The following is a 138,619-nucleotide window of genomic DNA, read 5'->3' as shown; positions in this document are numbered from 1 at the left end:
GCACTCGCTGAGAATGCACAGGGGCGAAGGGCCTTGAAGGCGTGAGACTGGGGTCAGGATCCGAGCTTGTGAGGCGATGGGAATGCAGATCTGAATCGCCTTACAGGATCTACTTGAGGCGTGGGTTTTGGGGTCGAGGTAGGGGTGGGGAATGAGATTAGAGTGTAGGTTGCCATTGAATTAACAAAAGAATCTGTCCATCTCGCTTTTGCTGAAGTCGCTGCTCTGGAAAATAATTCAATCCTGACGTGAATTCCATCTAGCAATAACAAATAGTGGATAGCAATGAGAATTACACTGGTTAATGCTCAGGTTTGTAATTGAGATTGTGGTAATATTGGATACTTGAAAATGGGCACAATTTGAAAGAACCTCAGAATTCTTGCATATACCCAGTAAATATAAAAAATGTATGCTAAGTAGGTATAAAAGTATAAAAATACTTTTAAATTTAAACATTTTTCAGCTATTTTATTCCAGTACTGGGATTGACAGAACAGCTATGAACTCATTTGTCTGTTTTTCTTTCCAAGTAATAAGACCACTTTACTATTAGATAGACCCAAAGTAACCTGGGTTCTGCTTCTTAACTAGCTGTGTGACCTCAAGAAAGTTATGTCTTTAATGTCTCAATTTTATCATCTATATCACCTACCTCCTCAGTATTATAAAGAATAAATGAGAAAAATTTTGTAAAATTCCTGGTCCACAATAATCTATATTGAGCACCTACATACTATATGTCTGGCAGAATTATGGATGTTTTGCATATATCATTTCCAAATCTCTTATGTAAGTTATAGCTGTGAAATGCCCAAGGAAAGACCTGCTCAAAGTCACACAGCTTTGAATTTAGCACATGGCCCAGAGAAGAATCAATGGTTTCTTCTCTCCTTGCACAGTTTAAATTTGGACCTCCCCCTCCATATCTCTTTCTAATAACTCCTTTACTTTTAAACTGTACTTAAATGCATTTGACTAAATGATAACCTTAATATTTATTATTGAATGGTCTTATTTTTTTTTCTTTATTGCTTTTCAGAGAGAGAGGAAGGGAGAGGGGGAGATAGATAGAAACATCCATGAGAGAGAATACCGACTGGCCGCCTCCTGCATGCCCTGACTGGGGACTGGGCCCACAACCTGGGTATGTGTCCTGACCAGGAATCATACCAGCGACCTTTTGATGCATGGGTCAATGCCACACCAGCTGGGCTAAAGTGTGTGTGTGTGTGTGTATTTTTTTATCCTCACCTGAGGACATTTTTCCATTTTTTGTTCAGGTAGAGTGGGAGGGGGGGAGAGAGAGAGAGAGAAACATCGACGTGAAAGGGACACATCGAGTGGCTGCCACCTGCACAACCCAACCAGGGCTGGGGACAAACTGCAACCGAGGTACATGCCCTTAGCAGGAACTGAACCCGGGTCTCTGAACCGCGGGCCGGTGCTCTAACTGCTGAACCAAACTGGCTAGAGCTGGTCTTATATTTTTTTATTTCAAAGAGTTCCTGGCCAAAGTCACCTCCAGGTGAGATCCTGGAGGACAGGAACCATGTTGTGAAGGTTTCCTGTGTCATTTCCCTCAGAGCTCTACATGAGAAGAAGGGGGTAATTTATCATTAATGAAGTAAAAGGAGGTAAGACTTTGAGGAAGACCTATGGCATAGGTGTCTCAGCCCAGATCATCCATGGATCATTCCCTCCCTCCTGGTTCATTTCCCGTTTCTACCCGCTAGCACCCGAGGCCAGTCTCTTGGGTCATACTCCTAGAGCATAGGCCCCTTTTCCTTCCATTGGTCTCCAGCACACAGCTCACCTCCCAACCAGGATCCAGAGGATTGAAGCCAACACTGCAAAGTTCCATAAACATGGTGATCAAAGCTGCCTAAAATTGGAGGGGCTGCCTTGTGAGGCAATGAGATCTCCCTCACTGGAGATAATTTCAACAGAGGTGTAATATGACTCAAGGTCTGTTGAGGCGATTCTTAAATTGGTTATAACAGTAGTCCCCAATAGGTAGTACTGCTCTTCCCAATGGGAAATGTGTAGGGACTTTTTTTTTAATTCTCTCAATGATTAGGGAGTGCAATTGACATTTAATGAATCTAATTCTTTGGACCAATTCACACAGTAAAGATTGCCTAAAATGGCCCTGGCCATTTTGGCTCAGCGGTTGAGCATTGACCTGCGGACCAGAGAGTCCCGGTTTCGGTTCCCGCTAGGGGCACATACCACCAAAATAAAGAGAGAGAGAGAGAGAGAGAGAGAGAGAGAGAGAGAGAGAGAGAGAGAGAGAAAGAAGGAAAGATGGAAAGATGGCCTAAAATGCTAAGAGTGCCCGTATTGAGAAACACTGGGAGAAAGGGTTAGTTTAAAGAGTAGTTTTAAATTTTTAGTAATGGAACAAATCTTATACAGAACCCTAAAACACAATTCCACTTTCAGTATATTCGTACTCATGAGAATGATAATGTGTACAAGATCATTTCAGCAAAAAGTTGGAAGTAATTTAAATATAAATTATGGTTCATCCACACAGCAGTTTACTGTGCGACCCTAAAATTGAATTAGGCATCTACTTGTAGGTACCTATTAGAAATATCTAACAGAATTTGTTCATCAAAAGACATGTACTAGAATGTTCACAGAACATGTTAGTTATAATTAAGTATCAGAACCCATCTAGACTCCCATCAGCAGTACAATGGATACATAAATTGTCATGTATTCTTTTACTGGAGTAGCTCACAGATGTGAGAATGAATCCGCTGCATCTATACATAACGTGGATGAATTTCACAGAGAGTATTGAGTAAAAGAAGCCAAACACAAAAGAGAACATACTCTGAATCTATTTATATAATAAAAATACAAAAGCAGGCAAAACTAAACTTCAGTGTTAGAAGTCAGGATAGTGGTTACTTTTGGGATAGCATGATGCTGGCGTTGGGGGACTGGATTCTCTCCGTTGTCTTCATCTGGGTGCTGGTCACATGGGTGCATTCACTTTGTGAGAATTCATTGTTTCCCTTATGTGCATTTTAATGGTATCTGTAGTGCACTTTAAAAAGAGATTACAGAAGGAGTAAGTGGGCTGGGTGGAGGTCAGCTAAGGGGAGGAAATGGGGACATCTGTAATAGTGTCAACAATAAAAATAAAGTAAAAAAAAAAAAAAGAGAGAAACCTTTTCATGTACTGGAATGAAGTGGTCTCTGAGATTACGAGGTGGAAAGAAGTAAGGAACAGGAGTATGTGCCCATTAAAAACCCTTGTGTTTGGGGAGCTGGGAGAGAATCTAGTGCAGGGACAGCTGCAGTATAATCATTTGCACCTTTTGAATTTCCTACCATGTGAATGTATTTCTAATACAAGAGAATAAATGAAATTTGGATTTTGCTTTAACGAACATGGAGCTCCTGCCATAAGCCAGGCACTAGCTGGACAATACTTTCTGCAGTTCTTGTAAGAGCAGGTGGTCACTGCTGTCCCGTCACCTGAGCCTGAGAGGGTCAGTGTTTTTCTGCAGATACCCGAGCCTGAGTGATGGCAGCTATGAGGATTAGAATGGATGTCCTGTTCCTGTGATGGAGGCTGAAATTTTTAGAAGAGTCTGAATCTCAGGCCACTGAACTCAGTGATTTTCACACATGTTCTTTGGTGCCTGAGGATTCTGGAGAGGGGCTGTGGTGGGAGCCACTCTGGCTTTAAGCACTGTGATTCTATTCCGTATTCTGGGCCTATGCAGCTATTGTTTGAAAAATACTTTCATTAGTGAAAGAAGTTGGAAGCCATTCTCAGTTCTTTTTATGGGACTGTCCCACATGTTGTGGGCCATGCATGTCCACTGTCCGTTTAAACATTTGCAGCCATTGTGACAACCAGAAACACTCCTTAAAGTATGCAGCTGGAGTGGATGAGGGGAATGTGGTGCTCTAACCAATGCAAGAGACTCCTCACGAGTTTACTTGATGGTCCTCCAGTGCCTGTTGAACACCCCCAGCTATGAGTAGCTCCCCATCACCTAAGCAGCCCATGCTACATTCAGCAGCTCTGATCGCTATACATAGCTTTTCTTTTCCCTTTTATTTTAGATAGAGTGGGAGGAAGGGAGGGAGGGAGGGAGGGGGGGAGAGAGAGAGAGAGAGAGAGAGAGAGAGAGAGAGAGAGAGAGAGAGAAAGAACCATTGAGCTCAGAGACACATTGATCAGATGCCTCCTGCCCAATCCCGACTAGGGACAGGGATTGAACCTGCAACCCAGGTACATGCCCTTAACCGAAATTGAACCCAACACCTCTCAGTTTGTGGGCTGACACTAACCGTTGAGCCAAGCTGGCCGGGGCCAGCTTTTTCTTCTCTGTAATGTCCACCAGTTAAGTTCCAGATAATCAGCCTAAACATGGAAACTAAATCGAATTCCTTTCCCCTATGTACACTACACCACTCATGAGATATTCTTGTCAAAACGTTTAACCTGAGCCCAGTCAAGCCTTTACATTCACTTCTCTTCCCAGTTACAGGAAATATAAGAGATAAAGGAACAAGTTAAGCAACAACTCAAAGAAATGGGACACATCCAGAAGGTGGGACTGTATATGAGACAATTGGCCTGGTCACTCAAAAACTGTGAGGGACAGCCCAGCCCGTGTGGCTCAGTGGATTGAGTGTCGTCTCGTGGACTGAGAGGTCCCGGTTTGATACCCGGTCAGGGCACATGCCCGGATTTTGGGTTTGATCCCAAGTGGGGGTGTGCAGGAGGCACCAATCGATGTTTCTCTCTCACATCAATGTTTCTCTTTCTCCCTCTCCCTCCCTTCCACTCTCTCTAAAAAAAATCAGTGGAAAAATATCCTCCAGTGAGGATTAAAAAAAATAAGGGACAAAGGATTGGTGAGGGCAATGACACAACAGGTCTAAATTGGATCCTGATGTGACCAACAAAACAGCTATAAAATACTTTTCTGAGACAACTGAGGAAACTATGGACTAGATACTAGGTAATACTGGGAATTATTGTTAATTTTCTTGAATCCAATCATGGTATTGTGGTTTTGAAAAGAATGTACTGTTAGGATATGCATGCTGAAATATTCACTGTATGTGGGAAGTGAAATGTTATATTTACAAATTAACTTTAAATGGTTCAGCAAAACCAACCAATTAACCAACTGTATACACACATAAACAAATGGTAGCACTTAGTGAATGTAGGTGTTGGGCATAGGGACTTGTTAACCTATTATTTCAAAATTTTTAAAATTTTGAAATTTATCATAATAAAGTTTGGGAAACATTTCTCCTAAAAGACAGTCCACTGAGCCCTGACGGGTGTGGCTCAGTTGGTTGAGCATCCTCCCATGCACCAAAAGGTCCAGGGTTTGACTCCCCTCATCCTGGGGGCGTGCAGGAGGCAGCTGATTGATGTTTCTCTTTAGCATCTATGTTTCTCTCTCCCTCTCCTTCCTCTCCAAAATCAAAAAGAAGAAAAAAAAAGACAGCCCATCGAATAGTATGGAAAATGATTTCACAGGGTGATCTGATCATAAATTCCTAACTGGGCATGTCATGGTGCGTAGTTATGCCCCAGGCATGTGTAACTTCTTTGCAAAAGGCTATCTTTGCCTTGAGCAAGGCCTGTCTATTGTTTCTGCAAATCTGGGTTAACATACCTTGGGAAAAAAAAAAAAAAAACATACCTTGGAAACACCCTCCTCTAAAGAGTGAACACCCTCAAGAGAGCACACAATCTCATTAATTTCCTGTAATCCATTCTCCACTTTGCTTTCTCCTGCCTTCATATAATATTTCTTTATTCCCACCTTAATTTCAAATGCATGAAAGAAACTGCAAAACTGTTATTCTTGCCCTGGTTGGTGTGGCTCGGTTGGAATGTCCTCCTGAACACCAAAAGGTGGCAGGTTTGATTCCCAGTCAAGGCACATACCCAGGTTGCAGATTTGATCCCCCTTTGGGGCGTCTACAGAAGGCAACTGATCAATGTTTCTCTCTCTCTTCCTCCCTCTCTCCCCTGCTTTCTCAAACAAAAACCAAACAAACTGTTAAAATGTGGAGCATTTGAAATCTTGCTCCCTGGCATATGTTGTTTGGCTCAAATACACTCATAAAAATTCTTTACAGATTTGGATGTTTCTTACATGGACATAAGTCTACACACTTTTGTGTATATAGCTCTGTACAGTCATTCTTATGTAAACTAAGGAGGGTCAAAAGCCTAATTTAGCCTTGGCTGGTTTGGATCAGTGGTTAGAGCATCGGCCTGCTGACCAAAGAGTCACAGGTTTGATTCCAAGTCAAGGGCACATAACTCAGTTTCAGGTTCGATCCCTGGCTACAGTTGGGGTCATGTGGGGGGCAACCAGTCCATGTGTCTCTCTCACATGGATGGGTCTCTCTCTCTCTCTCCCTCCCTTCCTCCTTCCCACTCTATCTTATAAAAAAAAAAGGAAAAGTATCCTCAGGTGAGGATTGGAGGAAAAAAGACCAATTTATAGGCAAGAAATGTTTAGGATAACAGGATTTGTTTGGGAAATGTGAGAAGACCTCTGAGACAGTAAGCTGTGGTGCTCCAGGGGAGCAAAAGGACTGGGGTGAGGCTAGAGAGGTGGCATGGGTGGAATGGGGAAGGGCTTTGAATGCCAGGTTAAAGAGGCTGATGTCCTCTGTGGGATTTAGGCTACTGAATGGCAGGGTCGACTTTGGCGTTTTAGTTGGGAGTGGTGAGGATGATGATGAACTGGAGAGGGAGGAGCCTTAATTTCAAGGGCCTTTAGGAGCAAGGCAGACTGGTTGGGGTCTGTGTTCATTAGGGGAGTCCCCTCTGAAGGGAACAGCTGCCGCGGGGGAACAGCTGATATTCCCTCCAAAGGGGTGAACTGTATGTGGGCCTAGTACATTTCTCAAATGCAGCCAGAATTCTTTTTTTAAATGTGAAATTTTCTAGTTTACAGTGTTGGTCCATTTAAAAACAAAAGCAAAGCAAACCATTGTGGGAGGCAGACAAAGCAGATCTGAGGCCCTGATCAGGTTCAGGGGCTACCATCCCTGGGTTAGAGGCTGGAGGCGAGTTAGGAGGTGTGATAATCCAGAAGGCAGTGCTGGTGGCTGACCTCCGGTCATGGTGAAGAGGGTGGCTGGCAGAGGCCTGATTGCAGAGATACCTAGAGGTGGACTCCATTCAGGAGACTTCATGACTAAGCAGAAAAGGGGAGGGTGGAGTCCAGGGTGACACTGGAGATAGAATCATAGAGGACAGAGTGTACAGGAAAGGAGAGTCTCTGTCTGGGAATATGGCCTTTGAGGGGTCTTTGGGCCCTTCTGCAACAGGCTGGAAACCTGGAGAGAGGATGAGATGGAGCCCTTCAAGTAGGTAGCTGTGCTGGAGGAGGAGCTCTCTGGAGAGAGTCAGAGGCAGGAAAGGGCTGAAGACAGAATGGAGGAGAGGGGAGGGGATAGAGAAGGACAGCTAGGACTTTATGGGGCAAAAGAGGCCATATCCTGGGTGCTGACTCAATGGGTTCCTGATCCTTTACAGCTCTGTGTCACACCCCAAACAGACAAATAGGTGGGGCTTAATACAGAATTCTGACACACCCCCTAGGGCCTGTCCTCCAGGCTGACTGGCCCATTTATCAAGGACTGGTGGGTCCAAATCCACAGAATGGAATCTAGGCCAACCCACATGCTTTCCACTTGACCTCCATCAGGGTCATAAGAGACCTGGACCAAGGCTGGAATGCAGGTTATCCACACCCTGGAATTAGTCTCACCCGAGCCTGCCAAATCCTTAGAATAGTGGTGAGCTCCTCTTCCCGTTTTAGGGTAAGGAAAAATGGACCTTTGTTGAACAGTTACTATGTGTTGTGTTGTGTCAGGTACTGTCTAGTTTGATTACATATCAGACCTGCACAGTAGGTGTTCTCATTATTTTACACTGATCACAAAATGTGTGCCAATAATTACCCATGCATTAATAAATTAATCCATTCAGTGTACATTTACCCAGTATCTTTTATTTTTTTAATTGACTTTAGAGAGAGAAAGGGAGAGGGAGAGAGATAGAAACATTGATGAGAGAGAACATCCATTGGCCGCCTCCTGCACGCCGACCACTGGGGATCTGGCCCACAATCTGGGCATGTGTCCTGACTGGGAACTGAACCGGTGACCTCTTGGTGCATGGGTCCATGCTCAACCACTGAGCCACACCAGCCGGGTATATCCAGTATCTTTTATGGGCCATGGAACTGTATTAGGCACTGGGGATGCAAATGTCTAAAACACCAGGAATTGAATCAGAACACTGGGGAAGTGGGTTGTGTGTTATTTTTCAAATTACACAGGAATGATCTCCACCTCTATCCCATTTCTGGCCCAACTCCATCCAGATTTCGCATACTCCTTAGGGGGCTGTATCAGAATTTTGGCAGGGGAAGAGGGGCTTTGAAACATACTCTGAAAAACCTCTCCATGTGTTTCTGATTTGGCAGGCTAGGATAACCAGAGACTTCTCCTATTAAAACTCTTTGAAATGTGTGATAAAATTTAAAATTTTTATTTTAAATGCACAGCTGAGCTCCCACGAAAAAAGGGAAATCTCAGGAGTCCAGAAAGAAATAGGGGATAAAACATTGTAGATGACAGCCAGTGAGTTGATAATGTGTCTTCCCTTAGGTGTCAATGAGAGTCAGTAACCAGGAGTGACAGGAGATGAGGTTCTGCACTAGGGTTGCCAGAAAAAAAAAAATACAGGATAATACACGATGCCCGTGTGTGTGTGTGTGTGTGTGTGTGTGTGTGTGTAAAATACACAGACAGCCCTGGCTGGTGTGGCTCAGTTGGTTGAGTGTCATCCAGTGCACTGAAGGATTGCCAGTTTGATTCCTGGTCAGGGTACATGCCCAGGTTTTGGTTTTGGTCCCCTGTTGGGGTTCATATGGGAAGCAACTGATTGATGACTCTCTCTCTCTCTTTTTTAAATGTTTTTTTATTGATTTTTATTTTTATTTTTTTAGAGAGGAAGGGAGAGATAGAAACATGGATGTGAAAGAGAAACATTGATCCGCTGCCTCCTGCACGCCCCCTACTGGGGATCAAGCCCACACCCCAGGCATGTGCCCTGACCAGGAATTGAACTGGGACCTCTCAGTCCATGGGATGAGGCTCAATCCACTGAGCTACACCAGCCTGGCTCAAATCATTTTTTTTTTTAATTAAAAAAGAAAAGAAAAGCCACATTCTCAGTGACAGGATAGACTAGAGATGTGTCTACTCAGGGAAGTGATAAGCTTGCCTGCCTAAGCCTGAGAATTCAAAGCCCCCGACCTGGCTTCACATGTCTGTGGGATTCCAGATCACTTCATAGAAATGGTTCAGTAACTAGAAAGACAAGAAATAAACAGAAATAGCCCTGGCCAGTTCGGCTCAGCGGTTAGAAAGTCAGCCTGCGGTCCAGAGAGACCTGGGTTCGGTTCCCACTAAGGGCACGTACCTCGGTTGCAGTTTGTCCCTAGCCCTGGTTGGTCGTGCGAGTGGCAGCCACTCGATGTGTCCACTTTATCTGGACAAAAAAATGGAAAAATGTCCTCAGGTGAGGATAAAAAAAAAGAAATAAACAGAAATAAAGGTATGCCCCAGAGGAAGAAAATAAAAGTGAGGATGGGGGCTGGGGAGCACTAAAGGTACGCCCAAGGATGCAAGGGATTCTCAAAATAAAATAAAAAACAAAAACATCCCTGGCTGGTTTGCCTCAGTCAGCAGTTGGCCTGAGAAGCAAAGGGTCAATGGTTCAATTTCTGATCAAGGGCACGTACCTGGGTTGCAGGTTCAATCCCCAGCCCCGGTGGAGGCCAAGCAGGAGGCAACCAATTGATGTGCCTCTCTCATATTGATGTTTCTATCTCTCTCTCTCTCCCCCTTCCTCTCTCTCTAAAAATATCAATAAAAACATATTTTAAACAACAACAACAACAACAAATAGCAAAAAACAAATGATGTGTTTACAGTTAAGAAATGCACCCTGGCTGGTGTGGGTCAGCGGTTAGAGTGTCGGCCTGTGGTCCAGAGAGACCTAGGTTCGGTTCCCGTTAATGGCGTGTACCTCGGTTGCAGTTTGTCCCCGGCCCTGGTTGGTCGTACAGGTGGCAGCCACTCGATGTGTCCCTTTCATGTCGATGTTTCTCTCTCTTCTCTCTCTCCCTCCCACTCTATCTGAACAAAAAATGGAAAAATGTTCTCGGGTGAGGATAAAGCTGATTAATGTTTCTCTCTCTCATCAATGTTTCTGCTTCTCTCTCCCTTTCTCTCTCTCTAAAAAAAATCACTAAAAACTGGATTGCATTATATTTTTTTAAAAAAGAAAGAAAACTAGAGGACCATCTTTCTCTGAATTATGGGTATCATAAAAAAAATCAACAGTATATACAAAGTGAATACATTATAGCAAAATTGGGTTTGTTCCAAAAATGCAAGATTAAAAAAACTTTTTTTCTTTTTTAATTTAAATTAATTTATTTTTGTTACAGATGTTTCTCCTTTTCCCCCCACTGATTCCCCTTTCCCCCTAAACTTTTTTTTCTTTATTGATATTTTTTTTAGAGAGAGAGAGAAACATCGATGAGAGAGAACATCCATTGTCTGCCTCCTGCACACCCCCCCCTTCCCCACTGGGAATTTGGCCCACAACCTGGGCATGTGCCCTGACTTGGAATTGAACTGGTGACCTCTTGGTGCATGGGTCAACCACTGAGCCACACCGGCCAGGCCAAAAATGCAAGATTTTTAACATTAAAAAGAAATCAATGGGATTCATCACATTATCAGTTTTACTTTATTTTTAAATTTGTTTTTAATCCTCACCTGAGGATATTTTTCTATTTATCTTTAGGTAGAGTGGGAGGGAGGGAACAAGAGGAAGAGAGGGAGAAACATCTACCTGAGAGGGACACATTGATTGGTTGTCTCCCACATGACCTTGACCAGGGCCAGGGACAAACCGTAACTGAGGTACGTGCCCTTAACCAGAATCTAACCCACCACTCATTGGTCCGCGGGCCAACGCTCTAACTGCTGAGCCAAACTGGCCAGGGTACATTATCAGTTTTAAAAAGAAAAACCATGCCCTGGCCAGTTTTGCTGAGTAGTTAGAATATTGGCTAAAGGACCAAAGAGTCCTAGGTTTGATTCTGGTCAAGGGCATGTACCTGGTTTGCGTTTTATCCCCGGCCCTGGTTGGGATCATATGGGTGGCAACCAATCGATGTGTCTCTCTCACATTGATGTTTCTCTCTACCCCCACCCCCGCCTCTCTTTCTCTCTTTCCCTCCTACTCTAGCTGAAGATAAATGGAAAATATCCTCGGGTAAGGATTAAAAAAAAAAAAAAAGAAAGAAAGGAAAACCATATGAACATCTCAATAGATGAAAAGGATATGTTCCATACTTTTCAAAATCTACTGATGCCATGAACTCTTGGAAAATAATGAATAGAAGGGAACTTTTTTTTTTTTCTTCCTGAGGGCATTTTTTCATTTTTTGTTCAGATAGAGTGGGAAGGAGGGAGAGAGAGAGAGAGAAACATCGATGTGAAAGGTACACATCGAGTCTGCTGCCACCCGCATGACCCAACCAGGGCCAGGGACAAACTGCAACGGAGATACGGGCCCTTAGCGGGAACCGAACCCGGGTCTCTCTGGACCGCAGGCCGATGCTCTAACTGCTGAGCCAAACCGGCCAGGGCTGTAATTATTATTGAGGGTCTCCTTATTTAAGGAAGACTCACCAATATTTGAGAAAATTACTTTAATTTTTTATTGGCCTATTTGAGTTTTTTAAAGTAGAATTTTAAAGCTTTTCATGAGTGGTTTGGGGCCAATCTCAGAATGAAAGAGCATATTTTGTATACACACGATCGCCCTGCTGTGTTAACTCCTTAGCTTACAATAAGGAATGTACTCTAAAAGAAGGAAATTATATAATTTTAAAAGCCATATTAATTTGTATAAAACAACTGACTCTGCTATAAACTCTGGCAAAAAGGCCTAGGAATTTGATTTTGCACTTCAGTGGTATTTTTGCAGTGGAAATTATCATTAAAGTGATATATGATTCCAATAAATCCAATATAGTTTTATTTTATTACAAAGTACTATATTAATTTGCCAAAATTTTGTCATTTGGCAAAGGAATTACCTTCTTTAGATATACATTTCCAAGTCTCTATGATTTAGAATGCTGTATTATAGTCTGATTATGTTAACTAAAAACTATTACCTACATTTTGCAGCACTCTAAACTTAAACAGAGGAACAATTGTTCACATCTTTTAGCATTTTACATTTGCCTAACTTATAAAATTGCCATGTGTCAAAAATCACACTTCTATAATTGCTAAAGCATGTTATGTCAGTTTATTGGAATGTAACTACATTTTGAAGTAATTGTGACCACAAAGCATTCTTTCTAAAAGGAAATTTGTGCATTATTTGACTTATAAATCAACTTCAGCATAAATCCCATGTACTTAATGCTTTTAATAATATGGTGCCACAAGGGGAAAACAATTGACTTATGTTAACCACTAAATGCAGCACAGTGGTTTTTATCCCTGGGAAACCCTTATTTCCAATTATTAAAGGCCAGGTGCCATCTGAAAAACAATACAGTCAGTTCCTACTTCAGGGCATGCAATTACAAACACTACATAGTTTTTCTGATACTATCAGTTGTTGCATACAAAGTATTTTGCCAAAAGGCAATTCACTTTTGTCTTTATTTTATTAAAATTTCTTTTCTTTATTGATTTTAGAGTGAGGAAGGGAAAGGGAGAGATAGAAACATCAATGAGCGAGAACATCGATTAGCTGCCTCCTGCATGCCCACCACTGGGTATTTGGCCCATAACCTGGACATGTGCCCTGACTGGGAATTGAACCAGCAACCTCTTAATGCATGGGTCAGCACTCAACCAGTGAGCCACACCAGCCAGGCTACTTTTGCCTTTATTTTATAATGCTTAAAGTTAGTGACCGACTTGTCAAGTTTTCTATACAAAAGAAATTTAATATATGCATGTAAACCATAGATACAGTATACAAAACTATTTTTTCTAATTAAAATATTGCCTACAAAACCCACGTGATTATCTCAATAGATGCAGAAAAGCATTTGACAAAATTCAACACCCCTTCATGGTGAAAACACTCAACAAAGTAGGAATAGAAGATAATTTCCTCCATATGATGAAGGGAATCTACAAAAAACCTCATAGCAAACATCATACTGAAAGCTATCTAAGACCAGGAATAAAACAAGGATGTTTGTCTGCTTTCACTACTTCTATTCAACATTGTATTGTAAGTTCAGTCAGGAAAGAAAAGCAAATAAGATATACAAACTGGAACAGAAAGAGTAAAATTCTATTTGCAGATTATCTTGTATATAGAAAATCCCAAGAAATCCACAAAAAATTACTAGAGCTAATAAGAGTTCAGCCAGGATACACGATTAATATACAAAAATCAATTATATTTATATTCACTTAACAACAGACAATCCGAAAGGAAATTAAGAAAACTATTTCATTAGAAGAACACAATACTTAGGAATAAATTTAACAAAAGAAGTACAAGATTTATACTGAAAACTATATAATGTCATTGAAAAAATTAAAGAAAACCTAAATAAATGGAAAGACATAATCATGGACTGGAAGACTTAATATTGTTAAGATGTCAATACTCCAGTGCTCCTCAATTGACTTACAGTCCCTACTAAAAGCCTTAGCTGGCTTCCCACCCAGAAATGGACAAGATGTTCCTAAAATTCATGAAAATTCAATCTTGAAAAAGAATCACAAAGTTAAAGGGCTCACACTTTCCTATTCCATAGGTTACCTCAAAGCTACAGTAATCAAGACTGTTGATACAGAGAGATAAACATATTAATAGAATAGAATGAAAAGTTGAGAAATAAACCCATACATACATTTATGGTTAATTGGTTTTGGACATGTGTACAGAAATCATTGAATGAGCTAAAAATGGTTTCTTTAATAAATGGTACTGGGACAACTGGATGTCTAGATAAAAAATAATAATAATAAAAATAAAAAAGCTGGATTCCTACCTAACATGATATACAAAAATTAACTCAAAATGAATAATAGCCCTGGCCAGTTTGGCTCAGCAGTTGTAACTGTAGGGGCACGTACCAAAAAAAAAAAAAAAAAAATTAAAAAAAGCCCTCAGGTGAGGCCTAAATGTAAGAGCTGAAACTACACAACTCTGAAGAAAAAAATGAATAATAGCCAAAAAACAATAACAACAACAACAAAAACACCCAGGGGGGAAAAAATGTCTTTGGAGAAAGTATAGGTGTAAATCATTTTGATCTTGGATGAGGCAACGACTTCTTAGATGACACCTAAAGTGTAAGCATCAAAGGAAAAAAATGGACAAATTGAACTTCATCAGAATTAAAAACTTGTGCTTCAAAGGATCCCATCAAGAAAGTAAAACAAAAATAAAAATAAAAAAAAAAGAAAGTAAAAACCCCACAGAATGAAAGACAGTAATTACAAATCATGTATCTGACAAGGATTTAATATACAGAATATATAAATAACTTATAACTCAAAAGATAAATAATCCAATTTAAAATGGGCAAAACCCAGCTGGTATGGCTCACTGGTTGAGCGTCGACCCATGCACCAAGAGGTCGCCAGTTTGATTCTCAGTCAGGGCACATGACCAGGTTGTGGGCCAAATCCCCAGTGGGGGGCATGCAGGAGGCGGCCAATCGATATCTCTCTCATCAATGTCTCTAGCTTTCTCCCTCTCTTTCTCTCTCTCTAAAATCAATAAAGGAAAATTATTTGAAAAAAAGAAAAAAAGGGTAAAAGTTCTGAATATATTTTTCTCCAGAGAAGATATACAGATGGTCAATAAAAAGGTGTTCAACATCATAAGCCATGAAAGAAATGCAAATGAAAACCATAATATAGGACTTCATAATTACTAGGATGTCCATAATAAAAATGATAGACAATAACAAGTGTTGGTGAAGATACTGAGAAGTTAAATCTCTCATACATTGATGGTGGGAATTTAAAATGGCTTACCCTGCCCTGGCCGGTTTGGCTCAGCGGTTAGAGCGTCGGCCTGCGGTCCGGAGAGACCCGGGTTCGGTTCCCGCTAAGGGCACGTACTTCGGTTGCAGTTTGTCCCCGGCCCTGGTTGGTCGTGCGGGTGGCAGCCACTCGATGTGTCCCTTCACGTCGATGTTTCTCTCTCTCTCTCCCTTCCTCTCTCTCCCTCCCACTCTATCTGTACAAAAGATGGAAAAATATCCTCGGGTGAGGATTTAAAAAAAAAAATAAAAAAAAAAAATAAAATGGCTTACCCACTTTGGAAAACAGTGTGGCAGTTTCTCAAAAAGTTAAACATAGAGTTATCATATGACCTAGTAATTCCACTCTAAGGTATCTGTCCAAGAGAATTGAAAGCATGTTCAAACAAAAATTGGTAACAAATGTTCATAGCAGCATTATTTATAATATCCAAAAGGTGGGCCCTGGCCGGTTTGACTTAGCGGTTAGAGCGTTGGCCCATGGACCAGGGAGATCGGGGTTCGGTTCCCGCTGAGGGCATGTACCTTGGTTGCAGTTTGTCCCCGGCCCCGGTTGGGGTCGTGTAGGTGGCAGCCAGTCAATATGTCTCTCTCATGTTGATGTTTCTCTCTCTCTCTTCTTCCCTCTTTCCCTCCTGCTCTATCTAAAGATAAATGCAAAATTCCCTTGGGTGAGAATAAAAAAAAAATCCAAAAGGTGGAAACAATCCAAATGCCTGTTAATTCATAAATGAATAAAGGAAATATGATATATATATTTTCATCTATCTATCTATCTATCTATCTATCTATACATATAGATATCTGTTTATCTACCTACAATGGAATATTATTCAACCATAAAAAGGAGTGAAATATTGATACACTACATAACATCAGTGGATGAACCTTGAAAATATTATGCTCAGTGAAAGAAGCCAGACACAAAAGGCCACATATGGTATGATTCCATTTATATGCTTCCTAGAGTCAGAAACTAGATTACAGTCAGCCCTCATTTATCGTGGTCAATCAGTTCCAGACTCTTCCGCGATAAATGAATTTCTGCAAAGTACATTCTTTATACACAGTCGTCCCTCGCCACTTCGCATTTTGACGTTTGTGGCTTCACTCTATCACGGTTTTTTCAAATATAGTACGGTGGATATAGTATTGGAAAAAACCGTGATAGAGTGAAGCCGTGAACGTTGAAGTGCGAAGTGGCGAGGGACAACTGTAGGGGTTTTCAGGGGCTGTGGAGAAGGGGGAATGCGGAGTGTATACTACTGTGTTTGGGGTTTCTGTTAGGGATGATGAAAATGTTCTGTCATTAGATAGTGGTGATGGTTGCATAACCTTGTAAATATAATAAAAACCACTGGATTGTCTCTAAAAAATGAATTTTATGGTAAGTGAATTATATTTGAATAAAAATACATGTAGCCCTGGCCAGTTTGGCTCAGCAGTTAGAGCGTCGGCCTGCGGTCCGGAGAGACCCGGGTTCGGTTCCCGCTAAGGGCATGTACTTAGATTGCAGTTTGTCCCCGGCCCTGGTTGGTCGTGCGGGTGGCAGCCACTCGATGTGTCCCGTCACGTCGATGTTTCTCTCTCTCTCTCCCTTACTCTCTCTCCCTCCCACTCTATCTGTACAAAAAATGGAAAATATCCTCGGGTGAGGATAAAAAAAAAAAAAACATGTAAAAAAATTGTTTAACTTAAGATTTGTCAGTCAATTTGTAAACACAGCTCAAATACATTTAAGTACTTGATTTTTTTTTGAAACAGAAGATTGGTTTTACAACTACAATAACATTTTTATTTATTTATTTTTTTCCTCATTCGAGGACATTTTTCCATTTTTTGTACAGACAGAGTGGGAGGAAGAGAGAGGAAGAGAGAGAGAGAGAGAGAAACATCGACGTGAAGGGACACATCGAGTGGCTGCCACCCGCACGACCAACCAGGGCCGGGGACAAACTGCAACCGAAGTACGTGCCCTTAGCGGGAACCGAACCCGGGTCTCTCCGGACCACAGGCAGACGCTCTAACCGCTGAGCCAAACCTGCCAGGGCTACAATAACATTTTTATACTTGGCTGGTGTAGTTCAGTGGATTGAGCATTGTCCCATAGACTGAGAAGTCCCGGTTTGATTCCCAGTAAGGGCACATGCCCAGGTTTTGGGCTTGATCCCCAGTAGGGGGCATGCAGGAGGCAGCCAATTGATGTGTCTCTGTCACATTGATGTTTCTGTCTCTCTCTCTCTCTCCTCCTCCCTCCCACTCTATCTGAAGATAAATGGAAAAATATCTTTGGGTGAGGATTAAAAAAACCACAACAAACAAAAACATTTCAAAAATTGATTAAAAATGTTTTTATTGATTTTAGAAAGAAAGGAAGAGAGAGGGAGGAAGAGAGAGAGAAACATTGATGTGAGAGCAAAACATCAATGGACTGCCTCCTGCATGCCTCCTAACAGGGATTGAGCCTGCAACCCAGGCATGTGCCTTGACCCGGAATCAAACCACAACCTTTTGGTGCATGGGTCAGTTTCCAATCAACTGAACCACACTGGTCAGGGCCAAATAACATTTCAACTAAACAAAATGTATGTAAATATTTATATTTAAAAGATATTTACAGTCGGGCCAGTGTGGCCCAGTTGTTGAGCATCGACCCATGCACCAGGAGGTCACCAGTTCGATTACCGGTCAGGGCACATGCCTGGGTTGTGGGCCAAGTCCCCAGTGGGGGCATGCATGAGGCGGCCAATTGATGTTCTCTTTCTTCGATATTTCTCTCTTTCTCTCTACCTCTCCCTTCCTCTTTCTCTAAAAAAAAAAAAAAAAAAAAAAAAAATTACATTTGCTTATATAATATGTATAAGGTAAATTTGTTCTTAAAATGTGTTATTTAATTTATTTTTTATCCTCACCCCAGGACATTTTTCTATTTTTGTTCAGATAGAGTGGGAGGGAGGAGGAGGAGGTGGAGGAGGAGGAGAAGGAGGAGGAGAGAGAAAGGAGGAGAGAGAGAGAGAGAGAGAGAGAGAGAGAAACATCGACATGAAAGGGACACATGGAGTGGCTGCCTCCCGCACAACCCCAACCGGGGGCTGGGGACAAATTGCAACTGAGGCATGTACCCTTAGCAGGAACCGAACCCGGTCTCTCTGGACCGCAGGCCGATGCTCTAACCGCTGAGCAAAACCGGCCAGGACACATTGGAGAGATTTTAGATGCTTTTATATAACTGTGTTTATTTCTTTAAAGCAGAAGATTAATTTGGTGGACTCAAATTCAAACTCTTTTTGGCAGCAGCTCAAATCTCGGTTCAGTCCTTTTTAGCTGCCTTGACTCTGCCCTTGGACACATAGTGTAGGAGTCAGCCAGAGACTTGGGCAGACTTGGGCTAGAATCTGGGACTCCCCTGGCTCTCTTCTCTCCACAATTCCCCACTACTTTCCATTGGCTGTGCTTGTCCCAAATACTGTCTTCTGGTTCCTCAAGCCAGAAATATTCATTTTAGTTTGGACAGAGCACTTACTGTATGACACTCTCTTTGTCTTGACCTTAGGCTAAAAGCTGTAAAAGTGGGACACGCATACTGTCAGTCCCTTCTTCCAGTTTTCAAACCCCTTCAGAATCTGCCTGCTTTGTTCACCTGCCAGAGCCTTCATGCCATATAAAAATATTGTCTGGAATTTATAGTTGTTATCTCTAGGAGGGTCAGGTTTGTTAGGTGCTTACTTGGCCATACTAGAAGTAAAACCAAAATTTTTAACTTTGATGAAAAACATTAACCCATACATTCAAAAAACTTCATGAAGCCAAAACTGGATAAATACAAAGAAAATCACATGTAGGCAAATCAGAGTCAAGCTGCTGAAAACCAAAGGTAAAGAGAAAATCAATAAAAGGAGACAGAGGAAAAAGACACAACATACAAGGGAACAAGGAGAATAATGGCTAACACCTAATCAGAAATACTGGAAGCCAGAAGACAATGAAAAGACGTGTAAAGGCTGAAGATACAACCTGTCAGCCTAGAATTCTATAGCCAGTGAAAATGACCTTCAAAATGAAGACTTTTAATATTAAATTTTTTTCTTTTTATTGACTTTAGAGAGGAAGGGAGAGGGGGAGAGATATAGAAACATCAATGAGAAAGAACATTGATTGGCTGCCTCCCGCACACCCCCCACTGGGGACTGGGCCCACAGCTTAGGCATGTGTCCTGACTGGGAATTGAACCAGCGACTTCTTGGTGCATGGGTCGACACTCAACCACTGAGACACACCGGCTGGGCCAAAATGAAGACTTTTAAACAAACAAAAAATTGGTTGTTTAAAGTGAAAAATACTAACAACACATTGTGAGGTTTATAGCATATCTAGAAGTAAAATATATTACAATAATAGCACAAAGGCTGGGAAGAGGTAAATAAAATTACATTTTTATGATAGTCTTATGTATGAAGTGGAAAACATTAGTTCAGGGTAAACTGAGTTAAGGGTTAGTTTTGTAATATCTAGAGCAATCAATAAAACACACAAAAATTATACTAAAAAGCCAAAGATGGAGATAAAATAAAATTCTAAGAAACAAAGAATTCAGATTAATTCAAAAGAAGAGAGAAGAAGAAAACATAGGAACAAAGAGAACAAACAATTGGAAAATAAAAGCAATAATTGCAACGTTAATAATTATATTACTGTAAATGGACAAAATATTATGAAAGGAACAGTTTTAAAGAATAAATAACAAGCCCTGGCCAGTGTGGCTCCATGGTTAGAGTGTTGGTCCGCACACTGAAGTGTCATGGGTTTCATTCCCAGGCACGTACCTGAGTTCCAGGTTCAATCCCTAGTCCCAGTTGGGTACGTGTGGGAGGCAGCCTAGAGCTTCAAAATACAAGAAACAGGGAAAGAATTGTTTTTTTCAACAAATGGTGTCAGATTTATGATACTAATTATTTCATAGTGTATACATATATCAAATCATTATGTTGTACACCTAAAACAAATACAATGTTATATGTTAATTAAATCTCAATTGAAACAAACAAACAAACAAACAAACAAACAAACAAACAAACAAACAGAAAAAGCCAAACAGTGCTCCAATAGTTAGCTATACAAATGCCCAAAAATGAACCTGGTCACTAAACTCACATCCTAATAAAAAATTAAGTCAAAATGGATCATAGGTCTAAACATAAGAGGTCAAACTATAACTGTTCTAGAAGAAACCATAGGAAAAATATTTCTTAGAACACAAAAAGTACAACTGCAAAAGAAAAAACGGGTAATTGGACTTCATCAAAATTAAGAGCTTCTGATCTTCCAAAGAAAGAACTCCAAAAGTGAAAAAAGTAAAAAACTGGAAAAAAATAATTGTAAAACATATTTGATGAAGGACTTGAACCCAGAATATGTAAAGAACTCTTACAACTCAATAATATGAAGAACAAAACCAATAAGAAATGGCAAATGTTTTGAACAGATACTTTACCAAACAAAATATCTGGGTGGCAAATAAGCAAATGAGAAGGTATCAGATTGGTCACTAGAGAAATGCATATTAAGTTCACAATGAGATGCCAATGGCTAAAATTAAGAAGACTGATGACACCTATTGCTGCTAAGGATACAGAGAAGCCAGAATCCTCAGACGTTGCTGGTGGGAATGGACAATGGTACAACCACGTTGGCAGGTTCTTATAATTGTAAGCAAACACTTACCGTGTGACCCAGAAATTCCACTCCTGGGTGTTTGTTAAACAGAAATGAAAACATATGTCCTTAAAATGATGTGTATATGAATGTGTAATAGCCAAAACCCAGGAATACTAAAATGTTCATTAACAAAAAAAATGTATAAACAAATTATATGACTAGTGTAGTCATATAATGGAATACAATGAGCAATAAAAATTATAAAATGCAAATATACTCCACAACATGTACACACTTGGAAAGAATTAGGTTGAAGAAGCCAGACATAAAAAGGCACATTGTATGATTCCATTTTGAAGTTTAAGAACTAGAAAATGTGTTCTAGCTTGATAGAAATAATAACAATGGTTGCCTGTGAGTGGTGGTGGTGGGAATTTATGGGAAGAACACCGAGGGAACTTTCTGGGTATATAGAAATCTGTATTTTAATTGGTGGTGGTTATATGGGTGTATGCATTTATTACAGTTCTTCATACTGTGCACTTAAGACTTAGGCATGTCAATGTGTGTAAATTTTATCTAAAAATTAACTTTCTGGTTCACTGTCCTTATTTTATGTTTTTAGGTTCATTAGGTCTTTCCTTTTTTCAGTACTAACTAATGGAATTCTAGGGAGTAGGCTTGAAAATGCTAAGAGGCTTAGAAAGAGAAGTATTAAATACATGCTCTGTCCTACAGCTGCAGACATCACTGAGTACCAGAGAGCTATTTCTGAGCAAGTAGTAAATTGAGAGGATTCACAAAAGTATCAGTTCCACACTCCTGTCTGATGGGAGGGTGTGCCAATGAATAATCCTCTTCTAGAAGCCGTGTTTGTTCAGATGAGTCCTCTAAGACACCCAGACTTCAGAGTTTTTTACTATATTCTTTGAACTGTAACCAATAATCCCTAAAAGTCTGCATTCTGGTTATTTTATTTAATAATTTGTTGTCCTTGTAATGATGTTTAATCTGATGTATATGCACTCTGAAAGATAAAAATAAGGTTCATGTTGTTAAGCCAGGAAAAGGATCATTGGCACTTTTTTCCTTTTCCTACCTGCAAAAATGGAATAAAACTCAGAATCTATTGGATTTCTTGTTCAGGGGGTTGTAGAGACCGAGTCCCTTCTCATTTGCTTATTTGCCACCCAGATATTTTGTTTGGTAAAGTGTCTGTTCAAAACATTTGCCATTTCTTATTGGTCTTGTTCTTCATATTATTGAGTTGTTAAGAGTTCTTTATATATTCTGGGTTCAAGTCCTTCATCAATTTAAATTTACAGAGCTAAAAACATAAATTTATAGGGATAAGAAGTGGAAGCAAGCATCGAGAGTAAATGTTGAATGATTTAATTGGTGAATGAATAATTTAGCTGCTTATTCGGAGAGTAAGACGGCAGTTGGACGTCATAGACCTTGTAAGTTCAATTATAAATTATTTTATTCATTAATTTATCCAGCAAATACTTCAACCCTACTCCTGGTACCAAGTACTATTATCAATCAGGGAGCAGTTAGGATAGCAGAAACCACAATTTATAATTTACCAGGACCTAGGAGCTCTAAGTTGTATCTCCATGTAGCTGGTATTCAGAACCCTGAGGACACTGAGGACAGGGTGCCCTTGGGTGGTGCCCAGATTACTGAGGAAGCAGGGGGAGGGGTGCTGTAGCTGTGCTCGGACTTCGGAAGAGAGAGCTATGGGCTATGTGTGCTGCAAGCAGTAGTGGGCAGAGGCAAAATGTTTGTTGCTGCTTGAGAAATACAGACAATTCCTGGAAAAGTGGAGGGAAGTCCTTTTTCCCCTTTGTCCCTTTTCTGAGGTCCCTTTAGTGCTTCCTGTTTTCAGAAGAAAGATAGCTGGCAAGATAAACAGACCTTCATAGATGGGATGGCAAAATGTATTTGGTTATGTCTTTGACCTTGAACTCAGCGCTGAGCACCTTGCCAATGTAGATGGGATTCTGGTATCCCCTGACATAAGGAGACATCTCAGATAATCTAATCACCACTCATGGTTGCTTGAGATGCAGTGCCTATTGAACCCAGTGCCATGTGGAAACACGAGGCTAAGGGAAACTACAAGAGTGGTGAGTTGGGCTGGCTATTTCTGACTGCAGCACAGAGTTACAGAAAGAAAAGGATTGGCTTGGGGCATTCAATTCCCAGCTCAGGCCATGGCCAAAGAACCAGAGAAGTTTTATGGTAGTTGTATCAGCTATCTCTTGCTGTGCAACAATTTATGCTAGTTTAGTGGCTTAAAATAACAACAAACACTTGTCTCAGTTTCTGAGGGTCTGGAATTCAGGAGTGGCTTCTCTGGGTAGTGCTGCCCAGGGTCTCTCATTGGCTGGGCTGCTGTCAGCTGAAGGATTCACTTCAGGGGTACTCCTTCACATGGCTGTCAAGTTGGTGCTTGTATGATGTCTATGTTTCCTTTTGGTTCTAGCAGTTTTTGCTTCATGTATTTCAAAACAATGTTTTTAGATGCATACACATTTCAGATATCCTTCTTGGTTAGTTGGCTCTTTTATCATTATGTAATTCCCTCTTTATTCCTAATAATTTCCCCTGCTCTGAAGCATAGTTAGTACTCTCAGGTATATAACCAAGTGAAATGAAAACATACATTCATACAAAAACTTGTACACCATTACCATTGTTCATAGTAGCCCAAAGGTGGAAACAATCACACATCTATGAATGATAGTGGCATATCTTTACAGTGGAATACTATTTTACATACAAAGGAATGAAATACTGATAACATGCCATAACATAGTGAACCTTAAAAAGATGTTCAGTAAAAGACATCAACCACAGACAACTATATATTGTATGAACAAAACTTATCTGAATCTATAGAGAGGTCACCCGTTTGATTCCCAGTCAGGGTACATGCCTGAGTTGTGGGCTCAGTCCCCAGTGTGGGGCATGCAGGAGGCAGCCAATCGATGTGATGTTTCTCTCTCTCTTCCTCTCTAAAATCAATAAAAACATATTTTATTTTTAATCCTCACCCGAGGATATTTTCCCATTTATCTTCAGCTAGAGTGGGAGAGAGAGAAACATCGATGTAAGAGAGACAAATTGACTAGTTGCCTCCTGCATGACCCCGAAAAGGGCTGGGGACTGAACCACAATCGAGATACATGCCTTTGACTGGAATCGAACCCGTGACTCTTTGGTCTGCGGGCTGACACTCCAACTGCTGAGCCAAACCGACCAGGGCAATAAAAACATATTTTAAAAAATTGTGATGTTTGCACAACTCTGAATAAATTAGAAAATGTTGAATTTTACATTTTAAATTGGCGACTTGTATGTGAATTGCATGTCATTTATAAGTGTTACAAAATCAATTATGACATCATAATCAGTTGTAACAATGAGGACTATAGAAGCTCTGCACATTTTCTTCCCATGTTATGTGTCTATCAACTAATTTTTCCTTCCCTCTAGTATTTTATGTAAAAGCACGGACGATGATGAGCCTTAGTATTTAAGTCTTTCAGTTACAGAATATTCAAGTGGGATTTTGACTGGAATGAAAGTGATGGATATGACTCTAGAACTTTGTCCTCCCTCCCTTTTAGGAAGAGAATGACGTGTCTGTGTACCAAGGATGCTTGCAGTGTTAGGTGGAAGCATGAAGTTCTTAAGAGTTGTATGGGAATTGAATAGGGTAAAAGGTGTATATATATGGGTGATGAGTAGCCAAAGGACTGTGCTGGTTACTTACTGTATCTCAGCCTTAAACCCACTCCATTTTCTGTTCTGTGATGCTGCTGCTAGACTGCTGAAAACTACACTTCCCAGACTTCTTTGCCAGCTGGCTTCCTGTTGTCAGCCTGCTAATAGGGGTTAGCTGAGGAAGACTGGAAAGTGAGAGGAATGGACTTCCTCCTGCTGTCCATCACTCGTCATCTAGTAGCAGACATTTAACTCCAGCACTGACCATTTTTGCACCTACCTTCTTAGAAGTTCCAGCACCAACCGCTTAGAATCCAACCCTTTGCCACAGTACACATCACACATCCAAGCACTGATCTCATGGGTACCCCTCACTGCAGGTTTCTGGCCAGCTTCCAAGATGACCCCCAGTGATCCCTTCTGGTCCTGGTATTAGTGGCCCTGTGTGGTCCCCTCCCACATTGAATCAGGGTCGGCCAGCGTGACCCATGGAATATAGTGACGGTGATGCCGTGTAACTTCTGAGACTAGGTCATAAAAGGCAGTGGATTTTCCACTTTGCTCTCTTGGGATGTTCACCCTAAAGAATGCTGTGAGGACACTCAAGGAACCCTGTGGACAGGAGTCCGAGGTCTCAACAGTCACCACCAACTTGCAGCCATGTGGGTGAGCCACATACAAGGGTCCCTAGAAATACATCTTCCAGCTCCAGCCACTCCCTCAAAAGACTGAAGCCCCGGGCAATATCTAACCACCACCTCAGGAGAAATCCCAAACCAGAACCACCTACCACGCTGCTCCCAAATCCTTGACAGAGAAATTGTGAGCCATGAGTGATCAGTTATTTTAAGCCACTGGGTTAAACAGTAATTGGGTGATTTGTTTTACAATATAAGATAACTAAAGTCACCTACTCTTTCTTTACATGCCACCAAGGGGTGGCAGCTGCTTCTTGTAGTTCATCATCTCGAGGTTATCTCAGTATCCACCATTTCAACAACTGTGTGAACAATTCCCTAGATTAAATGCCCCATATTTGAAATAACTAGTGTGGTTTGTTTTCCTGACTGAGCCCTTTGAGTCAGGAAGAACAGGAAATGAAATCAATACATTTCCTAGTATCTGTCCCCCTTGCCCTCCCAAACCCAGCTTTGGGAGTCTTCACTTCTCGGCTGGGCCACCAACCCTGCTCCTGCCCTCTGCATCCCCTGCCCATCCCCACTGCCCCTCCATCCTTGTCCTCCCACCAGGCTTCTAGTCACAAAGTCCCTTCTCATCCTATTTCCTCAGGGTCCCCAGACACACATTGCGACGCAGGATCTGGGGGTGGGTGTATGGAATTGAGTTTATTGATCTGAGTCTGGGTTTGGTTCCTTAGACATCATGATTCCTGGATGGAGGTGGCTGTCTCTCACCTCCCTGAATCGCAGTCCCGTAGGCCTGTTCAGATTGTTTTCCAGGTTCAAAGTGCACTGAGAAGGCTTCACAGTTTTAATACTTCCTAGATGCTCAACTGAGGCAAAGTGACAAAATGGCCCCCCACCCCCACCCGCCCAAAAAATAAAACCCCAAGACCCCAGCAGCTGCTGTTGCAGCCGTATGAAAAAATAATACAAACTCTTCTTAAAAAATAGATTACACAGAAAGAACCCAGAGGACAGAAGGGTATGGGGAGAGGCAGGGGCTGCTCCAGCTACTGGTAGGGAGCCTTGGGGAGAGGTCCGGGAGGGGGCATTGAGATGAACTTCAGGGGGCTGGGATGCTGGTGGACACCTGCCTCGTCCGCTCTGCCCAACCTCCCTATGTGGCTCCTCCCAGCAGCTCTGGCCCAGGGACCCTCCTTCACCCTGAGCCCTAGTACCTGCTTCTCACTAAAGTGGCTTCAATAAAGAAACAAAAAGACCCAAAGCAAGGAGGGCTGCTGCCCAGCCAGCAGGGATGTCCCCTTCTGGAGCAGACCTCTCTCTGCTTTGAGGGTTTGGATAGTTATCAATACCTGCTACTACTAGACACCCCTAGAGGGGTGACAGGCCCCAGACTCCCTTATGGCTCCTGGGAACACAGCCTTTCCCTTGACACACACCCTCCTATGTACCCAGTCGTTGCCGGGCATGGTCTGAAGCTGTCCTCCCGCCAGGCCTCAGAGGAGCTGCAGACAGGTGGAGTGTGCACAGGACGGCCGGGACAGCGGGTGTGGGATGGGGCACAACTCACATGGACCCTCCAGCTCATGCAAGGAGAAGCAAGAGGGGGCAGCCCCACCGAGACAGAGGTAAGGCGGGGTGAGGTGGTGGTGTGTGTGCAGCTAGGCCAGCTCTGGGGCTGGGAGCAGAGACAGGGCAGGGGCCACAGCCCACAGGGTAGGAGGAGGCAAGTCAGGACCTGGTGCTGGGGAGGGGTATGGGTGCCCGCTGCCCACTCAGGGCTCCATACCCGGCTACCTCCTGCAGAGGAATCTGGTGCAGGGTAGATTCTCCAGAGTGGGGACAGGGGCTGCTGGGTAGGCCGGGCTCAGTCAGGGACCTCGGGGTGGGCAGGCAGTCCACTTTCACCACGCCGGTAGGTCTCCCAGAAGCCCCTGTCCAGCTGCTCCAGCTGTGAGCCCAGTGGCAGGTGGCCGGCCAAGTGCATGCGGAGGGTCTCCAACCATTGCTCCAGCTTCACGAAGGAAGGCCTGGGATGACAGGTGCGGGGAAAGGGATGGTGGGTTCTGGCTCTGGTGGGGACCAGCCCAGCCCCAAGGTGGCCCCGGTTGAGCCCCACTCCACCCCACTCACCTCTTCTCAGGGTCCAGATCACAGCAGCGCACAGTAATGGGGAAGAAGCTTGGGGGGCAGTTTGGGGGGCAGTAGCGGTCCAGGAAGCCTCGCACATTGAGGCCAAAGTCCATGGTGCGGGGCAGGTAGTCAGGGTCAGCGTTCACTCGCCCGATGATCTGTCCAGCACAGGGCCAGCAGTTACCCTGGGGCCCTTGGGGCTGGGTGCCACCCAGGTGGGTTTGAGGGCAGTTCACATTGGGCCTGGGTGCAAATTGCTGTGGGCAGCCCAGTTCCCAGGAGCCTCCCTAGCCCGAGGCCTCTGCAGACTTCCAGCCTGCAGCCTGCAGCCTGGGGAGTGGAGAGGAGCCACAGGGCCCGATGCCAGCTACTGCCTACCCCTGGACCTACCTCGCAGAGGACTATTCCAAAGGAAAACACGTCCACCTTCTCATCATAGCTTCGGCCTAGACAAAGAGACGGACTGTTAGTGGGTGAGGCAGGGACAGGGATCCAACTGGCAAGGGGGGCAGGGCCAGGAACTGGCAAGCCTCATGGATGCCTTGGCCAGCAGGTCAGGACCAGGAGGCAGATGCTTTGCCCCTGACCCCACCAGATCTGAGCAAACTTTTGGGGGGTGAGGATGAGAGCCCTGGGCATGGAGTTCCTGGCCCAGCTTGGTCACTGACAAGCTGTATGACTCTAGACAAGTCATGCACTTCATGGTGGCCCTGAAAGATCATCATGTCAATCCCTTGGAACCTGTGACTGTTACTTTATTGGAAACAGGATCTTCGTAGATGTGAGGAAGGTTCTGGAGATAATCCTGGATTATTCAGACAAGCCCTGAGCACCATCACAAGTGTCCTTATAAGCGAGACAGAAGAGAAGACACAGGCAGAGGAGGCAGTGGCCACAGGAAGATGAAAGCAGAGGATGGAATGATGTGGCCTAAAGCCGGGGAACGCCAAGACAGACGCCGGGAGCGAGAAGCCGCAAGGAGCGAACTCTCCCCTACAGCCTGCAGGGAGCACAGCTTACTGGGTCTCAGACTTCCGGCTTCCAGAATCTTATATAAGAGAATGCGTTTCTTTTGTTTCAAGCCACCCAGTTTGTGGTAATTTGTTACAGCAACTTCAGGAACTCAGCCTCAGTTTCCTCATGGGAAGGATAATACCATCTACCTCATGATGTTAAAAACAATCAACACAGCCACTCACTTACTGAATGCTGCCTAGTTTACAAACTTATCTACTCCTCATAACACCCCTTAAAGATAGGGACTGTGAACCCCACTTTCCAGGTGAAGTTCTTTGGGGGGCTATGTTAACTCTGTTCAGAGCTAGCCCTGGTCTGCCTGCCGTGACCCTGTGCTTGCATGCCAGCTGCCTATGGAGGGGCTTTGTAACCCAACGTCTAGGCACACATAAGACTATACTGTGTGACAGGTTCGATAAAAAGAGAAAGGGACTGGGAGAGAAAGGGCCTGTCCGAGGCTGAGTAACGGCCCCCAAAGATGTCCATGTCCTCAGTCCTGGACCCTGTGAATACGCTGCCTTTTATGGGATTGTGCAGGGGTGATTAAATTAAGGATCTTGAGATGGGGAGATTATCTTGGATTACTGGGGTGAGCCCTGTGTAATCTCAAAGGTCCTTATGAGAGAGGGTGGAGGGTCAGAGTCAGGGAAAGAGATGTGACACTGTACACAGATGTCAGAGAAGGTGCCAGGCTGCTGGCCTTGATGGAAGAAGGGGCCATCACCCGAGGACTGAGGCGGCCTCTAGACGCTGGAGAAAGGAAACAGATCCTCCCTTACAGCCCTCAAGGAACCAGCCTGCTGACCCGCCTTTAGCACTGTCAGACTGATACTGGATTCCTGACCTCCAGAACTACACAATAACTTGTGTTTTAAGCCAGTGTGTGGTAATTTGCTGTATCAGCAATGAGAAACTAATACAGGACCCAAAGAGGAAGTAGAGGGGCCGAGCAGGCCAGGGGTCGGTGGCTGCAGCTCTGCCCGGGCCCCTGGGGCCCAGGGAGATATGATTGGTGTGGCTGCCTACTCACCATTGATCATCTCAGGCGCCATCCAGTAGGGGTTGCCTACCACCGTGTAACGCTTTTTTCGGTCTGGCTTCTTGAGGCTTCGCAGGTCCTCGGACTGAGTCTTTTCATCCACCATGAGCCGTGCCAACCCAAAGTCAGCCACCACCACATTCTTGTTCTGGAGTGACGAGGAAGCAGGGCCACACTGAGCATGCTCCTACCACCAGCTACCTGCTCCTAGCCTGGATCCCACACTGATCTGCAGACAGGCTGAGAACACACGCTGACACTTGGGGGCCTGCCGAGGGAGCTGCAACCCCACTGCTCAGAGGGGCTCTTCCTTCCCCAAACCTCTCTACTCTTTGCAAATGGAGCTGCCCAAAGCTTCAGAAAACACCAGTGTGGCCCCACTCCCCTATTTATTATTTATCTCTTAATTTTCCAACAGCCTGGTACATGTTACCTTATAGATGAGGTGACTGAGGTTAAGAAAGTTGCCCAAGGCCACCTAGCCGGTTGATGATAGGAATGGGATTCAAATCCGGGGCTCTGGAGCCCCTGGCTCTACTGTTTTAGGTTTGTAGGAGCCCCTCCCAGGGCCCAGCCCAGAACCGTGGAGTGTTGAGATGCTGACTGCCGTGTCTCCCCAAGATGGTAAAATCTGGGACAGAGCCTCCTGAGAGATGAGGGACAGGCAGGGAGCCCTCGGGCACAATGCCAAGTCAGGGGGCTGGGGAGGTCCTCTGAGTGCCTCAAGGCCCAGCCTCTTAGGCTTGGTGTCTGGGGCCCTGGAATTCTGGACCCTATTTGCCAGCTCCAGGACTGGCCACTGTTGAGTGGACACTGAGGAGTGAGCACGAGGCTGAGACGGCAGGGCCCCAGGCAGGTGGCAGTTAGGGCCAGGCTCACTCTGAAGGGAAGACTCCTGCGCTGCCTTTGGGAGTGATACAAATGTGGACAGTCACCTAGAAAAAACTCCACAAAGATGGCAAATGGGTGAGGGGGTGAATTTGTATTCCGGGCCCACCTCCGTGGGGCCTCAGGTGACAGTCCCTTTCAGAGCTCCTTCTCTGCAGGTCAACACCAGGTGGAACGTTAGCTGAGGAGTATTGACCTGGGTCCCTCAGACCTGGGCAGTGGTTCTTGAAGGTCGGGCTCCACCATGATCATTCAAGTGCTGGTTCCTGCCCCATCCCTTTCAGAGACCTGAAGTGGGGGGGCTCAGGACTATGCACTTTTGATGAATCTCACAGGATCTAATGGTACAGGGGTCTGCAGACCCTGCTATAGGAAACAGCTCTCGGGAAACCAGCCAGGGCGACCACCAGATTCTCAGAGGCCCCAAATTGTAGGCAAAGGTTTTGGTTGTGCATAGATGGATTTTGGGGACAGGAGGGCTCACAACTGTTATCAGATTCTCAAAGGATGGGCCGGGCTGTGGGATCAAGGTTGTGACGGGTCACCCTGTCCTCACCACGCCCAGCACATGGCTGCACCTTGCAGTGATGCCCACTGCCAGCAGGGGCAGTGTAAGCTGGCTCCCTGGGAGGCCTGTGGAGTGGATCTAGCCTCACCCACCTCTCTGTGCTTACTGCCTACTCTGCTTCCCACAGCCCAGAGGATCCCAAAGTTGCCTGGACATTCCCAGAGGGCTGAGACCCCCCACTCGACAGTGAGCAACTCATGGCTTCCTGAATGCCATACCTCTAGGCTTTTGCATGTCCTGCTGCCACCATCAGAAATACTCTTTCTGTACTGAATTCACTGGGCAAAAACCTGTCTGGAGAACCTCCTCTTCCAGGACTGGATCTCAACCTGCCTGCAGTGTGATGAATCATGTCCCCCAGCAAATTCATGTCCACCCGGAACCTCAATGTCAACTAATTTGGAGAAAGGGTCTTCGCAGATACAAATTAGTTAGGATGAGGTTACACTAGATTAGGGTGGACCCTAAATCCAATGACTGGTGTCCTTATAAGAAGAGGACATAAAGACACACAGAGGGAAGAAGGCCACATGAAGGTGGAGGCAGACTGGAGTGATACAGCTATAAGCCAAGGCATGCTGAGTGCCAGCAGCCACCAGAAGCTAGCAGAGAGGCAGGGCCAGATTCTCCCTTAGAACCAACCCTGCCAGCACCTTGATTTTGGACTTTTGGCTACCTGAACCCTAAGAATACATTTCTGTTACTTTAAGCCATCCAGTCTGTGGTACTTAATTGTAGCAGCCCCCGGAGACCTCTCCAGTTGGGCACAGGCAGTCACTCCCTCCTCTGCTTTCTGTGAACAGCCTGTGGTCCCTCAATCACCACCCCATTTAAGTATGTCCCCGCAAAGCGCTTTCATGAAGCCTGCCCTGACCACCTCAGCCCACACGCCCAGGCCTAGACCTACAGCTGTGGGTGCTGCCAGCGTAGGCCTGGCCACTCTGCTGTGGGCTGTTCTCCGTGAGTGCCACTCCTGATCCTTTATGGTTTACACATCAATTTCTCCGTCATTGATTTTTCACACCCTCCTACAACCTGTAACGTCAGCGGCTCAGAGAGCTGGAGCCACACTGCAAGTAAATGGCACAGCGAGGTCTGTTTGCCTCCTGGCCTTGAGCTGTTTCCCCTGGGCCAAGCTAGAGTAAGGGTGTCCACCCAGGGACCCCTGTTCAGAGAAGGCCTTGAGGCTAGGCATGTGTTGGGCAGGGCTCCTACTGTCCCCTCCCTCCCAGGCCCAGGCTGCTCACCTCACGGACCAGGCAGTTGTGGGAGTTGAGATCCCGGTGGATGATGTTCATGGAGTGGAGGTAGGCCTGGAGGTGGGGGGCACGGAGGTCAGGAGGCAGCTGTGCTGAAGGACCCCAGCCCTGACCCCCAGAGGCTCCCACCTCCCCTCCCACCCCAATCAGGACAATGGGGGTGTTCTTCCCACTCTCCATTCGGTCCCTTCTGTCCACTCTCAAAACTTCCTTGTGGCTTCCATTTCTAAATTTCTTGTGAAATTTTAGGTTAGTGGAGAGAATGTTTTTATAAGTGGGATTAGATCATCCAGCCCACACCCCACAAATCAGAACCAGAGCCTACTCACCATCCCTGAAGCAATGTCCTTGGCAAAGCTCACCCTCTGACTCCATGGGTATTGGCTGTCCTGGGGGCGGGGAGACAATGGCGAGGAGGGACAAATGTCCTAGAGGGGCTAATGACTCCCACGCTCTTCTGTACCCACACCTGTTCCTTCTAATGGGGGTGGGTGAATAATTCAAAACAATTTTCTAATAATTTATAACTGATTTCAAATAATAAGGGGGGGGGAGTAAGGGAGTGGAATACTCCTCTATCATTCCTGACCCACCACCTCTGAGAAAAAAGCTCTTTTTATCTTCAACAAAATCCCATTCTGCCCTGGCCGGTTTGGCTCAGTGGTGAGAGCGTCAGCCCACGGACCAAAGAGTTGAGGGTTCGATGCTGGTCAAGGGCACGTATCTTGGTTGCAGTTCGGTCTGGCCCTGGTCAGGGTCCAGTGGGAGGCAACCAACTGGTGTCTCTTTCTTATCAATGTTTCTCTCTCTCTCTCTCCCCTTCTCACTCTACCTGAAGATAAATGGACAAATATCCTCGGGTGAGGATTAAAAAAAAATCTGCCCTGGTCGGTTTGGCTCAGAGGTTGGAGCATCGGCCTGCGGACCAGAGAGTCCCGGGTTTGGTTTCTGCTAAGGGCACGTACCAAAAAAAAAAGGGAAAAAAATCCCACTCTCTCAAGTTTTTAAAAAATCTGAACCTACTTTTGTGGACCTTCACAGACAGATAGGCCTGGTGAGGTCACCTGCAGAGCACCAGCCATGTCACTCAGGGGAGCAGAGCTCTGGGCTCCAGGCATTTGAGGAAACACCTTCTTCTGTCACCTCGTCCCCTGGGAGATCTCCAGGGGGAGGGGGAGGCCATCAGAGTGCACTGAAGATTCAGAGTGCAGTTAGGAAGCCTAAGTTGGTGTAGCCCAGCGTTTCTAAATCATACTTGACCACGGAATCCCTTCTGAGAAGTTATACCTGTCAGGAGCCTACAGAGCGACACTTTGGCAACACCAGGTACTTCAGCTGAGGGGTGAGGAATCAGCAGCGGGCACAGGTGGGGGACAGGGTCTTGAGGTCTCGAGGACTCTGGGGCGGCCTTGGCACTGGATCCCAGGGCACTGCCGGCGGCCCGAGAATGCTCGAAGTGCCCCTCCGAGCACTGTTTCTAAAGAGGGCTTTGTAATATTTTCCAAGCCCTTAAAAAAAGTTCTGAATTTTATGGAACATGGCGAACAGTACAAATGATTTGGTTTCACCAGAAACAAAACAATGGCTCCCCGTGATGATGTAACAGGAAGGGGGCCTCTCTGCAGGTGTATGACCTGTGGCAGGTGTGGCTGGGTCTGGCCTTTGGCCCTGCAGGATAACTAATCTAAAACATCCTGCATGTCCCCTCAGCATAGCTGCCACCCTTCTCTGCGCCCCAGCTTTCCCCCAGCTCTAGATGGGGTCTGTGCAACCTTTCTAAATTCTGAATCAGGGTTTGGAGGGTCTTTGAGACCAGAGGCGGACCCCACTGAAGAGGGGTCGTGCCCAGACGGAAGGTGCCTTGTGTGGGGCAGCCTAGCACTCACCATGCTCTTGATGATGCCCCGGAGTGTGCCACCCTTGATGTACTCGGTGATGAAGTTGAGCCTCTTGTCCTTATAGAGCACCCCGATGAACTTGAGAACATTGGGATGCTCCAGGCACCGCATGACCTTCACCTGGCGGGGAGCAAACAGCTGCACCCGGGGCTGTGCACGCATCTCCTCCTCCCTCCCCTGTCCCGCCAGAGGCCACAGGCAGTGCTAAGGACGGAGGAGCCTCCCCACCCCACGGGCTCCTGCCACACCTGCTGGCCACTGTGCTCTTTGTTTGAGCTGCTCCCACCCCGAGGGGTGGCCCCGCCCTCTTGCCCTCCTGGCAGATACTGTCTCTTTCAACATGTGACTCGAGTGTCACTTTCCCCCTCTCTCTATGGAAAGAGGTGGGAGCATAGCACGCACCAGAAGTCTGGGGAAGAGGGTGTGGCAGTTCCGCTCACTGACCTCCTTGAGAAATGTCCTCTGTGTCTCCTCGTCGAACCGGATCAGCTCCTTCATCACCATCACCTCACCCGTCTCCCTGTGTGTCACCTGCGTGGGGACACCAAGGCATGGAGATGGACAGGCAGAGCCTCTGCTCTAAGCCTGACTTGTCAGAGGCCCCATCTCTATCCCAGGACTGCCAGGAGATGAACAGTTTGCTTCAAGATCTTCACAGACATTTCATGTGATGTCCTGGCCCTCAAGGATGGTAGAACTTAACACCTTTACAAATGAGGAAACTGAGGTTCAGGGAGGTTTCCTAGCAGGGCCAAAGGTCACCTGGTTGGCAGGGAAGGGGGGGGCTAGGGCTTGGGTCCAGGACCACCTGACCCAGAGGCCAGCTCTCTCCCCTCTACTCTGCTGGGCTTTCTCCCAGGGGTAGACTGGTGGCTCTATCAGGGACTCCTCCCCGGGCAAGGGGACCAGGGATGAGGGCTGGGGGCCAGGGCCTCTCTGTACAAGAGCATGTGGGTGGCCTGACCAGCACCTTTTGTATAATCCTGAATCTTCTAGCCTAGTCATAGCTGTGACTCGAGAGCCAGGGAAGGGCTCATGTCTCTGCTGGGGACAGTGTAAAGGGGAAAGCAGTCGTGGGCCCAGAGTGGGTTGGCATCAAGCTAAGTGTGAGGCCTTCAGGGTCTGGCTGGGTTCCCCTCCCACCCTCACCTCCCAACAACCTCCTCCATATAAAGTTCTGGGTCTTCTGGAATAGGTCCCCTGCCCCTCTCTAGCTCAAGGAGACCCGGCTAGTGAGTCTGGCTAGTGAGCCCCTTCCATGTGGATTCCTGGAGGCACTGGTGGGAGGAGGCAGGACTGGCAGGATGCACCCGAACTGCCCCACTGCTCCCACTCTTGGCCCATCCCTGCCTGGCATGCCCTGTACCTTGATAGCCTGGCCGAAGCAGCCCTTGCCCAACACCTCTCCGTGGATGAGGTCTGATGGCCGGAAGATGCGGTGTGGCCGGCAGACCACGCGAAGGGACTCGGAGCGCCCCAGGTCCTTGTACTGGGAGGCAGGGGAGCCCAGCGAGCTGGCACCCGGAGACCTGTCGATGCTGTAGCTCCTCCTGGGGGCACACACACATGCCCAGTGCCACCAGGAGCAGGTGGACACCTGGCTGAGGCCCCTGGGGGAGGCTAGGCCTCGGCCTGCCCCCCCCCCCCACCTGCCATGCTCCCACCCATGTCAGTCTATGCACGGTCATCTGTCCCGGGAGGGCAGCACAGGTGGCTCTCCTAGGGCCGTCACAAGGCTTTCGTTCCCATCCTGATGCCAGCACCTGGTGTCCCATCTTGCTCAGCTTTCCTGTTTGAGACCCACTATTGTTCAGGTGCCTTTGGTAGAAATGTTAGTCCCTGGGCTTCTCTGCTTGGTGGCCCTGGGTCAGACACTTTGTCTCCCAGCATTTGGGTCCTGAGGTGCAAAAGCAGATGACCTGCCCAGGGAGCCCATAACCCTGCCATATAGGTGGCCCTACGGGGTGGCCTGAGCTCCAGACAAATACAGGTGCGGAGGAAACATACAACCTCAGCATCACACCTGCCCCCTCCCCAAGTCTTTACTAGAGTCCTGAGCAGGCCCACGGTAAGTGCAGTGAGGATCAGGCTGCTTCTGGGTTTCTTCCTCATATCCCTCAACCTCCTGCAAGAGGGTATGGGCCACCCCCAACCTGGACCACCGCAACAGCCCTCTAGCTACCTCCAGTCTTTAGTACCCTTCCACACGGGACCAGAGTGGTCTCTGAGAAACACACTTTGCTTCCAACACCCTTCAGTGAGACCCCACGATGGGAGGACAAGATCCAAGGCCCCTGACACATCTAAAGCCCTGCAATTAGCTTCTGCCTTGGAGCCCACCCCTCCCCAACCACACCCAATGATCCCATCATCCTGAGTTACTCGCTTACCCCTCCTTGAAGACAAGATGCTGGTCCACCCTGGAAAGCTCTAATCCCCAGTTGGGAGAGCTGCTCCACCTGTTTTCCTACTTCTCATTACCCTTCCTTCCTCTTGCAGTGCCCAGCACCTTTCGCTAGCCTGCTTTTCCGCAGGGCTGACTCCTTCACAGACTGAAGGACTAGAGGGTGGGAATCAGGTCCCATCCCATGGTCCAGCATCAGTCAAAGTACCTAGACAGATACACCAAGGTGCAGGGCTGACTTACAGGACAGGTTTCTGCCGGGCAGAGGGGCCTGCCTCTCCACTGGGGGTGTGAGCTGGGGATCCCAGGGGGCTGGGCTCAGGCCCTGCTACATGGCCCAGTGTGTCGTGGGGGTCGTGCTCAAGAGTTAGCTGGAGCAGGCGGCTGGTTTCCTGGATCAGCAGATCAATCTGAGGAGAGCAGGTGTGTGAACAGGTGAGTCCCAGGTGGTAGTGGGCAGGCATGAAGGCAGCACCTCCAATCGTGCTTATTAGACTCAGGACCATACCTCATCCAGGGGCACGTTCCGAATGGGTGTGCCATTGATTTCAAGGATCCGATCTCCAACATGGATGGAATTCTTCACATCTGGGCTCATGCAGCCTGGGTCCACTCTGTGGGCACAGAGCAGTAGTCAGACACCCAGCCCACCTGCCTGTCCCATAGAGCCCTGAGAGGAAACCAAGGGCAAAGGGATCAGTTTGGGGTGAAGTGGCAGATGATTCTATTTTGTGTGATCAGTAGGTGGCAATGGTTTAGAACCCTGAGTTCTGGTTTAGTAGGAAGAATTCTGTAATTCATTACTGATGTCTTCCGTGGTGTGAAACCGCAGAAAGGAGGCACACCCCTAGGTATTTGCTGCCCCATACTGGACGCTCAGGGGCTCCTGTTCAACAGAGCATTGTCTCTGCCACAGAGGACAGACCAATCTTCCAGACTTCCTGGTATGCCTGGGGCAGACAAATGTCAAGAGTCTTAAAAGCGTCTCGATCCACTGGCTTCCTACCTGACTCCCAAACTTGCCCTGCAAGATGAGGTGAGGGCTCCCACTCCTCTGGAATCAGCAAGGAGGAGCTTGCAGCCTGCCCTGAGCCACAGCTGCAGAGTGGACACCGGATGACGCCCTTCATTAGCTGGTCATAAGCTAAAACATGGAATAGCTAATTTACCAAATTTAATCGTTTCTTTTAACTCCTTGGTGTTAATTATCTGGTTTTCCTTTTGTCTTTATTAAAAGCTTTTTAAGGAATGTTCACTTTGCTCTGTCCTAAGATGGGGGAGGGTGGGTGGGGATAGGGCAGAACAGAGACTGAAGACTTGAAGGAAAACAGATTTATAAAAAAATGTCATTACTGAGAGAATATTCTCACATGGGGGAGCTCTTCCTTATACTGGAAAGCCAGGTAATAAATGCAGAAGGAAGAAGAGAGTTAGGAAATCACTGTTTTGTAGCCATCATGGTAATAATTGATACAGACAAGAATCATCTGTGGATGCTAGCACCATTTGGTGAAAGGTTCTTGGGGAACAGGATATTTACAGTCAAACCTTATAAATGACTTACTGATTAGATTACAGTGGGGAAAAAATCCTTTATAGCAGAGAGGATTATCTGCTCTTTGGTCAAGAAATCAAAGCTGACAGTCCCAATAAAGGGCACGCTTTCCTGACATCATATATATGATGCACAGAGAAAGACACAGTGTTGCTTATGTGGTTTTGGCCAAAATGCATAACCTAAATCTAATAAAGAGGATACATCAGTCAAACCCAATGGAGGGACATGCCACTTAACAATTGACCTGCACTTTTCATAAATGTCATGAAGGACAATGAAAAGCTGAGGAACTGTCACAAATTAAAAGAGACTGAAGAGACATGAGGATTCAGTGAAATGTATGACATGGACTGGATCCTGGATCTGGAGAAACTGTTATAAAGAATAGTACTGAGACATCTGGCAACATTTGATGCATATTGGAAAAAAGTATTGTATCTTTGAGATGGCATGGAAGGACCTGGAGAGTATTATGCTAAGCGAAACAAGCCAAGCAGAGAAAGACAAATGTCACATGATCTCACTTATTTGTGGAATATAATGAACTAAAACTGATGAACAAAATTGACCCAGAGACAAAGAAGTGTGGTACAGACTGAAAAGCCTCAGAGGAGGGGGTTTGGGAGGTGAAGAGATAAACCACAGAACTTACATGCATGTATGCATGACCAATGAACATAGACAACAAAGCTGGGGAAGGAGTGGGGGGGGGGATGGGGAGGAGGGTGTCAATGGGGGAAAAAGGAGAAATATCTGTAACAAAAACAAATTAATTTTAAAAAAGTACTGTATCAACATTAAATTTCCTTAAATTATATACAAGATACAATTGGTAATTATGTAAGAGAATGCCCTTGTTTTTAGAAGGACATCTTAAGTTTTTTTGGGGGAAGGTCAGTGACATTTGCAACTTACTCTCAAATGATTTAGTATATATATATAAACATAAATCAGTACATATATGTATACACATACATAAAAGTAGAGGGAGACACACACATACACTCCAAATGTGGCAAAAAAAAAAAAAAAAAATTGGTAATCCTAGGTGAAGGGTATATAGGTATTCAATATACTTGTTATTTCAGCAAACTTTCTGTAAATTTGTACATTTCAAGATAAAAAGTTGAAAAAGCAATGAATATTTTCACTGATATAAACTTCTGGTGAATAGAGCTTAAAAAATATATTCCTTAGACTCCCTATCGCCCCTCTTTCAGTCTCCTGTTAAGGCAGCAGGGGACTGGGTCACAGATAAATTAAACCTTCCTTAAAATGCTGCTATATTGCCTGGCTGGTGTGGTTCAGTGGTTGAGCACTGACCTATGCACCAAGAGGTCGCTGGTTTGATTCCCACTCAGGGCACATGCCAGGGTTTCAGGCTCAGTCCCGGGTAGGGGGCAGCCAACTGATGTTGCTGCTGTTCTCTCTTATCAATGTTTCTATCTCTCTCTAAAAAATCAATACAAAACATTAAAAAAAAAATGCTGCTATAAAATGAAAAGTGGTCAACTAGGACTCGCTTAAAACAAGTAAATCCAGTCAGCAGCCTTTGGGCAAGCTGGGAGTTTCTGAGAAGGGAACTCTCCAGAAACTGGAAAGCAGATGTTGGCTGGAAAGAATGCTCAGCCAGTAAGGGAGGCGGGGGAGGTGCCTTGGCTCTCCATTTCTAAAATTCTGCCTGGCTGTCAGGGACCAGCTGGTCTGGGAGTTTCCCCATCTCTCTCACCAGTCTGTCTTCTTGCTTGTGTATGTGAGGCAGCTGCTGGCCTGGCTGATGCTCAAGATGGGGGTGGAGATGGAGAGTCAAGCCTGACAGCATCCTCCTTCACTAGTACCATCTTCACTTCTTACCCGTTCCTAGGCATGGTGCCTGGGACCCGGCAGGTGTAGAAGAAAGTTCACTGAATCCAATGGAAGCTGGCACTTGGTTCCCATGTCCAGGCACGAGGACATGAAAAATATTTAAAACTACTTCTCCTATTTTTTTTTTTTATCCTCACCCGAGGACATTTTCCCATTTTTTTTGTTCAGGTAGAGTGCGAGGGAGAGAGAGAGAGAAACATCGATGTGAAAGGGACACATCGAGTGGCTGCCACCCGCACAACCGACCAGGGCCGGGGACAAACTACAACCGAGGTACACGCCCTTAGCGGGAACCGAACCCGGGTCTCTCAGGACCGCAGGCCGACACTCTGACCGCTGAGCCAAACCGGCCAGGGCTAAAACTACTTCTCAAGGAGTCGATGAAGGCCTTGGAGAAATCTTAGAAGGCTCCCAAGTGTCCAACTTCCTCATTGTTCAAACACCCCAAAGCCCACAGAGGACAGGAAACTACTCAACGTCACGGTGTGTTGGTAACTGGGCTGGCTCCCTAATCTTCATTCCTCTGGCATCTCAGCCATTTTCTACATCTTTTAGAATTTTCTTTTCTTTAAATAATTTTTTTGTTTACTGATTTGAGAGAGAGAGAAAGGGAGAAGGGGAGAGATAGAAACATCGATGAGAGAACATTGATTGGCTGCCTCCTGTATGCCCCCACTGGGGATTTAGCCCACAACCTGGGCATGTGCCCTGACTGGGAATTGAACTGGCAACCTCTTGGTGCATGGGTTGATGCTCAACCACTGAGCCACACAAGCCAGGCTTCTTTTCTTTTTTAAAACATATACGTTTTTATTGATTTTTTAGAGAGAGAGGAAGGGAAAGAAAGATAGAAACATCAATGTGAGAGAGACACACCGATCGGCTGCCTCCTGCATGCCCCTTACTGGGGATCAAGCCTGCAACCCTGGCATGTGCCTTGATGGGGAATCGAACCAGGACCTCTCAGTCCATGGGATGACGCTCAATCCACTGAGCCACACCGCTGGGCCTTTAGAATTTTCTTTAGGGATCTGCTAGTACCAAATCTTGGTTTTGTCTGCCTTAACATGTCTATTTCGCCCTCATTCTTGAAGGATATTTTCAAATATAGAATTCTAGGCAGATAGTTATTTTATGCTTAGTGCATTAAACATATCATTTCACTCATTTCTGGTTTACATGGATTCTGTTGAGAAATCAGCTGTCAGTCCAATTGTCCTTTTTTTGAAGGTAATCTCTTTTCTAAGGTCACTTGGAAAGTCTTTTATTTTGACTTTGGTGTACTAATTTCACTAGATGAGGTGATCTATGGGTAGATTTCTTTTTATTTTGCTGTTTGGGATTTACTAGGCTTCAGTCTGTGGATTGGTGTCTTTGATCAGTTCTGGGAAATTCTCAGCCGTTACATCTTCAAACAGTGCCTCTTTCCCGTTAGTTCTCTCTTCTTCTGGGATGCTCAGTAGAGGATTCGATCCTCGCACCGTCCTCCATGTGTCTTAACCTATCTTTCAGTTTTCATCTTTTTGTGTCTTTGCTTCTTTCTGCTGCTGTTTTAGACCCTACTCTACTGCTAAATGCTTGCATTAACATTTTCATTTTAATAATTACATATTTCATGTCTAAGGTTATATTTGGTTCCTTTACAAATTTATTACTCAACTCTTTTTTCAAGCATCTCTTTTTTTATTAAAACATATTGAGCCCAATTATTTTATATTGTTTCTGATAATTCCAATATCACAAGGTTTTACAGGTTCTGCTTCCTGTTTCTGTGGACTCTTGTTCACAATGCTTTGCTTCCATGATCAGTGATTTTTGACTGAATTGCTCATCATACTTGAGACACTTACCTAAGTAAATTCAATGAAGCCTGAAAGTGGGTTTCTTCCGAAAGGATCTGCATCTGATTCTGTCAGGGCTTGGGAACACTATCAGCTGGGAAGCACTTTAAACTTTTATAAGTTTGCCTTAAGGTTTTCTGAACCACCCAGATATATGAATTTGGTTTGCAATCCCAAGTCTATAAATTCTTAGATTCTCTCTCTCCTTCCATTTGGGTTCAGATCAGTTTATTTTACAGTTCTCGGAGTCGAGGGCTGATGGAAGGTGTGGTTTATTTCTCATCCTCACCTTGAGAGTCCTTCTGAGGTCCAAGCTTAATAGTGGAGGGAGCAGTTCTTTTATTAGATTAGTTTCCTTAGCAGGTCAAGGCTTTGAGAGACCCAGCCATAAAAGGACTTGAAAAATTGAAGCTTAAGTTCACCCAATTTAGATTTACACCTCAAGGCATGGCTTAGTATTCTGCTGACACCCTGGGCTCCCTCCTTCGCTTATTCCTGACCTGGTTACATCTTTTTCTTATTGAATCATACATGGATTAAAGAAAATATTTTATCTAGCATTTGTAATGATTTTTAGAGGAAGGAGGCATCTGGTATACCAGGCTGCCAGAGCTGGGCTCTACGTGGGCCTAAGTGCTACCCGTTTGCAGACGCCCCAGTCTGAGTCAACTACTCGTCTAAAGCACCCATGACTACAGCCACACCAGCTGCAGCCTCGGCTGGCCTGCCACTCACCCTTGGACGCGGACGGTGTGGGAGTGCTCTGTGCCACAACCCGGCGGGCCATGAGGTGGGTCGATGGAGACTGAGAGGCCACGTTTGCCATGAGCTGAAGCTGGGATGGATACTAGGGTGACTGTGTGGGGCAGGTGAGAGCCGGGGGAGTCAGGCAGGATCTGCTCGATGACGGGGGTCACCACAGTCTGGTAGTAGCAGTGCCCACTGCAAGAGCCACAGACAGAGGGGACCCAAAGAGTAGAAAGAAAAGAGCATCAGCAGTCACCGGCATTACCACTCCCCAGCCCACGTCCCAGACACCCCCCCACCCGCTTACTGCTCCCCATAGGAGGAGGAGGGTCTTAGTTGCCTGGTGAGACTGGGAGCAGAAACTGAGCATGCGTAGCCCCGTCCTTGGCCCTCTCTGGTGTTCAGACATTCTGGGTTTGCCTGACCAGAAAGAGGCCTGGGGTTAAATCCAGTTCAGGAGTAAGTCATTAAAAGTGCACATGGGATCAAGCCATGCTGCCCTCAAATCCAATATTACCAGCATTGCATAATAAAACGTTTCTCTGGTCTTTTCCCCTGGTTCTGGGAAAGAGGCCCTAATCTTGGAATAAGAGCGTTTTTGTTTTTCCTGAGCCCCTCAGACCACACCTGAGTTTATGTTAACAAGAAGATTCAGGTTGGAGGCTAGTCACCAGAAAGACCAACCCTGTGATCAGAAGGCTGGGGCTTTGACCCAGTCGACCTTCGAGAAGGGGAGAGGGTCTGGAGATTGAATTCAATCACATGTCCAATGATTCAATCAATTCTGCCTACATAATGAAACCTTAATAAAAACTCTGGTGATGCCGGGGTTGCGGGGTGGGGGTGGGAGGGCAGGTCACACGTCCTGATTCCATGGGGAGAATGCATAGACCCTTTGCTTTCAGGACCCTCTCAGACCTTGCCCTTTGCATTTTGTCATCTGGCTGGTTCTGATTTGTACCCTTTATAAAACACTGAATCCTAACTATAGCACTTTCCTGAGCTCTGTGAGCCATTTAGTAAATTAGCAAACCTGAGGGCACTGTGGGAATCCCTGAACTGTTACTAGGTGGTCTGAAGTGGGAAGGCTAAGGACCCCTCAACTTGTCTGAAGGGAGGGTGATCTTGCTGGGGACTGGGCCCTAAACTTGTAGGGTCAGCGGGTGGTGACAGAATTGCACTGTAGTAACACATCAGTGAGAAAGCTGATGTATGAGGCTTTCTCAGTGTGCCTCTATGTCATACTTCCTAGTCACTTCTACAAAGCACTTTTATTAATGACTGCCTCACATGGGTAGGGAAAGGGCCCTGGTTGGGAGACCTGTGCTATAGGTGGGCACGGCAGACTCGGACAGGGGCCAGGGCACTCACCAGTACAGCTTGGAGTGTTCCACCAGGGTGTAGGTGTCTCCGTCACCAATGAAGGTCCCGCACGTGAGGCAGATGAAGCACTCGGGGTGGTACTTCAGCTCCCCAGCCACCTGGCAGGGAGGTGGGGGGACGACCCAACTTCAGCTCCAGTATCTCCTCCCCTCAGCTTTTTCTCAGAAGGGAGGCCCTAAACAAACTTTGAGGGCCTGGTTGGCTAGCTGCTGAGCTCCTGGACAGAGCTGGCTCTACAGATAGGGGGCTGAGGGGTACAGACAAGCTAATGGGCTAAGAAGGCATGGGGGAGTTAAAGCAGCAGTGGAAAGAAGAATGAGAGAGATCTGGAGCAGGGGAACCTGTGAGGACATGAGCACACACCCAGGTGAGGTGTTCGAGTGGGGCCGGGGGTGCTTACCATGACCAGCCCCTTGGTGATGTGTTCTGAGCACCCGTGGCAAGACTCGCCATAGCGGGCCCAATAGTCTTTCTTGCAGAAGAGCTGCCCATCCTTCTCATAGTACTGGTGTGAGAGAGAGGCACTGCATTCACAACACCTGGAAGGAAGAGGAGCTGGGGCTCAGCATGGCCACTTCCACCCCTCCCCACACTGGCTCTTGCCAGTCTATAGGTACCTTTGTGAGAATTAGACAAAGGAGTTCCCTCTAGGCCGAGGCAGCCTGCACCGGAGCACAGGGTTTAGCAAGTGGAGTCAGGGATGGATTCAGCGCCCTGTGGCCCCCTGGCCAGAAGTCTCTGTGCAGTGCACAGCCTGCACAACCACCCGGAGCAGTTCTGCACCCAGAGTGTCTGGCTACCTGCTAGCCCCAGGTGAGCGGTGCTCCTCACCTGAGCCCCTGCCCCTTGTCATGTAAGAAAGATGGCCCAGAGAGGGCAAGAGGCTAGCTCTTGGCCATCAGTCAGGTGAAGGGGATAATGGAACCAGGGAGCCCAGGACTGAGGTGGTGGGCCTGAACAAGCCATGGGCCCCACTCCCCTAGTCTAGTCCTCTTCTGCTCCCCTTCCCCCACTCCAGCAATGTGGAGGTAGCTTGAGCCAGCTGACATATATAAAAGTGACCTGTTGGAGCCGTGAAGACCGACTAAATACTAGCACCTTCCCATTGTCTTGGCTAAATTTACTTAATCTTCATAGGCCACCATGGGCATCCTCATTTTATTTTTTATTTTTTTCTTTATTGATTTTAGAGAGATGAAGGGAGAGGGAGAGATAGAAACATCGATGAGAGAGAACATCGATTGGCCGCCTCCTGCATGCCCCCGATTGGGGATCGGGCCCACAACCTGGGCATATGCCATGATCAGGAATCGAACTGTCAACCTCTTGGTGCATGGGTCAACGCTCAACCACTGAGCCATACCGGCCGGGCGGCATCCTTATTTTAGAGAGGAGGCAGATGAGTTTCTGAGCGTTTAAACTGCCCAAGGTCATACAAAGCTACTCCTGTCCCACTAAGGCGTGAGGCAGGAGTTCAGTTCAGCAGAGACCCACCAGGATCAGTCAAGATGGGACCTGCTGGTTTCCTAGACCCGTCAGCCCTACGGGTGCTGCAGTCATAAGAAGGGAGTTTAAGGGGCAGCGCAGCATAGATCCCCCTTCACCTCAACTAGACCCTCAGAGCCCACACCTTCTTTCAGAAGAGCAGTCGTGCTGTATGGAGGGTGCCTGGATATGCAGGATCATCAGGGCCTCGATCCCCCTGCCTCATCGCCAGGGGCTACCAGGAAGAGCTGGTGTGGCCCCTGAAGAGCAGATGGGGAGGAATGATGTGCTAGCTTCTTGGTGTCATCCTACAGGCCTGGAGCTAGACCAACATGCGTGCTTTCTTTCCACCCAAGCGTCTGTCCCAGTGGGGCAGGCACCAACAGCCCAGCAAAATCAGGATGAGCAAACAGAGAAACGGGATCCTAGTGAGCCCTCAGGGGCATGTTTTCAAGAGCCTGACCCAGGGTCCTAGGTACACACCACACAGAGAATTCATCCAGCTCTGCTGCTGTTTGGGCCCTCTGGGTGATGTCTAAGGTCACACAGGGCCAGAAGGACCCAGGCTCAGAGCTTATGGCTCAGTAGGGAAACAATCCAGGAGAGAGGGGGGCAAGGAAGACAGGGACCTGAGTGAGACAGCCCCACCCCCCAGGGGAGCTTCCACTCTACATAGCCTGCTTTCACTGACTGCAACTTGACTAGGGAACTGTGGATGAGGAGGGAGAGGACAGCAGCCAAGAATGTTGGTGGGACACTGTCCCTTTAAGAGGATCCAGCCTGTTCCTCATTGTCTGAGAGCCTGAAGTGGGGGAGGGGACAGGTTGGTTGTGGAGGGTATGGCAGGGGCAGGGAAGGCACAAAATGCTTGGGTTCAGAAACAGGGTGTATGTGGGGGTGCACAAAGAATGGGGGTCTGATGCTAGTTCCCTACGAGAGGTGGGAGCGGGGAGGGAGGGCCTCGGGAGACTGCCCTGGGATGTGAGAGGAGGCAGCAGCGGAAGCAGCAGCTGGACCTGAGCCATGACGTCATCCACACCCCTCCCCAACCCTTCCTGTCCTGGGCCCAAGGGGGGGCAGGCAACTCACGACGGAAGAGGTAGGGGGGAGGAAGAAGAGTGGGGGGAGAAGCGCAGGAGAAGTGGGCTCTGCATAAGGGCTCAGTATCTGCACTGGGAACTTGGGGAGGCCCCCCACACCCTGCGCTGATCAGTGATTCACTTCACCCTGCCACACACCAGACACATGGCGTCACAAGAGTGTCACCACAGGAGTCTCCCCCTCACTCCCTGGGCTGCCAGGATGCAGGAAGCGGAGGCCGCCTGTCTCAGGGTGGGTGGGTTGGTCGGGCTCTGGAGCAGCTGCCTTCCTCCAGGGGAGAGCGTGCTCTTCTCTTGCCTGCAGACTCCTACTCCTTCACAAATATTCATCACCCTAGCAGCGCTGGAAGACCTGACCACGCTGACTCATCAAGGGCTCTGTGAGTGCAATCGCAACCTGGTCACCACTTCCTTGAAGCCTGCTCAACGGCCTGGCTAGGTGCTCCCCCCCCCCACCGCACCCCCTCCCCGCCCCCGCCGGAACAGCCAGCCCTTGTTGGCCCACCAGTCTTTGCCATTAACCTACAGGGGCTCTGAGGTTCCAGGCCAGGCATCCATACACACTGGACCCCAAAGAGAACACAAGTGGTTCCCACCAGAGAGACCTGCTCTGTGCACTCCATCTGGAGCAGTTCCCACCACCAGCATCCTCAGCACTGCTCCAGGGCACTCCAGCTGGGCCTCCTCTCTCAGTAGGGGACAGAGGGCCTCCATCTCAGACAGGGAGGCTAGCCCAGACTCACGCAGCAGCTGGGTGCCTGGCACTTGTGGCCTCAGTGGACCTTTGCTAAAAGAAGGCACCCAAGAGCCCCTGACCATGTCCATCTCTTCACCTCTCAGGTCCATATTCAGCTGGGAGCCAGAGGAGGCAGGTGGGGCAGGGAGGCCTGGCTCTCAGGAGTACCCTGCACATGCCCCGGCTCCCACAAAGGATGTCAACAGAGGAGTGCCAGGTACTAAGGGGGTATAGAGATGGCCTAGGGCTGCACAGAGAGAAATCCTAGAGGACCGTCATCTGCCTGCCCCGTACAGGGTACTCCTCTCTGAGAGGAAAAGACAAAGCCAGGCTCAGGCACTGGGGAGGGCACAAAAGGGCCAGGCTGACGGGCAATGGCAATCTCTTCAATGATAGGTCCATCCCTCCCACGAGTGCCCTCTACCCAGGGCCACATCCCTGGACGTCCGAGGTGAAGGAAGAGCAGCTGGAGGACTGGCCTCACGGAGAGACTACCAAAAAGGCCAGAAGCTTCACGAGCAGCCTGCTTCCCCTCGAGAGGCAGCCAACAGTGACCAGGAGTTTCAGTTCTCCTGCCCCACCGCCTGGACCCAGGCTGCTCTGTCCTCAGTCACCTCTAGCCCCAGCCTCACACCAGGGGCCCTGCCTGAGGCCTGGGACAGGTGGAAAGGGGCTTTCCACTTACTTGGCCCCTCTAAGGAAGCGCCTTCTTCTCAGGGTGGAGGTCAGCATCCTTTGCAGCGCCCCACAGCTTCAGGGGCTCTGGAGGCCTATGGGGAGTGCACGGGCAGGGGTGGGCCGATAAGCTGCTTCCCCATCCTACTCCAGGCACTCAGGATTGGAGGCTGCAGAGGGTGGGGCCAGCGTGGCCACCCGCATGGGAGGAGAATGCAGCAATGTGGGTACAGGAGGACTTGGTCTGAGCCTGCAACAGGAAGCAGTTGAAGGGCCTTCTGCCAGGACTTTAGTGCAGGCAGGGAGTCTGTGGCAGTCACTGTGGCTTCAGCCCTACACACTGAGAAAGGCATCCTCCATGCCCTTTGGCCTCTACTTTGACAAGGCACTGGGGGCTCAGAGCTCTCTGGGGACAGGGACAAGCTCAAAAGTAGCTGCTTCTTCCGGTGCTGCCCCCAAGAGAACAGAGGTCAACTTTCATGGACAATCTGTCCTTGCCTGAAAGGTCCCCCAGTGAGGGGGAGGCTGCATTCTGGCCCAGGCTCAGACCCACAGTGCCAGCTGCACACTCACCCCTCCTCACCCAGGGCCAGCCCACCCAGCCTCCGGAGAGATGTTACCAGAGCTACAGCAGCCCCAGGGCTCAGGTGCTGCAGGCTGCTGGGAGGAGACCTCCCAAAGGCAGCAGCTGGGCCAAAGTGAAGCCTGGACCACTCTGGGCCTGGCCATAACCTTCCAGGAGGTGGGAGCCACAGGGGGTGGGGTGCCTGGAACAGAGAAAGGGGGGCCTGGGGTGATAATTACCCCCAATGCTGATGCCAGAGGCATCCTGTGTACCCACAGCAACACTCCCACTGCAAGGCCTCAGAGTCCAGGGGCTGGTGCCAGCCCCACCTCATGGCACTGCCATGCTCCCAGGGAGAGACCAAGCAGAATCCGGAGCCTTGGGCATCCCAGTGAGAGCCAGACTGGCTGCCTATCAGCCATGGGGACCAGGCAAGCAATGACTCCCAAATTGCTTCTCTTTTTCTATTTATGATCAGATAGAGTGGGAGGGAGGGAGGGAGAGAGAGGGAAAGAGAGGGAAAAGGGGAGAGAGACAGACAGAGACACATTGACTGGCTGCCTTCCAAACAACCTGACCAGGGGTGGCGATGAACGACAACCAAGGTACGTGCCACTGACTGGAATCAAACCCGCAACTCATTGGTCCACGGGCCGATGCTCTAACTGCTGGGCCAAACTGGCCAGGGCTCCTTAATTGCTTTTCTAACTGTCATGGGATGTGGACACTGTTGGCCTCATCAGTTTTAGGGGCTGTTGGGAGAACCTCACTACTGTGTTAGAACACTCGTGCAAGCCACAGTATGAAATTTGTGGCTCTTACCGCCTGTGGACCCTCCTCACTGTGGGAGCCTTCCCTGTGCCTGTCATACCAGGGGTAGCCTGAACATGCCTTCTTCCTACTGCCCCCACCAGGGGCCTCACCCCTCTCCTGGTCACGCAGGGAAGGGGCCCTTCAAAGCTAGGTTCCATGTATCCTGTGGCTTGCACAGCTGCACTCCTGCCCTTCCCCATATCTCCCAAGGCTCCATCTCCCTCCCCACCAGAGGCACAGGGGCCCCATCTCAACTCGCCCACCACCTCAGCGCCAGCCCTAAGGGGACTGTTCTCTCTGGCCTTCTCACCTCTGACTGGCCTCCGACTACCTCAGCCAACTCTGGGCAGGGCACTGCCGCCCTGGATAGTCCACCACACCTCTAATTCAACAGGAATAGGGCACAACTCATCACCAACCCAGCCCCTGACGCCACCAGAGCCAAGAGACCACTGTACTTCCTAGCACTTGAAATTCAGCCCCCTGTCATTCGCCAGCCCCCAGCCTCACCCCAAGGCAATGATTTGGAATGACACAGACACAGGTTCAAGTCCCAGCTCTAGCTGTTGCAACTTTTAATAAGTTACTGTACTTGATTTCTCTGAGCCTCCATTTCTCACATACAAGCTGGTCAAATAATGGTACTTCATTCGGTACAGCAAAGGTTTAGTGAGATGACATTAAGAGAGTGCTCAGTAAGTGGTGGCTAATATGACTAAAACTTGCCGAACACTATCCCTTCTGTATCTACTCTCTCCACTCTTAGTCATTTTCTTAGGTCAGGCCTCAAGTACAGATTCCTGAACTACAGTGACAGTCCCTTCCCTACCAAGTTAGCATCTGCCACTGGGATGGTACTTTTCAATAGCACTTCTCCCCACATCCCTCCCTTGCTTTCTGCATCCCCCTGCTCGCTCCCTACTACCCTCAGAAGGTCCCTATTCTGGCATTCAGGGCCCTTCACAAATCAATCACAAGTTTGCCTCCTCACTACATCCCTCGACTCACAACCAAATGAGCTGTTCCCGTTCCCTCAACGGCCCACACTGTCCCACCTCCCTGTCTCTGCACATGCTTTTCTCTGCCTACTGAGAATCCCCTGCCTCCCTGAAGATCTCCTTCTGAACACCTGCCTGAGAATACTAGGGCCTGGTGCCGGCCTCTCTTCTGGCCTCACTAGCCAGTGGTGTGCATGCTGTGTATTCATTTCACTCACTGGTTGTGTGACTTAGGTCAAAAGCATTAGCCTCCCTGTGTCTCCATTAATGGAGACAATACAATATCTAATTATACAAAGTCCTTACACCAGTGCCTGGCTCTTACTAAATTATAGAAAATGTTAGACATTATTATTTTTTTTAAATTCCCACCCGAGGACATTTTTCCATTTTTTGTTCAGATAGAGTGGGAGGGGGAGAGAGAGAGAGAGAGAAAAAAAAAAAACATCAACGTGAAAGGGACACATCAAGTGGTTGCCACCCACATGACCCAACCAGGGCCAGGGACAAACTGCAACTGAGGTATGTGCCCTTAGCGGGAACCGAACCCAGGTCTCTCTGGACCGCAGGCTGACGCTCTAACCGCTGAGCCAAACCGGCCAGGGCTAGACATTAGTCTTAAAAAAGAAAAAAGAAAACCTTGTCAGAGACTCCTACTGACTAAAATAAACTCCATCAGCTGGTGGTCGAGGCCCTGGGTCCAGCTGGACAGACCAATTTCACTTTCCCTCCTTCGCAGTGCATTTCCACCTGAACTCTGCTGTTCACTGACTGGGCCAGGCCCTGTAACCATTCTACCCTTTGTACCTGCCAGGCCCTCTACCTGGAATTCCTTCCCATGTGGGAAATCTCACATCCTTTGAGACCCCCAACTCTGGCTCTAGAGCCAACTCTAAGGCTGTCCCTGATACTGCTTCTAATTATGGTCCCATTGGGTCTCATGTGCTCAGCCACAGCCCTGATCCCTGTCTCCAACACTTGGGAGTTGGTGTGTGGGCTATGCATCTTCACAATCATCCTGGGGCATGGTGAAGGAGGCCCAACTTTCCCCAAGGCCAGGTTTGTCTCAATTCCTCCTCTGGAGCATGAGTACCAAGAAGGCAAGGGTATACTGCTCTCCCTCTCCTCCCCCTGCCTAGGTGCCTGCAGGCTTTGGTAATACTGGTGGAAAGACAGGTTTCTCCCCTCCTCTCCTAAGGGGTCTAGAATGACAAAATGGAAAAGACTTTAGGGATCTTCTAGTCCAAATGCCTATTTTACAGGTGGGGAAACTGAGGCTAAGGACTTGCTGAAAGTCAAGAGACAGCACCAGGGGGAGCTTGCCTAGCCGCTTGTCTCTGGTAGGTCTTGCTTAGGGCACCACACCCCTGGCCAGCCCACCTTACCTGAAGCAATCTGCGTGCCAGTCAGCATTCAGGGCCTGGAGGTACTGGCCGTCATAGATCCTCTGGCCGCAGCTTGCACACACGGGCAACTCGCTTCCTGCAGGGATGGAAAGGGAGCCAGAAACCATTCTTAGTGGAATCACAGTGTGGTACAGGCCTTGCCTGCCCTGTTGACCCCACGTGCACCTGTACAAATCCTTGTGCCCACAAACACATAGCACCCAGGCTGGGCAGTTACTGTGGCAAAAAAGAAAGGAGGTAGGTCTGAGAGTGTTGCTGAGACCTTGGCAACCTTACCAAGCCTCTCTGGATCTCAATTTGCCTATCTATAAATTGACTGTAAACTGAAGAGGAGGATCAGATGTTTACTCTCCAGCAACAGCATTTTTCAACTCAAGGGTAAATGGGGAGTAAGAAAGCAGTAGGATTTAGAAATAAGGCAGTGGGTGACATTCTTGTCACAGCTTCTTTCCTCCCCTGCCAGCCCAGAAAAAGGTACTAAGAGGACCCTTCAAGTCCAGGTAGGGGCTAGATAAGACTGGATTGGCGGATGCTGGGTTGAAGCCATTAGAGGGGAAGGGCAGGCAGCCCAGAGGTGCCAGCTCCAAATGAGCCTTGGCTATGTCCTGGCCTGACCAGGGGCTGGGACTGCAGAGCTGAGCACTCCGAGACACCTGCTCCAGGGAGGCCTGGCACCTCCGTAAGCTAGCCACTAGGCATGCTTAGTCATCCTTGGGGCCTGGCACGGTTGGAACTGGGTGGGCCCTGGAAGATCTCCCCAGGCCTGCCTTTCCTCATTGTATAGATGGGGAGACTGAGGCCTGGAGAGGTTAAGGCTTGCTGGTCACACAGCGGGCTTCCAGGCAGGGCCTGCCCCTCCACGAGGACCCAGGGACCTACGGTAGGAGGGATAGTGTGGTGAGCCCTTGCTCCAAGTAGGCCTTCAGGGGCCTGGTGGGCAGGCTGGCCGGAGCCCTGGTGGAGGGTAGGACTGGAGGGTTTGCCTAGTCAGGACCAGGTGGGTCTATGTGATGGTGCAGCTGAGGAAACACAGGGAAGGAGACCTGACTCTGCTCTGGCCTGGGGGAGTTTGGGGGGGCGGTCTGGTCTTCATACCCTAACTGTGGTGGAGTCCCAAGTCTTGAGCCCCAGAAAGGGGGAAGGAGCTGAAGAGAAGGCTGGGATCAGAGTCATCTGCCCAGCCAATACTGATGGCAGGGAGAGAAGAGGTAGGGGCGCCCAGCAAACTGCCAGCCGCTACCTGGAGGCTCATCTAGGCTCTGCCCATTCGGCCCCCAACCATCAGTACCGGGGGCCAACTACGGGGCCCCGCAACTGTACAGACTGGGAGGGAAACTGAGACCCCGCAGGCAGCGCCTGGCTCAAGGTCACCGAGCCAAGCAGGCGCGAGACGACTCCGACTCAGGGCTGCGGCTCCCCTCGAGCCTCTTTTATCCCAGACCGGATTAGGGACTGGATAAGGAGTGGCCCGAGGCAAGCCCCGGGTGGACAGAACACGCGGACGAAGGCCCGGGCTGGGGGTGGGGGACAGTGCCCGAGATTCTTACGGGGTGTTTGTCGGGGGACAGGGGGGAATAGGGGAAGGCGGGGAAGAAAGGGAGGAGGGGTTCTCCGCCTGCGGGAAGGCAGCCCATCCAGGGCCAAAGAGGGGAACCCGGGTGGGAGCGTACCAGGGAGGGGCCTGCGGGGCTTCGGAAGGTCGAGCGCATCCCCTAGGAGGGAGGAGCGCTGCCTCTCGGCAGACCCGGCGTCCGCAGTGGCCGGGCCCGGCCCCCTCCCGTGCCCCCCGCGCCCCCAAAAAAGGCGCCCCCGCCCGCCCGGTCCCCAGGTCAGCGCCCAGCCCCGCCCGCGCCCCACGCACCTTCCTCTCCCATACGTTCTTCCCTCCAGGTGCAACAAAGTAGCGTCAACCTCATGCACTCGGCGGGAGGCGGGGCCCGGCGGGGCTGGGGCTGGGGGCGGACCGGGCCCCGCGAGCTGGCCCGCAGCCGCCGCCGGCCCGGCAGGCGGAGGCGGAGAAAGTGGGCCCGGCCGGGGTGGGCTCTGGACTTGCGGCACCGCAGCCGCCTCTCGGACACCGGCTCCGGCACCGGCTCCGGCACCGGCTCCGCGCCACGGCGGCCTGGGGAGGGAGCTGAGGGGCGGGCCGGGGCGTGGCCTCGGAGCTGCGGCAGGAGGCGGGGCGGGGCGGGCAAGCGGCGGAATTGCCCTGCGCAGCCCCGCCCCACGCCCTCGGCGGTGCCCCGCCCCCTGCCGACTCCTTCCCTTCATTCATCTTACCGGAGCCACGACTCTGCCCGGCAGAGATAGGTAAACCGAAAACTGCGGCTTTGGAGGGACGAAGGATCCGACGTGGCAGACTAGGCGGGTTTAGAAGCCCCAAGAAGGGGCCTCAGTTTCCCGGTGGGGATCCTTTCTGACTCAAGGCAGCTAGATGGAGGCCAAGAACCTGGACTTGAGCTGGAGGAGACTTTGTGGACCCCGAGGACCGTGGTGGCCGCCTGGGGGAAGGACGCAGCCCAGCTCCTCTCACTCTCCGAGGTCTGCAGTGAGGCAGGGGCGGGAAGGCGATGGCCTAAGTCTCAGGCCCTCACTGGCTAGGAAGGGAGATGAAGGAGCAGGACTTGGGGGAGGAGTGACCTTCTGCCAAACTGTGACAAATGTGCTCAGGGCGTTGCCCTTTCCAGTGCTGGCGACTTGATGCTGGCGCTGCCCTGCCCAGGGTTCAAGAGAGGGCACAACTAAACAGAGTTTTGGCTGAGTGAAGTGGCAGAGGAACTGGGTGGTTCCTAAAGCACAGGTGCCCAGTCCAGCATTGGGAGCGTGTAGCACCCTGCCTAGAAGTGGAGAATCCTAGAATGCCCCCTGGGGAGGGAGCAACCCTATCTCCCCCTAGGCCCACTTCAGAACCCAGGAGTCTATGAGCAAAGAGGTTGGCCACGTGCCCAGGTGCACACAGTGAATAAAGGCAGAAGTACCCAGACTCTGCCTTCAGCCATCACATTTACTAGACTTCTCTTGCCAGGGCCCTGGCCAGAGGCCTGTAAGGCCAGGCACTCACCCCTGGGTGCAAAAAAATTATGGGGAGGGGGGGTTCACATCTTGGTTTCTAATAATGAAGAAAATGGTTTTTTTTAAAAAAAGTGTTTTTATTGATTTTTGAGAGAGAGAGAGAAACATAGACTGGCTGCTTCCTGCATGCCCCCCACTGGGAATTGAGCTCCCAAACCCGGGCATGGGCCCTGACTGGGCATGTGCAGTTTATGGGATGATGCTCAATCCACTCAGCCACACCAGCCAGGCTTAAGAAGATGGTTTTTAAAAATACTTAATATTCAGATTGACACTAGTGCCCTCACTGCCTTCTGGTCAGATGGTCTCAGAGCACTTACAAGTGTCCCAAAGAGACATGGAGGTCCTCAGAAGTTGTACAGCAACATTTTGCTTGTTTCTATAGGGCATACCTCAGACAGGGTCCTGGCAAGAAACAGGAGCACTCAGTGGAGATTATTGTTATTGAGGAATATAATAAAGGGGATTTTACAACAGACTAGGCAGGATTAAGGGAAACCAATGAAGACAGGCGCATTCTCAGGGGATGGCAGCAGTTACCATCCCAGGGTGAAGAGGCTTAGGAGAGGTCCACAGTGCAGGGTGAAGGGAGTGTCCAGAGTGTATCTGGAGGGGCTGTGGGCCTGTCTCTGGTTAGCTGAGTGTTATTACCTAGTTTTTGTTTAAAAAAAATTTTTTTTTCTGCTCTGGCTGGTTTGGTTCAGTGGTTAGAGCGTCGGCCCACGGACCAAAGAGTCTGGTTCGATTCCAGTCAAGGGCACGTGCCACGGTTGTGATTTGGTCCCTGGTCCTGCTCAGGGTGATGCGGGAGGCAACCAATCTATGTCTCTCTCTAATGTCCATGTTTTTTCCTCTCTCCCACTCTATCTGAAGATAAATGCAAAAATGTCCTCAGGTGAGGATAAAAAAATTAAAAAATAAATCAATTAACAAAATAAAAATAATTTTTCTTTATTGATTTTAGAGAGAGAGGAAGGGGAGGGAGAGAGATACAGATAGAGACGTTGATGAGAGAGAATATCAATTGGCCTCCTCCTGCATGTCTTCCAGTGGGGATCGGGCCCACAACTTGGGCATGTGCCCTGACTGGGAATCAAACAGACGATCTCCTGGTGCCTGGGTTGACACTCAACCACTGAGCCATACCATCTGGGCTTGTATTACCTAGTTTTAACTAAACTAACTCACACAGGACAGACTTGTATCTGCAAAAGATTGCTAAAAAGAAAGCAGAGGTTGATGACAATGCTAATACTGCAGGAAGACTGAAAAATAGAGCTGGCATTTCCATTCCTAGTTGGAACTCCTTGTCAGCAACATATTCTGGTGAAACCAGTGACCAGCTCATTAGACCTGACATATTTAGTCACATTGCTCATACGAGGTATTGCCTTTTTAAAATTGAAAGCAAAGGGGAGTTTGTATTTTTAACAAATAAAATAATTAAAAATTGTTTATCTCATCTTTAGAGCACTTCTCTTAAACACTTTGCACTGATAAGTGATTAACATTTTATAAGTGAATATGTCTACATGTGTGTGTGATAGGGCACAAATCTTAATTTGGGTATAAATTAAGAGCTCTGGCTTCAATGTGGTGTTTTAGGTGCTCATTTGCAATCCAAATGCGCACGCGCACACACACACACACACACACACACATATGTATATATTAAAAAATATTTTATTAATGGGATTCATGATAAAAATTTTCTGGACAAAGGGTAAAGAATCCTGTGGGAAAGGTTGTATTACTCCAGGTCAGTGATTAGGATTTGTCCAAACTGGTGCCTCTCGCTGGTGACAAGCGAGAGGCTCTGTGAGGACACCGTCACTGGATGACCCCAAGACTGTTACCCAGGACAGGGTCCAGAGCCTGAGTTTCCTAGCCTGGGGAGGGAAAGAGAGCTGGCTTAATGGGATCCCTGCTGTCAGACCCAGTCTGCCTCCTCTTCACCCAGACACATGGCTCCGTGACTCCCTCATCTGCTCCTTGAACTGCAGACACAAAGACCCAAATGTCTGCTTGGCGTCTTCACTTGGATGGCAAATGGGCACCTCAAACTTTATGCATCCAGGCTAGAACTCTTAATTTGTGCCTGAATCTACCCTCCCCAGGTGTTTCTTATGTCAGTAAATGCCACCACTGTCATCTAGAATGGTTCAAGCCAAAATGTGCAGGTGTCCTTGACTTCACTCATTCTCTCTCCCTACTTACATCTGACCCATCAGCAAATCCTATTGGCTCTCTGTATAAAATATGTCCAGAAATCTACTACTTCTCTTTCCTCCCTGGTCTAGCTGGACTTTTCTTATTTATTTATTTATTTATTTATTTATTTATTTATTTATTTAATAGTTTAATGTATTTTAATAGCAAACTTACAGGGACAGCACAGAAGACAGATAACATTAAAAACATGTACTTGCATGTAGGACAACTCAGAAAAGTATAGTGAATGGATGGAATTTACTGTATGATAAAAATGCTACAAACACCATTTAGTTGCCATCAATAAGAAATTTACTTGTTTTAAAAAAAGCCAAATGCTGGCATTGTCCAGAAACATTTAACAGGTTTATTTATATTGTTATAAAGTTGAACTGCTGAAACTTGTTCACTGAAACATTTTGACTTGCATTAATGCCTTATGTCCCCGCTTTTATATAAAAAAAATTCACACACAAATGAAAATGGAAAAACTGCCAATACCTGATTTCTGCCCCCTATTTTCAACTTGCAATCATATACTTAGGTACTTTTTGACCCCATGGAAAAAAATATCTAACATTCAGAACTACCAATAACAGGAAGAAGAGAATTTTTTAAAAAAGAATAAAATGTTTCCCATCATAGTGTATTCTTAAGCACCTTCTCCACGTATGCAGCGTGTTAGCTGGATGTCTTTTGGCATAATTGTTACACGTTTAGCATGGATAGCATACAGGTTGGTGTCTTCAAAAAGGCCAACCAGATAGGCCTCACTTGTCTCCTGCAAAGCACCAATAGCTGCACTCTGGAAGCGCAGATCTGTTTTGAAGTCCTGAGCAATTTCTCGCACCAGACGCTGGAAGGGAAGTTTGCGAATCAGAAGTTCAGTGGATTTCTTTCTGATAACGTCTAATTTCAGGAAGTGCCATGGTACCAGGCCGGTAACGATGAGGTTTCTTCACCCCTCCAGTAGAGGGCGCACTCTTTTGAGCCGCTTTGGTAGCCAGTTGTTTCCTCGGTGCTTTACCACCGGTGGATCTGCGGGCAGTCTGCTTTGTAGGAGCCATGGTATAAACACCTCTTTCCTTACTCCCCTCCTCCTTCTGCTGGAGCTCGGCGAACTGGAGGTGGCGCAGGTGTTAGAGAGCGACAGCTGCGGCGAACACCCTAGCTGGATTTTTAGCATAATAGCTCCAGGTCTGTCCCCCTATTAACCTTCAGAGCCTCTGAACACATGGCTGAAAACATGACGTTTTCTTGCTTTCAAACTCAAAGCCCTTACTTCAACCTTTATGGGATGTAGCCCCTGGCTACTTCTTTGCTCTTATTTTTTTCACCTCTTGCTCACTTTTGTTAACCAAGGTACACCTCTCTGCTTTTGACTTCCCAGGCATGTGCTTATCACAGGGTCTTTGGCCTGAGGTCAGGTGTCCTCAAACATCCCAAGTATCTTAACATTCTTTGTCATTTTCTGTCTCCTTCCCTGGCTTTTAATCTTTACAGCATGGATTTACTTGACGTTTGAACTGATCATTTTAATCACTGTATTAGTTTTCTGTGGCTGCCATAAGAAATCACCACCAACTTGGAAACTTAAAACAACAGAAGTTAATTTTCTCACAGTTCTGGAGCCCAGAAGTCCCAAATCAGTTCTCCTGGGCCAAAGTTAAGGGCCACACTCCTGGAGGCTCTAGAGAAAAATCAGTTTCTTTCTTCTTTTTTAAAAGATTGCAGTAAAGATGACATAGTAAAATTTTACTATTTTAACCACGTTTAAGTGTACATTTCAGTAGTGTTAAGTATATTCACACCGTTGTGAAACAGATCTCTAAAACTTTAGCATCTTGCTAATCTAAAATTCAATACACATTAAACAACAACTCCCTTCTCCCCCTCCCCTAGCCCATGGTAACCACCATTCTACTTTTTGTTTCTATGAATTTGGCTATTTTAGATACCACATATTAGTGGAATCACACAATATTTGTCTTGTGACTGGCTTATTTCACTTAGCATAATATTCTCTAGGCTCCTCCATGTTGTAGCATGTAACATTTCATCCCTTTTTAAGGCTGAATAATACTCTACTGTATGTGTATCACATTTTTTAAATCCACTCATTCATCTGTAGACCTTTAGGTTGCTTCCACTTCTTGGCTATTGTGAATAGTGTTGTTATGAACATGGGCATGCAGATATTTCTTATAGATCTTGCTTTCAATTCTTTTGGGTAAATACCAAGAGATGGGAATGCTGGATCATATGATAGTTCTATTTTTAACTTTTTGATGAATCTCCACACCATTTTTCATAGTGGCTTCACCATTTTACATCCTATTAACAAGGGTTCTAATTTCTCCATATCCTTGTCAATATTTATTATTTTCTGCTTTTTTGATAGTAGTTGTTCCAATGGATGTGAGGTGATATTTCATTATGGGTTTTTTTTAAGAGACTGGTTCAGTTTTTATTTTTCTATATAATCATAATGTACCTTTGAGAATGGGATGTAATTTAAGTGGAGATGGGTTGTCAATTTAGATAACTTCTTTTCATCTCTTTTATCTTGACCTATAGAGATTCTGTAGATATATATGATAAGTTTTAATTTTCTTCTGCAATATTTAGGCTATTAAAAAATTTTTTTTCTTTATTGATTTTTAGAGAGAGAGGAAGGCAGAGGGAGAGAGAGATGGAAACATCGATGAGAGAGAACATCAACTGGCCACTTTCTGCACGCCCCCCACTTGGGATTTGGCCCACAATCTGGGCATGTGCCCTGACCGGGAATCAAACCAGTGACCTCTTGGTGCATGGGCTTTGCTCAACTACTGAGCCACACTGGCTGGGCTGCCAATTTTTTTTTATTCCTCACCTGAGGATATTTTTCTATTTATCATTAGATAGAGTAGGAGGGAGGGAAAGAGAGAGAGACAGAGAGAAACATCGATGGGATAGAGACACATCGACTGGTTGCCTCCCGCAGGACCCTCACCAGGGCCAGGGATGAACTGCAACTGAGGTATGTGTCCTTGACCTGAATCAAACCCACACTCATTGATCCGCAGGCCGCTGCTCTAACCGCTGAGCCAGACCAGCCAGGGCTGGGCAGCCCATTTTTTTCCCCCCTCAGGGGAGAGTGCAAACGCAGTCCCCCACTACCACAAATTATGCAGTCGAATTTCCCACATTTGGGGGAAATCGCAGGGGTCAGCACATCCAGAGTGCAATGGACAAGCCTCGCCCTAGGAAAACCACCTTCGAGATCATGGCATCTCCCCTGCCAGGTAAGTATGGGCTGCCCATTTTTTCAATTGGGTTGGTTGATTTACTGTGATTGAGTTGTAGTTCTTTGTATATTCTAAATATTAACCCTTTATCATATATAGGGTTGGCAAAAGTAGCTTTACAGTTGAGAGTACACGAAACAGAATTTATTCTTGTATTATTATTGATTAATTATTGTATTATTTTCCATACAAACAACTATAAACCTACTTTTGCCCACCCCGGTATACAATCTCCCACTGTAGGCTGTCTTTTCACTCTGTTGATTGTGTCCTTTAATGCACAAACATTTTAAGTTTGATGTAGTCGCATTTGCCTTTTTTTTTTTAATCCTCACCAGAGGATATATTTTTGTTTATCTTTAGATACAGTGGGAGGGAGGGAGAGAGAGAGAAACATCAACATGAAAGGGACTGATTGCCTCCCACAAGACCTGACCAGGGCCAGTGGCAAACTGCAACCAAGGTACGTGCCCTTGACCAGAATCAAACCTTTGACTCTTTGGTCCCCGGGGCCGACGCTCTAACCACTGAGCCAAACCAGCCAGTGTGCATTTGTCTTTTTACTTTTGTTGTTTGTGCTATTAGTGTTATATCTAAAACAATCACTGCTGACCAAGTGGTGTGGCACAGCTGGTTGAGCATCGTCTCATGCACCAGGAGGTCACTGGTTTGATTCCTGGTCAGGGCACATGCCTGGGTTGCAGCTTGATCCTCGGTAGGAGGCATGCAGGAGGCAGCCCATGGATGCTTCTCTCTCATGATGTTTCTATCTCCTTCATCTTTCTTCTCTCTGAAATCAATTACAAAATATTTATTTTATTTTATTAAAAATTTTTTTCTTTATTGATTTTAGAAAGAGTAAGGGAGAGGGAGAGAAAGATAGAAATATCGAGGAAAAAGAATATTGATTGGCTGCCTCCTGCGTGCCCCCCACTGGGGATTTGGCCTATAACATGGGCCTGTGCCCTGACTGGGAATCGAACTGGCGACCTCGTGGTGCATGGGTTGACACTCAATCACTGAGCCACACCAGTCGAACAATTAAAAAATATTTTAAAAAATCATTGTCAAGTCCAATATTATGAAGCTTTCTGCCATGTTTTTGCTAGGAGATGTATTTTTCTAGAGGAAACATACTCTTGAGTCTTACATTTGCTTTTAATCCATTTTGAGTTATTTTTTCTCTATGGTTATAAGATAAGGGTTCAACTCCTTTTGCAAGTGGATATCCAATTTTTAAATATACAATATTAGTTAAAATTTTTTCTTTATTGATTTTAGAGAGAGAGGAAGGGAGACAGAGAGAGAGAGAGAGAACATCTATTCATTGATTGACTGCCTCCTACATGCCCCTCACTGGGGATTTGACCTTGACTGGGAATTGAACCTGCAAGCTCTTGGTGCATGAGTCAATGCTCAACCACTGAGCCACGCTGGCTGGGCTATCCAATATTCTGACACCATTTGTTGAAGAGACTGTCCTTTCTCCATTGAGTGTTCTGGCATCTTTGCCAAAAATTATTTGGCTAACTATGTGAAAGTTAATTTTGGGGCTTTGTATTCTATTCCATTAGTCCATTTGTCTATCTTTATGCCAGTGCCACATTATTTTGATTACTGTAGCTTTGTAATATGTTTTGAAATCAGAAAGTGTGAGTCCTCCGACTTTATTCTTCTTTTTCAAAATTGTTTGTTCCTTACCCTGGCTGATTTGGCTCAATGGTTAGAGTGTTGGCCTGAGGACTGAAGGGTCTCAGGTTCAATTCCCAGTCAAGGGCACGTACCTGGGTTGCAGGTTTCATCCCCGGACCCCCTTGGCATCATGTGGGAGGCAACCAATCTATGTGTCTCTCTTACATCAACGTTTCTTTCTCTTCCCCTCCCTTCCACTCTATCTATAAAACAAACAAACAACAACAACAAAAAAAAACCCCAAAATTGTTTGGTCCTTGAGATTTCATATGAATTTTAGGATGAATTTTCCTTTTTCTGCAAAAGACACCATTGGGATTTTAATAGCAATTGCATTGAATCAGTAGATTGCTTTGGATAGTATGAGCATCTTGACAATATTAAGTCTTTCAATCTATGAGTATAGGATCTTTCCATGTATTTGTGTCTTCTTCATTTTTAAAAATATTTTTTTATTGGTTTTTAGAGAGAGAGGAAGGGAGAGGGAGAGAGAGAGAAAAACATCAGTGTGAAAGTGAAACATGGATTGGCTGCCTCCTACATGCCCTCTACTGGAGATCCAGCCCACAACCTTGGAAAGTGCCCTGACTGGGAATCGAACTGACAACCTTTCAGTGCATAGGCCTACACCCAACCAACTGAGCCACATCAACTAGGGCTATTTGTGTCTTCTTTAATTGTTTCAGCAATGTTTTGTAGTTTTTAATGTACAAGTCTCATTTCCATGGTTAAATTCCTAAGAATCTTCTTTTTTTTTTATCCTCACCAGAGGACATTTTTCCATTCTTTGTTCAGATAGAGCGGGAGGGAGAGAGAGGAAGAGAGAGAGAGAAACATCGATGTGAAAGGGACACATTGAGTGGTTGCCACCCGCACGACCCAACCAGGGCTGGGGACAAACTGCAACCAAGGTACATGCCCTTAGCGGGAACTGAACCCAGGTCTCTCCCGACCGCATGCCAACACTCTAACCACTGAGCCAAACCGGCTAGGGCAAGAATCTTATTCTTTTTAACATTATTATAAATGGAATTGTTTTCTTAATATCTTTCGTGATGGTTCATTGTAGTTATACAAAAACACAATTTATATTTTTATTCTTTTTTTATATTAAAAATTTTCCCCCCAATTTTTTTGGCAACTTTGTGTGTGTGTGTGTGTGTGTGTGTGTGTGTTAAGTTTGTGTCCTGCAACTTTGCGGAATTAATTTATTAGTTCCAACAGATTGTGTGTGTGTGTGTGTGTGTGTGTACTTTATAGGATTTCCTACATATAAGATCATGTCATTTGTGAACAGAGATAATTTTATTTCTTTCCAATTTCAATGCTTTTTATTTCTTTTTCTTACCCAATTGTTCTGGATAGAACTTCTACTAAGTGGTGAGAATGGGCATCCTTGTTATATTCCTGATCTTAGAGGAAAAACTTTCAGTCTTTCTTCAGTGAGTATGATGTTAGCTCTGGGCTTGTCATATATGGGCTTTATTATGTTGAGGTAGTTTTCTTCTATTCCTAGTTTGTTGTGTGTGTGTGTGTGTGTATGTGTGTGTGTGTGTTTATCATGAAAAGGTGTTGAATCTTGTCCATTGCTTTTTCTGCATCTATTGAGATAATTGTGTGATTTTTATTATTCATTCTGTTAATATTGTGTGTTATATTGGCTGATTTTTATATGTTGAATCATCCTTGCCTTCCAGGAATAAATCCCACTTGGTCATGGTGTATAATCCTTTTAATGTACTATTAAATTAAGTTTGTGCCTTGGCCGGTTTGGCTCAGTGGTTAGAGCGTTGGCCTGCGGTCAAGAGAGACCCAGGTTCGGTTTCCGCTAAGGGCACGTACCTCAATTGCAGTTTGTCCCCAGCCCTGGTTGGTCGTGCGGGTGGCAGTCACTCAATGTTTCCCTTTCACGTTGATGTTTTTCTCTCTCTTCCTCTTCCTCTCTTTCTCTCCCACTCTATCTGAGCAAAAAATGGAAAAAATGTCCTCGGGTGAGGATAAAAAAAAAAAATTCAGTTTGCTAGTATTTTATTGAGGATTTTTGCATCAATATTCATCAGGGATATTGGTCTGTAGTTTTCATTTTTTCCCCTCAAAAGTCAATCAATCAATCAATCAATTAATTAATCAATTAAAATATCTAACTTTATTGAGGTATAATTGACAAATAAAAATTGTATATTTTATTTGTTGTACAATAAGATGTTTTTATATACCTATACATTATGAAATGATTTCCACAATCTCATCACCTGATATAGTTGCTTTTTTTTGTGGTGGTGAGAACACTTAAGGTCCACTCTCTTAGAAAATTTGGAGTATACAATACAGTATTATTAACTATAGTCATTGTGCTAAACATTAGATCTCCAGAACTTATTCATCCTTCATAACTGAGACTTTGTACCCATTAATCAACAGCTCCCTATTCCCCCTACTCCCTAGCCCCTGACAACCACCATTCTACTCTCTGCTTTCATGACTTTGACTTTTTAAAATTCCACATATAAATAATATCATGCAATATTTGTTTTTCTGTATCTGGCTTATTTTACTTAGCATAATGTCCTCCAGGTTCATCCATGTTGTTGCAAATGGCAGGATTTCCTTCTTTTTTTAAGGCTGAATAATATTCTATTATAATGGTATATATACAACATGTTTCCTTTATCCATTCATCTGTTGGTGGATATTTAGGTTTTTTCCAGATCTTAGCTGTGGTAAGTAATGTTGCAATAAACATGGAAGTACAGATATCTCTTCTAGATACTGATTTAATATTCTTTGTATGTATACCCAGAAGTGGGATTGTTAAATCATATAGAGTTTATTTTTAATTTTTTTGAGAAATTTCCACATCATTTTTCATAGTGGCTATTCCACCATCAGTGTCCAAGTGTTCCCTTTTCTCCACATCCTCACCAACATTTGTTACCTTTTGTTTTTTGATAATAGCCATTCTAACAGGTGTGAGGTGGTATCTCTGTTGTGGTTTTGATTTGCATTTGCATTACCTGGTCAATGGTGCTGCTGAGCACATTTTCATTTACCTGTTGACCATTTGTTTTTGATTTTTAATCTTCACTTGAGGATATTTTTCCACTGATTTTTTTTTTTTTTTTTTTAGATAGAGGGGGAGGGAGGGAGGGAGAGAGAGAAACATTGATGTGAGACAGACACATCAATTGTTTGCCTTCTGCATGACCCTGACCATCGCCGGGGACCAAACTCACAACTGAAGTACATGCCCTTGACCAGAATCGAACCCTCGACTCTTTGGTCCAAAAGCCAATGCTCTAACCGTTGAGGCAAACCAGCCAGGGTTACTTGTTGGCCATTTGTATGTCTTCTTTTGAGAAATGTCTATTTGGGGTTCTTTGCCCATTTTAAAGTCAGATTGTATTATTTTGTGTACCGGTTTTAAAGTCAGGTTGTATGGCTTTTTGTTTCTTGTTTTTGCTATTGAGTTGTTTGAGTTCCTTGTAAGTACTGGATATTAGCTTATATCAAACGTGTATTTGGAAATATTTTCTCCCATTCCACAGGCTGTTTCTTCACTCTGCTAACTGTTTGCTGTGCAGAAACTTCCTAGTTTGATGCAATCCCACTTGTCTATTTTTGCTTTTATTGCCTGTGCTTTTGGGGTCATATTTAAAAAAATCATTGCTCTAACCAATGCCAAGAAACTTTCTGCTATATTTTCTTGTAGTAGTTTTATATTTCTAGGTCTTCTGTTTGTCTTTAATCATTTTGAATTGACTTTTGTGTATGGTGTGAAATAAGGGTCCAACATTATTCTTCTGCATCTGAATATTCAATATCCAATTTTCCAACACCAGTTATTGAAGAAACTATATGTACCCCATTGTGTGTTTTTGGTACCCTCACTGAAGATCAGTTGATCATAAATGCATGGATTTATTTCTGCACTCTCTATTCTGTTCCATTGGTCTATATGTCTGGTTGTTGTTTTTTTAATCCTTACCTGAGGATATTTTTACATTTATCTTCAGATAGAGTGGGAGGGACAGAGGGAGGAAGAGAGATAGAGAAACATTGATGTGAGAGAGACACATCAAACTGGCCGCCACCCACATGACCCCAACCGGAACTGAGGACAAACTGCAACTGAGGTACATGCCCTTAGCGGGAACTGAACCCGGGACTCTCTGGTCTGTGGGTTGACGCTCTAACCACTGAGCAAAACTGGCCAGGGCCAGCTCAAGATTCTTAACTTAATCCCACATGGGCTGAATTGTGCCCTGCCCAAATTCATACACTAAAGCCCAACCCCAGCACCTCAGAATATGACTGTGTTTGTCGATAAATTCTTTAAAGAGGCAACTAGATTAAAATGAGGTCACTAAGGTGGAACCTAGTCCAATAAAACCGGTGTCCTTATGAGAAGAGGAGGTTAGGACACAGATGCTCAGAGGGAAGGCCATGTGGGGACACAGGGAGAAGAGCGCCATCTGCAAGCCAAGGAGGAAGGCCTCAGAAGGAACGAACCCTGTCAGCACCTTGATCTTGGACTTCCAGCCTCCAGAACTATGAGGAAATACATCTCTGTTGTTAAAGCCCCCCAGTCTATGGCACTTTGTTATGGCAGCCTGAGCAGACTAATCCATTAATATCTATAAGGCTCCAGGGATTAGGACCTGGGTGTCTTTGGGGAATTATCAGCACATTTGCTTACCATCTCTCTACCAGAATGTATAACTAATGAAAGGAGAGAGTTTATCCATGTTCTTAAAACAGTGTCTATCCTCAGGAGTTTACATTCTGGTATGGAGAGTTAATAAAAAAAAGAAGGAAAGTCTTTGCTCCATGGATGCTCTAGAGAAGAAGAAGGCAGGGGCAGGTGAGAGAGTGCTGCACAGGGAGGGTACAGTTTCCAATTTTAGAAAGGGTGTAGGGAAGGACCTTCTGAGAAGGTGACATTTGAGTCGAGACCTGAAGGAGATGAGGGAGCCAAGCACGCTGCTAGGAGGAGAGAGCATCTGGGCAGGAGAGAAAGCAGACGTGGAGGCCTGCAGTGGGGACCTGCTGCCTACAGCAGAATAAGAGGGCCTGTGGAACTGCATGTCCTGGTGGAGAGCTGAGTAGCAGGATGTGAGGTCAGAACAGCTGGTGCAACTCAGGTAGGGGCTGCTAGGCCATTGAAAGGCTGCTGGCTTTGTGCCTGAGTGAGATGAGAGCCATTGCAGGATTTTGAGCAGACGCATGACCTGAACTGACTTAAGTTTTAAGAGGATTGTTTTGGCTGCTGTGTGGAGAGAAGGCTGCTTGGACAGCCAGGGCAGAATAAGGGAGCCAGTTAGGAAGCTGTGTAGTAATCCAGACACTAAGTGCTGGCGACCAGGGAATGGCCCCTGGAGGTTGTGAGCAGTGGCTGGGCTCTGGGTATCTTCTGAAGGTAGATTCACCACAGGATTTGCTGGTGAATCTGCTATGGGGAGTGGGAAGAGAGAACCTAGAGATGGCTCCAAGCTGCCAGACTGATCCACTGGAGCTGCTATTTACTGAGCTGGGGAAGGCGGGGGTGGGGAGCACATTTTGTTGGCGGAGGACCATGCTATGCAGGGATGCCTGTGAGATTTCCAGGTAGCGATACAAGAACTGGCCTTGGGCATGAGAGTCCACAGCTTGGGGGGGGGGAGTGTCCATGTTGGAGGTGTCAATTTTGGAGTTGCCAGTTCATAGGTCGTATTTAAAGCCATGAACCATAAGAAATTAAAGCAGGGATGCCCCCAGCTGGGGCTGGCCAACTTTTGAAGGCCAGAGAACTGAGAGGGACCAGCAAGGCATATTTTTGTTGAAGGAATAAATGAATGAATAATTTCCTTTGCCACTACTCTTGGGCAGGCTGTCACTCCTCACTGATTATCACAGCAACCCCTTGTGGGTCTCCACGAATCCACCCCTACCAACTTCAGGTCCATTCTCCATCTTTCCTTGGCTCTGCCCTGTCTCACTGTCCTGCCCCCAGGTCTTCACACAGGCTGCTCTCCCTGCCTGAAAGGTACGACCCTCCTCCGTGCATTATTCTTTGCCTGATAAATTGCTTTTTGCACTCTGCTGTCTTCTTGGAAGCTCTCTCTGAGCATCATCCCATTCTCTTTCTCTTTTCATCCCAACTCCTGGCACTGCGAGGATCCTTGAGAACAGAGGCAAGACAGTCCCGTCTGCCTACTCCACCCACACTCCCAACAAACATTCCCTTGCTATCCTCTGGCTTAGGCGTGTGCCACTGGCCGTGGGGTTTGCCCTCAGGAGGTCAGATGCAGGCATTGAGGCCATGTGGTCCCTGGAAGTGGACTTTGTGGTTTGGGGAAGGAATTCCGGAATCTGGGATCCAGAGCGTGGTCTCAAAAGGAGTTGTAGGCATGTCCCCAGGCCCTGTGGATTTCTGGCCCTGAGGGGAGGGGGATGGCCCTGGGGATGGGTGCATCTAAGAGTGGTACTGAGTCTCCCAGTGCCACCTGCAGGGTGACATTTGTTATGTTTTATAAAGAAATGAAGCAGTGCCTTACATGGCCAGGTTTCAGAGGAAAACACGTTTTCTTGTTTTCTTAGGTAGGGCCATTTTCTCCTCTCTGTGTGGCTGTTTACCAGGGCCAAGGGTAATTTTTTTTTCTTTATTGATTTTTAGAGAGAGAAGTAGAGAGAGATGGAAACATCGATGAGAGAGAACATCACTTGGCTGCCTCCTCCATGCCCCTCAACGGGGATTTGGCCCACAGTCTGGGCATGTGCCCTGACCGGAAATCGAACCGGTGACCTCCTGGTGCATGGGTTGACGCTCAACCACTGAGCCACACCGGCCAGGCTAGAAGGGTCACTTTTGTTTATTCCATCCCTCAGCTGCACCCTCAGAGCTCAGAGGCCACCCACCAGGCTCTGTGCTCATCTTAGTGCTATGGGGCAAGGGCTGGAGAAGGTGAGGCTGGGTGGGCGAGCCCTCCAGGCCTCCCGAGGAGACCCACCGTGGGGCCGCATGTGTGGGACTGGCCGGCCCAGCTTCCTCTACAAAGGGGCTTCTCCTGCAATCTGAACTTGGAAAAGGATCGTACACCAGAAGCCAAGGGCCAGGGATTCTAGTAAGCAGTCCCCTAAATACACCTTGAACAGTGGAGGTTCCCCAAGGCGGAGCCCTGTTCCCTGCCTGGGCCAGGAGCTGACAGCAGATGAGGGGATTACAAAGGAGGCCAAGACACCGTTTCCTTTAAAATGTTTTTATTTATTAGTCTTTTTTGAAGCAGTTAATTCTCTTTTCTTATTTTAAAAAAAAATGTGTTTCATCCAGAGTTATACCAAAGTGATTAAAATGAATTTTCTACTGGGAATATAGCTCCCCAGATCAGAAAAAAAAAAATTGTTTTCAATCAACCACAAAAATAAAACCAAGAGAAAACATAAACAATAAAAAAAAAATCCCCAAATATCCAGGACAAAAAATAAAATATTTATTGATCTATCACAGCGAGACACAAAGAGATGGGCGGGGCAGGGACGGGAAATGCTGTGAAGTACAGTGGCTCGAGGGAGGGACGGGGGATACAGTACTGCGTGGGGGGGACCCATGTTCGGGAGGAGATTCCTGCCGCCCCAGCTGGCACAGCCCCTCACACCCCGGCCCCTTTGTAGGGGTATGTGTGGTGGGACGAAGGCAGGGCACAGGCTGCCATGACAGGTTAACCAGGTTGACGGTGGGGGTACCGGGCCAGCTAGTGGTGCCAGGCGGTCAACTGAGGACAAGGATGGATGGACAGATGGGCGGATGAATTCCACAAGAGAAAGAGGGCTATTCCTGTTGGGGTTCTTCTGATCTGAAGGTGCCCCAGACATGGGGAATAGTGATTGGTGAGGGGAAAAGGGGCCCAGGGGCCAAGAGATGGTGTGACCGAATCCAGCCTGAGGTTTTTGATGCTTGGGTACCAACTGGACCGCAGCCAGGGGTGGGTCCTGGTGGGCAGGGGGAGGTGGGACTGCCCAGCAAGTGTCTGCACCATTTTCAGAGGGCCCCGGGGAGGGGCTTCCCGAGGGGCCGCCCTTCCCTCCTCCCTCCCCCAGGAAGATGAAAGCACCAGCACTTAGCACCGAGTTCCCCTGCAGATGGAGAGTGTGTGGAGGGGGAGCTCCTGGGTGGGAAGGGGGCAGGGGGCCAAGCCCACCCACCCCTTGCCTCTGAAGTAGGGGGCTTCCCGGGGCCCACTTGGCCACCGTTCTCTTGTTTCCTTGTCCTGTGGATTTCCAAGTCCGCCCGGCCAGCCCTGTCCCCTCCAGAGGTGGGGACTTAGGAGGGGGCATTGAGGGGAAGGTCACAAAGGGTTTACATTCTCCACCAAGCAGTAGCACCAACGTTGATGAGGTCGTGAGTCAGGGGTCCTGGGAAGCTCACTTTCTCTTCCGGCCACAGGATTTCCCCAGGCAGGCCCCACCTGGGTGGGTGGGGTCACACACGAGGGTTAGTCTGGCCCCTCCTCATTGCTGCTCAAGCCACTGCCCACTGACCAACTTCAACGTCATCACAATGGGGAACAGAGGCTCCAAGAAGCCTCCAGAAGCCTGGGCTCCATCCCAGGCCAAACTCTCATTGTAAAACCCCCACTGGACAGGTGGGTGGGACCAGGGCTCAAGAGGTGGTTGATGAAACCAAGGCTCAGAGAAGGGAAGAGTCCAGGCCATGGGGCCAGGTCCAGGAAGGACTGGGTCTGGACAAGGTCTCTGTACTCTGCGTGCTCTGCCTCTGGGAAGCCTTCAGTGAGTGGCTCAGAGCAGCCCCCTCCAGGGAAATGGTGTGATGAAAGTGAGAGTGCCTCAAGTAAGGAAACTGAGGCCCAGGGAGAGGGAGAGTCTCACTCATCCAGTCAGTGGCTGACCTGGGGCTGGAACCCAGGACTCCTGCCCTCTCCTGGGCAGAGTCTGGTAAATCTTGTTTCTAATCATCAAGGCACCAGTGTCTGGTAGTAGGGCCTGGCTTAGTTCCTACCCCTGTGGGAGCTGGACATGGCTTGTTACCGCCACCTGGTGGCAAGGAGAAGCCAAGTGGGGCAGGAGGAGCAGGCATCTCTGTGAAGCTCACCCTGTTGTTGGGAAAGCAATGGAGAGGGCCACAAGCATCACTAGGCACAATGGAAAGGGTCAGGCTGGTCTTGCCTCTGCCTCTCCCAGCCCTGGCCTTGCCTCAGCTGCCTCATCTTGTGTAGCAGGAAGCAGGCAAGAGTGGACGGGAATCCACAGTCTGAGCAACCATAGGGGTGGAGCGGGGCTTCTTTGGGTCTCCTTTGGGTATTGTTGGGAGGAACTTGGGAGGTGATTAGGACACATCCCACACATTTCCAGAAGTGTGTACGCATTTCTGAGCAAGGGTATGGCTCAGTGCCTGGTAGTGGCTTCTGCTCATTCTGCCCAGCTGGGGTACCTGGGTTCCCCCTGCCCATCCTGCAGATTTCCTTAATGCTGGGGCTCCCATGGTCTCATCCATTTTCTCTCTCTGTCTCTGCTCCTCTGAGTCCCCCGCCCCCACTTCTTTTCCCTTGGCTCCTGCCTGAAGGGGGTGTATGGTTAGCAGGGAGGCAGGGACTGCCAGGCCAGGCCAGTGTGAGCATGGAGGGTCCGGGGCCTACACCCAGATCTGATCATCTGTGTAGGAGGCAGAAGAAGGGATGGGTGAGGTGTCCAGTTCCTCCAGCCTCCCCACCCCCGCCAGGCCTAGTCCAAATGTGCTTCCCCCTCTCCCAGACTGAGGGGCCCCATCCTCGGCCTCGGTCTCTGCCCTGCTCTCCTCCGGGGGTGGGGGCTACTCACCTTGGTACCCTAGGGCTCCCAGGGCTCCTCCGTAGGGCTTGGGAGGTTTGCCTGTGGAAGGAGAGGTGGAGATTGGGGAGGGGCCAGGCTTTCCTGCCTCCTCCAGAACCTTTGCCATGAGGCCTTGGTGCTTTCACAGCAGGCTCCGAAGGCCCGTGGGCCATATCCTGTATGGAGGTCCGAGCAGCTTGGCGGGCGCCCCTCCCCGCAGCCAGACCCCGGCCTCAGCCTTGCCCCCCGCTACCATGCTGGGATCACAGAGGTTTTGACCTCCCTGGCTACCTGTTTGCTGGAGCTTGCTCTTCCCTTACAGTTTCTTTCTTTTTCTGTGGGAACTTGTCAGTCTCTCCACTTAGACCCCAAGCTCCAGGGTGACCAAGGTCCCTCTCTCACTCCTGATGCCCAGTCAAGTGCCAGGCTGGGCGCCCCGGGAATCAGGATCCTTGCCCTCTGTGCCCACATCCAAGGGCTGAACTTTCAGCTTCGGTGACTCCCCTCAAGCCTCCATACCAGAGGGACAGCCAATGGCTGTGGCTATACTAGCCATGCCTTCAACAGACTCTCCTCCCACCCCAGTAAAGGAAATTAAGGCCTTGCTTGAAGTGGGGCCCCTCCTCCTTTCAGACTCACCACCAACTCCCAGGCCCCCGGCTCCGGCTCCGGCTCCGCCACCTGCAAGGCAAGGAGAGGGGGTGTGAGTGTGACGCTTCTGGGAGCCCCCCAAGCCCTGCCGGCTGCACAGGCCTCGCCTGAGAGGGGCGGAGTTCTGGGCTTGGGTGCTGGGAGCCCTGGCTCTGCCTCACTCCCTGTGTGACCTTGGGCAAGTCCCTGGCACTCTTCGAACCTCCGAACCTCCGTTTACCCCACCTGGAATGTGGCGTTTTAGAAAAGCGGACACTCCCTGGTCTTGTAAGGGAGGAAGAGAAGAATGAGGATGAGCCTAGTGTGGTGCAATTTGAGGTTATGGATTCACCCTGGGGTTTGACTCAGCCCTCCTGAGTGGGAGATGAAGCAGGGGAGGGGAAGGACGGGGTCAGAGCTGCAGCACAGGGCCCAGGGCCAGAAGCCGGGGCATACCTGGGAAAATAGGAGACAATCCGAAGCCAGGTCTTGCTGCAACTCCTGCAGGAGGGACATGGGGTTGGCACAGGGCAGACCCCCCTCCAGCCTTGCCCCCTCTTTCTCTCTGCCCAGGACCACCTCCTCCCTCTCCCCCTCCTCCATAGCCAGAGTGGCTTTCTTCACAAACCTTGTCCCTGCCTGGCATCCTGGTGTGGGGCCCCACAGCCTCAGATCGTCAACCATGGTGCACCCCCTGGCCCTGAGGCCTCCCCTTTGCTCAGGGTGTTTCCTTTCCTGCCCCCTCTACTCTGTCTCGTATTCCTGTGCTGGCTGCAGCGCCAGGACTTCCCCTGCTAGCCCAACGGGCCTTCTCTAGACCTGAGCAGAGCCGAAGCTGTCAGAGCAGAGCTGGCCCTACCTCCGCCTGGGAATGGCCTGGCAGCTCCTAGGACACCTCCAAGGCCAGCGGCACCTGAGAGGAGGGCAGATGGGGTTTGCAACAAGGCACAGTCTAGGGAGCTCTGAGCATCCCCTGTGGGTTCTAGGGTCAGGGAGATTCTGGACAGGCTGTCAGGGATACTTCCAGCAGGCCTGAGGCCTGAGGTGGGTGGGAGGGGCAGTCAGAACGGGGAGTATTAGCAACCTACAGGCCTGGACAGGAGGAAGGCAGCAGGGAGCCACTCACCATATTTGGCTGCTTTAGCAGCTGCAGCTGGGGACACACCTGGGAAGATGGGGTACATGAGGGCTCAGGAATATCCCTTTCCTCCCAGTCATGTCCCCATTCTGACCTGTTCACCATTTACCATCTGCCCACCCACTCATCCTTCCACATCCCTCCACCCCTTCTTTATTCCTCTTTCCAAAAGTCTTTATTAAGCTCCTACTGTGTGTCCAGTCTTGTGGCGCACACAGGAAGTCTTCAGGTGGGTTTAGGGAGGGAGATACAGTAATGGCCCAAGAAAGAGTGAAATGTCAATACAAGGCCCCCAGGATGGCAGAGACTGGAAAAGCAATTCCCTCCAAGCTTTGGTTTTCTTCTCCAGAAAATGGGCTTAGCCATCATTATCCTAATGAACTCCCATTTGATGTGGTCACGTGGGTGAAGGAGAGGGAGAGGGTTGGCATCCCAGTCCAAGAAGCAGCCTTACGTTCTGCTTGCTCGAGGCCCCCTGTAAATGCTGTAGCAGCCCAGAGAAGGGGGCAGACCCACCACACCCTGAGTGGCAGATGAAGTGGGGTTGGGGTGGGGGCAGAGAAGACAGACAGTTTGGGCAAGATGTGGCAAAATGAGAAGGAAAATCTGTCTCCGTCTCTGACACACACACACACACACACACACACACACACACACACCATAAACTCACTAATACCAGAGTAACACCTTACCTCCAAAGGCCCCAGCCCCTGGGACAGCTCCACCAGCCCCAAGCCCTCCAATTCCCAGTCCTCCAGCTCCGAGCCCGCCGGCTCCCAGGCCTGCGGAGAGAGCTGTGTGTTAACACCCCACTGCTGAGCCCTGGCTGGTTTGGCTCAGAGGTTGGAGCGTTGGCCTGTGGACCAGAGACTTGGGGGTTCAATTCTGGTCAAGGGCATGTGCCTCAGTTGCAGTTTGGTCCCTGGCCCTAGTCGGGTTGTGCGGGAGGCGGTCAGTCGATGTGTTTCTTTCACATCAATGTTTCTCTCTCTTTCTCTCTCTCCTACTCTGTCTGAGGATAAATGGAAAAAAAGTTGCCCCACGTAAGGATTTGAAGAAAACACCCCATTGGTGAGACCCCTGCTGCTTGTCTGTGAAGGACTGAAGTGTCACCCAGGTGGAGCGGGTGCAGTGGGGCCGAGGTGGGCTGGGCCCTGGGGAGACAGTGTCCCTGAGGGCCGCAGGGGCAGGTCAGGGAATAGTGCCCCACAGTGCATGGTCGGAGGCCCCCAAGCCCTGGGACCTGGTGGCAGCCCCCACCTCCACACAGTGCTCACCATACTGGGCAGCTTTGGCAGCGGCCTTGGAGGCAGCAGCCAAGGCAGCAGGTCCGGCTCCTGGGGACACAGAGGGAGCTCAGGGAGCAATTCTCCATGGGTCAGCCTCCCTCCCTGCCCAGCCTGCCCTGGGGTTTCAACTCACCTGCCACACCACCTGGGACACCTGCTCCACCAAGACTTCCAAGGCCCCCAGGTCCTCCTGCTCCTGAGGAGAGGGGGCAGAGAGTCAATCACCCTCATTTCTGAAGGACAGGGTCTCTCTGGCCCAGGGACATTAGTCAAGCAGACAGGTGGCTGAGGCCATGTGACCCAGTGGAAGGAGCACTGGACAGAAGTCCATTCCCTGACCAATCAATCAGGCAAGAGTGGGCTCCTTTGAGCCTGGGCCTGCCCATCGTTTCTCCACCCCCTGGGCGAGCACTGGAGCCGCAGATGGACACAAGTGGTGGCCACAGCTGCTGAGGGGGGAAGATTCGTCTCAGGTACTAACAGCCCTGAGTTCCAATCCTGGTTTCTCCACTCATTTTTGCTGTCACCTTTTTGAACTCCAGAGCCTCATCTCTTTAAAGAGATCATCCAGTCCTGGCCGGTTTGGCTCAGCGGTTAGAGCGTCGGCCTGCGGTCCAGAGAGACCCGGGTTCGGTTCCCGCTAAGGGCGTGTACCTCAGTTGCAGTTTGTCCCCGGCCCTGGTCGGTTGTGCGGGTGGCAGCCACTCGATGTGTTCCTTTCACATAGATGTTTCTCTCTCTCTCTCTGTTCCTCTCTCTCCCTCCTACTCTACCTGAACAAAAAATGGAAAAATGTCCTCGGGTGAGGATAAAAACAAAACAAAACAAAGAGATCACCCTTACTCCATTCACCCGACAGGTGTTTGCAGAGTGAATGAGCACACATCTGCGAACATGCTCTGAGTTTTGAACCACTGTCCAGAGCAGAGCTGCTAGTAGCAGGAGTTCCTCAGTCCTCAGTGCTTCTCTCGGAGTAGCCTGCTTATTATTCATTGCAATAGGAAAGGTGGGTACTATTATCATCCCCATCTTGCAGATGAGAAAATTGAGGCAGAGCAGAGGTTAATCAATTTGCTCAAGGTCCCCTAGGCAGGAAATGGCTCTGGAGCCTGTGCCCTTAACTGCTTTGTTTCCCTGGCAATGTCTGCTAGACTCAGGCTGGCAGAGCAGCCAGCAAGGAACAGGAGAAGGGCTTGTGGGTCACCAGGCCCGCCAGGGGTGGGGGCTGAGGAAGCCGGGATTTTCCGAGGTGGAAACTGGCCCCAAGTGGATTGGCTGGGGCTGGTTGGTGTTTCCCTGGCAGAGGCCCCGGCCTGGCTCCCAGAAGGCCAGGAATTCAGGGGCCACAGACAGTGTCGGTCTGGCCAGCCAGGCCTGCTGAGCGCCAAGTGGAGGGGCAGGCATGTCTGCCACGTCCTCGTGGCTCGTGGCAGGCGCAGTCATGCTGACAGGGAGGTGGGCGGGGGGCCGGGGCCTCCACTGGCTGGGAGGCAGAAGCTGCCTAGCTGAGAGCCTGGCCCCTCCATGGCCCTGGGCCCACAGAACTGTGAGGGCCAGAAGTGCCTTAGGGACCATGGTCTTCACCAAGGTGGAACTGCCCCCAGGGAGGACGGAAATGTGAGGGGCATGTTTGGTTGTCCCAGGGCTGGAGGCTCGACAGGCATTTAGTAGGCAGGAGCCAGCTCTGCTAAGCTGTCATGAATGTGTCCTAGAAACTGCTTTTTCCATCCTGACCATCCCAGCCCTGTGCTGCAGGCTCCGGGCACGAGGCCCTGGCCCAGAGGGAGGGCAGATGGGTGACCAGGTGCTATCAGGGATGGTGGGGCAGCAGTGGAACCAACCGTGGTGGTCAGTGTGGGGGCACTCACCGTATTTGGCTGCCTTAGCAGCAGCCAGGGATCCAGGTCCTGCAGAAAAAGGAAAAGTGGGGTGGTCAGCAGCTGAGCTCTGTGCTAGGGGGGTACTACTTCCTCCTGGAAGCCCTCCCTGCCTTCCTTGGCCTTCTTTGCTCCTCTCATAGCCCGGAAGCCGTGGGTCCCCAGCCAGGAGGTCACCCTGCCAGGCAGATCTCTAGTATCTAAACATGCCTCTGCCAGTCTGGTCTGGGGGTGCTTAAGGGCTGAACTGTGCCTCTTCCTTCCATCTGCCCCTCCTGTCCCCTTTGGGTCCAGTGTGGTTTGCCTGAGGCTGGATGCACAGCAGACTCAGTAGCCATTAGATGAAAAACTGGAGTTCCCAGTGGCCCCCTTGCCACAGTGTATTGCTGAAGGGGAGCCATGCTGGCCCACCCCTGTCCATGGAGCCCAGAGACCTTCAGCTTCCTTCCCTGAACAGTGGGCTTCTTTTCAGTTTGGAGTCCCATGACCCCTCCACTGAAGAGGTAGCAACTCTAACATCTGGCAGCCTGGGGCTTCCTCGCCTGGCCTGCCCCCATCTGTTACCCTAGTCACTTCTGACTGCTCAGGAAAACCTAATGGGGAATTTTCTACGAGCCCTTGGATGAGGTGCTGGGAGATGTGCTGGGTGGGGAGAGGTCTCCCTCTTCTGAGCTCAGGGGTCATTTCTGCCCAGCCTAGAAGTCCCCGCACCTGCCCCTGCCCCAAATCCAGGAACACCAGCACCAGCTCCAAATCCAGGAACGCCAGCACCAGCTCCAAATCCGGGAACGCCAGCACCAGCTCCAAATCCGGGAACACCGGCACCAGCTCCAAATCCGGGAACGCCACCAGGAAGCCCAGCTCCAGCCCCTGGGAAAGATGGACAGTGGGGTGGTGACAGCAGGCAGGAAGCATGCCCCTGTGGGGGTGTCCTGCCCAGGGAGCTGAGACAGGCCCCAAGAGGAGGGGAGCAGATCCCCTTAATCCACCCTCTACGCTGCCACCAGAATGGCCTGCCAAACATGCCCACTGACCACGGCCAGCCCCTTCCCCGGCCAGCATTCAGGGCTGCACACTCACTACAGCATTTTCCTTTCCAGCCTAACCTCCCACTCTTCCCTCTTGAATGAACTCGTCTGATTCTCCCAACAGCCTTCTGTAGCTGATGCCTTCAGCACCCACACGTCACGCACGAGGACAGGAAACTCAGAGATCACTCAGCTGGTGTGGGGCCCAGGATTCAAACCTGGGTCTCTCTTATGCTAAATCTGCTTTTCCAACCCCTCTGCCTGCTGCCTCGGGGACCCTCAAGCCTGCATGGTGGGCCCGAGAGCCTGCATATCGTGGGGCCCAGCTCCCGCTTGGGTCGTGCTGGGCCAGCCTGGGCTGGTGGGGTGAGAAGGGAAAGCCAGGCAGGGCACTCACGGAGCTGGGCTTTGGCGGCCGCCTTAGCAGCAGATTTGGCTGCAGCTGGGGTCCCTGCTCCTGGAAAGAGAGGGGGTGTGAGGGATCTCACCCGTGGAGAATTCAGAGGCTCCTCAGGCCCACATTCTCACATAACTTACCTGTAACACCACCGGGGCCAACGCCAATGCCGGGAACCACGCCAGCGCCGGGGCCAACGCCAATGCCGGGAACCACACCAGCGCCGGGGCCTAACCCTACAAGGGTGAGAAGAACCAATCCTTAACCCAGTCCCAACCAAGGAGGACAGAAGCCAATAGAAAGAGCAGTGAACTGGGAACCAGGAGCCCTGGGTTTTGCATCCCACCCGGGGCACAGGATGTGCCCTTGTGCCATGTGCCCTGTGCCCTCGGACAAGCTATTTTCCCTTGATGCGTCTCAGCTGCCTCATCCCTCATATGAAGCATGTGTAGGATCAGGAGTTCCTAACCTTTGGAGGGACAAGGACCTGTCTGAGACTTCCGAGGGTGGTGAGGCAGAGTTACGTAGTGAAGGGTGCTCCGTAAGACAGGCGGACATGGGTTCAGAGCTCAGCTCAGCCACCGTTTAGCTGAGTGACTGAGAGCAAGTTATTTAAGCTCTCAGAACCTGTTTCCACATCTGTAAAACTTCAGTTCCCAAAGCTGCGATTGGCAGAGGCCTAGATCGTCGCCAGCTCCACGAGTGTGCTGTAGTAAGGACTGCCCCAGCAAACGGCAGCTTTACTACACAGGGGTCGGCTGTCCTACGTGAGTTAGGGGGTCAGTGGACCTGAAATTAAGATCCTCTGGTCTAGAGAGCCCTAGATTTTCTGACCTGATTCTTGCTGCCCACAGGACCCTAAAGCCAAGGCATGTAGATGCCCTGGCCCAGGCCTGGTAGACAGTTGAGCTATAAGGCAGGGCTATTGCCATTTGTTATATGAAGGAAGGCGTAGGTGCCTGGGGCTGCCGGGGTGGCCCTCAGCTGTATCAAGGATGGAGAACCTTGTCAGGGAGCAAGAAATACTGCCATGAGGGTGGTAGGAGCCCAGAGGAGCCCAGCTTGTGGTCCAGAAGGGGGATGGGCCCCAGCTAGACTCAGGGGCAGCAGGGGCTTCGGGAAGAGTGGGGAGGTTGGTCCTGGTCGGCTCACCAGGGCCTGTTCTCACTTGGCTTTCCTAATCAGAGACTTTGTCCACACCCCTAAAAGCGATCAGATGGGTCAAAAGGCCCACAGTGAGACTGTGACAGCCTGAGGGGCTGCCAGGCCCCAGAGTAGAAGACATGAGAGAGCAGTGCTACAGCTGGGGCAGTGGCAGCAGAGCTGGGGGGGACACTTACCATATTGGGCAGCTTTGGCGGCGGCTGCAGCGGCGGCAGCCGCTGGGGTCCCAGCTCCTGGAGAGGTGAGAGAGGGGCTTGGAGAGGGGTCCTCTGCACCCCTCCTTACCCTCCCCCACCTCCCACTGTGGAAAGACCTTTCAGAGTCCACCTCTAGGGAACTACCCCCTCTCCCAGAAGACTCTGCACCACCTCCTCATGCTGGAGATGGAGAGGGAAGCACACAGAGCCCAGCCCACAGCAGGCCGCCTGGGTTCCAGGCCTGCTCTGAGGATGGCCGTCTGGCTGCTCAGGGACAGCGACAGCCTAGTTTGGACTGTGGTGGTGGGAGTCCAAAGCTGTGATTGGCAGAAGCCCAGACCATCTCCGAACCGCTGTCTAAAAGATTTGTGAAGCTTTCTGCTAAAGGTGATGTTAATTTTTAAAAATCTCAATTGGGCTTGTATCCAAAACTATTGGAGAAAATGTTTCATTTTGGAGGGAAACTCAAAAGGGGGAATTTTCTCCCAGAAAGAAGAAGAAATGTAGAAATCTTCTGGTGGGAAGGTTGTAACTTAATCTCATTGTAACTCTTAACTTCTCTTTGGCCTCTGACTGGTGGGAGAGTGCAGGGGAAGCAAAGGGTGACACAGGCCCTTCCACCTGGTCAGGAACAGAAAGGACCCTTACGTCAATGAGGCCACCCAACCCTGACAGGGCAGCTCCAGTGCTCAGCCGGCTGACCTTGGCGGACCTTGGCGGACCTTGGCGGACCTTGCCAGGTTTGTTCAGTAGACTGGAATCCCATAAAGGGTCTTCCCTCCAAACTAGGGGACTGCTTTCCCTCCTCCCCACCTCTGGGCTCAGCCTTGCTGTCTTAAAAATAGTGCACTTGGCCTGGGCCAACTCCAGGGCCCCTTCCATGAGATAAACCAAACCTGTTGGGGACATAGCTCACCTGGCACCCCTCCAGCGCCCGGCACACCTGGTACTGCACCTCTGGCTCCGGGCACCAGCCCTCCCAGGGCTCCTGCTCCTCCAGCACCTAGAGGAGTAAAGAGCGTCGAGCTCTGTCCCTTGAAGCTCCCCTTCCCTGGAGGAGCAGGGGCAGAGGTGGGGTGGGGAACGCAATGGCTGCAGGAGCACCTTCAGCTCGCTGGTTTGGGCTGGGGTGATAAGCTGGGCACCAATAATCCTGATGGTGGGGAATTGAAAAGGGCAGGAAAGCTCAGTGTGGCTTTGGAAGATGGGGCCCGGGGTTTCCGGTCTCGGCCCAGGCCCTTTCAGTTCTGGAGGCCTGAGCGTGAGCCTGGACTGTCCTCGCGCTGGAGAATTGCTCTGAGCTCTGAGCTCTGAGCTGGGCCCCAGGCAGAGCAGGGCTGGGGTGAAGGAGGGAAGGGGCTGCCCAGGACACCGGGGCAGGCAGGCGGGGGCACTTACCGTACTTAGCTGCCTTGGCAGCTGCTGCCTGGGCTGCAGCTACAAAGAAATGAGCGAGAGAGACCCTCAGAAACCTTGCTGGATCTCAGTGGGACTGTGCTGACTAGTCTCCTGCCCCAAAGGGCGCTGCAGGCTCTCCCTGTGCTCTCCCCGACTCCGCCCTGAGCACACAGAGGCCCAGTCAACACCCCCTCCCTGTAGAGCTCTACAGAGGAGAAGCCCTATGCCTTCTCCCCGTTTCCCCAGATGGAACCAGGGCTCACGGGAAATGCCAGCTCCAGGGATGCCTCCAGGGACACCTCCGATGCCAACTCCAGGAACACCATAGCCAGGAAAGCCCCCAGCACCAATCCCATAAGCGGGAACACCTCCTACTCCCAGTCCAGCTCTGCCGCCTGTGGAGAGACAGAAAAGGATCTCAGTGAGGGAGGCTGGGAGGGCCGTGAGGGATGCTGGTGGAGTGGGGAAGGAGGTGCAAGCCTCCCCCAAGTCTGGTCCTTTAAGGGCAGGAAATCATAGCATGCCTGGGCCCCTGCCAGCCTTTTCCAGGAAGCCAGCATTTCCCCAACCCCTCTCTTTTCTAATTGGGGTAGGGCCCCTTTGCTGATTATGGAGAGACAGTGGGCAGGTCCTACATCCTCAGCTCGGCTTGGGCTCCTCTGAGAGGACTCCATATGGGGACTCTCCCATCACTCAGCCCCATGGCCTCGTGGTGGGACACCACTGCAGGAGACATTATCCTGGGGCTCAACAGTTCCAAGTTCCCAGCTCTGCCCGTGACTTGCTGTGTGACCCTGGCAAGTCATTCCCATTCTCTGGCCAGAACAGGGTGGGACAGAGCTATCAGCACACTCACCATATTTGGCTGCTTTAGCAGCTGCAGCTGGTGACACGGCCCCTGGAGAGACCAAGGGGATACAAATGATCAGGAGAGAATGGAGGAGAGATGCTCAATATATATCCCACACTATACTCATCTGTCCAGTCTATCTCCTTTCTATCTATGAAGCCAACCCAATGGATGTCTAGTCATCTATTCGCCCACTCACATCTCTATCTAGTCATCTGTGTACTTAACCACCCATTTATCCACCCACTTACCTACCCATGTGTTTGTCTATCCTTAGACTTCAATCCAACCACTCAACCACTTATCTCTCTGTCCATTCCTGCACCCATCTAGCCATCCATTTATTCACTTATCTACCCATTCTAACTGTCTATCCAACATCCATTTTGCATTTGCCTCCTACCCACCCATTTATTCATCTGCTCATCCAACCATGTGCCCATCCATCCATCCATCCATCCATCCATCCATCCATCCATCCATCCATCATTCTAATCACTTATCTAGTCCCTCACCTGTTTTTCCATCTTTCTTTCCATCTACCCATTCATCTCTCTATCCACCATTTTACTCATGTATCTATTAATTCATGTATTCATTCATCCTTGTTTCTGTCCATTCATCCTCTTATCCATCAACTTCTCTACTCATCCACATGGCCATTCACCCACATACCCAGCTGTCCACCTGCCTGTCTATCCATACCCCCCCATCCCATTTATCCACCATTTTCTGAGCATCTATCTGTTCAGCTAAGGGCTGGGAACATAGAGATGAAAATGTCATGGTTCCTTCCCCCAGGAGCACATTGACGGCCAGAAGGTGAGTTGGAGAAGTTGATGCTGGCAGTAACTAGTTAGGAGGTTGTCATATCCCAAGGGAGAGAAGATGAGTCATGGCCAACAGTATGGGAAAAGAGGATAGTTGAATGAAGTGTTAGGGAGAATCCAAAAGTCTTGGCAGTGGTGTCAATATTTCTCTCTTACACACACACACGCACACACACACACACACAGCCTAGTTCACCTGGTCTACCTACAATACCTGGGACTCCAACACCTGGGACCCCAACACCTGGCACTCCAACACCTGGCACTCCAACACCTGGGACCCCAACACCTGGGACCCCAACACCAGGGACTCCAACACCAGGGACTCCAACTCCTGGGCCACCAGGTACCAAGCCTCCAGCAGCTCCTGTGGAAGGAAAGGATTGTTCTGCTTAAGGCCTGAGGGAACCTTAGAGGGCCTCCAAGGGCACGAGTCTAAGGAGCTATGAGAGTGGCAGGTCCTGAGTGCAGGATTCCAGGTGGGCTGGCATTTCCTATGGAGCTTCAAGGGTTTGGGTCTGTGGATGGGAAGAACATGGTCTATGTCTAAAGCAAATTCAGAGCATACTACTAGCATCCAGGAAATGGGTATAGCAGCTATGGGTTGGTCTTGGGAGTAGGGTGGGAGGAGCCAGATACTCCGCAGGGATCCCTTCCATTCCTGGGCCAATCAGTGAAGAACAACAGAGAGGGCCAGGCAGAGTGGCCAGAATGTTTGGGGATGTGGAAGAGAGGTTTTCACAGATGAACAATGGCCAGCAGTCCATCTAGCCTCAGAGGACTGGGGTCTCCAAGACCTTGCCGAGGCCTGGGCAGGCTCCAAGGGCCTGAGGACAGGCCAGAGTCCCGGGCCTGCCTCCCCTGGGGCACTCACCATATTTAGCTGCCTTAGCAGCCACCTTTGCAGCAGCAGTAGCTGGAGCCCCGGCTGGTTAGTTATCTATGAGGAGGCTCTCAGTGGTAATAGGGGTGAAGAGGTTGAGGGGCTGGGAGCTAGCAGCTAGGGACTCCAGAGGTACTCACCATACTTCGCTGCTTTAGCTGCTGCTGCTGCTGCTGCAGCCTGGGGGCTAACCCCTGGGGGAGGGGAAAGGGAGAGACAGCCACAGAGGGTGAGGTCTTTCCTTGGTGGCCTTCAGGACACCCTTCCCTCTGCTGAGACAGACACTACCTGCAACACCTCCAATTCCAGGAATTGCGCCGGCCCCACCAGGAATGCCGACACCTCCACCAGGGAGAACTCCGGCTCCCCCAGCACCTGCGGGGATGCAGACAGTGCAGATGTAGCTCCCAGGGCCCTCCAGAGGCTGGGAAGGAGAGCCACTTGGATGCTGGCCTTTTAACTAGCACCATCTCCTCTGGGAATGAGGCCCAGGCGTCTCTGGCTGGGCCTGCTCGAGAAGGCCCCCACCCCATTCTTCATTGACTCACCCCCAAAGTGTCCATTTCAACACGCTCATTAAGGGACTTGTATGTTTTCAGACAAATCCCATTCTAATCACTGCCACATACTGAGAAACCACAAGCGGCCGCTCCCTAGGCCAGAGGGGCCCCTGTAGGAATGTTCAAGACTTCCTCTCCCTGTGTTCCGAAGACTCGGCCAAGTTTGTAATCCAAGCGCCTGGCTGCCTGGCTCTGGCAGCCCCTCGCCGCCCCAATCTCCTGCTCCCACATTCCACCCTTAGGGGCCTAGAGGGAGGGCCTGTGGGGCCTCCTAGGGGCAGGCCTCCAGCTCGGTGCTTCCCTCCACATACTTGCCCCCTTGGCTGCTGGCAGATGTTTTCTGTCCCACATGGCTACAGGAAGTGCTCCCCTGGCACAGGGGATGAAGGTGAGGACTTTAGCCCCAATGATCTGACTCTGAACTGGAACTACCTGGGGCAGGGGGACAGATGCCCACTCTGCTCACCACATGGGCACAGGGAAGGCCATGCCATGTTTGCCAGCCAAGGGATCATGAACTCGAGGAGCCAGTTAAAAATTTTATAGTACACACTAAATTGATACTGAACTATTAAATTTTTAAAATGCTCATATAGATCCCACCTAAAATGATCATTCTAACCACCAAAGGGCCCATTCCCCCTGCACGGGCTCCTTCCTGTTTTAACCACATGGCAAATTCCACCTATATTTTAAGGCCTCAATCAAATGTCATTTTCTCTGGGAAGCTTTCCTGATTTTCTTCCCCCAGTAGAAATAATATGTCCCTCTTCTCGATTCCCCCAGCAGTGCCTATAGTCTCCAGTAGAGCTCTTATCTGTCCCTGGTCTCTAAAATGGATGGATGGATGGAGGGAGGGAGGAAGGAAGAAAAGGAAGGATGGAAGAAGGGAGGGAGAGACGAATGGAGGGATGGAGGGAGTAAATGAAGGGTTGGATAGAGGAATGAAGGGATAGATAAATGGATGGATGGATAAATGGATAATGGAGAGAGGGATAAAGGGTAGAATAAATGAATGGATGGATGAAAGGAGGCAGGAATGGGTGGTACTGAAAAAGTTGGGCAAAGGGGGATGGGCTGCCCTGGTTAGTTATCTATGAGGAGGCTCTCAGTGGTAATGGGGTGAAGAGGTTGAGGGGCTGGGAGCTAGCAGCTAGGGACTCCAGAGGTACTCACCATACTTCGCTGCTTTAGCTGCTGCTGCTGCAGCCTGGGGGCCAACCCCTGCGGGAGGGGAAAGGGAGAGACTGAAAACTGTGGCCCTGACTCTTCAGAACCCTCTTGTTTCAGCCCTAAGAGAACCGCCAGTTCACATATGGGTGTAGGCGGGGTGACTTCATAGCCAGCAGAGGTTCAGACTGGGGTCTGAACGCAGGGTGGGCTGTCCTGATTTCTGGAGAGATCTCGGCCAGCCCCAGAGCTCTGGAATCTGGGTCGTCAGTGCCCCTTTGGCTGGCAGCGGGGTAAAGCTTTCCTCACCTGTCCCCGTTGGATACCCGGCCTTGGCCCCAGCACCAGCCGCTCCTCCAGGACCATACCCTGTAAAACAGAGAGGCCCCGTGGGTCCCCACACAGACCTCACTGCAGCTGCCCCTGCCCTGCCCTTCAGGGGCTGGGCTGCCCAGGGACTCCCCCTGTCACCCTCAGTCAGAGCTGAAACAAATTCAAATATGGGTGGGGGATGGTTACTCCCATTGTATAGACTAAGACACTGAGGCTCAGGGAAGAAGCTGGTTCTCCCAAGACCTGGTCGTAAGTGTGAGGGCCAGGATTGAGGACCAAGCCATTTGAGTCCAGGTTCCATGTTCCTTCCTCAGGGAATCTCCTTCCCAAGACTCCACCCCACACCCAGCTGGGTGCTCTCCTAGCCCAGGGCTGGGGCTGAATCTCTCTTGCCAGGACCCTGGATCTGGAAAGAGCCGGAAGCCCACTGGTATAGGGGGGCCTTACTCACCATAGGGCAGTTTCCCAGTGCTGTAGGGCAGTCCGTAGCCACCTGAGGAGAGGGTAGGGTGGGCTCAGGCGCTGTGCCAGGGCAGACCCATGCCTTGCTGGGCTCTCACTACCTTGGTTGACAGATCTATTCCCACAGGTGCTGAGGCCTGAGGCCCTCCCGAGGGTCATGAGCAGCTCACAGAGGCTCTCAGGAGAGCAGAGGCCCTGGGTAGAAGAGGGAGATGGGGCACCCTGCCAGGTCCCCTAGAGTCTGAGTAGCTTCCTCACTCCCCTCTTCAACAAGAAACAGCTCCCTGTGTGATGTCAGAGGGGCCTTTCCAATGAATGGTGTTTCTTACCATCAACACAAATGGTTTCCTATCAGGGCTGTGGGTCTCTGTGCCTGTGGGTGCGTGTGTCTGTGGACAGGCATGCATGTGAGTGAGGCCAACACCTGCAGGATGGCTGCCCCGTGCTTTCCTTTGCTGGCACCCGGAAGTGGGGTTCAGTACCCAGGTTTCCTGACATCTCCCACAAAAGACACTGGTGGCCAAAAAAGTGCCCCCCATAAGCTGCCTCCTCAGCAGTGAGATCCGGCAAGAAGTGCCTCTTGAATCCTCCTTCTGACTTACCTGGCAGCTTGGGTGCCTTGATAGGGTACCCCAGTGGGACTCCAGGCTGCTGACCCCCAAAGGGTCCAACTCCTGTGGGAACGAGGAGAGCAAAATCAGCTCCTAACAACTTGAGCCAGCAGCTCCTGCTGAGCCCCGAGACTGGCTCTCCTCTTTCTGCTCAGACGGTGGAGAAGCCCACTGCGACCATCCTGCCTGGGGGCATCCTGCGTGGCTGTCACAAGTCAGCCGGGCCCCTCCAGTGCTGGGTCATTTGCTACGGAGAGCTGTAGAACTTTCTCCCTCCTGGGGCTTGGGCCACAGTTGGGACCTGCAGCCCTTGCAGCATTTGGCCCAGACTGGTAGGTTTTCTGGGCTCGTGTGGGCTGCCACACGTGAAGGGTTGGGACTGGGAAGCAGACCTGTGATTGATGCCACTTTGTGCTGGAGCCAATCTAAGGCCTGGAGCAGTAGGCATGAAGGAAATCGGACAGGCCTGATGGGATTCTGAATGCCCAGCACCTCCCAGGGCAAGAGCCCCTGGCTGGCCACCCTGCTGGCCTGCCCTCCCACCAGGGGTTCTTGCCTTGCCTCACCTGGGATTCCAGCAAAAGCTCCACCTCCACCTGCAATGACAAGGAACCATCGCTGTTGTCCTTCCACGGGGCCCGAGGCACCAATGGCTGGTGCCAGGTAGTACAGAGTGGTGGGCTGGCCCAAGTCGCGGCTAGTTCTTCCCAGATCTCCTGGTTTATGCTGCCCTCACACATACTTGGGATTTCTGAGAGGTGTTCCGTCCATCTCAGCCAGCTGTACCAAGGCTGGAGCACAGGGGTGCCCACCCAGAGGGCCTTGAGCCCAGGGTCCCCAGCCCTACTTCCACTCCCTCCGCAGGGGCTTGACGGTGGATACAGATTCCCATCATGGGTCCCCAACACGCCTGTCACATACCTGGGGCTTTGGGCTTGACTCCTGTTCCAGTGGGAACTCCAGGGAGCACCCCCACACCTGGTAACCGAGCTCCTAGGGGGCAAAGAGGGGTCTGGCAGTGAGGGTAGGAAGGCAGGTCTTGAAGGCCCAGCCTGGCACCCCCACCACCGCTGGGTCACACAGCTGACCTCCTTCCGCGCTGGCCATCAGTGACGGACACAGCTCATGTGGGGCTGTTTGGTGGCGACTTTTCTTCCCTGTCTGACTCAGAAGATCTAAATTTTAATCTCATTTCCTAGCTATGTGTCCTTGTGCCTCAGTTGGCCTTGTCTCTAAACGAATGAATGTCCAGTCGCCTTGTCCATCCTTACCAGAGAAGGCAGACAGGAAGTGGGAAGCCTGTGACCTTCCGGGGCCCTCACTGCCCTGCGTTCACAAGTGCACAATCTGCTGCGGCCGGGAGCTCTGTGTTTGCCAGCGTCCGGCACCTCCCACCTCTGCTGTCCCCCGGGGCTGGGCCACCTCAGCCAGAGGGCCAGAGGGAGGGACACTGTTAGCATATCTCACAGAGCAGCCCGAGTCTGGGCTTTTGGGGGAATTCAGGAGGTCACATGTTGGGTGGGGTGGCCAGGCCCTGGGAGGGAAAGGAGGGTGAGGGCAGCTCTGAGGGTCTCCTGTAGGGCGGATGCTCTGGGCGGGCTCCCTGGTGACTCATGGCTTTTGGGAATCAGCTGGCTAAACTGGGGAATTGGTTTGTGCTCCGGGGCCCGCATCAGACTGTGACAGTGATCCGGGTCTGGATCTGGGGTCAGGGCTTGGGTGGGATGAGGGAAAGCTGACTGGCCTTCGTGGGGAAAGATGACAGGGGGTCCTGTGACCCTTAGCCTGCGCTTTGATGCTTAGGCACCCGAGGCTCTGGTGGCTTGGCTTGCAGGCATATGAGGGCCAAGGAGGCTGCCAGGAGATAATCTCCTTGCTATAGGGTCCCCTTCTCCTCTTTGATTTTACCTGTGCCTGGGAGTACTCCACCTGGGTATACACCTGGCAGACCCACACCTGTGGCCAAAAGAAGGAGGAGCCATGAGCAGCAACCCTGCCTCCAGAAACCCCGCCTTGGCCCTTCCTTCCACAGCTCCAGGGCTCGCGAACCAGCCACCCCAGTGCCCGGCAGGGGCAGCCAGGGACACATGTGTGGTGGCCACAGCCTTCCTCCCATGAGTTTCAGAAGTCATCTGCAAACCCTTCTGCACGTGGATTTATCTTGTCTCCCGGAGCCTGTTTACATGGCCGGCCCAGCCCACCTCTGGGCTAACAGCTTCCAGATGTTCCCTCCCTGCTGTGTGGACTCAGGCAGGCTTTTGTTTAACCTGAAGTCACATCCTCGAGGGCTTGGTGCAGAGGAATGAGCACCAGATGGGGAGTCAAGGCACCTCGGGCCACCCTGGCTCTGCTGTGATCTCCAAGGGCTCTCGGCACTGACTCTCCATTCTAAGTCTCAGTGTCCCCATCTGTCACCTGAATATCTGCCACAGAGCCTGTCTCTGAGTTCTCTTTCTGTTCCAAGATCTGAAAGAAGGGCCCAGAAGGTAGGCTGGGGCCCCTCCCCCATTTCGAATAGGGCACCACACTTTGGGCCTGGCTCTCTTCCCTGCCCCGCTGCAGCCAGGCCCCCCTTTCCTGCCCAGTATGGAGGTGGGGGCCTCAGACCCTCCCTGACCCTGTTGTCCAATCCCAGGGACTCCGCACTGACCAGGCACTTTCCCAGGCTTTGCTCCAGCTCCAACTCCGACTCCTGCACCAGGCTGAGGCACGACTGCACCTGGCATGGGAGGGACTGCGTCAGAGTGCGTGTCACCAGGCCTTCAGCCTTCACCTGGGCAACTCGGGGCCAGCCACCATACCTGTAGACACTCCCAAGCCACCGACACCAAGTCCACCGACACCAAGGCCGCCGGCACCAAGGCCGCCGGCACCAAGGCCGCCGGCACCAAGGCCGCCGGCACCGCCAAGCCCAGCACCTACAGAGCCAGGGGTGGGAGAGGTGAGGAGTCACGCAGGGAGCAGCGGGAGGCAGGAGGGACCTGGGTGCGCATGGAGAGCCCAGAGTTGATATCTGATCCTGCTACCACTTCACTTAAAGACTGGTTTCCTTCCTGATCCCCAGTAGATTGGTGATGGGGATCCCACCTGCCTGGCTCCCAGGAAATGTTCTTTGTAAAGTGTAGAGCCCTTGGAGGCGAGAGAGTCTTGTGGTGTAAGAGTCACACTCACCAGCCTTGGCAGCAGCTTTATAGGCTGCAGCAGCACCAGCCCCTGCACCAGGCCCTAGAGCCCCGGGGAAGGCGCCTCCAGGAAAGGCCCCGAGCCCTGTGGAGGGAAGGATCCGGTGAAGTCCTGAGTGCACCCAGCCCTGCCCAGGAGGCTCGTGTACTCTCTGCAGGGCTTCCACACCACGGCCTCTGCCCCCAAGGCCAGGTTTGGTGTTGGAGAGCAATATGTGCCAGCTGATTTCACTCAGCTTGACCAAACTGCAGGGATCTTTTGGAGTCAAACTTTCACATCCCCTCTTCCAGGAAGCCTCCCTGAAGCCCTGCTGAGTCAAGCAACTCCTGGGAGCTCCATTGGCCCCTGCAGCCTCCTCCACCCAGCTCTTAGCATTAGGGTATAACAGCACTCAGCACACCACGGTGACTTCCTTGTGTCCTGGGCAGCTGCTTGGGGCAAGGGGTCTCAGTGTCACCCCCACACCAATGTCCAGGACTGGCCTAGCCCACACACCAGGCAGATGCCCTGGGCTTGGCTCTGTCCCCAAGATAGGCATCAGCTTGGTTATCAACACTAACCTGCCCCAGGGCCAGCTCCTGCGAGCCCTCCAGCACCTGCAGGGAGAAGGAGGCACAATCAGGTGAGGAGAAGAGAGACGGGTGTGTGGGCATCGTTCCTGGGTCCTGGGTAGAAAGGGTCTCATGAAGGCAGGAACCAGGCAGTGCTGGGTCAGTATATAGCCACTCAGCCCCTAAGCTGAATGCAAGCCTTTGGTACTCAGAGGCTGATTCTGATAACACAGCAGCTACCACTTAGCAACCAGCTGCTGTGTGCCATGTAGGTGTAATTGCACTGACCTCCCCACCCCACAGTGTACCTGGGCCAGAAGAACTTGCTTCCCCCAGAAGAACTTCTAACTAATGAGGGACTCAGCAGGGCTTTCTGTGAGGGTGAAAACTGAGTAGAGTCTGCCAGCAAGACCTCACCCACCCAGCCCTGCTCCCCTGGTAGCCCCCACCCAGACCTCTCTTCTACTTCCTTGCAGGTGTCTCCTGGCTCAGCCCATTTTCCCTCCCTTGCATCTGGAGACCCTTCTGTCCTCCACCATCTGTCTATCTGTCCATTCAGCCTGCCTGCAGTCCAGGAGCCTCCTCGATTTCAGACGGATGCTAAAATGTTTATGAGAAGTCAAATGGGTCCCTCTGGCTCTCTCCTTCCCACATCTGGGCCCAATCGCTCCTTTTCCCCCTCCAGGAGACATTCCATGGCTTTGGCCAAGGCTGACGGGCAATCGGGTTGGAGTTCACAAGCGTGCCGAGTTTGTTTCCAATTATGTGAGAATCTCTCCTGCAAGCGTCAGTCCTGGCTGCCAGGGTCCTGAGCCCAGGGAAGCCCTCTCTGGGGACTGACCCCAAACATGGGGGACTGCCAAGCCCTGGAGGGCCTACCTGGCTTTCACTGGGTGTGGTTCCCCTCCCCCCACTTATTTCCTACTTGTGTGAGTTGGCCCCATCTGAAACTCAGCCCGCCCTCTGTAAGATGGGTCTCTAACTCTGGCTGGTCTCCCTCCCAGGCAAGCTTGGTGTGGGTCAGGCCCGGCCTGGGGTATGCAGAGTTCACTTCCAGCACTATGGGCCCTGTCCCTCCCCGCTCTGTCAGGGGCTTCTTTCAAGCCAGGCCTGTTTCCTGAGCTCCAACAGAGCAGGGGACACACTTGCTGCGAGCTTTCCTGACCGCAGAGGGGCTGGGAGGAGAAGATGGGAACTGAACAGGAAGTGAGAAGAGGCTGGGGCAGGTGGGGTGGGAGCTGGCAACCTCTCTGCAGCCATCTGTCCTTGTCCCACACTCCTCCCTTGCTGCTGGGTCCCCACACCGCCCTCCAGCATGACCAGCCCACTCCTGTTTGCTCTCCTGCCTTCGGACTCACCTGGCCCAAATGCCCCAAGAAGTCCAGCCCCTGGAAAGGAGGAAAGCAGGGGTGAGATGCTGACCACGGCTGAGAACCCAGGGGCCTGGCCAGCCCAACCCTCTCCTTGGAATCTGAGGGCTCTGGATTCAAATACTGCTGCCCCTGCTGACTCTTTGCGTGTAGGCACAAGTCACGTCACATTTCTGAGACTCGGTTTCTCTACCTACAAAATGGCCATTGTGTCCCCGACCTTCCTGGGACCAGTGAGATCATGAGCAGAAAGCACCTAGTGTGTAAAATATGTCAGGATGCCCAGTGGGTGTGCCCTGCTCCTTCCGGTCCTCTTGCACGGGTGGCTGGCCTCCAGCTGATGCTGAGGGTGTGGGTGTTGCTGGCTCCCAGCTGCTTGGTCCCCCACTGAGAGCCCAGGCAGGGCCAGCCCTCCGAGGCCCACATGGAGCAGCTGCCAGGCCACCCACCCTCTACTTGCCAAGGGATTAATTGTTCCTGAGCACGACACACACTGCCCATGCCCGTTCTGTCTTGCCTGGGCAGGCCCGGACATCCCCATGGCCCGGATGATGTGGGGAGCTGCCCGGGGGAGGAAGGGGGACTGGGGCTTTGTCCAGGAGTTTGCAGCTCAGAGTCCGGAGGCTAAAAGATGACCTCAGGGAGGTTGTGGAATGTGGCCCCTTTTCATCAGGAGGCGATATCCTGACTGTTTTTGGTCTACTCCTTCTCTCTGACCTGAAAGTTCTTTTGGAAGTCTAAACTAAACCATGAATAGAAGCTTCACTCTAATGACCATCCATTATGGGACTCTGTGCGGTTTTCTCAGTCTTCCCTCCTGTGTTTTATCACAACCTGCCATGTGTCCCCTGCTGCCAATGGGACCAGCCAACCCCCACTCTAGCTTTGTAGTCACAACCTCCACAATGGGGTCTTCTTGGCTAAGCATGAACCTACGTCCATACCTTTGCTTATCTAGTTCTTCCCTACATTCCTACATCAAAGACCCTGGGAAGGTCCCTCCAAGGAGGCTGGATAGGCAATGAATTCCAAGGGCTCTGGCCTTGAGGATCCCCCAGATCCCAGGAAACCCCTTGCCCTAGCTTCCTGCCCTTTTGCCTCTGTCTGGCTTGGCCCCAGCCCTGGAGTTTCACAACCCAGATGGACTTGCAGGGAAGGGGAATCTGGGTTTTGCAGATTCATCTCCAATTGGATCATCCAGCAGCGGGGTTTCGTAAGAACTGTTGGACATCCAAGCTGTCCTGGAGCCTGGGGCTTCGGAGCAGGGTGGGGGGTGCCAAGGCCACATGTGGAGTATCTCACGCCAGTGGGGTCATAAATATGAACAGAGACACCATTTCCTCCACCTGCTCCTTATCCATCAATGCTTCCCGGAGGGACACACCCTCTCTCTTTCCCGGGGGTGTGTTCTTTGGAACTGGTGGTGGACCCTGGCGGCAGATTTGGCAAAGCCAGGGCAATATTGTCACATCTCCTTGGAAAACTCCATGGCATGGTCTGGACACAGCTAGAAGGGGCCTGGGATCAAGAAGAATGCTCATCTGGGGTCAGGGTCAGGGTCCAATCTGGAGTTAAGTTTAGGGCTTGATTTGGAGTCAGGATTCAGCCTGGGATTAGGATAAGGGCTCAGACTGTCATCAAGGTCAGGGATATCAAGGGTCTTGGCCTGAGGTTAGAGAAGACTTGGTCTGGAGTCAAGGGATCATCCAGGTGGAGTTTGGAGCTCATCATCTGTGTCTGAGTCCCAGAGTGACATTCACAGGCTTGGTGGCCACTGGAACATCAATTCCTACCTTTGCCCTGAGCACCAGGGCTGTTTCTGAGACCCTGTGCAGAGGGGCAGAGGGGACAAGGCAGCTGGGCACATAGGCACTTAAAGGGTAGATGCTGGACAGTCCTCACACAAGCTGCTGCTAACTTCCTGTCCCTGGAGCCCTGAGGCCTGGCCCCAGCCTGCTCATCCCTGGGGGACTGGTACTGCCCACCACTTCCTTCTTGCCTCTTTCCCAGTGACTCTCTTGCTAGGTCCACAGCTCTGTGCACCCCCAAGACCCCCTTCCTGCCCCCTAGCCCACTCTCAGTGCCCTAAGACCTCAGGTCTTACCTGGCTTGGGTGGTTTGCCTCCAGGCCCCAGTCCTGCAGAGGGAAGAGATGGTAGTGAATGGGGAGCTCCAGCCCACCTCTCTTACTATTTACCCCCCCCCCAGGGCAAACCAAGAGCATTGTGGGGTCAGGGACAGCCCTCCCTTGGGACAGAGAGCCACCGGGAGCCCAGTGTCTAGACATGTGGCGGGAAGCTCAGCTCCAGCCCAGATTTGTGGTTTTTACTCTCTCAGACTCAGTTTCTCAGCCTCGGAAGGGGACAGTGACACCTGCTCAGCCATCATTTCAGGGATGTTGTGGAGGATCAAAGAACTGTGAAAGAAGGCAGGGCCACCAGGCAACAAACCCAGGAGAGAGGCTTGGGAGGCCAGCGTGTTCCAGTTCTCAGATAAGTGTCTCCCCACTAGACACTGTATCTGTAAAACAAGGGGGCCCTTGATGCCTGGACCTTCCAGAGAGAGAGAGAGAGAGAGAGACCCTTGCATCAACCCATGATCAAATCTTCACTGCCTAGCTATATGACCTCAGGCAAACCTTAACTTTTGCGAGCCTCAGTTTCCTCGTTTGTCTCATCGTGCCAATAGCCCTGTGCTAGTTTGTGCCAGAGAGTGTGCTGGTAAATGCCCTCACTTCTAAGTCAGTTCTGAATACTCAAACACTTTTTTTTTTAATCCTCACCCAAGGATATTTTTCCATTTATCTTCAGATAGAGTGGGGGAGGGGAGAGAGAGAGAGAGAGAAACATCGACACGAGAGAGACATATTGACTGGCTGCTTCCCGAATGACCCCAACCAGGGCTGGGGACCGAACCACAACTGAGGTACTTGCCCTTGACCGGAACTGACCCTGCGACTTCAGTCTGCGGGTCGACGCTCTCACCGCTGGGCCAAACCGGCCGGGGCAAAAAAACCTTTTTAAGTATTGAAAATATTACTTTGATTTTTCTTTCTTTCTTTTTAATTAAAGACATTTTTTTATTCTTTATTGATTTTAGAGAGAAAGGAAGAGAGAGGGAGAGAGATAGAAACATCAATGAGAGAGAACATCAATTGGCCGCCTCCTGCATGCCCCCCACTGGGGATCTGGCCCAGAACTCAGGCATGTGCCCTGACCAGAAATCAAACTGGAGATTTCTTGGTGCATGGGTCGATGCTCAACCACTGAGCCACACCGGCTGGGCTGATTTTTCAATCTACTTTAAAGCATTATGCTTTTTTCTAAATTAAAAGAAAACATGGCCCCTGATGGCATTGCTTCAACGTTCTGCCCATTTGCTTTTGCTAAGGGGGCCTCCCAGTCTCCATCCACACATGGTCATTGATTTTATATTGTTTTTACTTGAAAAACACTCCACCATATTGCACAACAGATGACATTACTCTTTAGTAACTGGGTAATATTTCAGAGTCTACTTAATCACACCCTCCAGTCAGGTGGATTTCTTGTTTTACAGTTTTGCAAACACCACTCCTATGAATTTGTTGCAGATCATTCTTTTTCTCTTCTTTTCAATTATTTCCTTTAAATGGTTGGAAGACTGAATGGCAGGAAGGAAGTGAGAAGTTACCCACTTTCCTATAGCCTCAAAAATCATTGTTTCAGTCTGGCTGGTGTGGTTCAGTGGTTGAGGGTCGACCCATGCACCAAGAGGTCGCCGGTTTGATTCCCGGTCAGGACATATGCCCAGGCTGTGGGCCTGATCCCCAGTGCGGGGCATGCAGGAGGCGGCCAATCGATGTTCTGTCTCACTGATGTTTCTATCTCTCTCTCCCTCTCATTTCCTCTCTCTGTAAAATCAATAAAGAAAAATTAAAAATTAAAAAAATATCATTGTTTCATCTTTCAGAAGATTTACACTCTTAATAGTTGTAAAACAGTGTCACGGTAACGGCTTTTCTAAGTAGGAGTGACTTGTGGGTCCTCTGTGGTAGGTGTGACAACGTTCTTCCCTCCTACCATCAAAGTGTGCGTCTCTCACAAATATACTTACAATCTGCCTCACCTGGTGTGTGGGAGTTTCATGTGCATTACCTGGGAAGTAGCCTCCAGGAACTCCGCCGGGAACTCCTCCAGGAACTCCTCCGGGAAATACTCCAGGAACTCCCCCGGGAACTCCTCCGGGAAATCCTCCAGGAACAGCCCCTGGGACCCCTGGGAGGAAGTAGGTAGACTCCTCTGTTAACCAGAACTAATAAAAATATGGTAACAATAATGATAATAATATTGTATGTCCACAAAGCAATTTTTGTTTTCAAAGCTTTTTTTTTTTTTTTTCATTTATGCTCCACGAAAATGGCCCTGTGAGGTATGAAGGGCTGGGATTACTATCTTCATCTTAACAGAGATGAAATCAGGCACAGAGAAGTTAGGGGGCATGCCTGGGGTCACACAGCTGGGAAGAGATGGAGCCTGGATTCAAACTCAGGCAATTCCTCTCTCCCTGGAGAGGGCCTGGCACGAGGCTGGGTCTGAGCATCTTTCACTGGGCAGCCAACTCTCTCCAGCTCTGAGCAGCATGGGCAGGGACCAGGGTTGTGGGAGGCCAGGCCGGGCGGTAAGCAAGCAGTAAGGAAATGCGGCTGCTGCCAGCAAAAATGCAGCCATTCCCACACTGATAGGACAGCGTGAGGTCAGCGTCCTCAGCCACTGGGCAACAGTGGATGGGTGGGGTTCTGGCTGTCTGACACAGGGCTGTCTTAGGAGGCGCCGGGCCCCAGAGGGGGACACCATGAATGAGCAAAGTGAATAGTTTCCTAAGGAAAAGCTAATTCATTGGCCAGGCCAGGGCCTGTCTGCCCAGCCAAGATCACGAGTTCAGTCCCCACCGACCAGTGAAGCTCTCACTGGGGAACGCTATGATGCTGGGCCAAGACCCAGGCCTGGTCATGGCAACAGATGATCCTGGTGCAAACCAGGCCCTCACTCCACCACCACAGAATGGCCCCAACCTTGACAAGCCACCTTGCCGATGCCCCCGCTCAAGCCCCGGCACCACCCCGCTGAAAGGACATGGAGAGGGCTCAGGGACAGAGCTGGTCATCTCCACAGTATAACCAGAGGCCTCATGGACAGACATCTGGCCTCTGTGGCCTGGCGATGGTGCACAGCTGGACCTATTGGCCCCAGGGCCCTGTCAGCCTCAGCCACAGCCCAGCAGGGTAGGGGATGCCAAGCTGTCACAGCTACTCCTTGCCAAAGTCCTGGCGCCACCCCCCTCCCCCAGGGCCCACGGTCCCCCAGGAACTGCACTCCAGGCCTAGAGTGTGCAAGCAATCTGGTCAAAGCCTTGGGGGCTCAAAGTGGTGGCCCCGGGAGGGTGGGCCTGCTGGGAATGAGTGCTTCCGCCCTGTCATCGTTGCCAAGCACACACATGGCTCGCCTTGAGCCTTTGATGCCGTCCCTGGCTCTGGCCTCCAGCTCTGAACACTGCCTCTTATGTGCCTTTCCCGGGTGCACCCCAGGCCTTTCTCTGCCTTGGTCTCTCTCCCTCCTCTCTAGCTCCAGAGCAGACTGCAGGAGCAGTGTGGGGGGTGGAGGGAACAAGGGGCTGAGGACAGACCCATCTTCTTCTACTCTTGGCTGTGCCACTCCTTACCGTCTGTGTGACCTTGGGCAAGTCGCTTAACCCTTCTGAACCTCAGTTTCCTTTTCAGCTAGGTGGGGCTGATACTGCTGCTTTGCAAAGTTGTTGCAAGTTGTTAAAGGGTTCAAGTAAGAGACCTGCCCTGCCCTGGACCTGACACACACTAATTGCTCAAAAAAAAAAAAAGAAGTGGTAACGCCTTGCCTCCTCTTCGCTGTATAGCACATGGTCTGGGGCCAAGTAAACAGTAGGTGTTCAATAAATGATGGGTGAATTAGTTGTGGGGGAGGCAAGGATGCTTCCTGTGGGTCTGGGTCTGACCTGTTCTATACCCAACCAGCCTAGGGGTCTCCCACCTTGGGCTGGTCTAGCAGTTGGGTCTGCCTGAATCCCCACTTCCTCTCCTGGGGTTCTGCTCTCCCACACCTGCTTATGACCAGGCCCCTCCCTGACCTGTCAGCTCCCCCTCTGCTTCCTCTCTCCCCAGTATCTACCTGTCTCCTCTCCCTCCTCTCCATCCCATGATTCAGATCCCAACAGCATGTGCCAAGCTCCATGCCTGAACCATCCGTAGCCTGGGGAGCTACAGATTTTGATCCCCATTTTGCACTGAGGAAATAGAGAAGACTTAGTGGGTGTAAAGGGTACTCTGCCCTGCCTTCTCTTCAGGTTCAGGAGAGGTGAGGATATAAGACAGCAGTCAGCCAAGGGCCTTCAAAAGGCAGCAGTCACCTCTCATGCTTCAGCAGGTCATCTTCACTCCTTGGCCTGAGCAGTCCCTCCTGCCACAGATGCCTTCTCCTCTCTCCAAGTCCTACCCTTCCACCATGACCAAGCTCAGATGCTCCCTCCTGCCTTCTCTGAGCTGATTCTCACTGCTGAGCTGGCCCAAGCAGTTGGCCTGCAGCACGTTTGTCTTGTTTTATGTGGGCTTGGCTTGTTTCACCACCTAGTCCAGGGTGAACTTGTCTCTTGAATCTTAGAATCATGATCCTAGACTCTCAGGGATCATACTAGTCTTCTGGCTTGGTCTGAAATTCCTTCTGCAGACATCCCCTGGTGCTCTTGCTTGCATGCCTCCAGTGACAGGGAAATCACCATCTCCTGATGCTGTCAGCTCTACCTGCAAACAGGTCTTCCTCCTATCAAGAAAGAATCTGCCCCTCTATGTCTCGAATTCTGCCTCCCAGAGCCCCATAGGCCGAGGCTCACCTGTCATCCACGGATAGCTCCTCAAATATTGACCTTTCTTTAAAGGTCTAACTCAAATGTCACTTCTGCTGTGACACCTTCCTCGGTTTCCTGGGACTCCCCAGGCACCCCCTGCCTGAGTCCTGCCTGCTTTCTCCATCACTGCACTCTGCTCCCCACTAAACAAAACATGGCATGTGCCCAAGAGGGAAATTAAAGCTTAGAAATGTGTACTAATGACAAGGGCTGATCAGCCCAAGTTAGCAAATTCTGAATAAGAAGATACATCATTTAAAAAATTCACATTCCCACAGTCCTCTCATCTGATACGTTCTTGGCGGATGTTTCATTGCTGGAGCCTGCCAGCGGCCCTAGGGGACAGCAGGTAGGGCAGGGATGTTTCTCCCCATTTTACAGCCAGGGAAACCAAGAGCCAGTGAGATGAAGTGCCTGGCCGGGGACCTGCAGCTGAAGCCAGTCACACACAGGGCCCTCTGTCTGGGCCCTGGGCTCCAAGTTCAAAGATCTGGGAGAAGTCGTTTGGGAGCAAGCAGTAGGCCAGCGGTGCTTGGTAGGGGGCCCAAGTCCAAAGGGTCAGCCTGGGGAGCAGATAAGACCACACGAAGCTGTGTGTTGTTTGCATGGAGAAAGGCTGCCAAGAGTTTTTCAAAAACAATCTGTCCTCCAGTGGGTGACTCCAACCACGCCCCCCCCCCCCCCCAGTCCTGCCGGGCACGTCTACCCTCCTGCCTTGGTCTTAGTGGACTCAGAGAGCAAGATTAACCCCTAAGCCAGAGGTCCTTCACCCTAGAGGCTCATTAAAGTCACCTTTGACAAAACCTCCATATCAAAGTCCCTCCACAGACCAATTAAACAGCAATGCTTGGGTGGGACGTCCACATCAGAGTTGGTTCAAGTTCCCGGGAACTCCAACATGCAGCCAGGGTTGAAAATCCGGCTTCCAAAGCATCCTCAGTTCCGAAATAAAAAAAACCCTCACACTGATAATATTTCTGGGACAGGGGGAGATACCTGACTTAGGTATTTCTCTCTCTCTCTCTCTCTCTCTAAATGGTATGGGGTCTGGGGCAGCCAGTCCTCAGAGTTACTTTTGACCCATCCTGACTGGGTCTAGACAACCCTTTCCATTACAGAGTAAACTCGAAGAGCCTCATTCTTGCCTCCGCCGGCAACGTGGTTCTTTGGAACTGGGGAGCTCATGGGGTGACACTCTCTTGGGGTGGGGGGAAGCTGGGCTCCCCGAGGTCAGCCAGTCAGGCAGCTCTGTGTGTGTGTCTGTGTGTTTGTGTGTCTTCAGCCCCTCTCACTTCTTGACCTCTCTGGACTTTGGTAGGCTCTGGGCACAAACCCCTAAAGACCTCATCAATTTGCACACCCTTTGTCTGGACCCAGTTCTCTACCACCTGCGACAGAGCTGTGATTATGTTTGCAAGGAAAGAACAGGGCCAGCTGAGCATCTCCCGGTGTCACTGAGGGGACAAGGAGAGGGTGCATTCTGCCGTAGGGCGTGCCCACCCTAGAGGACTCAGCCCCAGGCCTGAACTTCCCCAAATGTTGCCTGGCCCTGGCCCCCACCCCCTTATCCTTTGGTCTAGGGCAGAGAGCTGGCTGGTACTAAAGCTCCTGGGGCTGCCTTAGCCTGCCCGAGCCTCAGTTTCCCCATTTGTAAAGTGAAGATGGTGATGAACTCTCAGGGTTAAGGTGATCCTGTGGGGCTTAACTGCACGCTCCAGGCAGGAGCTCTGGGAAGGCAGGTAGGTGTTCAGGAGCCACGCCTTGGAGGTGGGGGCGGCTCTCAGACAGCGGGTGGCAGGTCCTCTGGGCTGTCTCGTTCTCCCTGCTGGGCCCCACCTGATGGTGCGCACGTCCCTTAGCCCCCTCAGGTCCGGGAGCTGACGACTGTGCAGGAAGCCCCCATTCCCAGCAGTGCTGCCCAGACAGTCAATCTCACGGAAACAGCTGCTGCTCCTGTCCGGCGCCCTGCTCCAGCCCTCCTGCCGGGCCTGCCCCACCCCGTGCACCCCACCCCTGCACCCCACCACCGCTCTGGTTCCCACTGAAGGTCTGGTTCTCATGGCAAAGAGGACTCTCACAGGAGCCAGACCCCTCCCAGAGTACCCACCAAGCGGCTTGTGAACCTTTACCTCCCTTTTCCCATGGCCAGGAGCACCTTCAGGGGTCCCCGGCAGGTCACTCCCAGGGTCCCCCAAGGTGTGTAGCAGCGCCATGGGGATAACCTTGGGGCCTGCAGCAGGACACACCCTGGATGGTCCAGGACTGCCCCGAGGTCCATTCCAGCCTCTGCCAAGCGATGGACACTACCCAGCTTCCCTGTCCTCCCTGTGTTAACACACACACACAGACACACTTCACATGCACAGCCACATGCACAGTGACAATACACACCCAGTGGCACACCTGGGTACCAGGTCTCCCATTTACACAAGCCTGTCAGGTGGCAGACTTTTGCACATGCCAACAGGCACTTTCGCATGCCCTACAACCTTCTCCCCCGAACACACAAATACATACACACACACCCCCACACACATACACCTGGCCAGGGATGAACCTGTGAACAGACATTTATCCCAGAAAACTCCTCCACTACTCGGTGACGTATTTGGGCATATCTACCCACGCACACCTGTGCAGTAACATGCAGCACACTCATTCACACATGCCTGTGTATGCACGTGTACACACACATGCACATACACCTCACACATACGCTCAGAAGTCCCAGCCCTTCTCACAGGGACAGACCACAGCAGCAGCTTTCCAACCAGCAGCCCCATAATCAACTAGCCCTGACCTTCCTCAGAGGGGTCCCTGACTTCCCAGGGACAAGGAACCTGCTGAAGTCACACAGTTCACTTTGGCTGGCACGTGTGCCCTCTGGGCTGGGTCCGCAGGTGTGCAATCTGCCAGTGCCTGCAGACCCGGAGGGACTGGCCCTTCCCCAGCATGCTTCCAATGTCCCCGCGGGGAGAGCACTGGGGACAGAGCAGGGGCCCCTCGCTCATCTCAGGGCAGCAGACCCTGGGCACTGTTGGGACCACCCTGAACCGTGGGGTATCTATGTCACAGGTTCCACCTCAGCATGGGCTGGGTCCTGGGAGGGGCAGCTCCAAGGATCCAGTGGCTGCTGGGCTCCTGCCTGGGAACCCCTGGAGGATGCTGGGGGTGAAGGGCACCCTCTCATCTATTAGCCCAGACACCTGGCTGGGAGGCTGGAGGGCTTCGGCAGCTCCGGGAACAGGGTGAGGCCTACCTCCAGGCTGCGAGGGGTGGATGATGGACAGCAGGGGCAGGAGGACTCCAGGCCACAGGGCTGCAGCTGTCGGACCCGCCATCTCAGGGAGAAATGCCCCAGCCTGCTCTCCACGCCTCGTTTTATCCCCAAAGCGTAATTGCTGCCTCCTCGGCTGCGAGGGAAGAAGGGAGGGAGAGAGGGCGGGCAGGAGGGCCTGAGAAGGGGGAGGCCTGGGGGAGGGGGCTGCAGGGAGGGGGGCAATTACGAAAGGCCGGCTCACAAGCCTCCCAGGCTGGGTCTGAGTGGACTGGACTGTGGGCTTTTTTCCTTAAAACACATACTCGCTCACGCGTGCGCGCACACACACACACACGCACACACACACACACACAGAGTTTTCCCCATCTCTCTCCTGCTTTCCCTCTGTGGCTGTTCTCTCACTGCTGGCCCTGTTCCCGCCAGAAAGTGTGAGGGGGGCCTCTGCCAGGACAGCCCTCGGGAGAGGAAGCAGGAGGGAGGGCCCTGCAGCCCGGCCAAAAATCCAGCCCCAGCCAAGGCCTGAGTGGCCAGGCCCCCGCCCCTCCGGCTGGGCCCCGGGCCCAGTGTGGGGACACAGGCCAGCTGTCCCGCGCCTCTGCCCCCACCCTGGCCCTCCAGACTTCCCCAATACCCCCAGGAATGGCCAGAGACAGGCTCTGTTTAAATCTAGGGAAATGGGGTGTTGGGCAGGTCTGGGGGTTGGGGTCCAGGGCCAGTGTCCACAGAGGTTGAGGTTGCTACAGGCAGAACAGCCTGGAAGGTAAAATCATGTTGTTGTTGTATCCTGAGGCATGTGAGCACTGGAAGGGGGACCCTGACACACTACACAGCTCCATTCTGCAGGGGCTAAGGTCACAACCTCCTGCCTGAAGCTGGGGAGTGGGCAGTGGGGGTCTGGCAGGTCTGCTATCCATGTCTGCAGAGGCCTGGGGGCTGCACCAGGGGAATAACCTGGGAGCTAAAACCATGTTGGTGTTGTTTCCTGGGGGCATCTGGGGGACATGTGGGAGACCCTGACACACCACAGGGGTTCCATTTACATGGATCAAGGTCACAGTTTCACACATAGGCTTGTGCAGGCAACAGTGTCTGGCAAAGATCAGTTTAGATCCCCAAGATGCCCAATGGCAGAACAGAGGTTTGGGAAGCCCACCAAGACTGATAGGCGGCCCAGCCCCCCTTTATCACTTGGCCCACACCTGTCCCAACACTAAGCACTGGAGAACCCAGACCAGACGCAGGAGCTTCCAGACTGCGGGTTCTCTCCCTGCCCCAGAACGCCCAGGACCGACATACCTTGGGTGGCCAGGAGGGGGCGGCCCTGCGCTGAAACAGCTTGGACCGGCATTTCCAGAAGAACTGGGACGGCTCCCGCCTAACTGGGCAGGGTGAGAACACTGGGGATTTTTTTGGGGGGTGGAAGGGAAGACATTTGGGAGCCAGAGGGTAGGAGAGGTGATCTGGTGCTTGCCCTCATCACAGCCTGGGAGGGGAAAAGTTGAGCCACACAATCTGTGAGGTTCTCCCCACCTTCCCTCACCCAGATGGAGAATGAGGGGAGGACACAACCACAGCTTCAAGGGAAGAAGTTCAATGACCCCTCCTCCAGCCAGAAGCACCCCGGCAATCTGGAGGGCTTCCAGGGGCAGCCAAGAGTGGAGATGCCAATGGCAGGCACCGGATTAGGGGGGCCTAGGCCTCAGTTCTGGCTCTAGCACTTTCTAGTGGGGTCACCTCTTCATAGAGCTTCAGTTTCCTCATCTGTCAAATGGTCATTAATATCCCTACCTAGGAGGGTTGTTGCAAAGATAAATAAAATGTGGTCATATGTCTCTGTACTGTGCCTCCTAAATCCAAAAAGCTCTGTACTCATCTAGAGCTAGTACTGGAAACGGAGCCGCTGCTACCTTGAGCTCTGCAAACACCACTCCTGTCTGCAGTGTAGCTGTGAGGCTGGGCTCCCTCCTGGGCCACCTGGGGACCCTGGGCCATCGATCCCTCTTCCTGCTCTCGGGGTGGGCACCCCAGGAGTCTGGAAGGGGCGGGCATGCTGGGAGAACTGTCTTGCAGCTATGTTTGCATAGCAAGTGTGCAGCTCTTACTCCAGGGTGCGTGGTTTGGGGGTGCTTGGGGGTAGCTGATGGAGATCCTGAATCCGAGCCAGTCCTTGCTGGGGAGGTAGGGGCTACTCAGGGTCAGGGTTTGAGACTCAGTACCTGGATGTGCCTGCTGGCGGGGAGGGGAGACCGGAGGGTGCATCAGTATGCCTGCCCCTTCCCAGGAAGGGGGAAGGATGGGGTGCTGGGCCCCACTCCTTTCAGGGCAATGACGTGGGCAGGAACCGGCTTTCAGACTTACAAACCGCAGTCTGCTCAGAGTCTTTATTAATTCCAGGACCGGGAGAGAGGCTGGAGCCAGCTGGAGAGGGCTTGCTGTGGGGGGATCCAGGAGAGGTGTGGAGGGGCGCTTGCAGGGATAGACTTGAGCCTGCTGGGCGAGGCCTTTCTCTGCCAGACCAGGGCCAGTGTCCCGTCCCCCACCTGTGTTCCTTCTTCTTCTTAGCATCCCATGCTCATTGTAGGAACTCCATTAGCTTGTATCCAACAAGGCTCTGTGCACCTCCAAAGGGGGCCTCAGTTCAGAATCCAGCCCATTAAACTGATTATCCAGTGCAAAGTAGCCCAATGCATTCAATATCTAATGTAAGGACTAGGGGGTTACAGTTATCAACCAACTTTCATTCATTCACTTATACATTCAAGAAATCCAACAGTCCTCAGCTGCTCTGTGCCACCCTCCTGCATAACTGTATAGATTAAATAAGGTCATAAATGTAGAACTTCTCACAGAGGGCTGGGTAAGCCTGGCTTCACCATTATCGTTGAAAAGACTCATCTGCTGGGCATCCAGGTGAGTCACTGACAAGCAATCTCCGTCCTCAGCCCCTCCAAGTGCACCCGTTTAGGAGGGACAGAGCCACCAGCCTCCACACAGCTCTGACTATGTCATTGCTTTGCTCAGAAACCCTCAGTCGCCTTCTGCATAAAGTCCAGACTTCTGAGAATGGCCTTCAAGACTTGCACGACCCAGCTCAACTTCTCTGTTCCTCTTCTTCCTCCTGGCTGGCTGGCCTCCTTTCCGGCTAGTGTAGCTGCTCCCCAGCTCCCAGGCTTGTCCTGGAAGGTTGGACGCTGGTCCATTGTTGTCGCGGTTCCCTGGTCTCAGCTTCTCTCCCTGCAGGTCTATGCCCTCAGCATCCTTTCCCTCTGGATCTCTCTGAGGGTTCTTGGTGCTGGCACCCAGAAATGCTCGGTGCTTCGTCTTATCTCCTACTGGCTTGACCGTCACTGAAGCCAGCTAGAGGGTGGAATTATTTCTGTCTCCCTGTCGTCCAAGAGTTGCAGATAATAAGCAAAGATGTGCTCTTTAGGAGATGGGAACAGACCTCCAGAATCCTGGGGGTGCAGTTTTGTTTTCTCCCTTGTCTACACGTGGTCCTTTTATCCACTGAGTGCAGGATACCCCATTTGCATGGGACCCTGGACCAGAGAGGGACATGAGCGCAGGCTGCCTGGCTAGTCTGGGAAGAGCTTGATGTCAGCCAGACCCAAGACCCTGCTGTGCTCCCTCCAGGTGCGGGAATCTCTGCTGTCAGTCATTTATACCTCTGCGTGAGTGAGCGGGGAACGTGAATTTCTCGTATGGACCCAAGTGAGGTTCGGGACAGATATGAATGTTGATTGGGTAGCATGGGTTCGAGTGTAAATACTCCAGGAGAGAATCAGCAGCAAAGTAGAGGGAAGGGTCCCTTCACACCTTCCCCCAACCTACCTGCCGTCATCCATGAGACTCAACTACAGACATTAAGAGAAGGCCAGAACCTTCTCCTCTGACTTAACATTTTCTAGTAGTCATATAACAAAGAAAGAAAAGATAAGTACAATTAATTTTAGTAATGTTATATTTAACCCAATACATCTAAAATATTATCATTTGAACATATAATTGATATGGAAATGATTAATTAGATGTTTCACATTTTTTTTGGACTAAGTCTTAAAACTGGTAAGTTACACTTAGAACACATCTCGGTTGGACTAGTCACATTCCAACTGCTCAGAAGGCACAGGTGGCCAGTGGCCACCGGAGTGGACGGCACAGGTTGAGATCACGAGGGGACTGGTAAGGATAACCTGACTTAGGACAAACGAGGAGGGAACACTAAATGGTGGTTTCGGCTGCTCAAAGGTTACAGGTAAGATGGGACACGAGGGAGGGAGAGAGCCAGGGAAGGAGGGACGTCCTTGAGAGCTGGCAGGGAAAGACCTGGGCGCACCCACAACAGGCAGCCCCAGGGGAGAGCCCTGCCCTCACGCCGGTGACCAAGCCAGAGAGGTACCGCCTCCTGAAGGGTACCAGACAGCCTCGGCCCAGGGCCAACACTTGGGCTAGAAAAAGAGAAAGGCCTCTGCAGCTCATGTCTCCCCGAGGCAGCCGGGGACCCCTCTGACAGCAAGAAGCCAGGAAAGGAAGGGACCTGCAACCAGACAGGTATCAGACTTCACTGGAGGTAAAGGGTCTGCAGCTGAAAATGGATGGGATGCTGCTGGTCTGGGCCACTTGAATCTCACTTCATCGTGCAGGACTGACTTGAGGGAACAGGCTGTGCCTGGGGAGGGGTTTAGAAGTTGAGATGGGGGGCCGGAATTCCAGTACAGGCTGCTTCTGCACCCCCCAGCTGGGGTGCTGGGAGCAGAGTGGGAGGGCGGGGGTGTGCAGAGGGAGCCAGCGGTCCTCCTTGTGATGGGGATTAACAACGATTAGCATAATTAGCAGGTCACCTAGTCATACCTGATAATGGTGATGTAAACAGTAATTAACCTAGGGAAGTCCCGTTTCCTCTTATGGAGACAGTTTTCACAAGCCTTCAAGATTGAAGGCGCATGTCTTAAAAGACTGGTACACAGCGAGTGCTCAAAGGTGGGATGGGGTCCATGATACCATCTCAGGCAACTGAAGCAAATGAGGCCAGGCGAGAGGGGAGGAAGCACCTCCCACAAGTACCAGCCCCTCTACCATCCTGGGATACCCCAGCCCCCCAAGCTGCCTCTTTGATCCAGCGACCTCTGCACAGTTGCTGCCTCTGCTCAGGCCCGGGTGTTTGCGTGTTTGAGTCATTTGTCAGTCTGGGTCCTTGGCGGGCGCATGCCAGGGTTGGGGGGGGGGGTGCTGGACCGGTCGTTCTGCCCTGTGCTGTTCCCACATCGCCTCACGGGCTGTCCGCTGCGGTCTGGGGGGAACATTGTGAGACGGTTGCTTTGAACACCCCTCCCCAGGGGACTGGGGATGAGGAGTCCAGAACACGCCTCTCATTTGACACTTGACAGTTTACAAAGCACATCTCCCTTTGCGATCACAGATATTATTATCCCAGTTTATAAACACAGGGTTAGGAGCCCTGTCTACAAACTCTGGCCGCCAGAAAGAGCACTCTCGGTATCTCCTTTAGATCTATTTAATCTTCACTTTGAGCCCCTGTCACATGAGCGGACAGCAGTAAATTCCATCCCAGTTACTGGGTCTCTGCCTCCATCCCTGACCGAAATCCAGGCGTCTCGAGAGCGTGGGGCCCTGGCCTCGATGACCTTGTTGGAGGCTCTGTGCCTTTGTGCACCCCGAGACTGCATTGAAGCTAGGGAGCCTGGAGCCTGGGCTGTCTCTGTGGATGCTTGCGAGGAGTGAGCCCTTCACGGGACCCACAGGGAATTCACCCATCCCCAGGATGGAGCGTCTTTTCTCTGCTCCTCCTGCCCCTTCGCGATGGTTTCCCGCAGAAAGAAGGCTTCAGACTGCTTTGGCCTGCAGCCCGGTGAGCTGCAGGAGGGGCAGGATTCAGGATGAACACACACGGGCACTCATGACTTGAGGAACCATCCTGCTATCCAGTCGAGGAAGCAGGGTCTTGTAGAAACACACAAACTAGCCCAAGGTCACCCCGAGACAGTGGCCCCAGCTTTGGGTCACTCAGCACCTGAAGAGCAGGGCCTTCTCTTCCCTGCGCTGGGCACCCAGGGGTTTCTGTGCTGGCGCTGGGACCTGATGGGCAGAGCTGTCGGTGCTCCCCCTCCTCTGCCTTGGCCCATAGTCCCTCTGCCCTGTTCCCAGCAGTGCTCCCTCCTGTTCGCCCTTATCACCACCCCTCCCCCAGCCTGCCGTGCCCAGGAGCCCTTCCAAGGGCCTGGACTGGGAACACTGCTGGGCAGGGAGCTCTCTTCCTCCAGGGTTCAGCGGTCTCCATCCCTACACCACGTTTGGCCACTCCTTGCCCTGGAGAGACCCCTCCACCCATGCCCGGAACCCTCAGCTGGCCTGATCCCTGTGGCGCCGGGCGGGTCCCACAGGGCGGGCAGGGCAGCTGCCAGGATGCAGGGTGGGAGGCAGGCCAGGCCAGGGGCTCCTACTGGGCCTGGGTTATCTACTCCCTCACTTATTCTGCTCTGCACATTTCTGAGCAGCCTGGTCTGGCTGGGCATCGGGCTTTGAGAGGGGGGTATAGACAGGACACTGGCACCTGCAGTCCTGGGAAAGGGGAGGCAATCAGGAAGGCTTCCTGGAAGAGATGATGCCATAGCTGAATCCGGGTCCCTTCTCTCAAAGGAAGATGTGCTGGGATGGTGTTTGCAAAAGGAGGAAGGCCGAAGGCAGCTGAGTGAGGCTGGCCTTGGCCCTCAGGCCACCCACAGGCTGCCTGCTCCTTTCCAAGCTCCCGGAAGCACAGGTCCCAGCTGTCCCCACCCTGCTTAAAGCCCGCCAGTAACTGACTTCCTGCTCAGTCTCTCACATGCCTCCAGCACTTTTCAAATGGCGAGATGTGACCCATTGGTGGGGTGTGAAATTGATTTAGTGGGTAAGGAACAGCATTTAAAAATGAGGGAATAGAATAAAAGAGATGCAAATGTAATACATGTGACCAAATCGGTCTGTGTCTTGAACCTTTTGTCTGAGTTGCATGTATTTTCCTGTGAGTACTGGATTATGATGAGTTTTTCTTTTTCCTGCATGTCACAGTCAGAAAGTCTGAAAGACACTGTTGTCATGACTGTTTACAAGTTGTGTTTGCCCTTTCCACTGGGCTTGTTGCCTTGCTCGTGGGAAGGAGGCCCCCACGGTGTGGCTGAGTCAGTGTACAAGTGAACACATGAACTGGGGGGGAGGGAGACTTCGTTGCTCCGAACTTTCCTGACTCCCCCCTTGGCTTGGCGGCACATCTCCTGCCGAGCTGATAAGAACTGGGGTATTGGCACCTGAGCTCTGGTTACCATTGTTCTGGGGGAGAGTGTGTGCCCCCTCCTAGCCCTAAAGCCCTTCAGACTCCCCAGGGCCCCTGGGGGACATCTTAGGGGGATTTCAGGGCATGTTCCTCAGAAACCTGAGGACAGAGTGGAGGCAGCTGGGTGGGCAGGGCTCCAGGTCCCACCAGCTGCCACCAAGGCAGACCTGGTTTTGTGTGGTTTATATACTAGGGTTCTGAGTAACATTTCATTTGAAGAAAGGCTTCAAGGGCTTGAAAAGTCACAAAAACCACCACTGTGCTGGGAAGTCAGGGTCCTCAGGAGACTGGCATTCCATTCCTGACCAGCCCCAACTGCTGTGTGCCGCTGGGTAACTTCTCCCATCCTCTGGGCCCGGAGCCGCCTCTGAACAGTGCGGGTACAGGCTGGAGCAGCGGTTCTTGCCCCTGGCCGTGCATTAAAGCCCCTGGGATTCCACTGCGTGCGCTCCACTCCCAGGCGGTGCCCCGGACTAAAGTCTCTGAGGCAGGCCCAGGTGTTCGTATTCTTGCAGCTTCCCAGGAGCTTCCAATGCATGAAAGAGTGTGAAAAGCACTGGGCTAGATGGCCCATCCCTACCAGCGACCCTCCCGCAGGGGACGCAGGTTGTTGGGCCAGCGGCTCTCAGTGTTTAACGAACATCATAACCATTGATTCTCAAAGTGTGGTCCCTGCATCCTCGGCATCAGCTCCACTTCAGAACAAACTTGCTAGAAAAGCAGATTCTCAGGCTCAGAAACTCGGGGGTGGGCCCAGTAGCCTGCACGCTAGGAAGCCCACACCAGGTGATGCTGATGCCCGCTCAAGCGTGGGAACCACTGGCCTAACTTTGGCCATCAGGGTCCTCTGCATGAAGGCCATGGGTGTCCCCCAACCACAGCTTTCTGCTTCTGGAAAAAGGACGGCGCCATCAGAGGCTTCTGGAGGGTGTCCTGGTTTCTCAGGCGGCCCTAACAAAGTTCCACAGATGGGGTGACTTAAAAAGCAGGAACTGATCGTCTCACCGTCTGGAGGCTGGAAGTGGAGACCAAGGTGTCAGCGGGATTGGTTTCTCCTGAGGCCTCTGTCCTTGGCTGGCAGACGACCACCTTCCCCCTGTGATCTCACAGGACTTCCCCCCTGAATCTCTGTCCCAGTCGCCTCTTCTCATAAGGACACCAATTTTACTGGGCCCTAGCCCACCTCAAGAACCTTGTTTTAACTTAATTACCTCTTTAAAGACCCTATTTCCAAATTATAGTCATATTCTGAGGTACTGGGGGTTAGCGCCTCATCATACTAATTTTGGGGGGTGAGGACACAAATCAGTTCATGACAAAGGGGTTTTGGGGGTCTGGGAGAGGGAACATTCTGGAACTATGCCCTCCAGAGTCTCTGGTTTCTTTCTCTTTTTTTCCCTTTATTGATTTTAGAGAGAGAGGAAGTGAGAGGGAGAGAGAGATAGAAACATCGATGAGTGAGAACACTGATTGGCTACCTCCTGCATGCTCCCCACTGGGGATCTGGTTCACAACCTGGGCATGTGCCCTGGCTGGGAATCGAACCGGCGACCTCTTGGTGCATGGGTCAACACTCAACCAGTGAGCCACACAGGCTGGACACTGGTGGGAGTTGGGGAGATAGAGTGGGAGGGGGGGAGAGAGAGTGGGAGGGGGGGAGAGAGAGTGGGAGGGGGGGAGAGAGAGAGACAGAGAGAGACATCAATGTGATAGAGCCATATCAACTGGTTGCCTCCTGCTCAACCCGACCAAGGTTGGGGACAAACCACAACCTAGGTACGTGCCCTCGATGGGAATTGAACCCAGGACTCATTGGTCCATGGGCTGATGCTCCAACCACTGAGCCAAACCGGCCGGGGCAGATTCTCTGGTTTCTTTCCTGACCATCAACATGCTCATCGCTCACCTGAAAGCAGACCCTCTGGTGCTGATTATTGAGGGTTGGGCTTGAGGGGGTGTGTGCACTTCTTGAAAAAATATACAAATGTCCCGTTTAGGAGAGAAGACCCCTCTCCCGCACTGACTTTTCTGAGGGGTCTTTCTTGGTCACATTGTGTTATCAGATGGTCTGAGTATACAAGCAGGTGTATGACTGTTCTCATCTATTTTTAAAAAAATATTCTTTGATTCACACTGAGCTGCCCACTCTTTCCCCATCAGCCCAAACTGGTGAGACCCCTGGTCCCCCAGAAACATGTGTGTGAGGGTTCACTGATGTAGGGGAAAAAGCCTGTCAGTGCTAATCAGAAGCCAGGGACGTTAAGCAGAAGAGGTGCTAGGTGGGGTCAGTCTGTGAAGGCTTCTCAGAGGAGGTGAGATGTGGTTTTGGAGATCAGCCTGCATTGAGCTCCTGCCACCTGCTCACCATGCTGGGGGCTTCCATGCCAATAACTGGTTTACTCCCCAACAAATGCAGAGGTACTGCTCTTCCCCTGTATTAATCACATCTTTTTATTCTGTAGTTTTAATGACTTGACATCTTGGGACCTTGATGACCCTTGAGGGACTGTCCCTCCCAGGGCTAGCTAATTCCTAAAGAAAGCAAACAACTTACCTGAGAGCATGCCTTTCATATACAAACCACCCCAGATTCCACACTCAAGCCACCCCCTTATAGGCTCTCACACTTCGGGCCACTCCCCACTTGCCCTAATCACAGCCAGGTACCCGACAGCCAGGTAGAGACCCTGTGTCAAGGAGCCTGCTTGCTGGGTTTGAAATTATGTAAACTAGCCAATCCCAAATCTGCTTACCCTGCCTCACCTGTTCCTTCTCACAGAAACCCCAATAAAGGCTCTTGCCGTGTTGTCCCCTCTGCCTCCTGACCCACCCTGGTGCTTCCCACGTGGCCCTGTGTGTGTGACGTGCCACCTTCACTTGGGATCTGTGAGTAACAAACCAGCTTTTCTTTCTTTCTTTTTTTTTTTTAATCCTCACCCGAGGACATTTTTGCATTTATCTTCAGATAGAGCAGGAGGAAGAGAGGGGGGAAGAGAGAGAGAGAAACGTCGATGTGAGAGAGACACATCGACTGATCGCCACCCACACAACCCCAACCAGGGGTGGGGACGAACTGAAACTGAGGTACTTGCCCTTAGCGGGAACCAAACCCAGGACTCTCTGGTCCACGGGCCGACGCTCTAACTGCTGAGCCAAACTGGCCAGGGCACAAACCACCTTTTCATTGGCAGTTTTCTCCTGGTTGGTTGGCTTCACCATACCTAAGTAATAATAAAACCTATATTTTAAAACATTCACCTCCCATTTTTCAAAAAGTAAATTGAGGCCCAGAGAAGTTAAGTGATTTACCCAAGGTCCAACAGCCAACTGCGATGGAGTCAGGATTTGAATCTTATCTGAAGTCCAGCACCTGCCCAGCCACTGTCCTCAGACAGAGCGGGCCTGGGAGGAAGAAGAATGGGGTTCGGGGGGCTGAGGCACATCTCCTGGAGCTGGCCCTTTGGACTAGGGGTCTTCCCCCGCTGAGTCCATTCCCTGCTCTGGTTTGGCCCATCGCTTCTTCTGTTCTCTGGGCCCTGTCCTATCTCTGGATTCTTGAGGGGCTTGGAGGGAGGCGGAGGAGACAGAACTGCCCGAAGCCTGGCCCCTTCCTCTGGGTAGCTGGAGTCTCTGTTTCCTATTTCCAGGAGCTCCTTGGGGGCTGGTCTCAGCCCCTCTGTGTTCCCAGCACCTACATGGCCTGGCCCAGAATACACACCTGGGGAGTAGGGAAAAAGTGAATGGATGGATGTTCCCTGCCCTCTGTCCCCTTTTCTCGCCTCTCTTTCTTTGAGTCTCTGTCACTGTCTCTCTGTCTGTCTCTCTCTGTTTCTCTCTCTCTCTCTCTGTCTCTTTCTCTGTGTGTCTCTCTTTTCCCACTAGTCTCTCCACGTTCCTGCTGGCATCTTTCTCTACCTCTCAGGGATCTACTCCTGCAGGGCCTGAGGCTCTGTCCCTGGGTTTGCATTAAGTTGTTTATCCTAAGCAGATGCAGCTGCCTGAACTCTCATTCCAGGCCCCAGAGGAGGGAGTGTGACCGGTGGGGTGGTCTCTGTGTTCCCCGGCACGGGTGTTAGCTTTCAGCTCCAGGGGAGACACATCCTTCCTCTGCCTCCTGCTCCACACTAGAAATCACCAGGGGAGCCTGGATGTCCCTCCCGCCAACCCCTCCTGATCACAGAGGAGGAGACTGAGGCTTGTGTGGGAGGCATCTGTCTGTGGGTATGCGGTGTGTGTGTGTATGTCATCATATTGACTTACACAATGATATCTGCTTACCCAACAGCTAACTCAACTCCACAAGAGCATTGTACAATAAGGATAACCCACACAGAGTAAAGTGCACGCAGCTTAGGTGTGCAGCTTGAGGATTTCTACAAGTCTCTATACCCAGAGCGCCACACCCACATCAACACACAGAGCATTTCCAGTGCACAGGCTCCTCTGTGCCCCCTCCCAGGCAGTACCTGCCAGAGATAAGCACTCAGCTGACGTCTCTCACCATAGATCAGTATTGCTTATTCTTGAACTGTCCTGAGTTAAATTGTGTCTTTCAAAATATATGTTCAGGTCCTAATCCCTGGTACCTGTGAATGTGGCCTTATTTGGACATAGTCTTTGGATATATAATCAAGTTAAGATGATGTCATGTTGGATTAAAGTGGGTCCTAAATCATGTGAGTGGTGTCATCATAGAAGGCCATGTGAAGACCCAGGGACACAGAGACACACAGGGAGAAGATGGCCAGGTGAAGATGAAGGCAGAGATTGGAGTGAATCATCTATAAGCCAAGGAATACCAACGATGACCGTTAACTACCAAAAGCTAGAAAGAAGCATAGAAGGGTTCTTCTGTAGAGCTTTCAGAAGGAGCACTTGTCAACACCTTGGTTTTGGACTCTGCCTTCCAGAACTGTAAGAGAATAAATTTCTTTAGTTTGAACACCAAGTGTGTGATAATTTGTTATGGCAGCACTAGGAAACTAATACAAATTTCATATAAATGGAATCCCAATATATGTACTCTTTTGTGTCTAGTTTCTTTCACTCATATTGTGTCTGTGAAATTTATTCATGTTGAGTGTTCATTATTTTTCATTGCTGTGTAATATTCCATCTTAGAAACATACCACAATTTATTTACCCATTCTAATGTCCATGTATATTGGAGTCGTTTCCTTTTTTTTGGTAATTATGAGTAATGCTGCTAGGAATATTTCTGTCATTCTGTGGACATATGTTCTCATTTCTTGTGGATATAGAGCCAGGAGAGGAATTGCTGGGTTTATGTAAGTATGTGTTTAACCTTTTGAGGAACTTTCAGACAGTTTCTAAAGTGGTTGCACCACTTTACATTCCCACCAGCAGTGGATGAGAATTCCAGTTGCTCCACATCCTGTTGACAGTTATAATTGTCAGTCTTTAAATTTTAGACATTCTGGTGAGTCTATAGGGGTTTCTCATTGTGTTTTGGCTTTCATTTCCCCATGACTAATGGTGGATAATGATGGCAAGCACCTTTTCCTATGCCTTTTGGGCATTTAAATATCTTTGTGAAGTGTCTATGTCTTTTGTCCATTGTTGACATTTTGGTTGTTTGATATGTTCCTATTGTTTTGTAGCACTTCTTTTTATATGCTGATACAATTCTGTGATTAGTTATATGTGTTAGAAAGACTTTCTCTTGCTCTGTGGTTTGCCTTTCTTTTAATGTTGTTTTTTGATGAACAAAAGTCTTTGATTTTAATAAAGTAATAAAGAAAATTTATCAATCTTTTCTCTGGTTATTAGTGTCCTTTCTGTTCTGTTTAAGACAACTTTGCCCTGGCCAGTTTGGCTCAGCGGTTAGAGCATCGGCCTGCGGTCCAGAGAGACCCGGGTTCGGATCCCGCTAAGGGTACGTATCTCGGTTGCAGTTTGTCCCAGGCCCTGGTTGGGTCGTGCGGGTGGCAGCCACTTGATGTGTCCTTTTCACATCAATGTTTCTCTCTCTCTCTCTTCCTCTCTCTCCTTCCCACTCTATCCGAACAAAAAATGGAAAAATGTCCTTGGGTGAGGATTAAAAAAAAAGACATCTTTGCCTACTAAAAGGTCATGTAGATATTGTTCTAGAAGTTTTATAGTTTTACCTTTCACTTGTAAGTTTCTGATCTACTTTGATAGAAGAGCATTTTAAATCTCAGCAGAGCCGGGCCGCAGCCTGCACGCCGAACCCCTCTGCAGCTTGGTGGGGAGTTCTTTCCGAGCCCCCAGTGCACTGCCTCTTACACTGGCCCCAGCCCTTCTTCCCAGCCCCGGAACTCGTCAGAGATCGGAGCTGCCTGTGGTTTTCAGGCTGCATGTGCTGGTTCCAATCTGTCAGGATTCAGGCCGCAAGTGGGGTCCCATCTCTCTCCACATGTACTTTCCCCCACCTGTGTGGGACCACTGCACCCATTCATACTACTCTGAGGGTCCTGAGACGGGGACCCCCCCCCCCCCACTTCTCTGCACCTGTTCATAGATTTACAGACGGGAGGATCTGTTCCCTCCCAGGATGGCAAACACGGTCCGTCACCAACCATGTTTGAATGTTCGACGAGCAGTGGCTGCCTGCGGCGGTGTTCGAAAGGCTGAGGACACCCAGGTCCAGCGGGTGCTCGGTGGTGTCTGCCTGGGAGCGAGAGGTGGGCGCTGCGCCCTGCGTGTGGTGCCCTAATAACTCTGATCTAGTCTAAGTCCCTCATTAGAATTCATCCGAAGTAGAGTTTAAATGGCTCATTCAAGAGCACTCAGCTATTAATTAATTGAGATGGTTTAGAAGCTCAGGTATTATGCAGTCACAAGAGACATATCATCAGCAAATGTTGACTGAGCACCTACTGTATTCCAGTCATAGTCCATTTCAGCACTGGACACAGAGGTACAAAGGTGAATGCAACCTAGTCTGGTCTATCCCGAGTTCTGCATGGCTCCCTTGATGCCAGTATTCAGTCTATACAATGAATGAATCAGGGGTCTCATGGGATGGTCATTTGCCATCTACTGAGCCTGCTGCTGCTCATTCCTCCACCTCCAGCCCCAGTCCCTGGGGTGGGATTAGTGTACAAAATAAACAAACAAAATACAGAAGACAGAACTTGGTGGGTAACTAGAGTTCCATAGATGAAATGTTTCTTTCAGGAAAGAGGGTCACAAACGAGGCCTGTGCACAGAAGGGTATGAGAACCCTCATCGCTGACGAGATGGACTGCGGGCCCTGGGATTTCTAGAACGGGGTTCCCAGCGACGGCTCGGGCGCCCTTCCGGCCGTTCTCTCTGGGCCGGCCTCGGGGCTCTCGGCCCTTTCCCGGATGTACACACAGAGACACGCACACACACGCAGACACTCACAAAAGGACACACACACAGACACATGCAAACACAGACATGGACAAGACACATAGACACAAACATGGAAAGCTCTCTCTCTCTCTCTGCCCACCCCCCGTCCCCCACCTCCCACCAGCACAGTAGTTCAAAGCCAGGGTTCTGGGTTCACATATCTCAGGCTCAAGTTTCTACTGTCCCACTTTGAGCTATTTGACCTCGGGCCCGTCATCCTCTCTGAGCCTCAGTTTTCCCCTTTATGGGAGAGGGGCGTGGGGAGGAGTTAAGGAGCACGTTGCACATATCAGGCTTAGGGTCGCTGCCCAACAAATGTCAGCTACAGCCCTCCCTGGGACCCGGTAAGGTCACTGGCTCAGGGCTATACCAAGATATCGGGGCAGTGAGGAGGTGTGTGACCTAGCCAGAGCTTGGCACCGAGCTGGGGACAAGGCAGAGATGCAATCAATCAAGACCCACTCTGCAGGGCAGGTGGGAGGGAGGCCCAGGGCTGGCTCTCAGTCTGCTGGTTCTTTCCCTCTGGGAAAGCCCTAGTTTGTTTCAGAGGCATGAAGGGGCAGGGTCCAAATGTTTTCCGGACCAGGTAAGCTGAGAGATGGCCGCCGGGACCTCCACTGGACTAGAGGGGCTCAGGAGGTGAGCCCCAACCCTGCCGCAGCCGCTGACCAGAGCCTCGCTGGGCCCCTCCTGCCCACCCAGGCCCCATGTTCTGTACTTTCTTCATGTCCACCGCCCTGGCTGGGCCCCCGCCAAGCCCTCACTCGCTGGTGAGGGCCAAGCCGGGGCCGTGCCAGGCTCAGTGGAGGCTGTTGGCCAAGAACAGCAGAGCCGTTCTCAGGAAAGCTGAGGGATTATGCTGCAGGCCTGAGGGGACTCAGGTATCCGCTCCCTGCCCCAGCCTGGAGATGAGGGGCAGGATGACCTCAAGGCAGCCAAGGGCTGTAAAACAAAGAGACTGACACAAGCCACCCACCCAGGGATGTGGGAACACAGCACCACCTGCGCCGGATTGATTGGAAAACCACCTTCAGGGAGGAGATGAGGCCACATGCCCCCTGCCCTCTGCCCCCTGCCCCAGATAGGTCTGGGTCTCACAGCCTAGGGTACCCCTCCCCTGGCACAGGCCAAGCCCTGACCCTATTCCAGACTAAACCCTGGATGACAGCAGCTTAGCTCCTGTCTCTGCTCCTAGGCTGAGCCCTGAGCCACGGTGTGAGGGTTGATCACTGCTAGGGGCTGGTGCAGGAGCTGTCCTGGGCTGTCTGTGTCGTGGAAGTGCCCAGCTTGTTCTGATGTGAGGCCGAGTACCCTGGGTGCTGCTCATTTTACTCCCCTGTCTGGAGTGTGTTTCCTCTGTTCCTGTCCTGTTCAGACCCAACCCATCCTTCCAGACCTGCTTGCCTCTGGGAGTGTTCTCTGACCCCAGTCTGGGTTTCAGGCTTCCTCCCGCTCCCCCAGCCCCCCACTTCTCCCTCGGCTATGACAATGACCACACCGCACTGCCACCATCTGCAGACACCTTTGTCTCCCTCGGAAACTCCAGGACAGGGCCCCCTCTTCCCTCTGCTCCCCAGCCTCCCTCTCTTGACCCTGACAGTCTTGCTGCCCTCTGGGCTGGGCCCATCACTGGCTGGGCCCCACTGGAGCAGGTGGCTGTCTGACCTGGCCCGGTCTCCTGTCTGCTGCCTCTCGGCCCCTCCCTGTGGGCCCAGGCGGGTGGGGGTGTCTGTAGGGACGCTGACTCAGATGTTATTTTGGGCTCCCCTTGGGCCAGGCAAGCTCTAGGCCCTAAGGCCTGTTTAGACGGCTGGGCCGGATGTGACCGAATCCAGTCACTCGGGTCTCCACAGGGCTGGGTGAGAGGCAGGCCAAGGCAAACGCCAACTGGACGGGGGCAGACAGGGAGGATGGGCCTGGCAGGTCAAGGGATCCAAAGACTGACCAGGCCCTGCCCACCCTGGCTTGTTCTTAGCTTCAGGATCCCAGCTGAGGCTCTGAGCCTAAGAGCTAGGGCACTAGGCCCTGAGAGGTCATTCTCTGGTAGATTTACAGGCCCAGAATCTCCCAAATTACCACCAGTCAGAGCATAACCTTCACATGCCTCACACGGACATAGACCTGTGTCCCAGGGGCAGGGGCCTGCAGCCCAGAGAGGGAGGAACAGGCCCGGTCTATACGGAGAGCCCACTGCAACCAGGGCCTGTATCTGAGCCCGAGGAGACAGGCCTCCGCAGAGTGGCAACCTCAGAAGCTGTTCAGTCAAAGGCTGAGGGCAGGTGCCTTGAGCTCTCATCTAGTCTCTGTGCCCCATGCCCCGTGCCTGTGGGTCCTGAGAAAGCTCCTCCCCTCAGTGGGCCTCAGTTTCCTTGTTTGTAGAAGCAGTTGTTTGGATCTGGGCACCCTGTGAGCCAGAACTATCCTAGGTCTGCTGTTCTGAGCTGGCCTCCCAGACAGGTGGCAGACGGTGCCTGAGTCCTTGCCTTGAAGCCATCTGCCCTCAACCCTGCCCCAGGCTCCAGCCCAGAAATACTGAGGGAGACAGGAAAACCCTTGAGGTGTGTCCACCATGTCCAAATCCAACTGGAAGGGCTGAGGTGCTCTGTGCACGCCTGCGGAGCAGGGTCCAGCCCCACATCTGGGCTGCCCCACGGTGGGCTCCGTTGCCAGCATGTTTAGGACTGGCTGGCAGGTGGGTGCTCAGTGTCAGCCAACCTCATGCCTGGGCGCGGTGACACCCAGACCTGCTGCCTTGGTGGGAGGCCTTTCTGAAGGAAGGTGGGGGGCAAGAGGGAGAAGGACTAGCTGCTACAGGACTGCTGGGCCGCTGACTCTTTCTCCTGCCCTGCTGCGGGCCCCAGGGGAGTACACTCCTCCCGCGATGTTTCAGAGCCCCCTGAGGGCTGGGTGGTGCCTCACTGGAAAGGGAGGAATATAGAGAGTGGCCCCCACCTTACTTGGTCACCCACAGCACAAGGGCAGGGACAGGTGAGACTAGAGGGCCCTGGAGCAAGGAGAAGCTGGGTGAGTAATCGGGGTGGTCTTCCCAGAGGGCCCTGTGGCTGGCTTCTGTGCTCAAAGCTGACCCAAGGAGAAACACTTAGGGTGACAAGATGCCAGCAGGAACAAAGGCTGATGTGTTCCTGTCATTGTGGGCATGGGAATACTGGTAGACCCCCTTCTAACCTATTGGTGTGAGCCACCCAGGCCAATACCCACAGTTTCTAACTGCAGATCCCTCAGAGTTGAGAAGGCCTTGGGGTGGCCCATTGTATGGAGGGTAAGACTGAGGCTCAGGGAGAGGTGTGGTTTGCCCCATATCACATTGGTGTGGCCCGAATGGGAACTGTCTCTGTCTCCCAGACTCAAGGGCAGTGCTTGACCAGGGGAGCCTGGGCCTGGGTGGAAGGCAGTTGACTCCTGTTCTCTGAAAACTACCCCTCCCCAGCCCCCAAGATCCCAGCCCCAGAATATTCCCACCTGGTTTCCTAGGCAGGTGGTGGTGGTGGTGGAGGGGGTGGCTTCCCAGGGGCCAGGCCCCTCTAGACTGAGGACATGGCTGGCCTGGGTAGCCCAGCGGAATTCCGGCAGCTGCCCAAGTATGTGGACGGCAGGGTGGACAGCCGTTCTCGCCACGTTCCCAGAGCACGCACCAAGGAAAACATGGAATGTTTCTTGGATGACACAGTCTCCATCCAAAGTCATGCATTCCTGTGGGAGGGCAGTGAGGAGGGGTCGAGGCTGTCTGCAGGGGCGGGGGCTCTGGTTCGGCACGAACAGTCCTGTCTGCAGGCGTGGGTCCCTGGGCTGTGCCCACAGCCAAGGGAGTCTGTGCTGTGTGCACCACCGGGTGGCTGTGCCGTGGACATACAGCTGTGTTCCTGCCCTTGCAGGCAGTCCGCAGACACCAGCCTTGTGCACACGGCTGATGCCCTGCTTCTTCTGTTTCCTGCGCTGGGCACTCAGCTGGTACCTATTCCTGTCCCATATGGACAAGTGGCATGATCCTGCCCACACGTGTCCTTAGCCCCGAGCAGGCAGCCCGTACAGCCTCTGCCCTTGCACACACCAACGTTTCCCCTGTCCCTGTGTCCTGCCCAGACCCCAGCTGGTATGTGCCCTGCACTGTACTTAAAGTGAGCATGTCTTCGATCTATTTTAGACACAGGGTCATTTAAGTCAATCAGCTTGGGCTCTGCCACTGTTTGAGTATGGCTTGGATAGATATGTCCTCCCAGGCCTAGCCACTGTGATCATTATATAGGGCAATGTCCAGAACACCTTTTGTCTCTGGGCCAGGGCTGGGTTTGGGGGGAAGTATGCTGGAGGCCTGACCTTTTGGATCTCCAGGAAAGAAGGGAGCCTCTAGTCTTGACCTGGAAGATTCTGAGTCCTCAAGAGCCCAAGGTGGAAGTCAGGGACACAGAAAGAGCACACATGAGTCCTCTGTCCTGGCAAGAGTGCTGAGTACTGTGACTGAGAAGGCTGGGATGGGGTGGGGGTTGTAGGAGCTGAGGGTATCCATTAGAGAGTCAGGAATGACTCTGGAAGAAGGAACCTATGAGATGGGTTTTGAAGGTTGAGTAGAAGTTTGACGGTACATCAGAATGGAGGACTTCAGAGGTAAGGCCTCATGTGTGCAAAGTTCCCAAGGTGGTAGGAAGTGTGGTATACACTCGGGGAGGTGCAAGGAGGCTTGGAAGGCTGAGCTTGAGAAGGGCTCTGATGAGCCGCAAAGGAGGAGAAACTGACCCGACCAGTCAGTAATGAAGGAGAGACTGAGGAAGTCAGAAAAAATTCTGGAGCAGGTTTGCCTTGAGAGAGAATGCCAAGTTGGACAGGTTCAGAGATAAAGTGTGACCTCCAGGGAGAGGATGGTGTGAGCAGTGGTGAGGAGGTGGCAATGTGGGGAAGAAAGAGGGGGCTAGTCCATTAGTGGGCAGAGCCAAGCCCGACCAGGTGAGGTCCTGCTTCCTTCTGTCCAAGATGGCTGCCTCATCCTGCCCTGGTCTCGATGTCTCTGGCTGGTACTGTGGAGCTGGGGTGTCCGCCCCCCACTGTTTACATCGCTCACATACTTCTGGGCTGTTATCTCCAAGGGTCTGTCGTGCGTGCCCACCTTGCCAAGCGGTCCCATCACTGCTTGCCTCATAAATCAGGCCTGCCTCTCCCCTTGTCTCCTGCTCATGCCACACCCTCCCCGCGCTGCCCGCCCCGCCTGGGTCCCACCCACCTGGGAGGCAGAGCAGGGCCCAGAGGCCAGCTTAAGGCCTGGCCAGGAGCTCTTGGCTCTGCAGAGCAGCTGTCCCGAGTGACCCGGTTCTCAGGAAGCAGCCCCCAAATCTCCAAAGACTTCTCCAGTGGCCATCCCCCTTCCCGGCTCCTGGAGGGGTGGTCAAGCCTGTTGCTCCCTGCAGGGGACTGACTCGGGGTATGGGGGGAACAGGCAGGTCCCAGAGGCTGTAAATTAGCCTGTACCCTTTTAGAAACTCACAGTGGGTCCGAGTCACCATCAGGGCTCTTCCGAGCCTCATATACCTTGTCTGTAAAATGGGTGTATTCGCTCGCTTATTCAACAGACATTTACAGTAGCCCCCCCCCCCCTTTTTTCTTGGTTTTGCTTTCCACAGTTTCAGTTACCTGTGGTCTACCATGGTCCGAAAATATTAAATGGAAAATTCCAGAATAAACAATTCAAAGTTTTAAATTGTCCACTGACTGTTCTAAGTGTGTGCTGAAATCTCACACTGCCCTTCTCCATCCTGCCCAGGACACGGGCCATCCCTTTTTTTCTGTCTCCACACTGTATATGCTCCCCATTTGTCAGTCCGTTAGCAGCTGTCTCATTGACCAGATTGGCTGCCAGAGACAGCGAGACCACATTCACACAACTTTTATTACAGTACACGGTTATAATTGTTCTATTTTATTATTAGTTATTGTTCATTTCTTACTGTGCCTAATTTATAAATTAAACTTTATCCTAGCAAAAAATTGTATATGTTGCTTGGCACTATTTGTAGTTTCAGGCATTCCCCTGGGGGTCTTGGACGGTACCCTCGTGGGGCTGCTGTACCATGTGCGGGCCCCAGACGTGGAGATGCACCAAGCAGGGCCTTGGCTGAGTCCACCGTCTCCTGGGGATGACAGACGAGGACAGAGGAGTGCCCCAGAGTGCCTCATGGTCCAGGACAGACGGCAAGGGCTGCAGTAGGAGGGCTGAGATGGAGCAGCCAGTCCTCTCTTGAGAAAACGGGATCATTTCCAGAGGACCTGGGGCGGGTGGGCACATGGAGGGAGTGCTCCAGGCAGAGGTAAAGGTTCAGGGGCAACAGTTTGAGGCCCTGCCCAAAGTTTCATTCTGATGAAGTGAAGTACTGGGGATGAGGCATGGTATTGAGACATGAGGCTGAAGAGGTCAGCAGACCATGGGAATCAGGCCAAAAGACTTTGCCCTGAGGCACTGAGGAGCCATGGAGTGTTTGAGGCTGGGAACATCACAGTCAGCTCTGCACATGAGCAGGTCCCCTCCGACCGCCCTGTGGAGAATGGGCCGGGGAGGTGGACAGCCTTGTGAGTGGGCTGTGGAATCCTGAGGGGCAGCCGGAGGGGTCACAGGAAGTTTAAATCAGAGGTGCTGTCCAGGACTGGCTTCTGATCCAAAGGGTCACACTGCTTTCACGGCGGCCTGGCCAGCTTGAGGACAGGCTGGCTCATTCTGGGAAGACGGTCCTCATTAGGGCTCTAACATCTTCCCATGACTGGGCCAATCCAGGGCCCTGTGCCAGTGCGGGCCACGTGGGCTAGTACTAGTGACAGTCCCAAATCTGTCTGCTGTGACACACTTGCTGGGCCACAGTCCCGATCCCATTGGCCTTCCCACAGAGCTGAGGAATGTCTTTCCCAAGCCCCACATCCACACGGCCCGTTGCCTGCTGGATGCCTCACCAGGATGCCCTCAGGCGCCCACCTGCCACAAAGCCACAGTGCCCCTCCTCTGGGCCAGCCTCTCTTTTCAGAGGCCCCAAGTCCAGAGAGGAAGCTATTACAGTGGAGGAATGGGGTGCTCCGAGGGGAGCATAGGCTGTGGGAGCCCAGAGGAGGCACTGACCCTGCCTTGGCAGTAGAGAAGGCGTCTTGGCAGGGTGAGGGGGTGGCGTATTTTTCAGCAGTTTTTAAGGACAAGGAGAAGTTTGCTAGTTGAAAGGGACACAGTGGGCATTGCAACGCGGGTAACCACAATTCAGAAAGCACAACGCAAGACCCAGCAGGCTAGACTTTGGGTGGGGTGCTTGAGAGAGGAGAGCAGAGAGAAACAAGGAGAGGAGGCCCAATCCTTGCCAGGCATGAAATCCCAGACGGAGGGGTTTGAGCAGTTCCAGGGAGGTAAATGGGAGCCATGGGAGGTTCCAAACCGAGAGGCTACATGATCAGATTTGCATCCTAGCACGACCCTTGAGGCATTGACTCCTACCTGCAGAACACCACACCAGGGGAACTGAGGAAGGGGCTGCGGGGTCCAGGAGGCTTCCAACAGAGGGTCAAGGTTGCTTCACAAAGGAGGGATTGCTCAGTCTGGGCCTCAGAGGAGGAACAAAAGGATGTCTGGACAGTGGTGCCTGGTCCCCGTTTGTCCCTGCGCCTGGCACAAGTACAGGGCTCGGGGAGGGAGCCTGTGTTGGTTGAGTGCCCCTGCTGAGCCTAGGATGTGCTCTATCCACACCTGCCAGCTCCCCGTGCCCAGGGCCTCAGCCACCTCCACCAGGGCCCAGCCTGAGGAGGATCCCCGTCCTGCCCACACCTGCACCAGGATCGCTTTCCCACTGCACGTTTCTAGAAAGGCCCAGGGAGGGCCTGGGGCCCGTTCCCTGCTGGTCTCTCATTCCCTGCTTTCCACTGTGGGGGGATCAGTCTGGGAGCCCAGCAGAAGCAGCCTCTGAGGTCACCCCCATCTCTGGGAGGACAGCTGGCCAAAGGTTCTCTCAAAAAGGCTCCTTCTAGAATCGTCCCAATGGTGTGCTCCTGAGATCTCAGGCAGGGTGGGGGCAGAATGGAGGAGGTACAGGTGTTGCCTGCATCAAACACACACACTGTCAACTGCATGCAACAGCTGGGAAGAGTCTCAGACACAAAGGCTACACACTCCGGGATTCTATGTACAGCAAGTTAGAAACAGGCAAAACTAGTCCATGGCCGGGGAAGTCAGAAGTGTGGTTGTTGTGGGTGGGAGAGTAGTGACTGGAGGGAAGGCGGTGTAAGGGAGCTTTGGGGGTCCTGGCAGAGTTCTGTTGTTGATCTGGGTGCTGTCAGTACAAATGTGTTACGTTTGTGAAAATTTACATTTGATTTGGTGAACATTCACATATGATTTGCACACTTCTCTATATAAATCATACTAATTAAAAGTTCAAAAAGGAGTGGCAGTATTTTAATTTGTATATGTATATGTATATATGTATGTGAATATACAAATCTATACCTCTATCTATCTATCTACCTACCTACCTACCTACCTATCACCTATCTCTCTATATCTGTATATTTAGGATAATCTGGCCAATGTTTTTTCTTGAAACACAGCTGGGCTCTCTGCTGGAGTAGGGTGGAGGGAGGTGTGAACTGTTGTGTAGGTCCCCCCGCAGACCTGCGTCCTGGGGAAGGGGAAGGGCTCTGGGGCCCCTCCAGCTGCAGAGAAAAACCGTGGCACTGGTCCGAGGGGACGACTACACCTGCCTCTCAGTCCTTCAGAGCCGCACATGGAGGCAGACCAGGCTGTAGCCTCAGGGCCACCTACACACCTCTGAATAAATATTTGTTGACCAACTGCTCGCCCAACTCACAGACCGTTGTCCCACAGGCTGGAGGACACACTGTCTTGTCCCAGTTTATTAAGGACCTTCTGAAAAAGAGCAGTCTGCGTAGCCAACATTGATTCAGGAAAAAGCAAGAGGGACAGATGACTGGACATTTGCCCATACATGATCACCGACACACGTGGACCTTCACGCACCAGACTTGGATCCAGGTGTCAAGCAATCGAGGAGCAGCTAAGCCATGGGACCCAGAAACAAAGAAACAAATACATGCTTTAACCCTGCTGTTGAGAGGGACTCATCCCATCCTGGACTCTACATGTCCCGGGGGCAGGGCTGGTGCTTGTGCTGGGTGACCCTTTGCCGGATGACCCAAGGGGTAAGACTCAGGTACCTAACGTGCTCCAGGGAGACACGCAGGTGGAGCACAGACACACACTGGGAGAGCCAGACACACCCTCGATGTTCTCTGGACAGTATTTCAGTCTGGTGTGTCTCAGCTGGAAGGCGCTGGCTCCAAAGCGCAGTTAGAGAAACAGGAGAGGAGTCTGGGAGGGGCAGGAGTCTGCAGATAGAGTCCCAGATCTGAGATCTTAATCTGGAGCCCTCTGCTCCACTGGGCTGGCTCATGTGTCCCTGCTCCCCTCACCCCAGCCTCCCTCTGATGACACAAGCCTTTCACACCCCCCCTCCCACCCAGGTTGGCTCAGGTCCCTCAAGGGCCTGCTTTGCCTCCCACCCCCACCTTGAAAGGGCAGTAACAGATTTACCAGTGACCCATGACCTCTCCCTGACCCCTTTGCTGTCTCCCTCCTGCCTCCCACCCTCATCACATCTCCAGCCCTGACCTCATGTCTGCAGGGCCTGGGTGAGGGCGAGATAAGGCGGGCACTGCACGGGGCTCCCTCCTGGGTACCGACGGGAAGGGCGGGCCAGGCTGCCAGGAGAGCGCCCATGACTCACCAGGTGGGCAGGGCCGAGGCTGGTGTCCGGGAGGAAAAGCCACTTCCTGTGGATAAGGCCAGGGGCCCACAGGCCGGCCAGTTTTGCATTACAGTTTGTGCATTTGGGGTTTTGTTTTAAGAAGTCCTTCCCCACTCCTATGTTACAAAGATACTCTCTAACAGTTTATTCAAACAAATTCAGTCTTTTCTTTCATGTTTAGGGTCTAACTTTAATCCATCTGGAGTCACCTTTTTACAAGTTGTTAGGTAGGGATCCAATTGTAGTTTTTCTCCAAAAAGTGAGCTCATTTTCTCAACCCTACTAACAGGGGGCCTGCGGGTGTTAAACTCTGTCTTTGCGCTTGCTCCTCGGCTCCTGGCCCGTCGTCTGTTCTTGCCCTGGTACCATGTTGCTTCCATTCCAGCGGCCCTAAGGTTTGCGCTAACGTTGGGCACCGCAAGCTTGCCCTGTTGATTCTCTTTTCACATGCACCTGACCATTCACGAAGCTGTGTTCCTCTATACGTGTTAGAGGAAGTTTATCAAGTTCCTCAGAAATATCCAGCTGGGCCCTGGCCAGTATGGCTCAGCAGTTAGAGTGTTGGCTGGCAGACCAAAGGGCCTTGGGTTCGATTCCTGGTCAAGGGCACACGCTTGTGTTGCAGTTTAATCCTTGGTCCCAGCTGGGGTCATGGAGAAGGCAACCAATTGATGTGACTCTCTCACATCCATGTTTCTCTCTCTCTCTCCCTCTCTTCCACTGTATCTGAAAATCAATGGGAAGATGTCCATGGGTAAGGATTAACAAAAAAATATAAATAAATAAATGAATATCCAGCCGGAATTCGGGATTTCAGTTCAGTGAAGGACCATGGACAAAGTAACGAACGGATGGGAGGACGATGCTAGTTGTGACTTTAGAGCAACGAGGACCTGCAGTCTGGAATATACAGGAAATGCCCAATGCAAGGAGAAAAAGACAGCAAAAGCAGCAGGAAAATGGGCGAAGAGTGTGAACAGGCAATTTGCAGAGGAAAAATTAAACAATTAAATGGCATGGAAAGGCTGGCCAGGGTGGCCCAGTGGTTGAGCATTGACCCATGCACCAAGAGTTTGCTGGTTCAATTCCCAGTCAGGGCACATGCCCAGGTGGTGGGTCAAAGCCCCAGTGGGGGGCACACAGGTGGTGGCAGATCAATGTTCTCTCTCATCAATGTTTCTCTCTCTCTCCGTTTCCCTTCTTCTCTCTCTAAAATCAATAAAGAAAAAAATTTTTTTTAAAAAAGGGCATGGAAAGAGAGACCCAAACTCACTATGATCAGAGAAATGCAAGTCAAAACAATAACGAGATGTTGGTTGGCACCCCTCAGACTTCTGGGCATTAGTGAGCTGGGTGACGCCGAATGTCGGCAGGGCTGCGGGCAGGAGCGGCCCTGCCGAGCGCCATCTGGAAGTGCTTGAAACCCAACTCCTGACTTTCTCCTCAAGGCACTAACACCTAGGCCCACAAGGGGACGTCCATGGCAGTGTTTTCTGTGGTGGCAGGGAGAGGGGCTCCCTGGGTGGCCAGCATTGGGGTGTGGGTGCGAAATGTGGCCATGTCCGCCCTGGGATACTGTGCAGCTGTTCAAACCAACAAGCCTGGTGGAGAAGAGACTGTGCTGTTAGAACTTAAAATCAGAGCCCTGAGTGGCAAACGTAAGCCAGAGATACGGCCCACAGCCCAATTCCACTCATGTAAATAAAAATCCCCCCAAACAGTGACACACATTTTTGAAAATTGAGGTAAAGTGCACATAACATTAACCGTTTTTCTTTTCTTTTTTTTTTTTTATATCATCCTCACCCGAGGACATTTTTCCATTCTTTGTTCAGGTAGAGTGAGAGGGAGAGAGAGGAACAGAGAGAGAGAAACATCGATGTGAAAGGGACACATCGAGTGGTCGCCACCCGCACAACCAACCAGGGCCGGGGACAAACTGCAACCGAGGTACGTGCCCTTAGCGGGAACCGAACCCAGGTCTCTCAGGACTGCAGGCCGACGCTCTAACCGCTGAGCCAAACAGGCCAGGGCACATTAACCGTTTTTCAAGTGTACAGTCCAGCCATGTGTAGTACATTCACCATGTTGTGCAACTCCCCGTCGATCTAGTTCCAAGACTTGTCATCCCCCTAAAAGGAAACCCTACCCCTGAAGCAGTGACTCCTTGTCCACGTTTTACAAGAACACCCACGAATAAAGGACGTGCATTGGAACAGTTGCCTGGGGTGGGGGAAGAGGAACGGGACCAAAAGGGACCACGTATGTAAAACTTCGGTGCTCAAGAACCAAAAAGAGGTTTACAAAATAAAATATAAATGGGAGATTCAGATCCCCTTTATTCCAGGCACTCAGGGAGCAGAGACCCTGGAAGAGAAAGACCCTGGGCCCCCCCTCCCCCCGACGCAGCACAGGGTAGGAGAACAGGTTGAAGGTGGTAATTGGGCCTGGGCAGGAGATGGTGGGGAGGAAGCCGGCAGTGGGAGGTGGGAGCTGAGGGCATGGACGACAGCAGAGGTGGCCCCCTTGGGCGTATGGGGTGTGGTGTGGGGCTGAGTGACGGCTGTGTCAGGCCTCGCTCTTTGCTGGTCTCTGGCTCCAGGGCAGGGCAGAGCAGAGCCTAATTTTCTGAGCAAGAAACCCAGATATTTGGTTTGCCAGAGGCCTTTTTTTTTTTTTTTTTTGGATTTGAGGATTTATTTATATGAGAAGTCTTACCAAGGTATAAACATTCTGGGCCTTTGCACATGCTGCAGACTTAGCTGGAATGTTCCCTCCAAGCTTGCCTCCTGCACCGTGTCCGCCTGGTGAACTCCCGCCATCCTTTGGGGCATCTCCTTCAGGAAGCTTTTCTTGACCAATGTCCTTCCCCCCTCCCAGGGGCAATCGCTCTCTTCTGGGGGGACCCACAGCCCCTCACTTAAAGATCACCCTCCATTTCCATGTCAGTCTTCCCTCCACCCCACTTGGAGGGTTTTTTCCAGGGCATGAGGCTGCCTTGTTATTCTTTCTCAAGTGTCCAGTACCCCATGGAGCTCAGCAAATATCAGGTGCTTGGATAACGTGTGAATGTTTAGTTACACCTGTTGGGGCTCAGGCCAGGGCTGGGGCTGTCTTCCCAGCACTGAATTATTGGGGTTTGAATTGGGGTGATCTTCAGGCCTCCCCTCACCTCTCCTCCGCTAACCCAGGTGACTGGAATAAGCTATTCCTTGCTACCAGAGACCCAGGGGCCTGGGCCTGTGACAGGGAGCCCCGGCCCTAATGCTCACTGTGCGTGGACAGCCAGGATCCCTGACCCCAGAAGGCAGAGGGGAGACTGGGGCAAATCAGGCTGCCACCTCATGGGGCTTTGTGGCAGGGCCCAGGGTGCCTCCTGTCATCACAGCTGCCTTTGCTTGGCCAAAGGATAGGGACCCCATGAACAGCCTGCCTGCCACCCCTCGAGGCCAATAGGAGCTGCCACACTTGGGTCTCAGTGATGGGGCCACTTTCCGACCCTTTACAGGGCCAAGGACTCCTCTGGCTGCTCCGCAGACCTTGTCTCTGGGTGGGGCATTCTTCCCAGACAAGGGGCCCGTCTGGGCCCGTCTGAGGGACCTGTGTGAGCCCCCACTTGGGGAATGTGAGGGAGAGGAAGGATTTTTTAAATGCATGTACTTTGATTTTCTGTGATATCAGCTCCCAAAGTTGCTGCTCCCCTCCTGGCTTGGCAGCACTACCCGCCTGTGCTGTTGCCCTTGGCTGCGGGTTTGCGGGGGCTGGAGCTCTCACACCATAAATTCCTGTCTTCTAGGAATCCAGCCTGGGAAAGAAAGGAAACACGGAGGAGAATATTTGATTAACATTTTTCCAACGTGACCACATCACAGAGACGTGTGGCCGGAATTCTCACCCTGGACGAGGCGGGGCAAGACTCCAGCTCATGCCCAGCTGTGGGGAGGGTGGGCTGGGCTGGAGGCCCTTCTGGCTTGAAGGCGGAGTAAGGTCTGGGCCCACATTGCCCCTCAGGGTGGAGGGTTCTTGAATGGGAGCTGGGCCAGGTCAGATACCTGGAGATTGAGTGCCTGGCTGAGCTCACCTTTCACCTCCGTGGCTCCAGAGGCTGTGTCCTGAGCTCAGAGTGAATCCCAGGGGTGTGGACTCTGGCCTGTTTTAAACATCAGCTCCCGACTCTGGATAGAGCCTGCTCTGAGCCCAGATTAAATATTGACCTTAACTCCAGACTCAGACCTGGCCCGAGGTCTGCCATGACCTCTGACCCCAGCCCCAGGTCGATTCTGGGCTTTCCCCAGTCACCGAAATCCTTCATACCCTCTTCACTGTCCCCAAGCTCTGAGCCTTCGTCCTCAGCCTGAGGCTAATTCTATGGCACTGTCTTCAATGTCGCATCCCCGAGCCGCTGGCAGCCTGTCTGTTACCCTCCTTCCCGTCCAGACAGGAGAGAGGCTACTTTGGCCCAAGTAAACCCCACCTGTACCTGGCTCCCCGCCCTCCACCTGCTGGCATCCCGGCCCCTCCACCACCTTTGTTTCCAGCACTTCTCCTTTTCCATTGGCACCGAAACATTCCATTGACACAGGAAAAAGAAAACCCTCCTTGAACCCCACTTCCACCTCTGGCTGCCCCTCTCTCTCACCTCCCTGTCACAGTCAAACTCTCCAAAAACCTGTCTGCACAGTTGTTTCCACTCCTCACCGCCCTCACGCCTCAGCCCGAGCCTGTCAGCGCCCCTCCCCCATGCTGCCCAGTGGCCCTCACCAGGTCAGCGGTGACCCCCCAAGGCCGGCCCAGTGGGCACTGTTGCATTCTTGAACTTACTCGACATCTCAACAGCATTCAACACTGGGCCACCCAGTCCCCAAGACCCGCTCTTTCCAAGATCCTAGGACCTCACTCTCTTCCTCCATCCAGACTGGCTGTATCAGCTCTGCCTGGCTGTGCCCAGGGCGCACTATCTGAGCAGTTCAAACCCGACTTGTCCTCTCCCCCTCAAACCGCTCCCCTGCAGTGCTCATGGCCCAGCATCCCTGTTGCTCAGACCCCGGGTCACTTCCCACACTTCCCTCTTCCTCTCGTCCCAGGTCCAGCACATTACCATGTCCTGGAAATCTTACCTTGTGAGTATCTCTCATCTTTGTCCACCTCTCTATTTTCACCCCACTGCCCCCCCCATCACCACCCCAGCACTGTCTTGTTGCCCCTTCCCATCCTCCCACCTTCATCTACATCCCCTTGCCACCCCACCGTGTCTCGTCACCGTCCCAAACCACCCTCACCCCATCACCCTGCACGTCATCCTACCCCCCACTCCATCACTCTTCCCCCTCCTGCCCCCCACCTTCAGTCCAAACTGCCGTGGTTGATTGACTGGGTCGGCTTTCCAACTCGGCACCCTCATCCACTCCGGCCCCCTTCTAGTCCAGCTTGATCTTTAAAAACTGCCAATCTTATCATGTTACTAAAACCCACAGTAACTTCCCATTACCTGTAGGATAACATGAGAAACCCTTTCTGTGCCCACAGGGCCCTGTGTTTCCTTGCTCCAGCCTCCTGCGCTGATCTCGCTGGGCTCTCTCCCACGCTGCCCCGGCCGTCCTGGGCGCACCGAGTGCACCATGCTCCTCTCTTGGCCACGACTTGGCAACCCTCTGCCTGGAGCCCTCTCTGCCTCGTACCCTCCAGCCACAGGTTTGTTCATCCCCTGGCTTAGCACAGTCATCAGCACCCCCGAGAAGCCTTCCTTCATTCCCAGGGCTGGTCTGGGGTCCCCCACTGGGCTGCGGTGGAACCAGAGGAGCACAAATGATGTGAGTCATGATTTCCCCGGTCTCTGACCTCAAGTTTGGAAGCCCCCAGAGCAAGGGCCTGGGTGCCCACCACTGTTTTTGTCTGTCCCAGGACCATGACAGTCACTCAAACCCATTTGAGAGTGAATGAGCACACAGAGCGCGCCTGGCCTCGCACGGGTCCCCCCGCCAGGCTCCAGGCGGTGGGTCCCTGGCTTGTTTCCTTCGTGCTCCCGGGGACCAGGAGAGGACCAGGTACAGAGCAGGGGGTGTGAGGGTTGGCCGAGCTAACACATTAATGAGAAGCAGAGGTGGCAGTGGAGCCAAAGAGGTGGAGGGGCTGCTCTCCCAGAGTGGGGCCCAGGGGACAGAGTGGTGTGCAGGGAGGGAGGGAGCCCAGATATTTCTGGAATATTTCTCTTTTGCAGAGACCAGGAGGTGAAATGGGAAACAGAAGCAGGCCTGGGGCTGTCTGGGGAGAGGGAGTGGGTGGGGGCTGGGAACACTCAGTCAGGGAAGAGATTCTCAGCAGCATGGCATGGAGAGGGTCTTCATTTGACAAAGGGGCTCTGAGGTCCGGAGAAGGTCTCCAGGGTCACACAGAGGTTGGTGGCAGAGCTAAACCCTGGACCAGGACCCTTCACTTCTTCCACTCATGCCGTCACCCATGGAAGTCCACCTGGCTCTCTCGGAACTTCTTTTCTCCTCCACAGGCTGCTCACAATACCCCACCCACCTCAGCCCTTCACAGCTGGCTCTACCTCAGACTCACATTCTCCTGAACCTGATAACCTCTCTACCTACCCTGACCAGGCCCTGCCATGCCCATCATGCACTTGACTCTCAACCCCTTTGCAGCATCAGCTTCCATTTCTCTGGGTCTCATGGGCCGTCCTTCTGTCCTGCTGCCACTCATGTCCTGGGATTAACTCCCAACCCCCACTCATCATTTATAAGTTGATGCAACACCTATTGAAATGTGGGCAAGGAGGGCAGGGGATGGAAGGCTTTTTATTGTATTTTTCTTTATTGATATTGGAGAGAGAGAGAGAGAGAAGAAGGGAGAGGGAGAGAGAGATAGAAACATGGATGAGAGAGAACATCAACTGGCTGCCTCCCGCATGCCTCAAGTAGGGGATCAGGCCCACAACCCAGGCTCATAGCCCTGACTGGTAATTGAACCCACAACCTTTTGATGCATGGGTCGATGCTCAACCACTGAGCCACACCAGCTGGGCAAGAGGGCTTTTCTTAGAACACCACCAAATGATCCTATATATTTTTTTGGAAAAATACACAGGTGATAATTTTTTTAGAAATTCAGGAAAGAGGAAAAATGAAATAGAACAAGACCCTTCACATATTGGTAATATGAGCAGTATTTACTATATGCCTACTGTGTCGGGCCCCGTGCTGAGGGCCTCGTGGGCATTGTCTCACCAAAAGCTCACTACTCCGTGAGGTTGTCACTGGGGGAGTCTCCACCACCACCTCCACCTCATATTTCTATGTGAAGGGACTTCAGTAGAGGACATTCCTGTTCTCTCTCCACTGTCGTTTCTCCTCCCCCAGGACACCTATGTTTTATATTGTGCTCTATAGTAACTTTATATGGAAGGCTCTGCTTGGCAGGGATAGAGGGAAGACCTGGGGTGTCTGACACTTCCTCTGACTGAGTCCAAGTGTATCTAAGTCAGGGATGAAGGGTAGGATGTCCACTACCCTTTGTTTTTTTGGTTTGTTTTCCAATCATTATACCTTTTATTTCTTTTTCTTGCCTTATTATAATGGCTAGGCCCACCAGTATAATGTTGAATACTAGTGGAGGCAGTGGACGAAAATGCACAGTGATAAGGCTGATGTTTATCCCTGTACGACTTATTTCTGTTCTCTTTCACTTTGTTCTGAATGTGTGAGGGAGATATCTTTTATAGGCTTCCTAATACTCCATTGCACAGGTGAAGAACTGTGAGGTAATCTGCTCAAGGTCACACATTTATTAAATGGCAAAGTTTCCATATAAATCCCAGTCAATTTGACTTCAAAGGCCATAATCTTAACTACTGTGTTATAAAGACTTCAATAAAACATGTTCTAAAAGAACAATAATTTAACAGTGTGGTACTAGAGTAAGATCAGAAATACATTCCATTGGAACAGATACAGGGAACAATTATATATAAGAACCAATTATATAAAAATGAAATACATGGTAAAGCAAGGATCATAAAATGAATGGAAGTGTCAGCAATTCATGGTGGGAGGAAATTAGCTAACACTTTATATTTAACACTAAAATTTCCTCTAGGCAGATGACAGAGTTAAAACTTATGTAAGTAAGTAATAAAATTCTACAGTAGCTAGTAGGAAATAGTGAAGTCTTTCTTACCCTCTGGAAAAGCATTTATAAGTTTTCCTTAATGTTTCTTAAACTTCCTGAGGGATTTATGTTTCCAGACAATAGAAGAAATCACAAGGAAAAGATGAATGTTTTTGGCTTCAAGGGCGAGGGTGGGGGAGAAGTTGGGGGAAGAGGCAGGAGGGGCATTCTCTTAGCAGTGACAAAGTCACAGGGACCAGCAGTGGAAATGATCTTTGAAGACCAAAAAATAGACACCAACTCTCCGCTGCCATGTTGCTGGTGCCTGGAATTCCCTGGCAGCCCTTGGATGCTCACACAGGCCACGCCTCCGGGCACGCATATGTTCTTAGTTGTTCACTAGGTCCCTGGTTTTCACTCACACACTCTTGCATTTCCACTTCTCTTAGCTTCACACACTCCATTGTTCTCCCGCAAAAGTGCTCCCTCCGGGAGGCGCTGAGATGTCTGCACACACATAGGCGTGTGCAAACCCACTGGGAAGATACAGCCAGTGGCTGGGCACAGGCCAGGACACCATCTGTCTGCACAGCCTGGGTCTCTTTGGGTGGCCAACTCACTCCAGAGCGTGGCAGCTGAGGGCCCTGCCAGAACCCACCAAGCAGCGAGGTCTGAAGCCAACCCAGACTGGCCCAGGAGGAGCCCAGGGTCTAGCTCATCCACTGCTCTGCTCCAGCTCCTGCTGCCTCCCTTATCCCCACTCCAGATACCTTTCCAGCCCAGGCCATAACACACATCTGCACCTGCTCTGGGTCCTGTCTGACGGCCCTGAAAGATGAGTGGCATGTTTTGGGCAAGGATACAGGTCTTGTCATCCCTTCACCTGCAGGTTCAGCTCTGTTCCCCAAGTCTACCTGCGCAGGCGGGAGGAGGATCCACCGCCTTCTCAGGTGTCTCCAGGGAGCAGTGCTGACCTCCACCTCTGCTCCCGGGGTCTGCTTTTGCCCTCCAAGCCCCACACTGCCCCTTACCCCTGGAGTTGGTCCAGCCCCACCTCACCCTCCAATGTCTCCCTGAGTTCACCGCCCCACCACCACCCCAGACTCAGAACTTCCCCCTAGAACTTGAGTTCTGTCCCAAGCTCTGTCTGGAGCTTGGCTGAACCCTCATCCCATCTCCAGGCCAGACCCCCTTCCCAACCTCCAGGGATTCCGGCCAGAGCTGAGCACAGCACCTGGCATAGAGTAGGTTGGCAATCAATATTTGCCAAATGGGTCAATTTCTCAATAATCCCCTTAGATAGTCCAGTAAGCTCCTTGACCCATCCCCTCTGCCTTGTTCCTGGAGTGGGCTCCTTTGGGCCAGGAGAGGAGAACTTGCCTGTTGCAACTCTGTTTCTGCCCCCATCTCTTCACTCACTCATGTACCCCGTTTGCCTCTCTCTTCCCCAGGGGGTGTGTGTCCTTTCCAATTCGGACCACCCCCTCCTGGACACACAGAGCAGGGTCCCAGCACAGCAAGGTAACTTAGATGGCGCTCTTTCTGTTGTCTTAAGGTTTCCTGGGGTTTTCAGAAGGCCTGGCTCATCCTGGGCTGCAGCCGCTCCATTCCGCTAACCAGCCAGGAACCTCCCACCTGGCCCCTACGGTGCTGGGCATCCTCGTGTCCCCCCTGCGTGCATACATTTCACTCTTAGGGCTTGACTGTGCAGGTGGCTCTCTGAGCAGGGAGAGGTGTACTAATGCTGCAGGGCACGCTGAACCCCCACCCCTGCCCCATCTGCTGGCCCTCACTCCCCCTGCCTGTCATCCTGCAACCTTATGGTTTGAAATAAATGAGGCGATGAGGCAGAGGGTTAATCTTATGGGTCAATGTTGCCCTGAAATTTACAAACAATGTTAAGGCAGGTGGGACCCACGTCTCCAGATGTAGGTCTGAGAACCTCCCAGCTTCACTCTTCGATGACCTTGCATGAAAGCCAGGCCTTCTTCTCTCTGGCCTTGAAGAGCAGCGGAGCCATCAACCCCAGCACATGACACCCTGCCAGGCCACACTCACGAGAGGACAGAGAGCTCTGGGAAGCAGCCCAGTGTTAGGAGGACACCTCTACTTGTGAGTGGCATCCCCGACACCTGGATAGGCTGTGTGTCCCCAAACTGGATGGTTAGTGCACGATCTCACCCAGGTATCCTTCTGACCAAGGACAAGGCTACAATTGAGGTTCAGGCTTTTTCTGGGCTTTGAATGTACTGACTTTTCCAGGTATTTGCCCCAAAACTTTGATTTTATGAGCCTTTGCTCTGGCCTCTGACTGGACAAGTAGCCAGTTCTTGGGAACCCAGTCTCCTTGCAGTTCAATTTGAATCCTTTGTGGCGGGAAGAACATGTTTTAAAAACACACAAAAAACGCATCCTGTCTGAACTGAACATTTTCTCCTGCTTGTTCAACACCACCATTTACATTCCTGGGCCAGTCGGCGGCCAAGATATTTATAGCACTGCCCTGGCATTCCATCTTGCCTAATTGGCGCGGCCTGACGGGGCCCCCATCCGTCATGGTAAGTGGGCCTTTCACCAGCTCCAGCGGGCTCTCGGCCGACCCAGACGTTCCCAGGCCTGGGGGGAGATGCCCCCTGCCCAGCCTGTTCCCTGTGCCCCTCACCGCACCGTCCAGCCCAAGGTGACTGGGGATCCCCGACAGCATCTCACCAGACGTGCCTAGGCTTCCACGCTGCCTTCAAGCTTCCTGTCGCCCCTCACTCCATCCTTCTAACTTACAAAGGTGGCCTTGTCACTCTGCTGCCTAATGACTTCATGGGTTCCGTTCCTTGCAGGATGTAGCCTCAACTCTTTCAACAGCCCCCAAAAGACCGTCACCATCCACCCCATGACATCTCTGGCCGGCTCCCCTTTCTCCATTTTGGCCACTGTGAGCTACACACCATTTCCCACACGGGAAGATGTGTCTGGGCCCCTGTATGGGCTCTTCCCTCTGCCTGGCACATGTCCCACCCCTGTCAGCCTGCCTAACCTCTCCTCCTCCTCTGGGATCTGCCGTAGATGCCCCTTCCGCCATGAAGCCTGTATGTGCTCCTCCTCCCTGCCTTCCCAGCAATTCTGGGGACTCCCCGTCGAATACCTGGGAAGTCCCGAGTACCTTCATCAAGCATCAGGCACACTATCACACTGGATTGTCTTTGCTCAATCTTGAACTCTCCAGGGCCAACGATGGGGCTTCTCCTCGCTCCGGGGTGGCTATAGAACAATCCTCAGCACTGCTGAGAAATCCATCTCTTACTCTGTCCTTTGGGTCCTAAGGATTGAATGGTTTTTGTTCCCAAAATACCATATTTCATCAATTCCCCCAAGCCACTGTTTTCACACCTTTGAAATTGGTATGGCATATCATAGTTTAATTGTCATGATTTTTAACCTTCCTTAAAGGACCATGACACAATGGTGTGCCTTTCATTCAGTGACCTCTAAGACTTGATGGAATATGGTTGATTACAGTGTGTCACTGAGACCTCATAGTGGAAGGTCAGCCCTCTGGTTTGACAGAGCTGAGTTCTGAACCTGGCTCTGCCGTATTCTGGCTGTGTGATATTGGCTGACTAATCTTAGCCCCCGAGCCTCAGTTTCCACGTCTAAAAAATGGGGGTGCCCTGGCCAGTTTGGCTCAGCGGTTAGAGCGTCGGCCTGCGGTCCGGAGAGACCCGGGTTCGGTTCCCGCTAAGGGCGTGTACTTTGGTTGCAGTTTGTCCCCGGCCCTGGTTGGTCGTGCGGGTGGCAGCCACTCGATGTGTCCCTTCACGTCGATGTTTCTCTCTCTCTCTTCCTCTCTCTCCCTCCCGCTCTATCTGTAGAAAAAAAAAAAAAAGGAAAAAAAATAAATAAATAAAAAATGGGGAACACTGATACTACCTACCTCATTGGGTGGTTGAGATGATTATACTCAAAATGAGAGTGAGTTGGAAATGTCAATATATATAACAGCTGCTGCTATGATTTCAGTGGCTAATTCATTCAACAGAGATTTGAGTGCTGACCAGGAGCAGAGTGGAGAGGAAGGCAGACAAGGCCTGCCCTCCTGAATCTTCCAGTTTGGTTGCAGAGACAAAGGGTAAATACATAATGATAAATTAAGATAAATTCCTGCGAGACAAACAAGAGGCTCTAAGGTAATGGCGTGGGGGAGACTTAGTTTGGGGGTGGCGAAGAAAGTGAGATACAAGCCAAGACCTGAAGAACAAGAACAGGCCAGCTGGGTGAAGAACTGTGTG

General features: G+C 50.8%; 3 protein-coding genes, 1 non-coding gene and 1 pseudogene across 5 annotated transcripts; all 5 read right to left on the bottom strand.

Annotated features, from left to right (window-relative positions):
* Positions 1-26,133: 26,133 nt before the first annotated feature.
* On the bottom strand, positions 26,134-53,472 carry LIMK1 (LIM domain kinase 1). Of its 2 annotated transcripts, XM_036278879.1 has the most exons (16): positions 53,418-53,472; positions 51,536-51,632; positions 44,179-44,317; positions 43,767-43,876; positions 42,384-42,590; positions 36,892-36,997; positions 36,627-36,793; positions 35,346-35,529; positions 34,424-34,510; positions 33,968-34,099; positions 32,411-32,470; positions 32,070-32,135; positions 29,358-29,514; positions 27,701-27,756; positions 27,311-27,468; positions 26,134-27,207 (listed from the first exon to the last, which is right to left on the bottom strand). In XM_036278879.1, exons 1-16 carry the CDS (start codon positions 53,470-53,472, stop codon positions 27,045-27,047), a joined length of 1,944 nt encoding a protein of 647 aa, XP_036134772.1. In that variant the 3' UTR covers positions 26,134-27,044. The 2 variants fall into 2 exon arrangements, with proteins under 2 accessions (XP_036134772.1, XP_036134773.1); XM_036278880.1 differs by lacking the exons at positions 51,536-51,632; positions 53,418-53,472 and adding an exon at positions 47,785-47,992.
* A 4,019-nt stretch (positions 53,473-57,491) lies between these two features.
* Positions 57,492-57,906, bottom strand: LOC118641582 (annotated as a pseudogene).
* Positions 57,907-59,969: 2,063 nt separating this feature from the next.
* On the bottom strand, positions 59,970-60,134 carry LOC118642928. The gene has a single exon (XR_004961837.1). It is a non-coding gene; the product is annotated as a U1 spliceosomal RNA (small nuclear RNA).
* An 8,912-nt stretch (positions 60,135-69,046) lies between these two features.
* Positions 69,047-70,136, bottom strand: LOC118642268 (actin cytoskeleton-regulatory complex protein pan1-like). The gene has a single exon (XM_036279937.1). The coding sequence runs from the start codon at positions 70,129-70,131 to the stop codon at positions 69,130-69,132; it is 1,002 nt and encodes a 333-aa protein (XP_036135830.1). The 5' UTR covers positions 70,132-70,136; the 3' UTR covers positions 69,047-69,129.
* Positions 69,266-101,809, bottom strand: ELN (elastin). The gene is made up of 34 exons (XM_036279726.1): positions 101,718-101,809; positions 95,680-95,799; positions 93,648-93,680; positions 91,532-91,561; positions 90,183-90,218; positions 89,611-89,706; positions 89,241-89,357; positions 89,090-89,158; positions 88,348-88,395; positions 87,361-87,432; positions 87,006-87,035; positions 86,431-86,502; positions 85,818-85,859; positions 85,343-85,402; positions 85,040-85,087; positions 82,635-82,787; positions 81,597-81,638; positions 81,004-81,135; positions 80,741-80,779; positions 80,259-80,345; positions 79,322-79,378; positions 78,122-78,217; positions 77,982-78,041; positions 77,268-77,426; positions 76,548-76,586; positions 74,813-74,875; positions 74,668-74,727; positions 74,083-74,172; positions 73,379-73,417; positions 73,112-73,165; positions 72,709-72,753; positions 72,262-72,303; positions 71,632-71,682; positions 69,266-70,262 (listed from the first exon to the last, which is right to left on the bottom strand). Exons 1-34 carry the CDS (start codon positions 101,797-101,799, stop codon positions 70,219-70,221), a joined length of 2,307 nt encoding a protein of 768 aa, XP_036135619.1. The 5' UTR covers positions 101,800-101,809; the 3' UTR covers positions 69,266-70,218.
* Between the last annotated feature and the right edge of the window lie 36,810 nt (positions 101,810-138,619).

The sequence above is a fragment of the Molossus molossus genome, unplaced genomic scaffold, assembly GCF_014108415.1.
Source record: "Molossus molossus isolate mMolMol1 unplaced genomic scaffold, mMolMol1.p scaffold_m16_p_3, whole genome shotgun sequence".
NCBI lineage: Eukaryota > Metazoa > Chordata > Mammalia > Chiroptera > Molossidae > Molossus > Molossus molossus.
The sequence above is the reverse complement of the archived record's forward strand: the minus strand, read 5'-3'. Positions and strand labels throughout refer to the sequence as shown.

What these genes read in the sequence shown, in the direction of transcription:
- ELN (XM_036279726.1), bottom strand. Translation starts at nt 101,799, where the DNA reads ATGGCGGGTCCGACAGCTGCAGCCCTGTGGCCTGGAGTCCTCCTGCCC. An exon ending in CCCTGGAGCTGGCATTTCCC is followed by an intron (nt 80,780 to 81,003) that starts GTGAGCCCTGGT and finishes ATTTCTTTGTAG; the next exon opens with CTGCAGCCCAGGCAGCAGCT. An exon ending in ATTGTCTCCTATTTTCCCAG is followed by an intron (nt 72,304 to 72,708) that starts GTATGCCCCGGC and finishes CTTGCCTTGCAG; the next exon opens with GTGGCGGAGCCGGAGCCGGA.
- LOC118642268 (XM_036279937.1), bottom strand. Translation starts at nt 70,131, where the DNA reads ATGCCCCCTCCTAAGTCCCCACCTCTGGAGGGGACAGGGCTGGCCGGG.
- LIMK1 (XM_036278879.1), bottom strand. Translation starts at nt 53,472, where the DNA reads ATGAGGTTGACGCTACTTTGTTGCACCTGGAGGGAAGAACGTATGGGA. An exon ending in AGAGGACATTTCTCAAGGAG is followed by an intron (nt 34,100 to 34,423) that starts GTCAGTGAGCGG and finishes GCTCCCCGCCAG; the next exon opens with GTGAAGGTCATGCGGTGCCT. An exon ending in AGGACATTGCTTCAGGGATG is followed by an intron (nt 32,136 to 32,410) that starts GTGAGTAGGCTC and finishes CCCCACCTCCAG; the next exon opens with GCCTACCTCCACTCCATGAA.